Genomic DNA, 116,150 nt, shown 5'->3' with positions numbered 1-116,150 from the left:
AACCTAGAATTTAACAAAGCCTTAATGGGATGCCGGCTACAAACCTCGTTTCACTGAACTATTCAGTTTCCTCAGAAGGAAATAGAGAAATCATAAACCTTAAATGACCATTCTACACACTGATTCATGGACCGTCCGCAGGCCGGATTGAGAAGGCGATTGGGCCGCATTCAGCCTCCAGGCCTTAGTTTGCCTACCCCTGTTCTAGACTCCTAGGTGGAAAGAGACACGTTGCTATCTTGATGATCAGAGCAGTGAGGAGCATAAAAGGGCAGTTTGGGCCAATTCATACACACCCTTGCAAAAAAGTGAACTACATCATTAGAGTCGGAGGATCTCAAACCTCTTGACAGCAACGCTGGATGTGGCCATGACTCTGCTGCAGAAGGAACAGCGTTAAGAACCTCCCTGCTTTTCCTCCAAGCTTCTGGGATCATGACCAGTTCTCCACAAGCCCTGCGAAGCTTGCGGCTGCCATGATGTGCTTTGCTTTTCAAAACAATTACAGGCCGAGGAAAGCAAATGAGATCAGAGCGGTGTTGTCAGAAGGCATCGAGGCAGAGGACATCTCCAAGGGGACTGAGCTTGACAGAGACTTTTTCTTCCCTCCCTTATCATCGGCTGCTGAGACATTAGCGCTCTCCCTGTTCCCATTGCCCTGGCTGAGGGTGAATCAAGTGTTGTCAGTGTCAGACCTCTTTGTTGAAAAAGGGAATTAAAAGGGAGGGAAGAGGGCAAGATTGGAGGGGTTGCAGGAGAATAGGGGAACACTGGTTTGGAAAACCATTTTTGACTCCAAGATCTACCAAGCTAAGTTCTCTTTATTTGTGGAAATATCTTCTTCCCATCTACTGAATGTCACAAGTGTCAACCAGCTGTGCATGTCTTTTTTCTTTTTTGGCAATGTTCTCCCCTATCCCACGATAGGTCCCATAATACCCACAGTTAGACCAGATTCAATATGGAACATGTGGGAAAACTCTACCTGGGAAGTGGGGTTAATATCATACAATGGGTGCATTGTCAATTATACTGATGTCCAATTCAGTGAACTCAAGTTTTCATGGCACTCACTAGACTGGGAGGGGGGAAACCTCCAGACTGCAGGCCCATCTTGTCCCCCAAGTTTGGCCCACAAGGCCATTTCCCCCAAGCCATGACCCTTTGTCAATCAGCTGACACCATTGTGATGTCAGCTGATGGGTGGGGCTGAATTCTAGGTCACTTGTCAAATCTGGCCCACAAGGCGAATCCTGCTAAGGGCTAGATGATCCTTGGGATCCTTCCCAATACTACAGTTCCATGCCTTCCAACATTTCTCCAGTAAAAATAGGGACACCCTATTCCATAATGGGACTTGAGAAGAAGATCAAACCTATCCATTCTGAAGGAAATCAGCCCTGAGTGCTCACTGGAAGGACAGATCCTGAAGCTGAGGCTCTAATACTTTGGCCACCTCATGAGAAGAGAAGACTCTCTGGAAAAGACCCTGATGCTGGGAAAGATTGAGGGCATAAGGAGAAGGGGACAACAGAGGAAGAGATGGCTGGACAGTGTTCTCAAAGCTACCAGCATGAGTTTGACCAAACTACAGGAGGCAGTGGAAGACAGGAGTGCCTGGTGTGCTCTGGTCCATGGGGTCACGAAGAGTCGGACACGACTAAACAACTAAACAACAACAACAACATTTCATAATAATAATAATAATTCTAGTATTTATACCCTGCCCATTTGATTGAGTTGCCCCAGCCACTCTGGGTGGCTAGCAACATACCCTGTAGATAAAAACATAATAAAACATTAAACATTTTAAAACTTCCCTATATTCCCCTGTGTCCAACCAGTCCATGACAAGGGGGAACGATCTGGGTTCAACCTCCAGTATCCGCAAGCTGGGCTTGGAACGTTCCTTGACTGCAACCCTGGAGAGCAACTGCAGGTCAGTGTTGGCAATACTAACCTTGATGAACAATGTCCGGGATCAGTATTTATTTACTATTTCATAAAATTCATATGCCTCTTGATCGTAACAAACCTCAAAGCAGTGTAGTGCTTCCTGGTTTGATCCAGCACGACTCTGTGCTAAGAAACCCCCACATTGTGTAGTTATATTTTGTGGTGCAACTTTTGGCCAAAAAGCTGGGCCTAATAGAGAAATAAAGGACAGAAGGCTCCACTTTTCGCTTACAGTATGTTTTATTTCTCAGTGCATTAAATAAGAAAGTTTTGGTATCTATGGGTTCTTTAATAGTGTCTCCAATAGTACAAAACATTTCATACACAGTAATGAAACCCATAGCAAATTGGGAGGGTGGGAGAAGATACAATTAACAGCTGGCAGGTCTGAACAGTAATGATGCACGATCTGTAGGCAAAAGCTTTCTTTTCCCTTTAGGGGAACTATTTCCCTTTAGGGGTCAGCAAGTGGAAGCCTCCAGGCTGAACCAGGTTTCAAAACTGCCCTGCCCACATCAGGTTTCCACATCTCAGACCCAAAGCAAGGTCTGCAGGAAGATGCAACACGAACTTTTGAAAGCAGGCTGCTTTGCGATGGAGAGACCCAAGCTGGCTTCAGTGTCTGCCTGAAATCTAGCTGCCTAACCGGATATCGCTGCTCTATAGCCTGATAAACCAATAGAGCTCATGAAACAGGGCGAAAGCTCGATGAACCTTGGTAGCTGAACATCAGCGAGACCACACAACCAGTTGCGAAGGCAAGGAGTTTATAACAAGACGAGATATTTGCGAACATTTAAAACCACACAGAGATCCGGCCTAAACCGTCTTGCATAGCTCAAAACAGCTCAGAACGAGCTTTGCGGAAATTAATAGCACCTTTCCCGTTCGTTTGATTCCACAGCAAACGGCGGGTTTTGTGGACATCCCTGTAAACACTAAAGCAGAAGGGCAGGTGGCTGTCCGCTCCGTCAAAAAGGATATTGCAGAGAGGGAAACGTTTGCGAAAATGTTGAGCAAAATGACCAAGGGGCCGGAACAACTCCCCGATATGAGGAAAGCTCACTTTATTTATGACTTTTAGTTTAGGGGGAAAGGGGAGTACGAAGTGAGGTTATAGAGATGCTTTTTAAAAAATATACATGGTGTGGAGAGGTATTAGTGCAGTGAAGTGTTTAGTTCGTTGAACATGGGAGAGCCGGGTTCAAATTTCCACTCACCCATGTAGTTCACTGGCTGGGACCTAAGACCAGTCACTGCCTCTCAGCCCAAGCTATCTTACAGTGGGTGGGGATTATATGAGAGGGAGAACCATGTACACCATCTTGAGCTCCTGGAGAACCAGCTAGGATCTGAATGCAACAAATGTAAGTCTTAGGACAGGCATAAACATAAAGAATGGTATTGACAGCCACAAGAGATGAGATGGCCGCCATCTTGGACGGCTTTGAAAGAGGATTAAACCCTTAAAATGGCTTTTCTTATCTTCTTCTTGCACGCTGGGAGCAAGCCTATATACATACTTGCAGAGGCAAAGAAGAGTGTAGGAATCCCCAGTTATTACTTTTCTCCTACAAAGTGGCATGAGATGGGGGAGGATTTCTGATTTATAGCAGAGATCAGGCTTTTTAACCCCTGCCCTGGGAGTTATCTTACGGGTTGGAATGCAGCTTTGAGTTCTCAGCTCAAAGAAAGGACCCGAATGTTTAAAATAACCGCATTACTAACAGGGGTAGTCAGTCTTTTAACAGGGTGTGGGTAAACTCTGGCAGAACCAGTTCCTTATTGGCCTTGCATCCTGAGAGAATGCACTTAGGATCATAGAATTGTAGCCTTGGGAGGGTCCCAGAGGGTCCCAACTGCCTGCAATCACTTTTATTGGTTGTGGACTAGTAAATACTGTTGGTTGATAAGCCTAGCTGAAACCGATGAACCAGAATTCCCCTGGTAGGCTCTTTTCACTAGTGCATGCATTTGTAGGTGCACTTTCTCCCAATAGATGCATTTATTTATTTTTTGTAAACACTGGTGGATGAGAGAACTGCCCTGCAGAGTATGGATATGTGTGAATTTTGTAGGATGGTTGTGTTTCGCTTCTCATGCTGTGCAACATCGATAAATTCTCTTTGCAATTTCTCCCCCATCCTGAATGGAGAGAGAGAGAACTGTGCAAGAAGGAATAGAGCAATCTGTTTAGTGTGCATGAATTCTCTGGGACTGTACCCTTGCTCATATCTGGAACTCCAATCACCACCACTGCTCTCCTGGAAAAGCTGAAATGTCTCCTTCCTTTGTTTCTTCATATACTTACATGGCTGTGTTTCATTTTTTCCCCTTTCGAGTTTGCAGGAAGCCTGTTGGGCTGCCTTTCAAACAAACTTCCTGCTAGATCTGTGATTTGTTCTGAAGTCTGTCAGGTCTGTCCTGTACTAGTTCCCCGATCAAACGTTTTGGTACCTAATGAAAAACCCACCTAAAAATTAAATTGGTACAATAGCCACATCCAGCATGAATTCACAGAATCACAGCTAAATATTTGGAATATTCCAGAATGCAGGCGGATTCCACTGCAGACACAAAAGGGTACCTCGGCAAGCAGGGGTCGATGCAAAGACTTCCATGAAGGTGGAAAATTTGGGCAGCTCTTGCATCAAGAGACCCTCTAAGAAGTGTCTTTATCACACGTGGCCTTTGGGGTTTCTGGGCATGACGGTGGTCATCTGAGATGGACACTGACACAGGGGCAGAGATAGGGCAATGTAGTAACTGTGAAGTATACATTTTAAAGGTCAAAGAGAGTTCAAGGAATGCCTTCCTATTCCGACGGGTTGATTCATCCTCCTGTCCTGCAGGGACCTCTGTGCCTAAATCTCTGGAAGATCTTCAGCCCTCGCTGTTGGACCTATCAATAAAAAGCTCATTACAGTGGGACGCCTCCCAGATGTGGAAAAAAAATACACATGTTGCAATTTTGTCTGACCTCGGCCCCTGCACAATTTTATTTCCAAAGAGGAAACTTTCCTCCTTGAGATTGTTTCGTTCAGCCTGGACACCAAAATTCACCTCTGAGGGCCTTCTGGCAGTTCCCTCCCTGCGAGAAGTGAAGTGACAGGGAACCAGGCACAGGGCCTTCTTGGTGGTGGCGCCTGCCCTGTAGAACTATTTGACTTTTTGTATATGCTGGAAGCCGCCCAGAGTGGTTGGGGGCAACCCAGTCAGATGGGTGGATGTCATTTGAAGCAAAATGGTGATGGAAGCTGTACTGATCCAATCAGTGCAAAGAAAGCCTTCTATGCAAAGCAGACCCACAAAATCAAGTACCCTGGAGGAAAAGGGTTTGAATAAACGGAAACTTTAAACTAGCAGGGTCCACCCTGATCTAGCAGCAGATCTCCAGGGATCCAGGACAGAGTCCTTCCCAGCCCTCACTGGAGCTGCTGGAGTTTGAGCCTGGGATGTTCTGCATATAAAACAACGGGAGTTAAGGCATGACCAACTTGTCCCCTTGATTTCAATGCGGTCAAGGCATGGCCAGCCAAAGCTCAATGAGCACATGACGCAACTCAGCTCCCTTATAACCTGGCAATGGAAACGTCACAGTCTTTCCCAGTAGCGCCACTGAGGATTGAACCTGCGGCCTTCTGCAAGGCAAATCAGGCGCTCAGCCCCTGAGCTACAAGCCCTTCCCCAGCACAGCCTCTGCATGCAATTTGTCATTGTGGTTAGACACAATGGATCAGGGCCCTTACTGGTGTCCTATTTCCTTCGGCTCCTTTTCCCTTTGCTCTCACTGCCGTCCAAAAGCGAGGAAAGAATCTGGTTGGAGTGATGCCGCTTGGTTTTCACGTTTGCGCGGAGAGGGGCGCCCAGGATCACGTCTTGTCCCGAGCCTGGTTCAACGGAAGACAAAGAATCTGAAAACAAAGGAAAGCCAGGGACAGGGAGAGGCAGTCAGGCCTGGGGGCCAGATGTGGCCCTCAGGATCTCTCAATGCGGCCCTGGGGATTCTCCCCGGGGCCACCCCCCCCTCACTGGCCCCAATCTATCCCTTCCACAGGCGCTAATGCCTGGCTGGAATGCATCTCTGAACTATGGCAATGCCTCAATGGAGAGAGATGTGATGTGGCAGGAACTGGGAGAAAGAAACCTCTTTTGCACAGTTGCAGAAGCTTACTGTACTGAAGGTAAGCATCATAGCCTTTGCATATCATCCACTTTTACTTCTAGCCCTGCCCACCCTCTGCATGCAGTTTTCCCCACCCCCCAGCATGGGAAATATTATTATCATTATTTATCATTACTATTTATCAATTACATTTCTATACTACCCTTCACCCAATGATTGGAAATGTGTTTGTATTTATTTATTTATTTATTTATTTATTTATTTATTTATTTATATCCCTTCTTTTTTCCTGGCCTGGGACTCAAGACAGCTTATGCAAATTAAAACAAGGCAGAAAGCTAAAAACATATCAAATATCATGCTTAAAAACGTGATTAAGCTGTATCAGGATTAAAACAATAGAAAAACAAATCTATGAAAATACAGATAACAAAAACAGCACAGCACTATTGAAAGCCCTTTCCTTAAAAAAACAGTCTACTACCAAAGCATGTCGGAATAAAACAGTCTTCACTTGTCGGTGGAAGAATAAGGAGGGAGCCTGTCTGGCGTCTCTAGGGAGGGAGTTGCAGAGTCTGGGAGCGGCCACCGAGAAGTCTTGCTTACCGTGATCTGTAAGCTACTCAGGGAGCCTTTTTTGATGGAAGAGCTGCATAAATATTATTCAGTCAAAGGCGCCTCCTCTCTCCCCATAAGGCAAAGCTGAGCAGAACATTTCCCCATCACTCACCATGGATTCCAATCATATGCTCTAAAATTAACACCCTCTCTGCTAAAATCTTCAGGGCCTCCCGAAGCTGTTGGACACCTTCGCCCTACAAAGGAGAAGAGGTCTGGGTTGCTGGAGGCAAGGCATTGGTTCATGCATTCAAGGGACACCCGTTCCTTAGGGAAATTGCAACCACCCTGCTTAGGCTTCTTCCTTCCTTACTAAAACAGCCAACTTATATCTGGACTGTACCACTGCAGACGGGGGGGGGGGCGTCACGTGGTAGAATATATATAGATGGTTGATAATCTATATATCCATGCACACTAGGGAGAAGGGAAGGCTGCCTTCGGTATAGGTCTCTAGAATATGTCCTTAGGACTCACTCATTCCCGTCTGCACAACTCTCAGTTAACAATGGTTAATTAACAACTAGCAGCCTGAAACCTGGCATTGCATGGAAATTGCAGTTTTGAAAGGTTCCGACTGTCACCTTGACTCAAAATGGCACTCAAATGCGTCCAAGCATAGGTGAAAACCTGTTCACCCATGGTTCAAAATTTGGTCATGATATCTTAGGTCAGTGTTTCCCAACCTTTTTTGGGCAAAGGCACACTTGTTTCATGAAAAAAATCTCGAGGCACACCACCATTAGAAAATGTTTAAAAAATTAACTCTGTGCCTATATTGACTATATATAAAGTAACTCTCTTTAATAGGAATCAAATAAACACAAAGAAAGTATTTTATAATTACTTTATTATGAAATAGTAAGTACCGTATTTTTCGTCCCATAGGACGCTCCGTCCCATAGGACGCACCTACTTTTTTGAGGGGGGAAATAAAGGAAAAAATTTTTTCCTTTATTTCCCCCCAAAAAAACCAGGTCGGGGAACAGTGGGATGGCGGTGCTGCGCCTCCCCGCTGTCCCCCGAGCTTGTGGGGCTGGCCCATGTCTGCCTGGCGCGAGGGGCGCTCTGCTTCAGGGCGCCCCGCGCGTCCGGCGGCAGGCTACAGTCCGCAGCATGGGGAACCCTCTGTTTCAGGGCGCCCCATGCGCCCCCCAGGTGCGCAAGGCTTGCCAACACGAGCGCGGAGCACGGGGCGTCCTCCGAAGGGCGCCCCGTGCTCCGCGCTGCCAGCTGACGCCCGCAAGCCTTGCGCTCCCGGGGAGAGATCCCCCGGGTGCGCAAGGCTGGCCGACACCAGCGCGGAGCACGGGGCGTCCTCCGAAGGGCGCCCCGTGCTCCGCGCTGCCAGCTGACGCCCGCAAGCCTTGCGCTCCCGGGGAGAGATCCCCCGGGTGCGCAAGGCTGGCCGACACCAGCGCGGAGCACGGGGCGTCCTCCGAAGGGCGCCCCGTGCTCCGCGCTGCCAGCTGACGCCCGCAAGCCTTGCGCTCCCGGGGAGAGATCCCCCGGGTGCGCAAGGCTTGCGGACACCTGCGTGGAGCACGGGGCGTCCTCTGGAGGGCGCCCCGTGCTCCGCGCTGCAGGCTGCTGCCCGCAAGCCTTGCGCTCCCGGGGGGAGATCCCCCGGGTGCGCAAGGCTTGCGGACACCTGCGTGGAGCACGGGGCGTCCTCCGGAGGGCGCCCCGTGCTCCGCGCTGCAGGCTGCTGCCCGCAAGCCTTGCGCTCCCGGGGGGAGATCCCCCGGGTGCGCACGGCTTGCGGACACCTGCGTGGAGCACGGGGCGTCCTCCGGAGGGCGCCCCGTGCTCCGCGCTGCAGGCTGCTGCCCGCAAGCCTTGCGCTCCCGGGGGGAGATCCCCCGGGTGCGCAAGGCTGGCCGACACCAGCGCGGAGCACGGGGCGTCCTCTGGAGGGCGCCCCGTGCTCCGCGCTGCAGGCTGCTGCCCGCAAGCCTTGCGCTCCCAGGGGGAGATCCCCCGGGTGCGCAAGGCTGGCCGACACCAGCGCAGAGCACGGGGCGTCCTCTGGAGGGCGCCCCGTGCTCCGCGCTGCAGGCTGCTGCCCGCAAGCCTTGCGCTCCCGGGGGGAGATCCCCCGGGTGCGCAAGGCTTGCGGACACCAGCGCGGAGCACGGGGCGATGGGATGTGGGAGGGAGCTCGCTCCCCGCCCCGCGTGTGCTCGCCGCCGCCGCCCCGCCTCTCGCCGCCCGACTCGCCCGCCTCCCTCCCACGGCACACCAGCCGACGTCCCGCGGCACACTAGTGTGCCGCGGAATACCGGTTGGGAAACACTGTCTTAGGTAAAGGTAAAGGGACCCCTGACCATTAGGTCCAGTGGTGGCCGACTCTGGGGTTGAGGCCCTCATCTCGCTTTATTGGCTGAGGGAGCCGGTGTACAGCTTCCGGGTCATGTGGCCAGCATGTCTAAGCTGCTTCTGGCAAAACAGAGCAGCGCACGGAAATGCCATTTACCTTCCTGCCAGAGTGGTACCTATTTATCTACTTGCACTTTGACGTGCTTTCGAACTGCTAGGTGGGCAGGATCAGAGACTGAGCAACGGGAGCTCACCCCATCGCGGGGATTTGAACCGCCGACCTTCTGATCGGCAAGTCCTAGGCTCTGTGGTTTAACCCACAGCGCCACCCGCGTCCCCGTGATATCTTAAGAAGCATCCAAATGCATAGAGAACAAGCAACTTTCCAAAATCTACAGCAGATTATTGGGTGGTTGTTGTTTTTTAATATTGCCATTTTCAGAGAGTTAGTGTTGCCTGGCCATTCCAGATTCTTATGTTTTCGGCCATTAAAACGTATCTCTTCTGGGATCTATTTTAGCTGCAAGGCACCTCGCAGGGACTTTGCAGACACAATACATGAAGGACCACAAGGCAAATCCTACGATATTAAGGAGCCTTCGTCAACGTGGTGCCCTCTGGAGGTTGGCTCCCATTGGCGACAGCCAGCAACAGCACAGTTGCACGGCCTGATGGAAGTTGTAGTCCACAATCTCTGGAGAGCATCAGGCTGGCGAAGGCAGATCTTAAATACCTACTAGCAAGGGAAGGGGGGAGAGTGTAGCAACAATAAAGAACTGGTTGTGCTCTTACATCTGCACCTTTGTCTCCTTCATCACCTTTTTTACCAGGTTCCCCCTAAAAAAACAAAGAACACCAGGAAAGTATGAGGAACAGAAGCAGAAGAAGAATCCCAATCGCTAACTAGGGGTGTTTCAAACAATCTGTTTACTGAACATTGAGCCTGATTTGTTTGCAAGGGGAACTGATGGTGTTGGCTGTTTGGCTGAGTTTTTACTTTGATTTGTTGGTGGGGAGGCTAGCAAGTTATCCCGCGCTCCCAAACCAGATTTCATTGCAACTGGATCCCACTGGGAAATAGTGATAGTTTACATGCGTTGCCACAAGGGAACCCCTTGACTTTCATAGAACTTCCTTTGGAGCAAATGGTTGTGGGTTGCAGATTTTGCACAGGGATAGCTGATACTAACTTGTTCCCCCAGGAGGCAGTGATGACCAGCAACTTGGATGGACTGGACAAATTCTGAGGTGGAGGGTGGGGGATAAGGCTATCTGTGGCTACTAGCCAGGATGGCTATGCTCTGCCTCCATGGTTAGAAGATATTAGAAATATGCTGGAGATATAGTGAAGTAGAGAGTACGTTTTATCATATGTGGTAGACTTGTAAAGGGTAAAAGAGTATTAGGAAATGATATATAATGAATTGAAAAAAATGTTTAAAAGTACCTTTCCAAAAAAAACCCACAGAGTCCTTTTCATTGGGGATAATTCAGAGGGAAATTCCCAGGTGTCAAAAAAGACTATTTTTGTATGCTACTACAGCGTCCCGTGTTTCGCTAGCTCAGAAATGGAATACGAGTGAAATCCCAACCAAAGAAGAATGGCAACTTCAACTAATGGAACAAGCGCAGCTTGCAGATTTAACATATAGCATAAGAGAAGAAGAAGAATATACGTTTAAAGAAGACTGGAAAATGTTTACTGGTTATATGGGTGAAAATTGTGTGCATTTAAAAATGCTGGTAGCATAAATTGAACAGTGTAAATAAGTTTTGATGGTGTAACAATGGATTACTGAATGGCTTAATTTGTTTAAAATATCTGCGATCAAAGAAGGACTAGATGGGCCACTGGTCTGATCCAGCAGGGATCTTCTTAGGTTCTTATCATCCCTGATCATTGGTCATGCTGGCTGGGGCTGATGGGAACGAAAACTGGGGGGCCCAAAGTTCTCCACCCCTGATTTCCTTGCAGTTGCCAAGCAAGGCCACCCAAATACATGAATGAAGGAGGCACCAGGTGATTTGCCATGCATGGACTTGAAGGTGAACTCACCCTTTCTCCTCGATCTCCTTTGGAGCCTTTTGATCCAGGCTGTCCAGGAGAACCAGGCATGCCCTGCAGGGAAGAAAGAGAAGAGGGTAGCTGGCGAGTGTAGGAATGCTTTGCTTCTGTACAATATCTTGTGCGGTGGAACAAGACCTTGATCTGGGAGCAGGTAGAACCTCAGAAAAAGCAGCCCTCTCTTGAAAGGCATCTTCTGTTTATTAGGCAGACTTGCCCCACATCTGATATCACGTGGGAAATCAACGAGGGGCAGGTGGGCGTGGTTCAGCCTGGTGGGCCAAAGGAGGGGAGAGAACCATGGGCTGGAGGTTGCCAACCCCGGAGATAAGACCTTGGGCCTTTGGGAATGGGGGAAGGTGTGAGTAGGGTTGAGGCAGGAGAAATAAGGGGGTTAGAAGATTGCCACCGTTTTCATCTGTGAGAGAGCTGGTTTGCCTACCTGCAGCCCAGGTGCGCCAATAGGTCCCAGGGCCCCTTTGGGACCTGAAGATCCAGGTGGCCCTAGTTGGGGGGAGAAAATAGATCATCTGAGAATATTAGGAGCTAGTCTGGATTATCAGCACAAGAAAGTATAGGATATGGCCTTACTTGAACAACTGGCATTTGGATTAAGAGTCCTTAGAGGCCAAAGCAAAAAAGATAAATTCTATTTTGGTATGGCATGGCACTCCTTTTGTTCTTAAAAGACATTGGGTTATAGCCAATGCTAGTCGTACCCAGAGCAGACCCACTGAAATCGATGGGTACAACTATTCTAGGTCTATTAATCTCAGTGAATGAAATCTACTCTGAATGGAACATACAGTGGTATCTCGAGTTACAAACACCTCGGGTTACAAACACTTCAGGTTACAGACTCCGCTAACCCAGAAGTAATAATAATAATAATAATATTTTTTTATTTATACCCCACCCTTCCTGGTTCAAAAAACCGGGCTCAGGGTGGCTAACAACAAATTTAAAACACTTAATTGATGCAACAAAAAACAGCATAGCACTATAAAATGTGAATAACAATAAATTCAGAATTCCAAAATCAATTTAGGGGGGAAATTCATCCAATAAACATTAGATGATCACCAGGGCTAGCTGGCTAAATTAGTCCTATCTGGGCCAGTGAGGAGACCAGGGGAGAATTAGCTGTGGGATCCCACAGCGAGTAATCTTCATAAAAAGGGGAGGTGGAGGAAAGGAAGGGGAATAAAAGATCAGTAGTACCTTGGGTTAAGAATTTTACCTCAGGATGAGAACAGAAATCACGCAGCGACAGCTGGAGGCCCCATTAGCTAAAGTGGTACCTCAGGTTAAGAAAGGTTTCAGGTTAAGAACAGACCTCTGGAACGAATTAAGTTCTTAACCTGAGGTACCACTGTAGTTGGATAGAACCCAAAGCGCTCTAAGTAGAGGAGAATAGCCAATGGCCTATCTAGCCCAGCATCCTGTTCTCACAGTGACCAGCCATCATGACTAGTAGCCATTGAAGAAAGCCGGCTTCCTGGATACTTCCTGGATAATACTTTACACATGGACAGCAACACCCGGCTAACCCTCTCGCATTCATCTCTGGAAATCTGCACAACCCACCAATTTTATTTTATTTTTGCTTTGGCCTTTGACCTTTCCCAGCTCCAGAATCGGAGGTTTGCAACTCTGGGTGAGAGATTCTCTCCGTGTGTCTTTTTTTTCTAACAAGAAAGCGTTTTATTTTTTTTAAGAGCATCTTCCTGGCATGGAGCTGAAGTGCTTGGCAGAATGAGAACACTCATTTGAACATATCTACTTGTTATGCGGCATTGTTAAGGAGATGTCTCCTAATGGCTTTATCCCACTTAGGGAGTGTGTGGGTGGGGGGATTATAATTTCTTCCAGACGCCGACTATTAATTACACTTGCAGTTCGTCGGGGAGAGGGTGGGGGGGACGGATGAGGACTCCTTCCAAACTCAGCTTTTAATTGTTTCGGATGAGACCCCCACAAGCATCAGGCACCCACCAGGGCAATTGAATCAGCCTCCATAATTAATGCAGCCCTCATATATCAAAGTCAGGGATGAAATGAAATGAAGTCTAAATGGATGAATGTGGTAATAAGAACGGGGGGGGGGCTGGGGGCCCTCTTTCGCTCTTGACGGGAGGTCATTTCTGAGTGCCTCTCATGCAAAACCACTTAAGACTTTTTCCTTCTTCTTTAAATCAACATTTTTTTAAAAAAAAGGAAGTGCACACTCAAGTCTAATAGCTGGGATTCTTTGTAGAATTGTAGAGTTGGAAGGAATCCCATGGAGTAATCTAGTCCAAGTTCTTACAATGCAGGAATCTCGGCTAAAGAATCCATGGCAGTGCCTGGTTTCGTGGTTCCGGCTGCTGTCCCTGTAGTTTCCCACTCCCTGAGCCCACCTCTTCAACCAGATCTATTTACCTGGAAGTCCAACGGGCCCAGGTGCGCCACGAGGCCCAGGCAAACCAGCCAGGATGGTGTCAATCACGGTGGATGCCAGCTGTGGCTCCCCATCTGCGTTAGAGAAAATCAAGGAGAGGAAACTGCTGTAATTGAGGAGCGCAGGAATTTGGTGAATGTTTCCCATCGTTTGGTGACATCGTAGTGATTTGGAGCTCGTCCCCGCTTCCACTAGCCCCATGGAGGGGTTCCAGCAATTTTCGCCATGTCTTGTTCCTTTCCTAGGAAAAACCTGGCCTTTAGCGATAAATCGGAACAAACAGCATTCTGCAGGAAAACCCTCGAATTGCCATTTGCTCCAACTGAGCGCTAAATAGAGGCTTCCCCCCTGGGGAAAGCAGCGGAACAAGAGCAGAACTAACCCTTTGTTAGCTGCCTTGAGCAAGTCAGTGAAAAATTATTACACTGGTACCTTGTTTCTCAAATGCCTTGGTACTCAAACAACTTGAAACTCAAACACAGCAAACCTGGAAGTAAGTGTTCCGGTTTAGGAACTTTTTTCAGAAGCCGAACGTGCTCCGTTTTGAGTGTTACACCTCCAATTTGAGTGCCATACTTCCGTTTTGAGTGTTACACTGAGGTCTGTCTGTTTTTGCTATTTATTTTGCATTTTTGTGGCTCTTTTTGTTTTGTTTTTGTGACTGTGTGGAACCCAGTTCAGCTACTGATTGATTGATTGTGTGACTGCAGTACATTGTTTATTGCTTTCATTTTATGAATCAATGGTCCCGTTAGATAGTAAAATCAATGTTAAATTGCTGTTTTAGGGGTTGTTTTTAAAAGTCTGGAACGGATTAATTCATTCTGCATTACTTTCTGTGGGAAAGTATGCCTTGGTTTTGGAATACTTTGGTTTTGGAATGGACTTGTGGAATGGATTAAGTTTGAGAACCAAGGTACCACTGTACAGAAGGCTAATAATAATACTAGCTGGAAAGTAATATACAAAATCAGGTCTGTTAAAACAGAGATAGATTAAAAACAGTACAGCACTATTTAAAAGTGGGACCTAACCTAACTGCTTCAGTAATCGGCATGTATGGATGCTTCCCCACCCTTTTTCTGGAAGGTCCATCAATTGGATCCATGTGAGGCTAAGAGATCATAGTTACAGCTTGCTCCAGAATGGAGCCTGCTTTCTTTACCACGGATGGCTGAAAAAGTGACAGGCAATTGCTGACAGCAGGAAGCTCTGGTGCACTGAAAGCATGCTGGATTGTCACAATCAGGCACACCCACACCCAAAAATACCCCAAATAGGTCTGTTCTTCCCATAATTGTTTTGGGAGTGTGTGTCGTCCGTAAGCAGGGCTCTACTTCCCTCTGCTGTTGGCAGTTTGGAATCCCATGTCATCGGTTTTTGGGTGTGCTGCATTATGCAAAGGAATCTTTTATGCATTAGGTCTCCACAGCTTGAAGAACCGGCGTTTCCAGCCAGCCTAAAGGGAAGGAAACTTGCACAAAAGCCAATAAACAAAACTAGCCAAGCTCCGATGTTTGCAAGTGCAAGGCCAGCTTTGATACAAGGCAGTATAGATCCCTGCAGGATCTGAACCAAGGACCATCTAGTCCAGTGTTTCCCGAATTCGGGTCTCCTGCTGTTTTGGACAACAACTCCCATTATCTAGCCAGGCCAGTGGTCAGGGATGATGGGAACTGTAGTCCAAAAACATCTGGAGACCCACGTTTGGGAAACCTTGATCTAGTCCAACATCCTGTTTTCCAAAGTGGCCAAACGGATACCGTATTTTTCGCTCTATAGGACGCACCCGACCATAGGACGCACCTTGATTTAGAGGGGGAGAACAAGAAAAAAAATTCTCCCCCTCTCTGCTCAGCGCCCCTTCAGTGAAGCGGCAGGAGAAACGGAGCCCCTTCCATTTCTCCTCCCGCTTCGCTGAAGGGGCGCTGCACAGCTCTCCCTCTCTGCTGAAGCCAGGTGAGTCTTGCTCTCCCGGCTTCAGCAAAAGGAAGCCGAAGCCTTCGGAGCGCAGCGTGAGTTCCTGCTGCGCTCCAAAGGCTGCAGGTGGCTATCCCTGAAGCCTGGAGAGCGAGAGAGGTCGGTGCGCACCGACCGCTCTCGCTGTCCAGGCTTCAGCGAAAGCAAAGCGTAGCCTCCGGAGCGCGGTGGGAGCGCTCCCTCTGCGCTTCGGAGGCTTCGTGTTGCTATCCCTGAAGCCAAGGAGCCTGCATTCACCCCATAGGACGCATACACATTTCCCCTTAATTTTTGGAGGGGGGAAAGTGTGTCCTATAGAGTGAAAAATACGGTACTTATTGTGAAGCGCATGAGCAGGATGTGAGGACAACAGCATTTCTCCACATTGCTGGTGTTCCAGCAAGTAAAATTCAAAGATATCTCATCTCAAAGATATCTCATCCATGGCTGGAGGCAGCAACACTTCTGAATACCACAGGAAGGGAGAGGACTCTTGTGTTCAAATCCTGCTTGAGTGTTTGCCATGGGGTCATCTGGTTGGCCACAGTGAGAACAGGACGCTGGACCGGTCATTGGCCATTGGCCTGATCCAGCAGGCTCTTAAGTTCTGATGAGAGCAAGCTATGTAGAGGCTGCTTGGTGCGTCACACTTGCTTTATATATTTATTCTAAAAATGCACATTCCCGAATTCTCAAAAGAAACCCAAGGCAGCTTGCAAGCCCAAACATCACACACTGCTGAACTATATTGCTATCCCCGTGCCAAGTCCCAATCATATTGTCACCAAACACCAAGCTAAGAATTAGTGCCTGAGCGTGCTTTCCCCGTCTCCACAACTCCCAGGGTTGTGCCTCTTAGATTTGTGAGCCTGAGAACAGGAGACCTCGCAGGGTCTTCTCACCGATCGTTGTAAACCACTCTGAGAACCTTTCTGGGATGATCAGTTCCAGCCAGCATGACCAGTGGCCAAGCACGTTGTCCTAAAACATCTGGATGCAGCCAGATTGACCGCTGCCCAAGGATGGAGAAATATGTCAGACTCTTCCCTTCACGTTTGGTTTAAGAAGGCCTTAAAGGTAAAGGTACCCTTGACCATTAGGTCCAGTCGTGGACGACTCTGGAGTTGCGCGCTCATCTCGCTTTATTGGCCGAGGGAGCCGGCGTACAGCTTCTGGGTCATGTGGCCAGCATGACTAAGCCGCTTCTGGCAAACCAGAGCAGCGCACGGAACCAGAGCAGCAGCGTTTACCTTCCCACCGGAGCGATACCTATTTATCTACTTGCACTTTGACGTGCTTTTGAACTGCTAAGTTGGCAGGAGCAGGGACCGAGCAACAGGAGCTCACCCCGTTGCTGGGATTCGAACCGCTGACCTTCTGATCGGCAAGCCCTAGGCTCTGTGGTTTAGACCACAGTGCCACCTGCGTCCCTAAGAAGGCCTTACATATCATAATTTCAGAAAAGTTTGCTAATGTATTTCCTAGCAATACAAAAAATTGGCATGAGCAGATTTTTATTCTGAAAGTGTGTCCCAGAGAAAAAGGTTTGAGGGCCACTGAGTGAAGTAGATGATTGGCTCCTCTTCGAAATGGAAGGAGACCTACTTTCTTTCTCAGCGTTGGGCTGCAGTGAGTACAGAACTCCTTGCTGGAAGGTTAATGGGAAGCCAGGAGATGCTGGGGGTCCTGGGGGTCCCGGAGGGCCAGGAATGCCGGTTTCGCCTGGATATCCCCTGGGTCCTGGAGGTCCAAGCAGCCCTGCGAACCAGAACAAAGAGAAGTCAGGGATTACCCAGGCATTTGGAGAATGCTAGCACTGCATGCACTTGAGATAGCAAGGTCCTGTTCCGGGTGCCAAGGTGTCACCCTGGAACACGAGGAGCACTGATTGAGAGCTTCTCCCCCAGCACCAAAGCCTGGCTGGACATGCACTGCTGTTCCATCGCCAAGTCACAGCCGCGCCACAGCTGGAACATCAAGCACCATGTGTTTACATGCAAGTTCCAGATGTTCCAGGAGGCAGTCATGGTAGATCAAGGAGCAAGATATCCTCCGTGTGTCAGCTTTGAGCCTCGGACAGGAGTCTGAGTTGAGCTGGGGACCAGGAACGGTGACTACGAAGCCAGAAGTCAAGACCAGCCAGCAAGGAGAGAGCCACACCATAAATTTAAAGCACATCCAACACACATTGAAAGCACATGGTTTCTACCAAAGAATCCGGGGAAGCTGTCATTTGTTAAGGGTTCTTGGGAATGGTTGTTGTTGTGGTTATTGTTGTTGATTTCTACCCCACCCATTTGACTGGCTTGCCCCAGCCACTCTTGGGCGGCTTCCAACAAAATATACAAAGACACAACAGAGCATTGCACATTAAAAAAAACTTCCCGATACAGGGTTGCCTTCAGATGTCTTCTAAAAGTTGAATGGTTCTTTATCTCCTTGACATCTGATGGGAGGGTGTACCACAGTGTGGGCACCACTACCAAAATGGCCCTCTTCTTGGTTCCCCGCAACTTCCCTTCTTGCTGTGAGGAAACTGCCAGACGGTCATCAGAGCAGGACCTCAGTGTCTGGGCTGAACGGTGGGGGTGGAGACACACCTTCAGGTATCCAGGGCCAAGGCTGGTTAGGGCTTTAAAAGTCAGCACCTGTCAGGGGCTGGGCAGAGGAGGAGGAAAGTTGGAGACCACCTCCCGATCCTGACCCTTCCAGGGAGGAGGAAGAGGAAGACCGTATAGACTTATAACAGTGGTTTGAGGGAGGTCAAAGCTCAGGGGCAGATGAGGGGGAAAGTTGGGAAATAATGGGAGAGGGGGAGCAGGCAGAGCCAGACCAGCAGCTGGCTGACATGTTGTCATTTGAAAGCATCCCAGGCCCACCATCTCCCAGAACCTGGCGAGCCTTAAAAGTAGGAGAGCAAAGAGCTTGGAGACAGAAGGCGTCACATGTAGAGGAGGTGATGATGATGACGAATGAGGAAGCAGGAGAGAAGGGGATGGAGATTCACTCAGGACAATGTCATTATCCAAGAGGCTGGGTTCTATAGCCTCTCTCTGTAAAGTTTGAAATAAAAAAGGACTGCAAGAAACTTTTCCTTGTCTTTATACTTTCCTGGGCAACCAACTGGGGGGGGGGGGCGCTGACAGCATCCTGACAGCACCGACACTTTGAATTGTGCTCGGAAATGTACTGGGAGCCAATGTAGATCTTTCAGGACTGGTATGATATGGTCCCAACAGCCACTCCCAGACACCAGTGTGACAGTTGTGTTCTGGATTAGTTGTAGTTTCTGAGTCACCTTCAAGGGTAGCCCCACAATAGAGCACATTGCAGCAGTCCAAGTGGGAGATAACCAGGGCTTGTACCACTCTGGGGAGACAGTGCAGAGGCAGGTAGGGTCTCAGCTGGTGTACCAGATGCAGCTGGTAGACAGCCACCTATAGGTCTGTGAGGGGGAAACTACATCCCTGCCTGGAGATGCTGGGGTTTGAACCCGGGATATTCTGCTTGCAAGGAAGACACTCTACTACAGAGCTGTGGCCCTTCCTCCCGAGACTCACCTGGTGGTCCAGACGGGCCCCTCTCACCAGTCTCTCCCTTTTCACCTTTCGGGCCTTGCGGTCCTGGTTTCCCAGCTGGCCCCGGTAATCCTGAAAACATTGAGGGCACAAACAGTTTGGCAGAAAAGACAAGAAGCTGCACCCCTTTGCAAAACAAATATGTAACATGGAAGAGAGCACCTTGAGCAACAGCAGAGTGCAATTGGGCTTGGGTGGAGAGATGAGCCAGTAGGATTCAAAATGAAAACACACACAAACATACAATGGCAGACTCTGCAAGAAAATGCCTTCTCGGTGAATTATTATTATTATTATTATTATTATTATTATTATTATTATTCATACCCCACCCTCCCCAGCCAAGGCCAGGCTCAGGGCGGCTAACAACCAATAATAAAAACAAGTTGAATGAATACAGCTTAAAAACAAGATTAAAATACAACATTAAAACATTAAAATGCAGCCTCATCACAGGAGGAGAAAGGAAAAAAAGAAAGAGGGGGGAGGAAATCAAATTGGCTCCAAGCCAAAGGCCAGGCGGAACGACTCTGTCTTACAGGCCCTGCAGAAAGAAATCAGATCCTGCAGGGCCCTGGTCTCATGAGGCAGAGTGTTCCACCAGGCCGGGGCCAGTGGCTCTGGACCCTGGCTCTGGTTGAAGCTAATCTAACTTCCTTAGGGCCTGGGACCTCTAGGGTGTTGCTATTTATGGACCTTAAGGTCCTCCATGGGGCACAGGTCTGAAAATGTCATCAAACACCATCAAAAATGGGAAGAGGCTCTCTCCTGTCTCTGGGGAAGGAGGGTGAGCTCCAGTGCTAGCCATACCAGGGACTCAGCTATACAGCTGCAAATAGAATATTTTAAGTGCGTTTTAAGTGCATTATACAAATGTAACACTAGATGGCACTGATGAGCTAATGGCAAATTCCATATACAGTGGTACGTGTTTGCACACATTTTGGATTACAAACACGGCAAACCCGGAATTGGGTGTCCCGGTTTGCAACCTTTATTTGGACTACAACCCATATTTTTTTTGGGGGGGGGGATTAAGAATTTTTTTTGGGAGGCCCCATTGGCGAAAGTGCGCCTTGGGTTACAACCTGTTTTGGTTTACAAACGGACCTCCGGAATAGATTATGGTTGTAAACCAAGGTACCACTGTACTATATATTTTACAACTTAAAAAAAAAAAAAAAACCACACACATTTTCACAGTGTTTTTTTCTATCTGTTTAGATTCAGCCAAGGGCTGTTTGTTGCCTCTGTAACTTACTGGTCCGCTACTACAGTAAACAATATATTGGACTCAATGGCCCTCTGTTGATTAATCAGAGCTTTCCCTGTGGTCTAACTTGGGCGACAACCCCATGAGAAAAATGTTAACCAATTAAATTAATTTATTGGACTAAGAGCAGCTATTGCAAACCAGCCGGGTATAAATGCTGCAAGTGAATAAATGAAATAAAGCCCTGTAATTCAGAAGTGGGATGGAACGGACTTGGGCTGCAAGTAAAAAAATAAAATTACAGATAATCGCATGCAAAAGCGACACAAGTCAGGCTGCAATCTGACCGGCTCCTCCTTCGCACAGTGTGATGGGCTGGGAAAGGATTCTCTGCAGTTGGCTCACCAATGGGTCCTGTTGCTTTCCTCAAGATGGTCCCTGGATTGGCCAGGGGAATGGCATCTGGCACCAAGTCGTCGTACCACGTGGGGACTGTCGTCTTTGCCATCGGCAGGTCGTTTTCCGACGGCGGAGCCTGCTCTGCAGCCTCGAGCAGAAGGATCTGGATTCAAGTCATAACAATCAACCGGAGCCCCAAACAGCTTGAGCGACCAGTTTAACCGTGAGGTCATCTTACCTTGCAAATGCCCACTCCAACCAATTTGACCTGCAGAACTGGGACTGTTACAGAGGCCACATGATACTCGTTCAGCCAAACCCCTCAGCTTCTTACAGCAGCCCTATCACTATTCAAAGCCCTATAGTTGTTTAAAACCACCATTTAAAAGCCTGCCTTCTCTTTTTGCTCCTGACTTCAAAAGCACCAACTTCTGAAAAAGATTGCAGGGACCTGACGCAACTTCCTGACATCATCATCATCATCATATACTTATACCCCACCCATCTGGCCTGGCCTCCCCAGCCACTCTGGGTGGCTCCCCACAGAATATAAAAAATACGATGAAACATCAAACATTAAAAACTTCCCTAAACAGGGCTGCCTTCAGATGTCTCCTAAAAGTCAAATAGTGTTCCTTGACATCTGATGGGAGGGCATTCCACAGGGCGGGTGCCACCACCGAGAAGGCCCTCTGCCTGGTTCCCTGTAACCTCACAGTGGGGGAACCGCCAGAAGGCCCTCAGCGCTGGACCTCAGTGTCCGGGCAGAACGATGTGGGTGGAGACGCTCCTTCACGACATCATGAGGAGCCAGGCGTGGACCCTAACACAGTGGCAGCATGGCCCCACAGGCCAGCGGCATCCACTCCCCCTGCCTCGCAAGTGAAAGATGGGGGAAGTAATCGTTGGCCAGTGGTGGCGGCAGCAGCAGCAGGAGCCGCCAGCCACCGAAGCCAAGCCACACTCAGCTCCGTGTTTGCCCTCTTCCACCCTCTGAATAATGGGAATGGTGGCCTCCTCATAAAAAGGCCCCAAAGTGCCTTGGCCTTAGGAGTTGTTGCCTATGCCTGTCTTCATGCAAATCAAGGACTGTGATGAGCCAATCCTCCAATAAGGGCTGCGTGATGACGGCCTTACATTTGTATGTATATAGGAAGAAAAGAATTCCTTTTTTCCATTTTGGAACCCATTGAAAAACCGGGACTGCATTATAGGAAACTACAGCCATGCAGAAATGATGCGGGTCATTCTATCAATCCCATGCGGAATCAATCGTATCTATGATGTGTGTCATGTTATTTTGTGACGTTCCAATCATCCTGGCCTGCTTCTTGCACTGGACTGGGGGACACCAGCTCAGGTCAAATACTGGAAGGTTTGAGACGGAGTGCCTGGAAGCTGGGATTTATAGCAGACATTTAATCCGCATTCTGGAGGGTTTTTGTTAAAATATGTGGGCGGGTTTCACAGGCTAGGGAATGTGGTCATGCGAGAAATCTAGTCATTAAATGGGGATTCAAAAAGTGTGTGTGGATCAGGGCTGTCCTCATAGCCAAATGAACGACACTCGCCATCTGCATGCAAAGCCACGGAGAAGGATGCATCAGGTGCAGAGTGGCTAAGGGAGAATCTTGTCCAAAAACAGAGGAGATGCATCACCAAAAGGAAGAGGTGAAAGAGGACCCAGGTTTGCACATGCTAATTTGTAGGTAGATCACTGCAGATGGTGACAGCAGCCACGAAATTAAAAGACGCCTGCTTCTTGGGAGAAAAGCAATGACAAACCTAGACAGCATCTTAAAAAGCAGAGACATCACCTTGCCAACAAAGGTCCGTATAGTTAAAGCTATGGTTTTCCCAGTAGTGATGTATGGAAGTGAGAGCTGGATCATAAAGAAGGCTGATCGCCGAAGAATTGATGCTTTTGAATTATGGTGCTGGAGGAGACTCTTGAGAGTCCCATGGACTGCAAGTAGATCAAACCTATCCATTCTGAAGGAAATCAGCCCTAAATGCTCACTGGAAGGACAGATTGTGAAGCTGAGGCTCCAATACTTTGGCCACCTCATGAGAAGACTCGACTCCCTGGAAAAGACCCTGATGTTGGGAAAGATGGAGGGCACAAGGAGAAGGGGAGGGCAGAGGACGAGATGGTTGGACAGTGTTCTCGAAGCTACCAGCATGAGTTTGACCAAACTGTGGGAGGCAGTGGAAGACAGGAGAGCCTGGCGTGCTCTGGTCCATGGGGTCACGAAGAGTCGGACACAACTAAACGACTAAACAACAACAAATTTGTAGGTACAGGTGCAAATTTGGAAAAAAATACTAGAACTGCCTATCTCACTAAACACAGAATCTTCAAATATCTTAGGTCACTCTGCCCAACAAGGTGATTCTGGGGATCCTACCAGCAGGACCTGAGTCCAGTAGCCTTTGCCTCCTCATGTTCCACAGAAACTGGGCCTCTGGGTGGACACTGTACAGCAGGAATGGGGAGAGCCTGCAGCCCTCCAGATGATGATGGACTCGCCCAACACCCATCAGCCTCACCTGACATAGTCACCAGGGAGGGAGGATGGAAGTTGTAGTCCAATAACATCTGGAAAGCTACCAGGTTTGGGGGAAGCTGGTCTAAAAAATAGGAAGCCCACCCTACAAGATTGAACAGAATCTTGCTGGCTGTATGGAGCTAGCTTTGAATGTTTAGCCTGCAAAAGAGGAGACTAAGAGGAGGTATGATAGCCAGCTTCAGATATCTACAGACCCATCACATGGAAGAGAGAGCAAGCTTGTTTTCTCCTGCTCCCGAGGGGAGGACCTGAACCAATGGTTTCAAGTGAGAAGAAAGGAGATTCCGACTAAACATTAGGAAGAACTTTCTGACATCAAGAGCTGTTTGATAATGGAATGGAGTCCCTTGGAAGGTGGTGGACTCTCCTTCACTGGAGATTTCTAAACAGGGGTTGGATGGCCATTCTTGGGCTGTGACTCCATCATTGCAGGGGGTTGGACTAGATGACCCCTGGGGTCCCTTCCAATTCTAAGATTCTATGATTCTAGGGCATAAGAGCCCTTAGCCTATCCAACTCTTCCTTGAGAAGCTTATTGTTTTAAACTGTTTCAAATATAGTGTAATATTGTATTTTAATATTACTGTAATGTGTTTTAATTGTTGTATCCCACAGTGGGACCTTGGGGTGAAGGGCAGGTAATAGATAGTAGTGATAGTAGTAGTAGTAGTAGTAGTAGTAGTAGTAGATGACGCAGGTGGCGCTGTGGGTTAAACCACAGAGCCTAGGGCTTTGCTGATCAGAAGGTCGGCAGTTCGAATCCCCGCGGCGGGGTGAGCTTCCGTTGCTCGGTCCCTGCTCCTGCCAGTTAGAAAGCACTCAGTACAAGTAGATAAATAGGTACTGCTCCGGTGGGAAGGTAAATGGCGTTCCCGTGTGCTGCTCTTGTTCGCCAGAAGCAGCTTAGTCATACTGGCCACATGACCCGGAAGCTGTCTGCGGACAAACGTCGGCTCCGTCAGCCTATAGAGCGAGATGAGCACCGCAACTCCAGAGTCGTCCACGACTGGACCTAATAGTCAGGCGTCCCTTTACCTTTTAGTAGTAGTAGTAATAGAAATAATAATAATACTTTACCTTGGCTTCAAGGGTGTTCAGCCTCTCAGTCATATCTGTGAGCCTCGTGCAATTCATACATTCTAAAAAGGGGGACAGGGCAAACACAGTTAAAAAGAAATTAACAATATTTTGAAATATTTGCCATTCTTTTTATTTTCATATGGTATGTATTAACATTTATTGTTTGCTTCTGCCCCACTGTTCAGGCAAAAAAGACTTTCTGAGTGGAGGATTCTAACAAGTTATTTGTATTTGGCACAACTAAATGTCAAGAAAAACCCTCTTTCCTAGGATGAATATGAAAATAAATAAGCAGTTAGCTTCAAGATGCCATTGCCTTCCCCTCAGGGGGAATTGTAAGGGGGAGGGGAGAAACATGGGGCTGCCATGTTTTTTCTCTATACAGTTCCCCCTGACAGCAACAGAATGTCTTCAAGGCTACATTTGCACCATAAATTTAAAGCACTATGACACAACTTTAAACAGTCATGACTTCCCCCAAAGAATTCTGGGAGCTGTAGTTTGTTACGGATGCTGAGAGTTGTTAGGAGGTTGGTTGTCAAATCACAATGAGAGTTGCAAAGAACCACCAGCGTATCTGGGGACTGTCAGCCATAATTTTTCAGCAGCTATTGGTTAAGAAGAAAGTCATTTTGTGGGGGGAAACATCTCCATTCCCAATTCCCATCATTCAGTGAACTATTTTATTAGATCAACTATAGATAAATGAAATCTCCTCTAGGGACAAATATTTATACAAAGAAGCAAAAATACACAAAAAGATCCTTCACGGTGCGTATTGATCTCCAAACCAAGGAACGTCGTTTTCTTTCATTACAGATTAGTCGCAAGATTCTCAGCAGTTTTAGCAAATAACGCTTTTCAAACACATTGCAGCAATCAGGCAAGAAAGCTAATTTTTCTGACCTTCTGTAAAGTTGGATCATTTATTAATAAGTCGGTGCACAGATCTCTCTCTCAGATTGATTGATCTATCGATAAATCAATCAATCAATCAATCAATCAATCAATCAATCAATTAATACCCAAGAGTGTAGCTTGGAAATGTGGAGCAGAATTCTCTTAGTGACATTTGTTGCTAGTGGCCATTCTTGTAAATTGCAGGACCGACTGAGAGCAGCCTGCCGCCCTCCAGGTTCAATAATGGGCATCCAAAATGATTATGGGACTCTCTTATGAGGAAATCTTGCCATGTTGTGGACTTTTTCAATTATAAAAAGGCCAGTAAGAGGCGACATGAGAGAAGTCTATAAAATGATGCATGGCATGGAGAAAGTAGGTAGAAAGAGAAAGTTTGTCTCCCTCTTTCAAAACACTAGAATTCATGGACACATCCAATGAAACTGAATGTTGGGAGATTCAGGACATAATTAAAACTATTGAACTCACTCCTCAAGAGGCAGTGATGGTCACTAACTTGGATGGCTTTAAAAGAGGATTGGACAAACCAGAGTCCTTCCTGCTGGGGATAATTCAGACAGAAATTCCCAGGGGTCAAAAAGGTTATTTATGAAAGCCACTGCTGTGGTCTGTGTTTTGTTAGCCCAAAAATGAAAAATGAGCGAGGTCCCAACCAAAGAAGAATGGCAGCTTAAGTTGACAAAATATGTGAAGCTTGCAGACTTAACATATAGAACAAGAGAACAAGAAGAACATACGTTTAGAGAAGATTAGAAAACGTTTATTGAAAATATGGGAAATAACTGTGTACAGCTGAAAACGCTGGCAGCATTAAGATAAATTTGACAGTGTAAATAAGTTTTGACAGATGTAATAACGGAATACTGAATGGTATGGCTTTTGTAAAACACGCAGGGATTTATGATATGTAAAATGAACCATGGAAAGAGAAGAAGGGAAGTCATCGATATCTTAAGGATGTAAAAATGAGTACTTTAAATTGTAAAACAGAACATTTAATAAAAAATTATATGAAGAAAAAAAGAGAGAGGATTGGGCAAATTCGTGGAGAATTCGTGGTTGCACCTGTAGAAGAAAAGGCATCTATTTGTAAAAAAAAGTTGAGCAAATTTAACATTTTCAGGAGGGGAGGGGGGCAAAATTGGGCCAAACCTGCTAGTGAAGCTGGTGGCACTTGCTAGCAAACATTTCCTCCCAGAAGTCCCCTAGGAATGTAATAGGAATGTACTTCTGTATCTTCTTGGGATTCCCCCAGGTATGCAACAACTTCTCATCTTTCTCGTGACAGCCCCACTTTTGTTTCCAAGCTGACACCAATTTTGTTATTCAAGGGGTTTCTAGTTGGGCTTCTCAAACACCGGTAGCCATGTGAGCAGGGATGCTAGAGGGGTTTTATTTCTGTGAATCCCAATGCCAACTTCTCTGATCTGCAGCTCCTGGGCTCACGCATGGATCATAGAATCATAGAATGGCAGAGTCGGAAGGGACCCCAAGGGTCATCTAGTTCAACCCAATGAAATGCAGGAATATTTTGCGCAACATGGGGCTCAAATTCACGTCCCTGAGATTAAGCGTCTCATGCTCTTATCGACTGATAATCCTTCTGTTTTCACACTTCTCCAAATTTAGCAGTGCAGTTCTCTATCTAAGAATCATACTGGATATAAGAGTGTGTTTTTAGGACATTTTTGATATGCAATTAAATTTGCGTTCAAATATGAATTTTCATGCAAAGTTGTTTTAAAAAAATCATTTGCAGACAAAGGCAGAAACAGGATGGAACGGAATTATGCATGAACACAAATAAATACCGACTGCACAAAGTTTCATCCATCCCACAGTAAGGGCCGCTGCTTGTGGACTCACACATTTTATGAAATTAGCCGCTTGGACCAAGGCAATAGCAACGATGCTATATATCAAGCCACTAGATGGCAGCATTGGCAAAGCTACGGCCACAGTGTAGGCCATCCTTCTCCACCCTGTGCTGGTTTGAGGCTGATGGGAATTGTAGTGCAAAGGAGCGGGGGTGGGGGTAGGACAACAGGTTGGAGGAGAATATACCAGAGAAGAAAAAGAGGACGGGGTTAAGGTGAGCCTCCTATGGCAGGTTCTTCAGCAGCAATGTTTTAAACGGCAGCAACAAATCGTTCTCTCTCATTAATGCCCAAACTCATGGTCATTCAATGAAAAGGAATGGAGGAAGGTTCAGCAAACCTAGAACAAAGAATTCCTTCAGGGCAGGGCATGGTTAATCTACGGAACTCCCTCCCACAGGATTGTCACTGTTGCCAGAGCATGCTGGTCAGTAACCACACTGTTCAAAGTTGAACTCTTTACAGTCATACCTCGGGTTACATACCGCTTCAGGTTGCGTTTTTTTGGGTTACACACCTGCCGAAACCCAAAAGTACTAGAATGGGTTATTTCTGGGTTTCGGCGGTCGCGCATGTACAGAAACGCTAAATCGCGCTTTGCACATGCGCAGAAGCGCCGGATCGCAATCCGTGCGTGCGCAGACGCGCTGCTGCGGGTTGCGAACATGCATCCCTTACAGATCACGTTCGCAACCCAGGCGTCCACTGTATTAGCAAAAACACGAACCCCACAAATTTGGTTGAGTGTCAGGCCTAATGAGCAGAGCAGCTTATTTCCAGTGGTCTTACTTCACGAAAATCAGTTGCCAAGACTGAAAGTCCCTCGTTTCCAGGGCTTTTCACTAGCAATCAGTCATGTGACGCTGGACCAGAAGAACCCTCCCAGACCCCCGGACTACTTGAAAATTGTTTGGTGTCTTGGCAGACCACTTAATGATTTCTCTGAACGCTGCAGCCATCGTAACACACTGTGCTAGGGGCTGTATGATATCAAGCTGTGTTTTTACACCAAGTTTCTTTTTATTGTAGTGTTTTATCAAGGTGTGTTTCATGCCCATCAGGACTTTAGTGGGAGGAAAACGTGAATGAACTGTAAGCTGTGGCAAACCTCCACGCAGCACCTTCTATGACTGCAAACTGAAGAAATATGGGCCAATGGAGGGTTTCTAAGGCATTGGTTTCACTCTGGAAAGTCAGGTAATTCCATATGCCCCCTCAAAAAACCAAAAAAAACAACAACCCCACACGTTTAAAAACAGTTCTTCCAAAATTCTCTTCATTGCAAATTTCAGAAAGATTCTGAGAGACTCCCTGCAAGTAGAAAACCAGATCTTCAGGGAGAGAACTTCTAATCCAGTCATTTGACTGGTTTTCTACTTGCAGGGATTTAAAAAAAGGAGGCATTCCAATGTGCCTTTGATTCTTATATCTTATATCTGTGTTGCCCAGATTTCAGGACAGAGAACTTACCAGAGAGTTCCCCTTTTGTGCTTTCTTTAACAGCCTTTGCAAAAACCCCAACAGCAGCTCTCAAGGAGTTCATCTAGCAACCAGAGGATCTATCACTAACGGTTTCTTTCTGCCTACCCATTCCTTTGTGACGGCTATCATTGGTGCCATTTCCACATGGGACCCCAGAGGCCTGATTTTGCAGGAGGCCCAGCCACACAAGCTTGCCATTTCAAGATAAATACAGTGGTACCTTGGTTCTCAAACTTAATCTGTTCCAGAAATCAGTTCCAAAACCAAAGTGTTCCAAAACCAAGGTGCGCTTTCCCATAGAAAGTAATGCAAAATGGATTAATCTGTTCCAGACTTTTAAAAACAACCCCTAACAATTTAACATGAATTTTACTTTCTAACGAGACCATCGATCCATAAAACCAAAGCAATAATCAATGTACTGTACTATAAAATAAATAAGACAGTATTGTAGATGATAAAAATCAAAATTTAAATTTTTTTTGCAGTCACACAATCAATCTATCAGTAGCTGAACTGGGTTCTACACAGTCACAAAAACAAATGAACCGAAAAAGCCTCAGAAACAAAAACGCAAAATAAATAGCAAAAATAAAAGCCACAAACCTAATCCGTTCCGGAAGTCCGCTTGACTTCCGAAATGTTTGAAAATCAAGGCACAGCTTCCGAATGGTGCAGGCACCCCAGAAACAATAGCTGACTGCCGCATCAGACATTCAGCTTCTGAAAAGCATTCAAAAACCGGAACACTTATTCCTGGGTTTTCGGTGTTTGAGAACCAAGGCATTTGAGTACCAAGGCGTTTAAGATCCAAGGTACCACTGTATCTTCTTTGTAGAGGCAGGTCCATCCCAAGGAGCCCAGGCCTTGAACCTCCACTTTCCTTCAGCACTGCATCCCATCTGCTGCTGTGAGACTCCTCTGGAGTAAATGGCATGTGTGCACACCACAGGGGGGCTTCAGTTCCTTCCAAACCTGCTTTATCCCCTTTCCCTGCTTTTTTTTCAAGAGTGGCAAAAGGCAGGCATCCAAATTTCCCTCTCCCCAGATGTGCCTTGCTGCCATCACAAAAGCCCCTCTTGTTGTGCACTTTTAGGTAGCTCATCTGCCGAGCAGATGTGCGGCTCCCAGAGCTCCCAAGGCTTTCCCTTACAACAAATCTGCAGATGTTAATCGAGGTACAAAGCTGCTTCCTAAGCAACCTTTTACCTCCTCTGGAAGTCCCCGGAGGTTCCTGATTAGCCTTCGCAGGAGACCTGAAATCTATTTTCAAATCTGAGCTCAGATTCTTCTCTTTTTTCTTTCTTTTTTTAGTGTGTGCACACCGAAGCAATTTCCAACTGCATGCATTTACCAACTTGGGAAAAGCAAGTGTTTCACAGTCCAGAGGGAAGAGGAACAGAATGCTACGGCTTTGGTAATATGGGTTGGCGGTGTTATGAGAATTTAAGGCAGGGGTCAGCAAACTTTTTCAGCAGGGGGCCGGTCCACTGTCCCTCAGACCTTAATGGGGGGCCGGACTATATTTTGAAAAAAAAAAAATATGAACGAATTCCTATGCCCCACAAATAACCCAGAGATTCATTTTAAATAAAAGCACACATTCTACTCATGTAAAAACACGCTGATTCCAGGACCATCCACGGGCCGGATTTAGAAGGCGTGGGCCGGATCTGGCCCCTGGGCCTTAGTTTGCCTACTCATGATTAAAGGTCTCAAATATAAAAAGCAGAGACATCACCTTGCCAACAAAGGTCCGTATAGTTAAAGCTATGGTTTTTCCCAGTAGTGATGTATGTGAGAGCTGGACCATAAAGAAGGCTGATTGCCAAAGAATTGATGCTTTTGAATTATGGTGCTGGAGGAGACTCTTGAGAGTCCCATGGACTGCAAGAAGATCAAACCTATCCATTCTGTGGGAAGTCAGGGACCCTCAGTCTCCACAGCTGCCTCATAGAGGGCAGACCTACCGAGATTAAGAGTTGCTGTGCTCAATAGGCCTGCAACTCCTGAGCAGGCCTGGTTTCTTCTAATAAACAGTTAACTTGACTTACTCCTTGGGATTTATTGCTGGCCCACTCCTGACAACGTGCCAACGTTCTACCTATCTAGGTAGGCTTGAAACAGAAATACAGTCATACCTCATGTTACGTTTGCTTCATGTTATGTTATTTCAGATTACTTCCGGGTTTTGCCGCTTGCGCATGTGCAGAAGCGCAAAATGATGTCACGCCCATGCGCAGAAGCGCCGAATCACAGACGCGCCGGTGTGGGCTGCACTCTTTTCATGTTGCGAACGGGCCTCCGGAACGGATCCCGTTTGCAACCAGAGGTATCACTGTATTTTCAGCGGGCAGCAAAAAGAGTGCAGTGTTGTCAATAGGCAGAGAGTTTCAAAGTGTGCGTTCTGACAGATTAAATGGGTATTGTGGGTATTATGTGGCGCCTGTTAACTGTGCCAGTTCTACAAATGAAAGCGACCGAGTGCGCCTCTCTAGGGTAAGGTGATCATAGAATCATAGAACCATAGAGTTGGAAGGGACCCCAGGGTCATCTAGTCCAACCCCCTGCAATGCAGGAATCTCAGCTGAAGCATCCATGACAGATGGCCACCCAACCTCTGCTTAAAAACCTCCAAGGAAGGAGAGTCCAAAACCTCCGGAGGGAGACTTCTCCGTTGTCAAACAGCTCTCACTGTCAGAATATTTTTACCAAATGTTTAGTCAGAATCTCCTTTCTTGTAACTTGAAGCCAGAGCAGGAGAAAACAGGCATGTTCCCTCTTCCATGTGACAGACCTTGAGATATTTGAGGAAGGCTCTCATATCTCCTCTCAGTCTCCTCTTTTCCAGGCTAAACATAGTCAGCTCCTTCAAGCGCTCCTCCTAAGGCTTAGTTTCCCGATTCTTGATCATCTTGGTTGCCCTCCTCTGCAGTTTTCTTGCAGGAAAACTGGTCCCAAGTTGTTAAACTGGTCCCAAGTTACAGTGGTACCTTGGGTTACATACGCTTCAGGTTACAGACTCCGCTAACCCAGAAATAGTACCTCGGGTTAAGAACTTTGCTTCAGGATGAGAACAGAAACGTGCTCCAGCGGCGCGGCGGCAGCAGGAGGCCCCATTAGCTAAAGTGGTGCTTCAGGTTAAGAACAGTTTCAGGTCAAGAATGGACCTCCGGAACGAGTACTTAACCCGAGGTACCACTGTATTTTAATTGTGATGACTTGTTCTGGAATATACTCCTCTGCCATTGGCTCCCCTCCCTTTTTTGTACATTGACATTTTTACTTTTCTCATGTGGCCCCTGTAAGCCTGCCCAGGAGGGAACATGGCCCCCGAGCTGAAAAAGAGCAGCAAAGAGTTCTTACTCTCCCCATTGGGGACTGTGCTGTAATGTAAGCAATGTGTATTCCGCAAGGAGGACATTTCTGCAAAGATTCCTGTAAAAAAACCAAAAAACCCTCTCCGTCCAGCTTCCTATGGCTCAGAGAAAACTACGCTTGGCAAGGAATCTAGAAAGCTGGTTGGAAAGAAGGACTTATGTTTTATACGTTTCATAAATATTTCCTTTTTTAAAAAAAGAAAAAGAAAGAGCCTTGGATTATGAGAGAATCCTGTAGGGCGAGTGCCAAAGTAGAAATATGTTTTTACATGGAAACAGAGGTTCCACCTGCTTGGGACGAGGACTTTTTAAATCCTTGATTTATATGACTTTCTGGGCCAAATACAATATATTTAGAGGCAGACAATTAATGCAGGTTGATCTAATTTAACCTGAAGGATTCATGCAGAGCTGCTTCCAGGGAGTATATCTCGGGGGCGGGGAAGGATAGCAATATTTATCTGTTTATTTTTCTATCTGTCCATGTTGCTCAGGGGTAACATATTGGGCGTTATCCCCATTTTAACCTCGCAAATGACCCCACTATTCCCTCCAAGGAATTCAAGGTGGGGTACATGGCTCTGTTCCCATATCCGCTCACAGCTGCCCTGTTAGGCAAGCAGTTTATTTATTTATTTTGTGACTGCATTTCTAGCCATCTTCCTCCTGGCTAAGGAGCTCAAGGTGGGGTGCACAATTCTCCCTCTCCTCGTTTAATCCACACAACAACCCCCAGAACTTCCAAAGGTCCCTGTTTTCTGGATTTACAGGAGCTATCCTGGTTTCTGATTTGATCCCAGAATGTTCCACTTTTCTTTAGTAAAGGTAAAGGGGAGCCCTGACCATTAGGTCCAGTCGTGGCCGACTCTGGGGTTGCGGCGCTCATCTCGCTTTATTGGCCGAGGGAGCTGGCATACAGCTTCCGGGTCATGTGGCCAGCATGACTAAGCCGCTTCTGGCGAACCAGAGCAGCGCACGGAAACGCCATTTACCTTCCCGCCAGAGCGGTATCTATTTATCTACTTGCACTCTGACATGCTTTCGAACTGCTAGGTTGGCAGGAGCAGGGACTGAGCAACGGGAGCTCACCCCGTTGCGGGGATTCAAACTGCCGACCTTCTGATCGGCAAGTCCTAGGCTCTGTGGTTTAACCCACAGCACCACCTGCCACTCTTTCCCTTAGGACACCCCTATTTTAATCAGATAAATGTTGGAGGGTATCTTCCCCAAGCCAAGCTTTAGAGTACATCTGAAGGCAGCCCCGTATAGGAAAGGTTTTTTTAAAAAAATGTTAAATGGTTTATTATGTTTTTATATATGTTGGAAGTTGCCAAGATTGGCCATGGCAATCCAGTCAGATTGGTGAGGTGGTATTATTATTATTATTATTATTATTATTATTATTATTATTATTATTAAAAAGGACGTCCCTATTTTAAATGGATAAATGTTAGAGGGTATGCAACCCTGTGAGGTGGGTTAGGGTTGAGTTTGTAACTGGCTCAGTCCATAGCTGTCAACGTTCCCCTTTTTTAAAAGGAAATTCCCTTATTCCGAATAGGATTCCTTGCAGGAAAAGGGAAAAGTGGACAGCTATGGCCCACTCTCACCCAGTAAGTTTCGTGGCAGAACAAAGTCTTAGCCCAATGCTCCATCCGCTAAAACTCTTCACCACAGTGGTTAATAGAGTTTCCCACTCATTATAAGGACTGAATTGATGACACCACAGTCTGTGCCTTCTTGCTTGTTTCTTGCATTTACACCCCACCCCAAGGAGCTCAAGGTGGCGGACATAGTTCTCCCCCTCTTCATATAACCCCCAGAAGAGCCACCTTGTGAGTTTGGGCTGAGAGGCAGTGATGGGCCTCCAAGATCACCCAGTGAGCCTCATGGCTGAGTGCGAGATTTGAACCCTGGTCTCCCAGGTCCTAGTCCAAAACAGTAACCACTGCACCACACTGGCAGCCAGAGCACCTTCAGAGTATAGATCCTTCCATTCTGGACAATGATTTGTCGAGAGATTACCCAAACATCTTGTTCCAATTTCACAACAGCTTTGTTTACTAAATCTATGGGACAATCAGCTGAAAGGTTTCAGCTCTCGGCAACTCTTGACGGGGACGGCGGTGGTTGCCAGAACCTCAAAATTGCCCCAAAATGGAAAACCTTACAGAACTTGAAACTTTCACTTTTGTATTCTTTTTAAAATGTGGAGTTTAGCATTGGCTGGGGGGGAGGGACAACAACTTGTACATTATGTGTTGCCAAAAGCTTGGAGTACCCCGAAACATTATACGCTTTTTGGGTAGGGTTTTGTTTTATATACAACAAATGCAGACCCACAGGACTCCCTCTCTACAGCACAACATGACATTTGGCATTCCTCGTGGTCTTAAGCTCTCTACCAACCTAATATTAAGTTTTTTTCTGGATATACTGCACTGCTTTTTTGTACCTCCCTTATTTTTATTGCATCAATTTGTTTGATTCGCTGCAATGAAATATATATATATATTAAAAAACCCAAACCTTTCCCCAGCATAGATGCAGGTTCCCAAGCCCAATTCCACATTTGCAACCCCTTGCTCGAGTCTGGAGGCATTTGCAAAAAAACAACAACTCCAAAACAAGTGCAAACAAATGAAATGAAAATTGAGTTCTATGTACAGTAGCCATATAGGCTGCATCTTCAGGTCAATGAGAGGTTGGCTCCATTGGGTTCCTGCTGGGGCCCCTGGTTTGGCCAAACCTTGCTGCCTGCTGGCCTTTCTGCAGCCTCTCCTATTCCTCCTTGTTGCGGCTGCCTGTTCAACCTGCCCTCTCTGCTAGAAGCCTCTAGCAATTGGCTCCTATGTTTGGAACAAACCTGAACTTTTTTGCACCCCATGGATTATCCCGTCTATTGCTGGAAACAGAATACTAGACTAGAGATTCAGTTTGATCTGGCCAGGCAGTTCTTATTGGGCTCCTCTTGCTACTAAGCACACAGACGCATAGCTGTCAACTTTTCCCTTTTTTAAAGGGAAATTCCCCTATTCCGAATAGGATTCCTCGCAAGAAAAGGGAAAAGTTGGCAGCTACGCACAGAGGTGAGATGCAACGCTAGCACAAGTGGGTTTTTTAATTTAAAAAACAAAACAAAACCAGAATATCGCCTTCCTCCTCTTTAGTCATTGGGAGTTGCCTTATAATCTTCACTCAGACAACTTATCTCTCTTTTTGCTTCTGTGCTGCTGCCAGTTCGGATCCTGCTGTCAGCCTGCATCACTCCTAGCAGGCTAACAAGCCTGCAAGAGGCAGCTAGATAAGCCTCAGCCAAATCCTTGAGAAAGGATGCACGAAGATAGGAATCAAATGCCAGCCGCTAAAATGCAGAGGGATGCTGCCTAATCTAATCTCCCATTGCCAAATGCCTCTTCTTATCTTCTTAAATTATTATTATTATCTTCTTAAGTAACGTGGCTAAATCTAAGAATCTCTGCAAAATAAAACGATGTCCGCTCGCTTCTTTATCCGAAAGACTGATGGGCTCGTTCCACAAACTTCTGTGCCCATGATGCTTTCCTAGCTAATGCAGATCCACAGCATCAGATGTCTATCTGCTTCTGATAAAATATTAGCTGCTCGCTATCACCCTCCAATCTTACAGGAAGCCATGTTCAAGAAGACGTATTGTCTGCTTTCGGGGGTTGTTGTTGTTTTATTGAAACCATATGAGCACAGAGTCTCAGGTCCTGGCCTGCAGCCAAAACACATCAGCAGAAAATTATGAGAGTGTAAAATGGTGAACTGGATTAAAGAAATAAAGGAGGAGGGTGTTAGCTTTAAATAGGAGGCAGAAATCTGCCTTACGCCACCAGATCATTGGTGCTTCTAGCTCAGTGTTGTCTACACCAGGCATAAGCAAACTCGGCCCTCCAGATGTTTTTGGCCTACAACTCCCATGATCCCTAGCTAACAGGACCAGTGGTCAGGGATGATGGGAGTTGTAGACCCAAAACATCTGGAGGGCCGAGTTTGCCTATGCCGGGTGTACACAATGACTGGCATTGGCTCTCCAAGGTTTCAGGCATTCTCAGCACCACCTAGGGATGCCAGGAATTGAACTCAGGGCTTTCTACATGCAAGCCAAATGTTCCAGCATGGCCCTTCCCCAGCAGAATTTTAATCGACGGGTGGATTAAAATAAAATCTGGGATAGCTGGGATAGTCCATTCAGTAGAGCATGAGATTCTTAATCTCAGGGTTGTGGTTCAAGCCCCACTTTGGGCAAAAGATTCCTGCAATGCAGGGGGATGGTCCTCAGGGTCACTTCCAACTCTACAGTTTTATGATTCTATGAAAATATTTCTACCTTACCACCCAACCAAAGACTGGCCCAAAGATGTTTCATGGAAACTCATGGATTGTCTCACAATTGAGCATCCTAGAGTTGGGCTTGTCCCCAGCAAACAAGCTCTTTCCGTGCCAGGTAACCCCATGCAGATGTGGCACGAAACAGCTTTTAAGTTCTTTTGCACAATTTGAATTGGCCTCTCTTCAACAGAGGGACGTGGGTGGCGCTGTGGGTTAAACCACAGAGCCTAGGACTTGGCGATCAGAAGGTCGGTAGTTCGAATCCCCGCAAAGGGGTGAGCTCCCATTGCTCGGTCCCTGCTCCTGCCAACCTAGCAGTTCGAAAGCACGTCAAAGTGCAAGTAGATAAATAGGTACTGCTCCAGCGGGAAGGTAAACGGCGTTTCCATGTGCTGCTCTGGTTTGCCAGAAGCGGCTTAGTCGTGCTGGCCACATGACCCGGAAGCTGTACGCTGGCTCCCTCGGCCAATAAAGCGAGATGAGCACCGCAACCCCAGAGTCAGCCATGACTGGACTTAATGGTCAGGGGTCCCTTTACCTTTACCCTTCTTCAACAGCTTGCAGCCAAAACCGCACAAGTTAAATGTGTGTAAGCTGTGATCGCCCTGTGCTTTTTATTATTGTTGTTGTTAAAAGTGCATGTTTAAGATTGTAGGTTAAATTCTGTCATTATTAAGCACAAAGGAAGACGCCTTTTCTAAGTAGGCCAGTGGTCCATTGAGCTCACCAATGCCTACATTCAATGGCACTGGCTTTCCAGGGCTTCAGATAAAGAATTTCACCCAGCCCTATGTGGAAACATCAGGGATTTAATCTAGGACCGTCTACATCAGGCTTCCTCAACCTCGGCCCCCCAAATGTTTTGAGACTACAATTCCCATTATCCCTGACCACTGGTCCTGCTAGCTAGGGATCATGGGAGTTGTAGGCCAAAAACATCTGGAGGGCCGAGGTTGAGGAAGCCTGGTCTACATACAAATCAGCTTCTCTGCCCACTGAGCCACATTGTACAACAGGCAGTGAGCTGAATGCAGAATACAGTACAATAGTACTTCGGGTTAAGTACTTAATTCGTTCCGGAAACCTGAAACCGTTCTTAACCTGAAGCACCACTTTAGCTAATGGGGCCTCCTGTTACCACTGCACCGCCGGAGCACGATTTCTGTTCTCGTCCTGAAGCAAAGTTCTTAAACTGAAGTACTAATTCTGGGATAGCGGAGTCTGTAACCTGAAGCGTATGTAACCTGAAGCGCATGTAACCTGAAGCGTATGTAACCCCAGGTACCACTGTACTGTATCTGCAAAAGTAGAGCCCTTAGGTTTCACATTGTCCCCAGGGAAAAGTAGCCAAGATTGCTTTCTAAAAATAAAACGAAAGACTGTCTAGGGCTTCCACAGCACAACCCGCCATTTGCTTTAAACTTTTACGGATGCCTGAGTCCCCCACTTCCCTTCCCAGGGCCTATAATCTTTTTTACGGGCAAGCTGGAGTTACTGAAGTGCTTTGCACTTAACTATGTCATCCCGGGAGGAGCTGGTGGCTCTCGGCTCAAAGTACACACAGCCACATTCTCTCAGGAGGTGCCTGCCCTTTGCAACAAGAAAGGAAAAGGAAAGGATGGAAGTGCACTCAGGAGGATCGCACCGCAAACTTGGGAGCGGAGGGGCTGCCTTGACGTTGAGTGACTAAGATAAATTACAACCTTTGTGTTATTGCTCAGCCTTCAAACAGGAAACTCCAAAGTCGGTGAACCCTAGGAAAGAACAACACACGCAAGATGTGCTCTGTAATTTGCTCTGGATGCTACCCGCTCCCAAATCCCACTCCCCTCTCCCATTGTTTTTGGAAGGACAACTGCATTTCCGCCCACGTTCAACCCTTCTCTCCAACGCAGAGCCCGGCACTCTAATCACAGAATCACAATGTAGGATGGGACCCCCAATGGTCATCTAGTCCAACCCCCTGCGATGATGGACTCACAGCCAAAGAATCCCTGGCATACCTAGGTTATATGTGCTTCTCAAATCTAGCTTGGTGAAAAATTCTGGAGGTGATTCTTTGTGAGCCCTGGCATCAAAGGGAGGGGGCAGCGGTTGGGCACAGTGAGGAGGTTGAGATCACAGACGGCGAGTTAATTCGGCCGAGATTTCAATGTTTAGAAGACATCTGAAGGCAGCCCTGTTTAGGGAAGTTTGTAATGTTTTAACGTATTTTTAATCTTTTGTTGGAAGCTGCCCAGAGTGGCTGGGGAAACCCAGCCAGACGGGTGGGGGTATAAATTATTATTATTATTATTATTATTATTATTATTATTATTATTATTATTATTATCCAAAGCCTCCTATTAGTTATGTGGATGATCCCAGCTAACTAGGGACGACAAGTGAGTGCTAGATAGCCAATAAATGAAGGTAAATTTTGGCAACAGAGAAAGAGAAAGAGAGAGAAAGAGGAAGGAAGGAAGGAAGGAAGGAAGGAAGGAAGGAAGGAAGGAAGGGAGAGAGAGAAATGCAAATAGACTGGCAAATGCTTCTGGAAAGCAAACAATCGTTGAAAACCTTGGGGCGGATTTTAGACACGGCTGAAAATGTTCCCAGTGAGCAGCAGGTGATTTTGTCTCAGTTGTGATCAGAACAGTGTATCAAATGATAACTGAAGATTAATAGCATGAAACAAGAACCACCAGCCCAAGTGGAGTAACATATGTGAAGTTAATCTCCTTTCTCCCTCCCACTGCCCCTCTCCCACCCGCAATGGTGGTATCTGAAAGGGAGTGCCATCTTTCTCCTCTGCCAAAATTCCCCAGAATTCCCACTGGCTAACTCTGGGAGGATGGAAATCCCTTAAGCGGAGCTAAAACGGTTACACATTTTCCTTCGACTGAACTTCCACATCTCAGCTGTGGCAGCAGAGCCATCCCCGGGAACAGTTTTCAACAGGATACTGTTTTAACTCAACTTTGCAGGTTGCCCAGAAATGGTTTTCCCTGCTGGTGTCTTTGCTTGTCAAGGGCAAAATAAACTTACTGCATTTGTTGTTTTGCTAGAACATAAAGAGGTGCATCTTCAGGATTCGCTGACAGCTGAAGATGCAAGACACACCTTTGCAAGGAGGGAGTTCCACAACTTAGGAGCTTTTAAGGATGGTGGGACAACCAAGAGCCACCCCCCAGGCATATCTTAGCACCCAAGAAGGCCTGTAGGAAAGGAGGCAGTCTTTCAGGTATTTGGGCCCAAATTGCTTAAGACTTTAAACATTAACGTGAGCAACTTGGAACAGGTCTGGAAACAAACTGGCAGCCTGTGGGTGCAAGATCTCTGCTCTATATGTCTATAATCCTTGTTTCTTCATGTGTCAGTCGCTGGGAGGGCAAACAGCCTGTCATGACCCCAGAGTCTAACAGCAACCAAGATTCAGCATGAGAGACAGCAGAATCCCCAGCTATAAATCCAGATCAAGTTCAGGCGCTGAATATACAATGAATTGAAGAAAATGTTCCATTTAACATTTGTTTAAAAACCTGAAGCATTTTTATTAGGGATTGTAGGGAAAGATCTGCCAAAAAAGCTGAAAAACATCTTCATGTATGCGACAACGGCCGCGAGAGTTTTAATAGCACAAGGATGGAAGACTAAAGAATCGTGGCAAGAAAAATTGATGGACTATGCAGAACTGGCAAAACTGACATACAAGCTACGGGACAAGGATAACTGTGACTTTAAAGATGAATGGGAACCTTTTACAAAGTATTTGAAGACACAACAAAGCGAACTGGACACCTTGGCTGGTTTTGAATAAACATTCACAAACTTTTTATTGATAATAATCAGCTAAATAGTTTGAGGATCTATACAACTGTGTAACCTGCAGAAAACAGCATTTTTAGAGAAATCAAAAACTGGAACTGAGGGAAGTTGGGGGTGGGTGGGTTTTATGGGGGGAGGGAAGGGGAGGGAGGAAAAATGGGGGGGAAATAAGGATGATATGTTTCTGGGTAATATGTTTTGTTTTAATTTTGAATAAAAAAGTTATTTAAAAAAAGAATAACAGGAGACACACACACACACAAAGTTCAGGGGCTGAACTTGGGAGGTCCCTGAGCTCAAGGCTGACAGGAGCCCATAGAGCAATCTCCTATACCGCCAGGCCTGTAGGGGCACAGCTGGGATCACCTTTATCTGTTTGGTTGTTGACACTCTCAAATAACTTTGATAGGTCAGTGAGACAGAGCTCACCTTCGCTGAAGCCATGCTGACTCAGTGTCAGCAAGGCTTGTTCTTCCCTAACACACACCTTCCTGTAAGCATGGGGAACCCAATGCCTCCCAAGGCACCCGGTGGTACAGGGAGCATACCAGGACAGAAGAGGAGTGCCTGTCTTCAGGCCACAGGGTTGGGCTTTTAGGACTCTAAAGTTATCCACAAGAGGGCAGAGCCTGGGAAAGGCAATCTGCAAGCAGAGACTTTTCAAAGGCTCAGTTGGCTCTCTGCCTTCATTAGAGCAAGTTGCTCACTTGGAGCTATCCATGGTCCTGACCACTACTAGCACCCTGGATCCCCATGGGAGACAGAATCAGATCTGAACACAACGCAGCCAGTGGCTAATCCTGCTCAGAGTAGGCCCACCAAAATCAATGAAGCTAAGTTAGTCATGTCCATCACTTCCAATAGGTCTACTCTGAGCAGGACTAGAGTTGAATGTTACCCTTTGCTTTGAAACAGTCGCCGAAATGGTGCCCCAACAAACGTCTCAGGCATCTTTTTGTGTGCACACAATGTTGAGGTTTTATAACAATCAAGCACTATATGAATGTTGTGAAATAAAAAAATAAAATAAAATAAATTCTTGCTCCTACCTACCACGACACCTGTCAGAAGGAAGTCACTTCACCCTGCCATAGCAGGCTCAATATTCTTTAAGTGTTTAAATCTACTGGGCATGGCTCATTTAAAAACTGTTTGCTTTTCCGGCCAAATATAGAGGAGTTAAAAATAGGTGGGGAGCACAATCTGCTATATATTATTTGAACACCACTTCAGATATCATAGCCAAATTTTACATTATGGTTTTCATCTGTGATTCGATAGATGCCATCTTGATTCAGACTGATATTTTTCAAAACTGCACTGGCTTCAACTGAATTTCTCATGGTACTTCCCGAGATCAAGGAGCAGTCCCACCCCCCACCCCAAGTTTGGAAACATTTGAATACCATTTTGGATCAAGATTGTGGATTGAACCTTTCACAACTGCACTGGTTTTAAACACTACTTTCAAAACTGATTTTGTTTTGTTTTGTTTTGTTTCTTAGAATACCCAAACAAAGCCAGGCAGCAATGAAAAACTGAACAGCTGTTTAAAATCCAGGGCATCGTTATGCACCTTCAAGTCGATGTTTGGCATCCCCAATGAATGGGTCAGCCAGTTAATGCATCGTGCTCCTCATTCCCCACTTCTGACACCATGTAACGTTTCTGGGTCCAATAACAGGTACCAAGAATGAGGAATAGTTTATTCAGAGCTTTATTCAGAGGAGGCTCTAAGGCCCTCTGCTAAAACTCAAAACTAAAAGCCTAAGAAACTGCCCAGGTCATGTGACTCAAGGCATAACACTAAAGGAATATCAGTAAATGACAGACTCGGTCTTTATAGATGGTGCCCTCTGGGTTGGTTTTTATTTTAATGAAACATTTTCCATTTCAAAATCTGGGAAAACGCACACACACACACACACACACACACACTCCAATTGTTTTCCCACCCACCGGACCTCAAACACACAAAATCATACTCTAGCCAGCAACTGCAAGGAATAATATTTGCCTGGTGTATCGGATTTCCAGCTGACAAACATATAGCCATGGAAGAGGAAGTAAAGATTTAATTCCCTTTTTATGCTCCCCACCGTAGAACATTATTTTAAGCAGATGTTTATGACTTGGGCCATGAACTAGACCTTATGAACCATCTGGGTGTATCTGTTTTGTCTCAGTGAATGCCCCCTCTCCCCCTCCCGGACTCATGTTGTATCCCAACACATTTGAAGTATATGGTAAGTATAACAATGGAACAATAACCATTCGACCTCTCATCATCCACTGTAAGATGTCCCGTGTTTTAGGGATAGACAGATCAGGTCAGAGGCAGTGTGGTTTAGTGGTTAGAGTGTCAAACTACGACCTGGGAAACCAAGGTTCAAATCCCCAGTCAGCCACAAAACTCATTGGGTGACCTTAGGGGGCCTGTCACTGCCTCTCAGCCTAACCTACCTCAATGGGTTGTTGTGGGGATTAGGGAGAGAACCACTAACGTCACCTTGAGCTCCTTTGTAGGAAAAGGTGGTCTATAAATAGAAGGAATGAATGAATGAATATTTCCGATCTGTGTCTTTCCAAAGTGCCATTCTGCCTCATTTCCCCATAAATCTGGGATGATGCATTTTTATCACAAAGCACCCTCCCAAAACTCTAACCACTAAACCCCGCTGCCTCTCTCAAACCCCTATTTCCCCATCCCTCTCCTCCACTTCTATGAATCCTCTCTGCTGTACTTCCACTTCTTCCAATCCCGTTTCCCAATTCCATCCCCTAACTAAAAATAGGTAAAGGTAAAGGGACTCCTGGCCATTAGGTCCAGTCATGGCCAACTCTGGGGTTGCGGCGCTCATCTCGCTTTATTGGCCGAGGGAGCTGGCGTACAGCTTCCGGGTCATGTGGCCAGCATGACTAAGCCGCTTCTGGAGAACCAGAGCAGCGCACGGAAACGCCATTTACCTTCCCACCGGAGTGGTACCTATTTATCTACTTTGACGTGCTTTCGAACTGCTAGGTTGGCAGGAGCAGGGACTGAGCAATGGGAGCTCACCCCGTCATGGGGATTCGAACTGCTGACCTTCTGATCGGCAAGTCCTAGGCTCTGTAGTTTAACCCACAGCGCCACCCGCGTCCCTAAAATACGCCCCTATTATACCTGTGGATTCCTGTAGAATGCATTCAGTGCATTCTAAGAGTAGATGTACAATGGCCTCAAGCACACTTGAAAAATACATTTTCTTGTCCTTGAGTACAGATAAATTTCTTCACCTCTGGGAAGAGGAAGTGGGAGGCAGAGGTGGCCCTTTGCAGGATGCAGGCAAACAGAATTCTGCTTGCAGGCTGTAAGCAAGGCTGTGCATGCTCCCATCCTGATATTTTGCATCCCTGATAGCATGTTCAAGGCATAACCGTTCTACATATTTCAAGGAATCCAGCTAGACATCCATCTCTCATGACAGCAGATACAGTGGTACCTCGGGTTACATACGCTTCAGGTTACATACGTTTCAGGTTACAGACTCTGCTAACCCAGAAATGGTCTTCAGGTTAAGAACTTTGCTTCAGGATGAGAACAGAAACCATGCTCCGGAAGTGCATCAGGAGCTGGAGGCCCCATTAGCTAAAGTGGTGCTTCAGGTTAAGAACGGTTTCAGGTTAAGTACGGACCTCTGGAACGAATTAAGTACTTAACCCGAGGTACCACTGTACATGTTTCTCAAAGTCATGAGAAATGCGGCAAAACCCAAGAATCCATGGGTGTCAGCTGAGATGTTTTTGGACTTATGTCATGGTTGGCGGGTGAGCTGGGTGATGACCAAATGTTGAGGGCAGCAAAGCCGGGAGGGGCCGTTATGGCTAAGGTTACCTGCGGTTACTGTGGAAATCTCAACCAAGTTTCCATTGTGGATGCAGACAACCTTGTAGGACTGCGGCTAGAGATAGGAAAGCCTGTCCATTTCAGTCTCTCTCAGAGAGGAGCAACCAAAATGATTGAGGGGAATGGCACAACTTCCCTCTGAGGAAATGTTGCAGCATTTGTGGAGTTTATCAGCTTAGAGAAATGGCGCGTGAGAGACAATGTAATAGAAATTGATAAAATTACCATATTTTTCGCTCCAAAAGATGCACCAGACCATAAGGCGCACTTAGTTTTGGGAGGAGGAAAACAAGAAAAAATTATTCTGAATCCCAGAAGCCAGAACAGCAAGAGGGATCTGGCTTCTGGGATACCGTGTGGCTGTTCTGGCTTCTGGGATAACCGTGCCAAGCCTCTTCAGGACAGCGAAATGAAGGCTCCCCCTGCCCGAAGAGGCTGTGCAGGGCTAAGGCAGAAGCCAGGATGGCGTGTCGCTGAAGGAGCGCTGCGCAGAGAGGGAGAAGGTGAAACACCCCTTCAGTGAAGCTGGAGAAGGAGGTGTTATGTACTGAAGTTCTCACCCTGGGCCAGCAGGGGGATACAGTAAATAGTTATGCAAATGAAGGATTGAAAGTGACGTTCAGTGATTGGATAGTTTGTATGCAAATGAAGGATTGAAAGTGATGTTCAGTGATTGGATAGTTTTAGAAAATGGCAACAGTTACATTGTTCTGGAGCTCTATATAAGCAGGCTGACTGAGCTCCTCAGTTCAGTTCTGTTCCAGCTTACAAATAAAGAGCTGCTTTGGAAGAATCACTGTGTCGTCTGATATGTTAGCCCAAAACTTAACAGGAACAGTTCTCTCTCTCAGGAGAGGCGCTGCACGGAGAGGGAGAAGGCGCAGCACCCCTTCAGCGAAGCTGGAGAAGGAACAGAAGGAGACCCTTCCCTTCCTCCTCCCGCTTCGCTGAAGGGGCACTGTGCAGCTCTACCTCTCTGTGCAGCACCATTCACTCCATAAGACACACTCACATTTCCCCTTACTTTTTAGGAGGAAAAAAGTGTGTCTAATGGAACGAAAAATACGGTATGCTTGGCATGGAGAGAGAAAGGGTTTTCTCCCTCTCTCGGGATGCTAGAACTTGTGGCCATCCGACAAAGCTGAATGTTGGAAGATTCAGGATAAAGGAGTTTCTTCACACAGGGCATAGTTAAACTGTGGAACTCACTGCCACAGGAGGCTGTGATGGGAACCAATATGATGCTAGTAGAACTTGTGTCCCTCCAATGAAGCTGAATGTTGGAAAGTTCGGGATAAAGGAGCTTCTTCACACAGTGCATAGTTAAAACATGGAGGGGAGAGGGCTCCTTGCGCTTGAATCCTGCTGTTGGTTTCCCTCAGGCATCTGCTTGGCCACTGTGAGAACAGGATGCTGGGCAAGATAGGCCATTGGCCTGATCCAACAGGCTTTTCCTGTGTTATTATGCTCTTAAAAGATGTAGGGTTGTACCACCAGGTTCTGAAGCATAGTCTTCTAAGGCTCCCTTCCAGGTTTAGAGATGGGAGTTCATGCTCTTGGCTAATCGGGCATCTCTTGGCCCACCCAGGACTTTAATGAACTTGTTCCTTTGCTATCTGCCCGGGGCTGAAAAAAAGCAAAGGAGTCGATCGACCCCCAGCAGGCCATAAAAAATATGTAGTGAATTGATTTTGGCATGGTGGTTCCCATGGTGCGCTGGCTTGGAGCAGAACCTCCCCTACATGCAACACACCAAATCTCGACACACACGGAATGCCAACAAACATTTCCAAGTCTGACCGCCGAACAAGGAAACATAACATGGAAATTACAGAAGAGCAAATTCTAAACAGACCTCTGGGAGCTCGCTCCAGTTTCCATCCCAAAAGCAATACATGTGAGAAGCACTTAGTAGCATATTATCCCAACGCAAAGAGCTTGATTCAGCAAATTGTTGTAATGATGGCAATGGTTTCTGGGGGTCATCGGAGAGGGAATCAGATGCTATTTTGAAACCAATGGCTTCTTTTCTTTAAAAAAAAAAATAGAGTTAAAAAATAAATGGCTCCCTTTTTTTGGTCAGGTGCCTCTTCTCCTCATTTGATTATTCAGTGCAATTGCATCTTAGAATCATAGAGTTGGAAGCATAGCTGTCAACTTTTCCATTTTTTAAGGGAAATTCCCTTATTCCAAATAGGATTCCTCGCAAGAAAAGGGGAAAGTTGACAACTATGGTTGGAAGGGACCTCAAGGGCCATCTAGTCAAACCCCCTGCAATGAAGGGATATTTGCACTTCTTCACGTGCAAGTTTCCAATGTGTGTACACATTAGGAGGAAGCGTATAGAAGAATGCATTTGTTCACGAAAATAATGTACATCATTGCACAACATTGAGGAAGCTTGTTTGCAAAAATGTGTCTATCTGGCAACACTGCATGCAAAAAGAAGAGAAATGGAGACTAAAATGCTGGTGAATTTTCTCCATGGACCTTAAAAAAACAAAACAAAACTGCAAACTGATACGGAAATGTGGTGCACCGAGCTCGAGACTGGAAAAACGAGAAACCCAAATTGACAGATTTGTCTATCCCCAGGTGCAGATGTATCCTTGCACACAGCTGGGATGGCCATTCGAAAGTGACGTCCCTTCCCGAAGCAACTGGGATTGGAAAGTTATGGCTTCTTCCTTCTGAACCAGACAGAGGTCAAAGATTCCTCTCAAACACGCTGAGTCAACGTCAAGCGTGAACCCGGGGTTGATATACTGTCCAGACATCTGGGGTGATCTGCCGTCCGCATTCTCTTGTCTTGAAAGCATTAAGGAAAGGGGGAAACAGCAAGACCATAACCCTCCTCCCTGGTCCAACTAGCACAAAGTCTGCATTCATTTCAGACACCTGGATCCAGGGCTCCGCATTCTGGATATATGTCAAGAGCGCTCCAGAGGGGGGTGTGGGGTGGGAAGCAAGGGGGTGGGAGGAAACCAGCAGGAAGAGGCAGCTGGATATTCTCTAAGTGCTTTCAGTCTTTTGCTCCAGGATTTTGTGAAGCAGGGCCTGCCCAAGATATTTTGCCACCTGAGGCAAAAGAGAAGACCCTTATTCCATGCTCTGAAGCTGACCGGACTAGTCACAATGCACATTTTTTGTTTCGTTTGCAAAAAGCTACATATGCTCCTCTGGGTGTGATTCTTCTTCCTCGAACGCAATTAGGCTGACATTTGCTTGGACTGTTTCATAGGAGACAGGGAACCAACTCCTATGAAGTTGGGGCCGAGGAGTCTTCAGACCCCCCCAATAAAATATTTGAAGGACCCCCGCAAAGATAATGGGTATTGCCATTCAAATGGTGTGCATGCACCATGCCATGTGATCAATTATGGAGTTTGGGGCTTACCTGGCTAACTTTGGGGGAGTCTGGCCCCCCTTTATTGGGGGGCCAGAAGGGACCTCAGGCCCCAGGAGTTGCCTCCTATGCAGGGGACACAGCCATGGCTTGTTCTTTGCAACATAACACACAGTTCTCTCTGGTTCATCTTGACTTCTCTGCATAGAACACCATGCCAAACGGCAGAGAAACCACTTTTCATTTACCCAAAGCAGAGAGAATCAGATCCAGATGAGAGCATGAACACAGGCCAGCCAGGCTTCCATAAGTCCCACACTCCTTCCAGCATATCCCAATAAAAGAGCTTTGATTTAGGGAGGAGGTAAGGCCCTCCAAACTGCCGGATCCAGCATTTGTCTCCTTTCTTTAAAATATTGTTTGCTGAGGTGCGTCACAGCAGAGAGCTGAAAAGCCAGCCCCGTTAAATCAAGACTGCTAAACAATTCAGAGACCGTGAGATGTAAACCTCAAAGTGGACAGAAGAAACAGACGCTGGTGGAAAAGAGTTATTTGAAGCGTAGTGAGGAATGGTCGTGGTTCTAGGTCTAGTTGGTTGACATTCATTAACCCATGGGAGGAATTCCCCAGCAATGGCGCAAAAATAAGGTACATGAAGATTTATGGGAAGGAGCTACTGCTCAGTGGCAGAGTTCATGCTTAGAATCACAGAATTGTAGAGTTGGAAGGGACCCTGAGGGACAACGAGTCCAACCACCTCCAATGCAGGCATCTCAACCATGACAGATGGCCATCCAACCTCTGCTTAAAAACCTCCAGGGAAGGAGAGTCCACCACCTCCCAAGGTAGTCCGTTCTACTGTCAGGACTGCAATACCTCAAGGACAGCCTCTCCTGCTATGAACTGACCCGGACCCTGCAATCATCATGTGAGGCCCTTCTTCATGTGACTCCTCCATGAGAACGGGCCTTTTCTGTGGTGGCTCCCCGCTTGTGGAATGCACTCCCCAGGGAGACTCACCTGGCACCTTCACTGCACATCTTTAGGCACCAGGCAAAAACAGTCCTCTTCTCCCAGGCTTTTGGCTAATTAACTCACCTATGGGCCTGTGGCCAGGGGGTTGTTTTTGTTTGTTATTATGGTGTGTATTTTTGTGGTTTTACATTGTAAACCTTCCTGTGATCTTTGGATGAAGGGCGCTCTTGAAATTTTAAAAATAATTGTAATAAATAATAAAACACGCAGGCAAGATTTGAGGACAGGAGCCCTCTCCTCTGCTGTGGTTTCCGGCGACTGTGGAAGCAGAGCAAAACCTCTGGCAAATTGGGGAGCGGGTGGAACGGCCACATCAGATAGTTTGAAAAACACTGAGTGCAGCCAATAATGAGACAGGTGGACTAATGGTCTAACTCAGGCCATTTTCCTATGTCCCTGGGTTGAATTGCATTGCTCTGAGGGTGCTGGAAAAAGTTATACATTTGTGTTATTAAGAGCATGTCTGTTCTCTGGCTAGTGGCCAGAATGCCTTCTTCCACCTCTTTAAACAAAACAACAACAATGAAAGCTCTGAACCATTAGCGAAAGAGTAACCTCACACAAACACACAACCTCGCCCCACACATCATTTTCTAATGTGGTTTTCAGCTTTTAGGTTTCCTTGTTATGCATAGCAGGATTTGGAATTTAGGGGTGGGGGGGGTTAAAAATATCCCATGCCAAGAACATGTGCTTACAATATGTTTGCAACGTTTCAACAGCAAAAATAAAAATACAAACAGGCCGAAAAAGGACATGAGATCCATGGGTGCCCTCAGCCAGCGTGCTTGACCCACCTCAAGCATGAAGCATGGAGGAAGCATTACGTCAAATGGTACCTGGGCCAAAAGTTCCATGTGCAACCACTTTGGTGAATGATGCCCATAAAAGAGCAAGAAATGTCACATGAAAATGTCTTGTCACCTTTCTCCTTTACTGCTCTCAAGAACCACCACCCCCCACTCCATGACACAGCTACTGCATAAAATTCTCAGCTTTCTTTCTTTTTATAGTCAGTTGATCAACCGTACCTGTTTTATAGTTTTATAGTCAGTTGATCAGTCCTACCTGTTTAAGTTGTCCAATTACATCTGCGTATGTTGGCAATTCAGCAATGCTACTTAACCCGGGGGGCAGGGGAGAATTCTTAACACATGCAGATGTCACTGCAGGTAAAACAGTGGTACCTTGGTTCTCGAACGTAATCCGTTCCGGAAGGCCGTTTGACTTCCGAAAATGTTCAAAAACCAAAGCACGGCTTCCGATTGGCTGCAGGAACTTCCGGCACTCAATCGGAAGCCACGGAAGCCGCGTTGGACATCGAGTTCCAAAGAACGTTCGAAAACCAGAACACTTACTTCCAGGTTTTCGGCATTCGGGAGCCAAAACGTATGAGTACCAAGGCGTTTGAGAACCAAGCTACGACAGTACTTCCAATGATGTGACCCTTTGTGGGAGTGAAGAGGGAACATCTCTTCTAAGACAGGAATATAACTTCTAAGAAGGTGCAGATCATTTATGGTCTTGTAATTCTTTTTTTTCTAAAGTATTTTTTATCGATTTTCAGATAAGTTAGCAAAGGATTTAAAAAGCAGAAAAGAAAGGGAAACCTCAGAAATTGAGAAAAATTATCAAAGATAATAGATAGAATGGACATCTGAAACACATCAAACTTTTCACAGTTTGTGTAAAAGCTTATAGGTAGAGAAGTTAGCATTGATATCAGGGGAGATAGTAGGTGCCCCCCTCCAAAAAAAAAGGTGAGAAAATGTTTCTGGAAGGGCAGGTCTTTGAGAAATTTTGGCTCAGTTATACATCTTCCTATACACATAAAAACGCAAGTCTGTCATCACGCAGTCCACATTTGAACGTTTGTAGTGCTACATCTTGAAGCTGAGACTCCAGTACTTTGGCCACCTCATGAGAAGAGAAGACTCCCTGGAAAAGACCCTGATGTTGGGAATGATGGAGGGCACAAGGAGAAGGGGACGACAGAGGACGAGATGGTTGGACAGTGTTCTCAAAGCTACCAGCATGAGTTTGACCAGGCTGTGGAAGGCGGTGGAGGACAGGAGTGCCTGGCGTGCTCTGGTCCATGGGGTCACGAAGAGTCGGACATGACTAAACGACTAAACAACAACAACAACAAGTGCTACATCACAATCCTGGATTTTAATGATGTCAGAAAGCAGCTCTTAACAACAGCAAAGATTTGAATGAAGCAGGGATGAGCTGTACAGATATTTGGGGGGGGGGCTCTACAGAGCTGGGAGGGGATGAGGGGTTGGGTGAGTTGTAAAGGGTTAGCAAGATAGGGGAAGGGGTGGGAGAGGGTGGGAGAAGGTTTGGTTGGCCAGCTGTGCAAGCAGGGGTGGCAGCCCCTTGTATATATAATCAGATTTATTGAAAATAATTCCTCATTAAAAACCTAACCAACGAATGAACTGAACACTGCAGCCCCAGTTCTGTGGGTGGATCTGAGTAGCTCAGCAACACATGTCAAAGCTCTGGACCTGTTCACCTCGAGAAGAACAGGTCCACTGTTTACCCACCCAAAGCTATGGAGTGTCAGGAGCATGGAACAAAACGCCCTTTCCTCACACCTCTCCCACATCAGCAGAGCCATGGAACAGATACAACTTTGCTGATGTTTTTATTATTCTGGTTTGGCGATAAATTCATGAGCTGCCAGAGAGGATCAGAAGGGGAAACACCCCATGAATCAGCCAGGGTGTAGCTGAAGGGGAAGTGGGCTCCCTTCCTTGGCCACCGAGTTGACACAGGATCAGCATCTCGTTTCCAATGATCTCTGGCCAAGCTGACACTTCAGATTGCACAAGAGAGCCTTTGTCCTTCCAGGTGCGGGAAGAGGGGGTGCGGGAAACAGTTTCCAAGCAAAGGACAGGAAGGCCGGTCGTTTGCAGGTGAGTTAGGATGGAGCCACATAGAATCGCCACGGTCACACCTGGAAGGTGATCTGCCCACTCTAGGTTCTGCAGTACAGGATGTGACCGATCATGTAGTGTTTCAGAGTGGCGGCCCGTTGGAGGCCCGTTAATATTTCTGCAGCAGGGTCTCAAAGGGCTTCCTGTCTCCAGAGTCCTGGAGTTGCCCCATGAGCATGAAAAAGGAGCGGTTTACAAAAAAGATAAAAGAGTAAAATTAGCACTAAGAGAAATAATCTAAGCCTTTCAAAAAGTTGAATTAACAAAAGACTAAAAACAGATTAAAACTTGCGTCAGCTTTCTAAACATCTGGGTTTTAAACAAGTGCCGGAAAGACTGCAGTGAAGGCACCCGCCTACTATCCATCGGCAGGGAGTTCCAAAGGATGTGTGCTGCCACACCGAAAAGTCACTTTCTTGCAATCACGGAATGGATATTAGGTGGCATCTGTAAGAGTGCAAATTATAAAATTGTTGTGTAATCAAGGAAGGTGGTATAATCTTATGGGATGCAGGATGGCTGTGATTATCATGAAGTCTTATGGACTTTAGCATGACAGCATTCTTGACAAATGGCACACTCAGTCCTTCCTTAAACACCTCCAGCAAGGGTGAGGCAGCAGGCAGTCCAACTCACAAACAGATCAGAAATTTCTCCTAACTTTGGCTGGGAAAGAGGGAGAAAAAGATGGCAACCCTGTCTGAGCCTGGTTGTGTTGTTGCTGTTGTTTAGTCGTGTCCGACTCTTCGTGACCCCATGGACCAGAGCATGCCAGGCCCTCCTGTCTTCCACTGCCTCCCGCAGTTTGGTCAGGCTCATGTTTGTAGCTTCGAGAACACTGTCCAACCATCTCGTCCTCTGTCATCCCCTTCTCCTTGTGCCCTCCATCTTTCCCAACATCAGGGGCTTTTCCAGAGAGTCTTCTCTTCTCATGAGGTGGCCAAAGTATTGGAGCCTCAGCTTCAGGATCTGTCCTTCCAGTGAGCACTCAGGGCTGATTTCCTTCAGAATGGAGAGGTTTGATCTTCTTGCAGTCCATGGGACTCTCAAGAGCCTGGTTGTAGGATGAGTAAATTCCCTGTTTGTATCCAAGTGAAGTATGTCCCTGCCCACCATTTTATTTGCCATTTGATAGAGGGCAAATTGCCCTGTCCTGCAAACTGAGGATCATCCTGACATATTTCCACAGCTGCTGCTGCGTTTCTGATATCACAGGGAGCCAAGAGAGTTGCTTTGGAAGCAAGGAAGGGGGTCGCAATTGCCTGTGTCCTGAGTCACGCAGCAGTTGCTATGGCACTGCAAGTATTTTTCTGTTTTCCTATGACTATTTAATCTACCGTTAGTAACGATGATTAAACCACACATTGAATTACTCCCAGGGAGGGCTTAAATTACCAAAGAGGCTTTCTGGAGAACTTAACGAAGCTTTACACTATAAAAAGGCTAGAGAAAGAAAGAGAGAGAGCGCAGAATTTGCATTTTAAGGAACAGGCCTGTTGCCCATTCTGAATGCAATTCTAGGCTTCAAATACCTGAAGGGCTGCAAAAATGGAAGAGGGAGCAAGCTTGCTTTCTGCTGCTCCAGCGGGGAGGACTCAAACCAATGGATTCAAACTATTAAAAAAGGAGATTCTGGCTAAACATCGGGAAGAACTTTCTGACAGGAAGAGCTGTTCAACAGCAGAACGGACTCCCTCAGAAGGTGGTGGACTCTCCTTCCATGGAGGTTTCCAAGCAAAGGTTGAATGGTGTAAGGAGGTCCAGGGCTGCTCAGACCACAACCGCCCCCCTTTGCCTTGCGGATGTGGTCTAAAGGAAAGCAGAGGAATACGTTTGGCACCAGCTTGGTTGAAGAAGTTCCCGGAAGGAGGCATACAAGGCACCTTCCAACCATCTTAGGGACTCTACTCCGGATTTGTACAGTGGTACCTCGGGGTAAAAGAGGCTCAGGTTACAGATGCTTCAGGTTACAGACTCCGCTAACCCAAAAATAGTACCTCAGGTTAAGAACTTTGCTTCAGGATGAGAACAGAAATCACGCGGCAGCAGCAGGAGGCCCCATTAGCTAAAGTGGTACCTCAGGTTAGGAACAGTTTTAGGTTAAGAATGGACCTCTGGAACAAATTAAGTTCTTAACCCGAGGTAACACTGTATAGGGTTTACTCCTTAGCCTTTTCTTCTCTTGAAGATATCCTGCAAGGCAGCGGAGCTTTAGGATTGGAGTTTTCCTTCTCCTGTATTGTATTGTATTGTATTGTATTGTATTGTATTGTATTGTATTGTATTGTATTGTATTGTATTGTATTGTATTGTATTGTATTGTACTGGATTGGATTGGATTGGATTATTTATAAATTAAATCTATTAACTGTTAACTACTTCCTTAGCCTGTTTTTCTGCTGCTGTGTAATATGACAAAGACTATAATACTTGGAACCATCAAGACTATTAGTTTCTGCAGGTGGGGAGCAGTTGCCTATTTGCTGTTGTCTTTTAAATTTTCAAGGGCGGAATTAAGTTACTGTAAAGAAAGCGTGGAAGGGAAGAGGGTGGCGCTGTGGGTTAAACCACAGAGCCTGGAACTTGCCGATCAGAAGGTCGGCGGTTCGAATCCCCACAACGGGGTGAGCTCCCGTTGCTCGGTCCTTGTTCCTGCCAACCTAGCAGTTCGAAAGCACATCAAAGTGCAAGTAGATAAATAGGTACCGCTCTGGTACCTATTACTGAACAAGCGCATTCCTCTATGTGAATAGGTTTCTTTTTTTGGTACAGAAAATAAAAATAAATATAAATAGTTTAAAATTTAAAAAAGGCATGCAGTTCCATAGTTTGGGTGCTGCTGCACTAAAAGGTGGTTGTTGTAGCTGCACAAAAGCAGAATGGGCTTTATTGCTGTAACAGAAGCACAGAGGTCCTATAGAAAGACATTGTTGTGCTCAATATCTAACAAGCCATCCATTTTAATCAAAAAGGAAGGATAGCAATTGCCAGCTACCTTTCACTTTCTGCCCCCGCCAACCTATTTTTACCACCGCGCAGTCAAATGAAAATAAAAGGTATTATTCGAATTTCACTCTCCGCTGCGTTTTGGCACCAGCACCAGCTGCCAATAGGTTACATACCAAAAAGCTAAACATTAATGTTTAAGCCAATTAACTCAACCCCATCACAAGGTGCCTGGGCATATAGACAGTCATAGGGTCCATGAGCACAGCTAATGATGTCTGATGGAAGAGCAAAGCCAGTGGGGAAGTTATAGCTTGCTGGATAGAGAATGTGCCCCACGTGCAAAAAATAATAAAAAAATAAATAAATAAGGTCCCAGGCTCAATCCTCAGCAACTCCAATTGGATTGCAGCCTGAGAGACCTTGGAGAGCAGCCACTGGTCAGAGGCAAAGGCGTGAGACCATCACCTTGCTTTTCCCAATACTATGGCCAGCCCTGTGGCTGCAGACTGTCTTGCCATGGTGGTGCATGCTCTGGTTATCTCCCGCTTGGATTACTGCAATACGCTCTACCTTTGAAGGTGACTTGGAAACTACAACTAATCCAGAACGCAGCAGCTAGACTGGTGACTTGGAGTGGTGGCTGAGACCATATAACACCGGTCCTGAAAGACCTACATTGGCTCCCAGTACGTTTTCCACCACAATTCAAAGTGCTGGTGCTAACTTTTAAAGCCCTAAAATGGCCTCGGCCCAGTATACCTGAAGAAGCGTCTCCACCCCTATCATTCTGCCTGGACACTGAGGTCCAGCTCCGAGGGCCTTCTGGTGGTTCCCTCACTGCAACAACTAATGTTACAGGGAACCAGGGCCTTCCTGTTAGTGGCACCCACCCTGTGGAATGCCCTCCAATCAGTTGCCAAGGAAATAAACCACTATCTGACTTTTAGAAGACATCTGAAGGCAGCCCTGTTTAGGGAAATTTTTAATGTTTGATGGGTGGGGTCCAAATTATATTATTATTATTATTATTATTATTATTATGATGATGATGAAAGCACCACATTGGGGAAGTCTGGCAGTCTGGCAGGGGACTGGAGGAACTGCCCATTGACAACTCTGGGGAGGAATACGCTGTGTTGGGGCACTGGGGGAGGAGGGTGTTACAGGAGAGGAGCCAAATCTTGAGGTGGGTACACTGCGCCAGATCCTCCTCGTGTCACCCAGAGGTGCTGCATCCACTTTCCCACATCTTTTTTTGTGCCAGCTTCACCTCAAATCTTGGTACTCCCTGCCGCAGCCCGCCCCAGCCCATCCTCTCAAATTCACATCAAAAGAATCCTGGGCAGGTGGCCTTCTAAAAACCTCCAACACAAGAGTCTTCTGAGGCAGCCTGTTCCATCATCAAGCGGCTGCTAACTGCCTGAAAGTTCTCCATAAGGTTCAGTCAAAATCTCCTTTATTGTCATTTGAATCAGCTCAGGTGGTTACAGCATGGTGCTGATAAGGCCAAGGCTTGATCCCTGTATGGGTGCATGGCTCCTGCATGGTAGATGATCCATGGGGTCCCTTCTGACTCTATGATTCTATCAATCCATTGGTTCAGGTTCTGCAATCTGGAGCAGCTGAGAAGCTTCCTTGCTCCATCTTTCATGCAGCAGACCTTCAGATATTTGAAGCTGGTTCTCATTCCACCTCTCATTCTTCTCTTCTCTAGGTTGAACATACCCAGCTCCCTCAACTGTTCCTTAGAAAGCTTGGTTTCCAGGCCCCTGATCATTTTGGCTGTCCCTGAACATATTTTTATTTTATTGTCAGAAACGACCATCAAGCACCACCTGCCCAAGAAGTCAAGGTAAATAGAAACCACAATCAATTCCTCACGAAACAATAAACAAGAAATTAAACCACCCTGTGATCTAATTACGCTACTCAGCCTCCCATTTTATACACAGGCTCCCCTCCACAAAAGGAAACATTTCCATTTCTACAGAAGAACTGGTGCCAGAGCCTTTAACCGAGGTTGTGCGTACACTGTTTATCTTTTGACATGACACCTTCAATTCAATTAAGCTCAGAGATTAACTCACTTCTAAACTATTAAGCCAAGTAACAAACTGGTGCCAGGGCAATGCGTCACACCAGTCTCCTAGTTCTGAGTCTTTAAATCCTTTTAATTGCCGAGCAAAGTTTTGCACACTCAATGGCAGATGATGGGAAACAAATTTGGCATGTGTGGCAAAGGTCTTCTGTCTGAGGTTCAAACTATACATTACACAGAACGGTTGTGATTCATTCTTCTGTTTGCTTTCTAGCTACATTACACACACACACACACACACACACACACACACACACACCAGACACAGGCAGGCAGCATCTGAGTAAATGAGCAGACAGAGGCCAGCAGGGCTGGGTGAAGGGGCAGCTTTGCCATTCTAACCAACAATCCGCCCCCCACCTGCCTTGCACATAGGAAGTTTGGATTGCATCCTAAAATTATTTCTGAGGGGCCATCAAAGCCCACTGCCAGCCAGTGTAAGCAGTACTGAACTGGGTGGGCCAACTGTATGACATTTTGTAAGGCGGTTTCCTATGTTCCTATGTCTTCTTATCTTAACATGAGGTTGCTAGGGTTTCCCCTCACCTTTTTAATTTTTAAAAAATGCTACATCTTAAGGGGGGGAAAGATGGCTGCTCCTGATCTGAACGGGGGGGGGGGTGTTTACATTGCACCCCCAATCCCCATAAAATGATGGAGAAAGCATGAGCACTGTGTGTGTGTATGTGCGAGCGTGCGTTTAGGTAAGTGGTTTGTCTGTCCATCTGTTCTCTATGCATTTGGATGACTCTTCGGATATCATCGCCTAATTTGGCATGACAGTGCCTGAGATGGAAGAAAAGGGTTTCTTCTATGTTTTCAGACCATCAGACGCCATTTGGAATCAAGATGGCGGACCAAAGCGTTCAGAACTGTACTGATTTTAATACTGCACTTGTTTCTTAGATTTCCCAAGCAACGCCAGACACCCTTCTCTCTCTCTCGTATACAGACACATATGTCTTCATAGTTAACTTAGCAACGAAAAGTCTCTGTGGCTTCTTTAGTTGGCAAATTCTCCAAAACGCTGGCCAGATGAACACGCACTGATTGAGCAGAAGCCTTTTATGTCAGGGATATAGCGCCGTTATCTGCCTCAACTCAAAAAAACAACCCAACAACTCAAAAACCCTGTATATCCTTCTTTCAGACAGGGCCTGTTCGCCAGAGACATCTGAACACAAGGAAAAAATAAATATAACATTATGTCAAACCTAATAATTCACTAGTCTGGGTTTATCCAGCCTAACTGAGTCAGCAGTTTATTTGATTAGGGCTATTCCCAGATGTCTAACATCATAGTAACCGTTAGCAACCAGTTCACGAACTCCATTGAGAGATCAAATGTAAAAAGTTTTTCGGGTTGTCGGCTGAAGTTGCGACTTTAAAGAGGAGGAACAGAGGGAGTGGGTGGGGTTGAGGCTTTAAACTCTTATTAACAAATAAAAAGCCGCAAAATGGGGTGGAGGGGGTTGCTTAACATCCAACCCTGTTTTCCCATCAGTTTTTTTTCTTCCTGCCTGCCCCTCAGTTCTCCCCAATGGCTTGAACCCACACCCAGCAGGTGGAGAAGGAAGAGTAACAGCGTGAGGTAAATTAAGTTGCATTATGCAGCTCCCTTCAAGATGAAAAGGCAGGGGAAGCAAAAGGAATAAAGGTTGTACAAATCGGGAGGAAGAGGCGAGATGGCTATAAATCTGTCAGATGTTTCTAGAACAGAATCAATAAACTGTTGGGCCCCTTTACATGATACATTAATATTTTTTCTTTAAAATGGGGAGAGGGAGGTAGACAGTGTAGTACCTTCCAGATGTTGTCGAACTATTTATTTATTTATTAATTAAATTCACATCCTACCTTGTTTCTCCAAGGAGTTCAAGATGGGCATACATCATGGGTAAGCAAACTAAGACCCGGGGGCCGGATCCAGCCCAATTGCCTTCAAATCTGGCCTGTGGATTGTCCAGGAATCAGCGTGTTTTTACATGAGTAGAATGTGTGCTTTTATTTAAAATGCATCTCTGGGTTATTTGTGGAGCATAGGAATTCGTTCATTTCCCCCCCCCCTTCAAAATATAGTCCAGCCCCCCACAAGTTCTGAGGGACAGTGGACCAGCCCCCTGCCGAAAAAGTTTGCTGACCCCTGGCATACATGGTTGTCCCTCTCCTCACTGACTTCCCACCACAACCCTGTGAGGTAGGTTAAACTGAGAAGCAGCAACTGGCCCGGTGGGGATGCGAACCCCGGTCTCCCAAGTTCTAGTCCAACACTCTAACCACTACACCACACTGGCTGTCTCCCTCCATGCATGGCAGCCATCATGGGCAATGGTCAGGACCGATGACAGAATGGCAAGCAGGCAGGCAGGCAAGCAAGCGAGCAAGCAGCGTGGGTGGCAGGCAGCCCAGGCAAGATGTTTAATGATGGAGAGGAGGTGCTATAGAAAGCAGTTTGTCAAAGCGCTCTCCAAAGCTCCTCCCAACCTCCTTTAAAAGGGGAACAAGCTTGGAGACAACTGTGAAAGGATAGGCAAGGGCATGGGGCAGCTGTAAAGGGTGGGGAGGGTCTGGTCAGATGTAAAGAGAGCAGCAGTTAGCTAGGTGTGAAGGACAGGAAGCCACCAAAGAAGTTGTCAGGTAGGCAGGTTTGGTACATGGAGTGAATGTGGGGTGTAATCCACTGGGAGCAGTCAAATACAACATTCCTTGTTTTCCTAGAGTGGACATGCAAGGGAATGTTTGATTCCAGCCAGTCGAAACTTCCTGTTCCTCCTGGTCTGGAACATCCTTCCTTGCATGTGACTAGTAGGTGGGCATGACCTTTCCAGACCTGGTGAAAGGACAAGGCATGCTGCCACTCTTCTCTTCTCCATCTTCTTTTCGTCCTGCAAACTTCCTGGAATGAACTGCTGGTTGCCAGCCAAGCGGTCCCTGAGGTCATCTCCCTTATAGGGTAAACCTGTTAGTATAAGTTTGTAACTTTAAGCCTAAAAGCCTGCCTTCAGGGATCACACTGCACTCTGCTTGAGTAAACTTTCTTTTTATTACTTGTGACTAAGACTGTGGTGTCTTTATTCTTTTAGGGGGGATTCAAGGGGTCTTACCAGGAAAATATTAGAACACATTTCAATCTGGACAAGCCAGGTTGAATTGCATATTGTATTAAGAAACTCACACGGGTTGGCAACTAATTTTCTGCTGTGTAAAGGGGAATGCACTCAGCTAAGTAATAGAACTTGCCAGTGCAAGTTAGGAAGGATATGAATAAACAATATATCCTCTCCTGCCACCCTGAACATTCCCACAGTGAACAGGGGTGGCAGCCCCTAGTACAGTGGTACCTTGGGTTACATACGCTTCAGGTTACAGACTCCGCTAACCCAGAAAGAGTACTTCAGTTTAAGAACTTTGCTTCAGGATGAGAACAGAAATCGTGCTCCGGCGGTGCAGTGGTAGCAGGAGGCCCCATTAGCTGGGGTGGTGCTTCAGGTTAAGAACAGTTTCAGGTTAAGAACAGACCTCCGGAACGAATTAAGTACTTAACCTGAGGTACCACTGTACTGCTGTTTGTAAGACGTGACATGAAGGTTGGCAACATTGACCCTTCCCATGTGGGAATCCCTTACAGACGACTGCAGTGCCTGGAGACAGTCAATCTGTGCATTCACAGCAGTGACCGGAGGAGAAATGACTGCTAGAAGAAGCACAACAGGACACCTTCCTCTGCTCAGCTGCAGCAAAACATGTCTCTCCCAATTCGGTCTCTACAGTCACTGCAGGCGCTGCAACCATCCAACAGTTTGACCTCAACCCCAAAGGCACACTCCTCCATTGTCTCCCAAGGCAGACAGATGCCAATAGCATCCCTAGATGGCATACCTGTTCCTTCAGAGGAGTCCAACACAGTCCAGATACAGTGGTGCCTCGCAAGATGAAAAGAATCCATTCCGCGATTCTCTTCGTATAGCGTTTTTTTTGTCTTGCGAAGCAAGCCCATTGACAGCTTAGTGGATTAGCGCTATTAGCGGTCTAGCGGCTTTTAGCGATCAGTTGAGAAGCGGCATATCAGCAGAACAGCTGATAAGCAGCTTAGCGGCTTAGGAAAAGGGCGGAAAAAGCGGAAAAAAACCCGTGGGAACTCGCAAGACATCTTCGTCTTGCGAAGCAATCCCATAGAGAAATTCATTTAGTGAAGCGCCTCCAAAACGGAAAACCCTTTCGTCTAGCGGGTTTTCCGTCTTGCGAGGCGTTCGTCTTGCGGGGCATCACTGTATGTTATAATTGCTGTCATTACAAGTGTTCAGGCGGATGTCCTTAATGGGCTAGACCCAGAGAAACTAGCAGGTATTTCCAGATTTATTTGACATCTCTTGAAATCGGGATACACCACTGAACTAGGTGTGGGCTGTCTAAGCTATTGGTGATATGTGTTGTTGACTCAGGGAACATCGTCTGACTCTCAGTTATGAAACGAAGTGTTGAAGCAACAGTGCTGGTTAAATGACAGGTACAAATTCATAATTCTCCTCTTATGCATCTAACTTTGGGGTGCCTTATGTCCTCTGCCGCAACTGGGGATGGGCAGAATTGGATTTGGTTTGCATTTGAAGGGAACTCTAAAAACCTGCGGTTTCCAAAAACATAGGAAAACAGAATCACAGCCATCCTTTAAAGGTTATAGTCTGAATTCTGTGGTACATTTCTCCAACCGAACAATGTTTGCAGAAATGCATATATTAGGGGAAAGCTTGCATATAAATTAATACATTAGAGAAAATAACATACACAACTGTGTTATGTTAGGAGATACTGCTTGAGGAAAGTATGTACATTCCTCAAAACTGCATACAAAAATGTGTTTATTGGGATAAATTCAATGCTGGAGAATTTCCATGAGGATTTTTTTAATGCAAAATTGTTGCAGAAATGTGGAGACCTGAATTTAAGACCCTCCATCTGACCCTCCATCTGACTTCATTTCCCCAACTTTGGCAACCTCCCCCAACATAATGCCCAGTCTATTTGGGCATTATGGACTACAATGCCCATCAGCCACTGCTTGCATAGCCGTGGATGATGGGAGTTGTAGTCCAGAACATATGGGGGGTACAATGTTGTAGAAGGCTGTCCTAGAAGCAGAATCAATATTGGGGGGGTGAGGAGTGAAGTTGGAGGGAGTTGAATATACAGAATTCTTGTCCGTAACAGCAATGCAGTTGTTTTAGATTAACGTATAAATAGACATTAGTGTAATACATCTGTTGTTAATCCACGTCTTGGTGGAAGAAGGATGCCAACACTTCATTTATTAGACCCGTCGATCCTATAACATCCTTCCCTGTGTTCCTTTTGTCTTTTTCTCAGAGAGTATAATAGGTTCCAGGATGTCTTTTATTTCACTATATAGACCGTGTTTCCTCCTGTCGAACAAGAGCAAGACATAATGGATTCCAGGATGTAATTTATGCGGGCTTTTTGGAATCGGACACTATCCCATTAATTCTGAAACTTTCTGACAGTGAGCTGATTCTCTTGTGCTACCCTTACTTGTTAGCTGTTAAGCACCAGGGAGGTTGTGAGGGGAAAATTAGGAGAGGGGGAAGCAATCAAGTCTAAGATTGTAGTCCAAGGCATTTTGCCTGCCTGTCACCCATTTCAGTCTTCCTGGGAAAGGATGGTTAAGAAAACCACTTCCCCTCTTAAGCAGCAAAATCTTAAGAAGAACTCTAATATGGCCCCATCTGCACTATAGATTTAAAGCACACCACATTAAGCAATCGTGGCTTCTCCTAATCCTGGGAACTATGATTTGTAAAGGGTGCTGAGAGTTGTTGGGAGACCCCTATTTCCCTCACTGAGCCATGATGGCTATGCTCTGCCGCCACTGTCAGGGGCAGTACATCTCTGAATGCCAGTTTCTAGGAACCGTAAGTGTCAATCAGACAAAGAAAGTTAGAAAGCAAAATGTGGAGGCAAAATTCTAAAGCTTAATAGGCAGCTATGATGGGAAACAGGATGCTAGGGTGATGGACCTTTGCTCAGACTTAGGAACCATCTGCATTATACATTTAAAGCAGTGTCATGCCCCTTTAACCAGTCATGGCGTCCCTCAAAGAATCCTGGAACATGTAGGTGCTGAGAATTGGTAGGAAATCCATTCCCCTCACAAAGCTATAATTCTCAAAGTTTCCTGGGAAGAGAAATTGGTCGTTAAACCACTCTGGGAATTTTAGAATTTTAGTTTTTAGAAAGTAGACCTCATAGAGAGTGTATATAGATACAGTGGTGCCTCGCAAGATGAAAATAATTCGTTCCGCGAGTCTCTTCGTCTTGCGGTTTTTTCGTCTTGCGAAGCACCCCTCTTAGCGGCTTAGCGGATTAGCGCTATTAGCGGCTTAGCGGCTAAGCGGCTATTAGCGGCTTAGAAAAAGGGGGGGAGGGAAAAAACTCGCAAGACTCGCAAGACATTTTCGTCTTGCGAAGCAAGCCCATAGGGAAATTCGTCTTGCGAAGCACCTCGAAAAACGGAAAACGTCTAGCGGGTTTTTCGTCTTGCGAGGCATTCGTCTTGCGGGGCACCACTGTATATAAAACTCAAATTAAATCGCAGTGTGAGTGAGTCTACACATCTTTAGTACACATAAATGCAAATGTGTGTGCATGAACACAAGGTACACAGCTTGCCAATTTTGTGTGTGTTTACTGTATATATTGCAGCTGGTGAGACATATTTTGCACTGAAATGAAATGTTAGAGTGGGCAAGTCAACATATATTTAGTGTGAAAATGCAGGTACTTGAACCCTAAGGCGCCACAACCGCTGATCTATCTATCTATCTATCATCTATCTATCTATTATCTATCTACCAACACTTCAGCTGTTGGTATTTCAGTTGATAACCTATTTCAGGGCAGCCATGCTTTTCTAAAATACTGTCATTTACATGTCGAAAGAGGTTGCCACAGAGATAAATGGGTGGGCTGGAGGATGGAGACCAACAGGCCAAGAAGGGGTGAGTATTGCTGGATGCTAGAAGCTGGAGACACAGAGACATGGCTTGCTCTGTGCTGAAACCAAGAGCTGTGGTTTGCGGCTTCCCTGGAAACCCAACGGGGAAGCAAGATCTGTTGGGGTGTTAAAGCTGTGAGCACCTCTATCTTATACTGATGTTGTATATATGGGTAAACAAAACCATGTATCATAACGACACCATAGTCTCCATTTTTTTTTATTCCAAGGAAACCAAACGCTGCGAAAGCGCAGGAGATTGAGTGCCCTTCTGGCGTCTAAACTGATAGGCCACAGGGCAAAACTTGTAGCTTTCCTGCGCTGGTGCCTCAACTCTTTTCAATTCAGTTGCCTCATTCTATGCCTTCTCCCAACAACTTTTGGGGATGGGACATACACAGCAAATTGGCAGAATCCCCTGTGCAGAGCATTCCAAGGCAAATAGTCCATCTGTACTCCCCAAGTGCCCTTCAGACTCTCTGACAGAGTTAACGAATCAGGCTTTAGAACAGGGGTCAACAAACTTTTTCCACAGGGGGCCGGTCCATTGTCCCTCAGATCTTGTGGGGGGCTGGACTATATTTTTTGGGGTGGAATCCCCCAACTCTCCTCTCCCTTCTCCACAGCACAGGACGAGCCCCAGTGGCTGCTTACCTGTGCCTTGAGAGCGGCTGGGGCTGGTGGCAGCGGCGGGATGATGAGCGTCATGAAAGGGCTGGCTCCAGAGAGGGGCTGCTTAAAATGGTGCTCAGCCAACTGTGGCTCAACAAAGCTCAGCCCCCTTCCTCCTCTAGGCAGGGCAGGGAGAAGCCAGGAGGAGGGAGGGAGGGAGGAGGCGCTGACGCGGTGTGTGTCAGGGAGGGAGAGGGGGGAAATGGCACAGCCCAAACCATCAGAATCCCCACGCCAATCCACGCAGCAATTTTCGGACTGTCTGCGGGCTGGATCCAGAAGGCAATTGGGCTGGATCTGGCCCCTGGGCCTTAGTTTGCCAACCCATGCTTTAAAAACAACCAGCGCTTATTTTGCATCTGGAAACAGAAGCATTAGTCCCTAAAGCACAAAAGCTCTAAAAATAAAAATAAAAACACAGAGGGAAAAGGTATTAAATTCCTTCTTGGGGGCCACTGGTCCATCCTGCAATGCAATCTCCTTCCCACACTCCTTTCCTCAGAGTTCTCCTAGAAGGATACCAGCAGATAGCTAAAAATGTGATGTAGGAAACTGGAGGATGAACTGTGGTGATAGAACTGACTAGGTCCCTTTTGCAGCAAGTGCATTTAAGATGGTAATAATAATAATAATTGTAATAGTAATAATACCCAAATAAGAGTGCCAATAAAAGCTGGGGAGGCTGGAAGGGTGATGTTGTTGCTTGGGGATCTAAATTGTTTAGGGCAGTATTTCTCAAGGTGGGTGGTACCATCCCTGGGGTGGGGGGGGGGCAGCAGGAAGACACTGGATCTGAAAATGAAGATCAGACTTTGGAAAGCTGGTATCACTGGATCGGGTTCACAGATTTTGTTGAAATAATTAAACTAAAGAGCTGTAACTGGATTTCGAATATATGTGCAATTGTTATCATTTTGGATTTTATTGTGTTGTTATCTTCCTTAGTGGATTATGCAGTGGGTGTTGTTTTTTATAGGGTAGGGGGGCACTGGCGGTGAGTTTATGAAACCAAAGGGGCAGTGCCTCGCCCCAAAGGGAAGTGCTGGTAGAGGACTGTCTTCTGAAGTAAAGCAACAGGGAACCAGGCAGAGGGCCTTCTCGGTGGTGGCACCCGCCCTGTGGAACACCCTCCCATCAGATGTCAAAGAGATAAACAACTATCTGACATTTAGAAGACATCTGAAGGCAGCCCTGTTTAGGGAAGTTTTTAATGTGTGACATTTTAATGTATTTTTAATCTTTGTTGGAAGCTGCCCAGAGTGGCTGGGGAGACCCAGCCAGATGGGCAGGGTACAAATAATTAATAATAATAATAATAATGATAATGATGATGATGATAATAATAATAATAATAATAATAATAATAATAATAATAATAATAATAATTTGACCACTTCCTTCCGGCTTATAGAAGATTCAGCCCACCTTCATATACACAGGTGTCTCATGCCCCCACCCCACCCCAAAACTCTGTACTAACAGGAAATGAGACAGGGTTATTTCGGCAGGGAGGAGGAAAAAAACAGAGGAAGAACTCTCCAATTTCACAAAGTCAACTCTCATTGTCAAACCAAGAGGCAGCTGAGAATTCTCCCAGTCCAAAGGCACGGTACGGCGTTCGAGAGACGACACACAAGAGAAACACAAAAATATCTCGTTAACTTTTTTTTTTACAATTCTAACCACTGAACAAGCTACTCCCCCCCCTTCTCTCTCAATAATTTATACCTGAATGGCTCGTCTAGACATGACATCATTTTAAGGTATGCCTGGTGTTCTGTGGTCCATTTACAATAACCAGGATGTATAATTGCCTTCGTTCAGGTCAGCAAAAGGGGCGATTAGTGGGCTGGGAAGCGGAGGGGGGCAGTGGCAGTGGTGGAGGAGCAGAGGGGGAATATCACAAAGGCCTTTCTCTCCGCAGCTGTTCTGGAGAGCGGTTTTTATAGCCTGTTGTTTTCTGCCAAGGAAACGGAGCCCTAACAATGCTCTTGAATCCACACTGAACCGCTATCCCTTGCAGGGAAGCAAAAGGGAGAGTGCGGGAGAACGACACATACCGCAGATAATCTCCGATTCGCAAATGGTTTCGGTGTGAACAGTTCCTATTAAAGCCATGAAGGGAAACCAGCTGTGGATGGTGGCCTGGATCTACTCACATGGGTGAAGGCTGAAAGGCAAGACCCTTGATTCCTTCGCAAAACAGTTTGTGGAGCTTGATTCCTTTGCAAAACAGTTTGTGGAGCTGCACCCTTGGATCCTGAAGATCCTTTGAATAAGGTACCACCCCTTGAAAAATAACCAGATTTATTCAGGATGTCTCTGCAAAACAGTTTGTGGAGCTTGATTCCTTTGCAAAACAGTTTGTGGAGCTGCTGTGGGACTTGAGCAAAAGGCTCCCTCTATTAAATGGACAACCCTCTTATAAAGGACAACTGCTATAAAAGTTCAATCACATCTTGTGCGTGGGATCGGTTCCAAGGATTCCACATACAGTCATACCTTGGTTTTTGAACAGCCTAGTTCTCGAACATTTTGGCTCCTGAACAATTGAAACCCGGAAGTGACTGTTCCAGTTTTCGAATGTTCTTTTGGAAGCCAAACGCCCAGCAGGGCTTCCGCAGCTTCTGATTGGCTGCAGGAGCTTCCTGCAGCCAATCAGAAGCTGCGCTTTGGTTTCTGAACGTTTTGGAAGTCGAACGGACTTCTGGAACAGATTCTGTTCAACTCCCAAGGTACGACTGTATACACAAAAATGCATTTGCTCAGTGCTATTTTTCTAGAAAAAGAGGTGCCAGAATTCACCTTCAACGCCTCCCTTGTTCTCTTTTAATTGCAATGATGCCCACCTGAGAGGTGCCGGAACTGAGTTCCAGCGAGTTCTGGCTGGGGGGAAAAACCTTGGATATACTCAAACCCTTGGAGTCACCCCCCCCCCCCACAAACATCTCAAGGCTTCTGGAGGTGGCATGCAGAGATTTTCTTGCCCCACCTCCCCAGCCTCAGCAAGGGAAAGAGCTTAAAGACTCTTTTTCTGCTGTGCTTTCCCAGCATGAAAAAAAAATCTTTTGAACTTTTTGCCTTACTTGCATTTAACTTGCAGGATTTCAACCAGTGGCCTCCAAACTCATATGGTTGAAATCGTGCAAGCGAAATGCATGTACGATGCATCCGTACTGTATCTAATTTGTGCCCACTGTTACCTTTGAAGGATTTCAAACTTTTAAAAATTTAGTCATACCAGCTGATAGCCTTCCAGGTTTAGTTCCTAACCTCAGAGGGTTTGCAGAAGTTAAATCTCAGGCGCAAACTACGTGCTACAGGAAACATGTGTACATGCGTGAGATGTGCATGCATGATTATGCAGGCCATTTTTATTTTGAAGGAAAAACAGCTGGCCAGGCTCTATATCAGCCTTCCAATCAAGAGCAGGGTCCAGCATTGGGTTTCCTGCCAAAAAATCACCCCCCGCTGCCCCCAAAGGCGCAGTAGAAAGCATATTTAGGGGTCAAATAGCAGTTGGGAGGTGGGCAGGAAATCAGGGGCCCACACAGCTGCATTTCATTCAAAATAAGAGTAGTTAGGTGGCTTTAAAAGTGGGGGGGGGAGTTAATATAATGTACTTCTTGCTCCTTAACGTATGATGGGAAGATCTGTAGCTCTCCTCCAGATGCTGACGGACTCCAAATCCCATCGGCTCCAGCCAGCATGGCCAATGGTTTCCTGTCCCTGTAAGCTAATCCCGAGAAACCTGCAGTTAAGATAGAGTTTAATCTTCCCTTTCAGCCCTTCCTCAGCAGGCCAACCAGATGATTTTAAGATCATGTAGCTGCTGGATGATGCAGGTAAGTATATCAGCCATAGGGTAGCGTCATCTGTGTTTGCTGCAGAAAAGGTAGGATAAGCCTTTCTGAACTGTGCAAGTGCTAAAAGTTAGGGTAGCTTGAATGTTTTAAATCCTGTTGCTTTGAATTCACTTAAGGGACGTGGGTGGCGCAAAGGACGTGGGTGGGTTAAACCACAGAGCCTAGGACTTGCCAATCAGAAGGTTGGCAGTTCGAATCCCCGTGACGGGGTGAGCTCCCGTTGCTCGGTCCCTGCTCCTGCCAACCTAGCAGTTCGAAAGCACATCAAAGTGCAAGTAGATAAATAGGTAAATTCTGGCGGGAAGGTAAATGGTGTTTCTGTGCGCTGCTCTGGTTTTCCAGAAGCGGCTTAGTCATGCTGGCCACATGACCCAGAAGCTGTACGCCAGCTCCCTCGGCCAATAAAGTGAGATGAGCGCCGCAACCCCAGAGTCGGCCATGACTGGACCTTTTTATTCCCAACTTATTGGTTTGATGATCCTTTAGCTCCCCCGTTTGTTTGTTTGTTTGTTTGTTTGTTTGTTTGTTTACACATTAGTGTTTTGCACTTATATCGTAATGCCCTTCAGCCATCATCATCATCATCACCATCATCATCATTTATTTATAGCCCACCCATCTGGCTGGGTTTCCCCGGCCACTCTGGGAAGCTCCCAACAACAAATTAAAAACACACTAAAACATCAAACATTAAAAACTTCCCTAAACGGGGCTGCCTTCAGGTATCTTCTAAATGTCAGATAGTTGTTAGATGGTAGATCTTGAACAAGGCCTGTATAATTTGTGACACTGTCTGCCTTTTTAAACATATACCACCTAAGGTGTCTTACTCCTCCATCCCCATTCTTCCAGTGGCACATTTTGATATTTGAAGACCTGAAAAGCCACCTCCTTCCTTCCCTACAGACTCTTTTGGGTGCTGAAATTGGCAGAATTGGCCCTCAGAGGCTGGGGGGGCACAGACAGGGCCTTCCCTGTGGTTGCCCCTAAGTTGTGCAGCTCCCTCCCCACAGAGGTATGCCTGGCACCTTCATTGCACAGCTTCCGGAAAATGCTGAAGACTCACCCCTTTACCTCAGTTTCTGGCACATGCAGTGCAAATCTATAGGAACCATCTTATTTTGATAATTTTAAATTGTTTTAAGCTGCTTTTAACATTGTGCTTTAATGTTGTAACACACCCTGGGACCTTAGGGTAGAGGATGGGAAACAAACAAACAAACAAACATTTCCCACTGCCATTAACTTACAAGAACAAATCCTTCCTACTGCGACTAACTTACAAATCCATACCACATGTTTAAAACAGATGGCTCTCCCCACCCCAATAATCCTGTGCACTGTAGTTTTCTAAGGGTGCTGGGAATTGTAGTTTTGTGTGGAATAAACTACATTGTCCAGTATTCTTTTGTGGGGAGGGTAGCATTCTGCTTTAAATGTATGATGTGCATATAACAAAAGTAAATTTAGCCTGGAGTAGGAACACCTGGGTAAACCTATGAGATGCTGCCGTTTCTTAAGATTTCACCCCCATAAAACGCTGCTTCTTTTTTTGAGCTTGAGAAATACAGCGTATTTCTCTTCTTCCTACAGTCCCTGCCCCACCCCCACACCAATCTCTTGGTAGTCCCAAGCAGAGAGCAATTGTGTGCTTTTGGCTAAAAACACAGCATTTGAGAAACCAGATCTTGCTCCAATATAAAGGGAAAACTCCTGGATCATTTTTGGAAGTTGTACAGACAAAGGAAGCCCATCTCTTGGGGAGCTGGATTACCAAATGCATTCAGGGCCTCTTGCAGAAATAAATCTGGTGTTGTTCAGCTCAGTCTTCCCAAGCGGACTGCTCTTTGTGGGTTTGAGGAGGGGGGGGGAATGCCAGGGGGTAGCCTGGAAATGTAAATGGTTTTATTTAAGAGCAAAACGCAGAGAATGGTCCATTTGATAGACGATGCCTTTAAGAACCAGTAAAAGGAAACATTAAAAGAAATTATAGTAAAGCAAAAGGAGATTTTTGAAGTGGCTTTTTCAGATGTATTGCTTTCTTTAAGATACAGGCATTTTCTTTGCCTCGAAATCAAACGGGTTCTTCAGGTTTTTTGAAACATCGCAAAACCTGCAAGGCCTGTTTGACCAGCAATGATCCAAGTCCATTTCAAACTAATGAAACAAACCAACACCAACAGCCTAACTCAGTATAAAGCAGCTACCTCTGTTCCTATGTTCCTCACTATGATGTGATGGATTGAGCTTCTGTTCAAATCCGCCATTCTTTTTCTAAATTTGCATTAACACATTAAAATATGAAAATCATATGCAAATCTGTGTCTTCGACACAAAGGGTTGATAGTTGTTTTCATTGTTTATTATCAATTTTATTTTTTGTTGTTTATAATGAGGTAAACTGCCCTGGGACTTTTGGTGAAAAGCAGGTCATATATACGCTAAACAAGATAAATAAAGATAAGCGGCTACCCTAACTTGAGCACCGCTCCCCCTACACCTGAGAAAACTCCCTCCCCTCCCAATTGTAGACAGAAATACTGAATTTCTGAAGGCATTCTGAGAGCCCTTCTGCCTAAATGGTGGGATTTAAATGCCTTACAGAAACAAACAAAGGGGGAACAAGGAAAAAAAATGAGGTAAACCTCCTTGGAATTCCTGCCAAATGCACATTCTCAGCTTGTCATTACTGACGTTCAACAAATGAAAAAGAAAGGAAATGAATGAATGTGAGAATCGGCATTGTCAGCAAGGGGTTACTTGATCCCAGACCAGAAGCAGCTCCCTTTCCCATATAGCTTGCACCCTTTGACTTGTATCTCTGTGGTGTTGTTTTTTAAATAAGGCTTTCTAAAAAGAAACGAGAGCTGAAAAATTCAGAGAGAAGGCCTAGTTCGTTTCAGGAGCCAGGAGTCTCATCTCGCCTCCTTTGGTGGGGAACCAAACAAACTACAATTCCCAGAATGCTTTGGGAGAAGCCACGGCAGTTGAAGCTGTTTTGTGTAACCAAGGAAGCAGACAAATCCTTCACAGCAGAGAGCCGGGGAGAGACGAAAATGAACCAGACACAAAGTATGCTGATAGACGGCCTCACTCAGACCAAGCATGTTGCCAACGCCGCTCTCATCAGAATAACGGACGGCAACATCCTGGCAACGACTCCGGGCTTCAACATCCAAAGCCAAGCCCTGGTCTTCCTCCAAGCCTTTTTTAAGGAGCTGCTCCAAGTCAGAAGGGACGGGCTTTACTTCAAAGACCGGTACTACAAATGTGTCAGAGCAGACGACCACTCCATCTACCTCAAAGGGAAAGACAACGGGGTGATTTTAGCCAAAACTGGGACCTTCATCGTGGTCGGCACTTACGCCCAAGGCATGTACCCCAGCGTGTGTGTGGAAGCCGTGGAGAAGCTGGCAGACTACTTCAGAGCAAAGGGAAACTGAAAAGGCTGTGGAGATGGAGCCATTTTACTCGGAGACCCAGCGCAGCCCAGCCCAGCCCAGCAAGAGAACGGATCGCTATCGGCAAGAGAGGGCAGCTGATGCAAGGACCACAAATCCTTTTCACAAGCATCCTACTTGTGGGGTTGGAGGGGAGAAAAATTAAATGCACGAGAAGTAAAATCTTGATGCTTGATTGATATATGTGTATAGTTTCAGGTTCTCCCTGGCCTGAAGCCTTGATTGGCTGCAATTCCTGGCTGGGGAAGTTGTGGCCCTCTCTGCCTGGCCCTCAAGAGTTTCCACACTCCAGGCCATGCCTTCACCCCAGGACACAACCACCAGCAGCCCTGCTCCCGACCCTCTCTCAAGTGTTGGGATAGTGGTTCTTGCTTTCCTGGGTGGAGGGGTGTAGACAGTGTTAGAAATTCCCCAGGTGCCAGGTACATTTTGTGACTGGCGCGAGTCTAGTTGTGACCACATGGAGCTCTCTGAATGTCAGGCTGGTGACTGACAACTGACGGCCTCCAGCTTTCTTAAGCCGGTAAGCAAAAGAGCTTATTTACTGCATTTATATCCCACCTTTTCCTCCAAGGAGTACATGGTTCACTCCTTGGTTAAATCCTACAATGACCCTGTGAGGGAAGTTAGGAGGCTGTGAGTGATTCCAAGGTCACCCAGTGAGCTTCCTGACTGAGTGGGGATTTGAACCCTGAACTCCCAGGTCCTAGTCCGGCACTCTAACCACTACACCACACTTCCTAGAGTCCTTCTGCTATGGGGCAGCTCTATAAATTAAGCAGGTAAATAAATATGGGGAAAGCAAAATGTTACTTGGAGAAGGATCTGAACTATTTCCCTTGAAGCCTGAATGTGATTTATTCTGGGTTGTTTAATTTGATGTTTTAATGTGTTATAAACTGCTTTGAGATTTCCCCCCCTTTAAAATATAAAGAGGTATAGAAATGAAAATCATCATCTTCAATTTCATGGGGGGGGGGGGAATGGCACCTAGACATTCCATTGTGGCAACCGTAACCCAGGTTTAAGGTACCATTTGATGATTAGCTTATATATCCGAGTTTCTGACACTGGTGTGGGCACAGAAATTTGGGGTAGACTGGAAGGTGTACTACAGAACAAAGGTAAGAGTCATCATATCCATTGCTCCACCAATCTTTATCTCTGGGCCCACACACTTTTGACTCTGAGCATGCCCACCACTGGCATGTGAACCCCAAAAGATTCCCCATGAGGGAATGTAGCCCTCGGGGCTAAATATTTACCCCTCTGTTCTAGAACATTCTGTGTAAGAGATTGGCAAGGTATATATAACTTGATTCAGTTCTCCTTTAAAAGCAAACTGATCTAATTTATACTTACTGTTTTTTATTATTTCTACAATTTATATACCGCTTATATTTTTTTTAAAGAAAACAAAACTCTAAGCGGATTACAAAACAGATCAAAACATCAAAATAAAAAGTAATAATGATGGGCTTGGTCTTCTGGCAACAATGACTGGGACAAATCTGTAGTTTTTTAAGGGTTCTATCTTATGTCATAAATAGGTCATCTAGTGATCCTCTCTCTGGAAAAGAAACATTTCACCACTTCTCCTTCCTTGTACCCATATGGCTTATTTCTCCAAAATGTACACCTGTGCATGCGTATGGTGTTAAAAAAAAGAGATCGATGAAATTCAGAACTTATCAGAAGTTAGGGGAAACACAACTCAGAACTTATCAGAAGTTAGGGGAAACACAGATTCAATCAGCTGGGAGGCGCAATGTTCTGAATCGGTCCAGGAACCCACCTGTCACCCCTGGCCCTAACAGTTCCCCTACAAAAAAAATTCATTGCATGCTACTGCCTGCAACCCTAGAAAGCTGCTGCCAGCCAGCGTTAACAATACTGAGATGGAAATCTCAGTGGTCTGCCTTGGTCTAAGGATGATTCCTATGCGCCTAAATCAGAATGCATTACACAACCATAAAGACACGAGACGCTTTTTTTTAACAATGTGAGTCGTAGGAACAGAGTTTCTACACTGCGACAGAATCACAGCATGCAAACTGCCCCTCCCGTTATCAGCCAGGCGGAGGGGGTAATTTTATTTCCCGGATTTGCAGCGTTCCGTTTGAAGAAAAGAAAACTTGGGTCTAAAGACGGGAGAAGAGAGAGATGACGTCTGATATTAGCAAAAGTAAAACAAGGTTGTCATTTTCTGGCTGCCCTCAAATTGGCGCCAAGTTTCCCGGGTTGGTGGGGGACACACATTTGCCTCCCAGGAGAGGGTCCCTGGGCTTTGAACTTTGAAGTGTATGAGAGGAGGGGAAAGAGGCTAGTTGGAGGTGCCAGCATCATCTTGGATTGAAATCAATCAGACTGATGCATGATTGCAATAACTAGCCCACATCACCTCTGCGCTGCCCCTTTCCATATGGTCTTTATATCAGGATTCCGCAGGCTGGGTGGCTCATTTCCTGCTGCAGCTAAAAAAATCCCCCTCGCTCCAAAAAGAAAGAAAACAAAGCAAAGCGAGACTGATCGTCCAGCAGAACTGTTTGACTAAAGTCCCTCCAAAGCTGAAGCAACAGCTCCGATTAAGTTCTTTGTTATCTTATCAACTTAGCTAGATGCAGAGAGAAGCCCAAACAAGGCAGGAATTAACTTAAGACTCACTCCAAATGTCAGGGAATCTGACATGCTCCATCACTTGGGGTTTACCTGAGACTTCTTTGGGCCTAGGGAGACATAGGAATAAAACCAGAAAGCACTGGAGGCCTCAGAACAGAAGCATACCCTCCAACATTTCTCCTCTCCAATGAAAACAGGGACAACCGATTCTATTAGTATTAGTATTATTAGTATTAGTACAGTGGACACTCAGGTTGTGAACGTGATCCATGCAGGATGCACGTTCGCAACCCGAAGTGCTTGCAACCCGCAGCGGCACGTCTACGCATGCGGGGGTTGCGATTCAGTGCTTCTGCGCATGCGCCTTCTGCACATGTGCGACCGCCAAAACCTGGAACTAACCTGTTCCAGTACTTCCGGGTTTCGGCGGCTCTGTAACCCAAAAAAACACAACCTGAAGCATCTGTAATCCGAGGTATGACTGTATTAGTATTAGTATCACCCTGCCCATCTGACTGGGTTGCCCCAGTCATTCTGGGCTACTTCCAACATATATAAAAACATAACAAAACATTACACATTAAAAAAACTTCCCTGTACAGGCCTGCCTTCAGATGTCTTCTAAAGGTTGTGGAGTTACTTACATCCTTGGCTCAGGGGTCGCATAACTACATACGCTCCAACATTTCTCTGATGGAAATGGGGACGTTCGAAGGACGTTCCAGGATCAAATCAGAAACCAGTACAGCTTCTGTAATTCTGGGACTGTCCCCAGAAAATAGGAACACTTGGAAGTTTGCAGTAGCCAGACCCAAATTTAATCACTGCTTGGGGCCTGCACAAGACATTCTGCTGCCCGGAATGAAGATAGTGTCCCCACCAGAGAACGGCTGCACTGGCAACTGAATCTTGCAGCAACTCTGGTGATGGCATAGAGCCCTCTGCTGCACCTGAGAGTTGCAGCCCAGCTTAGGGAGTTCAGGGCCAACCCTTGATGTTGGACCATATCAGGTGAGCAAGTGTTCAAAGTTCAAGGACACATTCCAGCCAAGGAAGGTGTGAAGCAGGGCCTGGTGAGGGTGGCCTGGGAAAGGGCCTTCTCTGTGGCAGCCCCTCAGTTGTGAAACTCCCATGCCACCTTCATTATACAGCTTCTGGCAAATTCTGAAGAGACGCCTCTTCGCCCTACCCTTTCAACGCTTGAGGTATTTTTAGGACTCGCCCTATTTCTCTAATTGAAAGACGTTTTACACTGTTTTTAATATTTAGTTGCATGGTTGTGCTTTAATGTCATAACCTGCCCTGGGACCCAATAATAAATCATAAATAATTCCACTCAGAACATATCAGAAGCATTACATCTCATGCAGGGAAGCCTGCGGTTCGGATGCGAGGATCCCAGACGGTGCTTCCCGGGGAGCACAAACGGTCTCCAAATTCCCCATGTAAACACAGCCGTGGTGCATATCAAATGACAGACAGCCCGTGAAGAAGGCAAGCCGTTTTCTTCCAAAAGATAAAATCTAAAAGCGAAGATTTAAAGCCCGCAATATTGCACAGCGGAGTTTAGCTAGCTGCCAGCAAGACTTCCTCGCAGGCTGGAGACCTTCCTCGTCGGCTGCCTGGTTAAGAGTTAAAATTCCTCAGATAATTCTAATTTAAACAATCTGTAGCCATCAGCACTAAGGAGGTGCCCGCCAGCTGGTGATGGTTAAGTGGTTCCTTTTTTTTTCTCTTCCAGAAACCTGAACCTATTAGCAAAGGGTCAAGACGTTCTGTTATACTCCGTAGCAAGTTTCAACAATGGTTGAAACCCTCTCGTAGAATGCAAGAGTCTTCCAGGGATGGGGAGAGAGAGAAGATTTCATTTCAAGAGAAGGTTGGGAAAGGAACTCCCACAGATCTGTATTTCCATATTTGAACAGTGCAACTGGAAGATCCTGCAAACTCAGGGTATGGGGAGGACGGGAAGGAAGCTCTACACACTTTCATTCACAGATGCTTACCTTCCTCGCAGTTCCTTCCCGTGAAGCCAGGACAGCATCGCCATTCCAGGGCAGTCAGTGTTCTGTAAGAGATCTTGTACATGGGTCTGATGAGAGTCCTGTAACTAACACAAGCAAGAGGTCACGCAGATGGCTCTGCCCCAAACCTGCCAACCTTGCAAATATCAAAAGCTGCACATTTGCAAGTAAGCTCAGGTATGCTTTAATGCAAGGCTGACACAGCACAAAACACAAAACACTCACCCACACTTCCCACTGGTCCTAGGCCTAGGAAGCATGGGTCCATGCAGTTTCCTACTTGTCCTGCTCCTTTTCCAGGGAAAATCCACTCTTTAGTGCTAAATAAGAGCAGAAGCTTCCCAGGCTTTGGGGAGGAGGGTCAGGCTTCAATACTCTTAATTTAACCTGAACATTTAGTGGACAGTCTAATCCACTGACTGCACACCACTGCTGTTTATTCTGACAGACTGTGTGCTAAAAAACAGTTTTCCCCAAGGGGAAAGTGAAAGTTTGGGAGAAGAGGAAGTGTGGATGAACTCTAACAAGGGTACAGACTCCCAGGTAAGCGAGTACAGGTGCAGCCTCACGGCAGTTTCATGGGAACATAAGACCCTCCTACTGTACAAGGCCATGCTTTCTCCCTCTTCCATGTGACAGCCCTCTAGATATTTGAAGATGGCTATCCTATCGCCTCTCAGTCTTCTCTCCTCCAAGCTAAACCTGCCTAATTCCCTCAACTGTCAACACACACAAATGGACTCAAAAGCGCCCCAGATGTACCTGTCAACTTTCTGCCGGCACAATCGAGAAAGGAGACTTGCAAGTTGGATCCCAGTCTACAAGGCAATTGTGTACTCAAATGGCTTCTTTGCAAAACTGATATGCATTGCAGGGCAAATGCTTTAAACACACAGGAGGAAGACATTTCCTGTGTACTCCATTTGGGTCCCAGGATGCTATAAGCCATATCTCTACCCCTCCCCAATCCCCCCCCCCAAAAATATTGTCCTGACCAGTTTCCGGTCTTGAAAGTGTACTTGTTTCTGAAGAATTAGTCTTTGGTGCCAAATGTGGAATCTGATGTTCTGCATTTGGAATCGTTGCATGCTTGAAATCCTCTTAAAACAAACAACTCTCCCCGCCCCCAAAAAGTGAAGTTCAAACACTCCAGCCGTGACTATTTACCAGTGACAGTTTCGATTTCTTGGTCCCTGGTGATTCCTTGCCCTTACCTTTGCCTTGTTAAAATGCCTTGTTAAAATCAGTATGAGTTGCTAGATGCTAACCTATAGCTATCTGGTTAGCCTCTATGAGAACTGGAAAATGGATTTTAGCTGTGATTCCTGCATTGCAAAGGGTTGTACTAGATGACCCTTTGGGTCTCTTCCAATTCTATGATTCTGCTTTTTAACATGTTGGGAGGGCAGACAGAAAAGAACACTGCCCCCCCTCACAGAAAAAGAAGAAATCATAATCTGATCCAAGCTTGCACGTACCATCCCCAACAACCACCTTGGCACACCTTGGTAAAAGCTGGAGGCTGATCCTGACACTAGCTTGCCTAATACCCTCTTAAAGCCATCTAAACCCGTCATCCCCGCATTGTGTGGCCAGTGAAATTTGCAGAGTTAATTATCTGTTGCCTGAAAAAGCACTTCCTTCTGTCAGTCCAGTAAACCGATTGCCAAACAGTTCCACTGGGTGAAACAGAGTTTATCCTTTATCCTTCCCTTTAAGTCGTCTTCTGTTTCATGACAAAAAAGCCCCAAGTGTTTCATCCTCCCTTTATCAGAAAGATGGAACAGTTCCTTAATATATTTTTTTAAAAAAATCATAGACTCATGAGAGTTTGAAGTGGCCTCAAAAGTCATGTAGCCTAAGCCCGCCCACTTCCGATACAGCCTATTCAAGATCGTGCACCGTCCTTAAAAGCTCTTCCAAATCCCCAACTGAAATGCCCTTCCTTGCAATTTGGACTCTGGAGCAAAAGAAAGAAAATTTGCTCCATCGTCTATTTGACAGCCCCTCAGGATATTTAAAGGTGGCCATTGTGTGGCCTCTTGATCATTTCCCCTGCTTGGCCCATTGTGTTTGCCCTGTCTGCACCCTCTCCTTTTTAACTCTGTGTCCTTCTTTCCTTGCCTGCTGCCTCCAGATGTTTTGGATGCCTACTCCCACCATTCCTGAATCTCAATCTTTAGCTGCAATCCCTGCATTGCAGGGCATTAAGACTAGATGACCCCTGAGGTCCTTTCCAGCTCTACAGTTCTGTGATTCTATGATGCGGCATGTACACTCAACATGCCATGTCGGGCCTGCTTTCTTATCCACTTCTACAGCGCACAGGTAAACTGCGGCATTCATTCCCACAGGATGGGGCGAGGACCCACCCACCATCTTGAATGGCTTTAAAAGATCAGACAAATCTGTGCCTGTCAGTGGGTACCGTCAGGGCTGGAGTCAGACACTGGTCAGAATGAAAGACGTGGGGCTCCGTTGTCAGTGCAGTTAACTCTGTATTCTGCCGGGTTTCATAAATGGAGAGAGCGCTGCTGCTTGTGGGCTTCCAGTGTGAGAATGGCCTTTGGTCTGAACTAAAGGTAAAGGTGCCCCTGACAGTGAGGTCCAGTCGTGGACGACTCTGGGGTTGCGGCACTCATCTCGCTTTACTGGCCGAGGGAGCCAGCGTTTGTCCACAAACAGCTTCTGGGTCATGTGGCCAGCATGACTAAGCTGCTTCTGGCGAACCAGAGCAGCGCACGGAAACACCGTTTACCTACCTGCCAGAGTGGTACCTATTTATCTACTTGCACTTCATACTTTCAAATTGCTAGGTTCGCAGGAGCACGGACCGAGCAATGGGAGCTCACCCTGTCGCGGGGATTCGAACCGCTGGCCTTCTGATTAGCAAGCCCTAGGCTGTGTGGTTTAGACCTGAACTAGCAGGCCTGAACTAGCAGGTATTTTTATACACTCTTAACTTCTTCACTCCCTTCAGAACCACTTTTTTTTATTATTACTACTATAATTAATTTATTAATTGCCTTCCAAACCACCATCTCAAGGCAATTTGGGTATAAGATGATCAAAAATAGGGGGGGGGGCAAACCAATACATTGAAAACTAAAACTAAAACTTTAACAAATGGACACTTGTAGTAAAGATGCCTTTATCCAGTTGGGAAAGACCGTCAAAACAACAAAGTCTCCAACTGTTTCCAGAAAGTGCAGCTAGGGAGCGACTATCATATCTCGACAGGGATGCGATTCCACAGGACAGGGGCAGCCACCCTGAAGGCCCTGCTCTGAGCTCCTGCAGAGAGGGCTTCTGAGATATTTGCAGGAGAAACTCTCCCACAGACTGCAGTGATCTGGTGGGCGTACAAGGCAGTCTCTCAACTACTTGGGTCCTTCTCTTTGACGGTGAGCAGCCTGCCCCTACAACCCTGAGCAGAAAATCCAGCATTCCAACCAAGCCAGGAGAAGTTATTCAGACAGCGGTTACCTCACTAAGTTGGCACAAGGTCCCGGCCACCGGCAGCTTTGATAAACCCTCTGGATCACAGTCTCCGAGCCATTCTGCACCTGGCAGGAAACAGTCCGGGTGACCGTGTGTTGACACCAGTGCCTGCAGAGAGGAACAGAAGGCAAACTCGATGTCATTAAGGCCAAATCACTGACTGCTGCAAATCAAGAAGGTGGAATAACTAGCACAGAACAGAGGGGGACTAGATATTATTAAAAATTCCAGTACTGGCTGGCCCACTAGGGCTGCTTCTGGGACAGAGCCCTCTCAAGGAGTCCAGCGCAGAGACCATAGCTAAGCCACAGCCATCCCTGCACTGCCAGAACGCATGGCTCCTGAAATAGTCTGGACCCCTTTAAGAGCAGAGGCTCCGCCCATTAGGGAGGAGCTAGATGCTCAAAGGAAGCTGGAGGTCCAATTTAAGGCTCTGCCTAAGTTTTCTGGTTGTTAGAAGGACATTCAAGCCTGCCTTGTCTCACTGCAAGTGTAGGTTCCCCTTGGGGCTGTCCAAGGTGCTACCTTACCATGCTTTTCACTGCAAGAAGTAAAGTTATGGGGAAGCAAGCAGAGGGCATTCTCTCTCTCTCTTTCTCTCTCTGCAATGCTTTTTATTAGTTTCATAATACTACTAATAATAATAATTTATTATTTATACCCCGCCCATCTGGCTGGGTCCCCCCAGCCACTCTGGGCAGCTTCCAACAAAACACTAAAATACAATAACCTATTAAACATTAAAAGCTTCCCTAAACAGGGCTGCCTTTAGATGTCTTCTAAAAGTTTGGCAGTTATTTTTCTCTTTGACATCTGGTGAGAGGGCATTCCACAGGGCGGGTGCTACTACCAAGAAGGCCCTCTGCCTGGTTCCCTGTAACTTGGCTTCTCGCAGTGAGGGAACCGCCAGAAGGCCCTTGGCGCTGGACCTCAGTGTCTGGGCAGAACGATGGGGGTGGAGACGCTCCTTCAGGTATACTGGACTGAGGCCATTTAGGGCTTTAAAGGTCAGCACCAACTCTTTGAATTGTGCTTGGAAACGTACTGGGAGCCAGTGCAGGTCTTTCAAGACCGGTGTTATATGGTCTTGGGGGCCGCTCCCAGTCACCAGTCTAGCTGCCGCATTAGATATTACAAGTATTCCATTCATCTTCAAAACAACACAAGGTACACAAAATACAAAAAAAAAAAAAGAGATCATGAAGAAACACCCACAGTTAATGGTTCAACACCATATGTATCCAGGATTTTACATCATGATTAGATAGTCTTCTGCTTTTTAAAGGTGACTTCCATCTACCTCACTGCGAGTCTTTTTTCCCCTTTTTCCAGGCAGAGGGCCTTCTCAGTAGTGGCACCCACCCTGTGGAATGCCCTCCCATCAAAGAGATAAATTACACAAGCTTCTGTAGACACCTGAAGGCAGCCCTGTATCAGGAAGTTTTTAATGTATGGTGTTTTACTGTGTTCTGTTGGAAGCCACCCAGAGTGGCTGGGGCAACCCAGTCAGATGGGTCGGGTACAAATAATAAAATTATTATTGTTGTTGCTGTTGTTGTTATTAAAGGTGTCACATGTTCTCATCCTGAAGGCCCCCTCAGCAATCTGGCTGCCACATTCTGCACCAGCTGGAGCTTCTGAACCAGGTCAAAGGGCAGCCCCACAAAGACTGCATTTGGGAAACAAGCTTGTTTCAGTTCTCCCTGGAGATAGGATGAGCATCCAAATAAATATAATGTTGGCCAGCCCCTGTTTCAGATGCTAGAGAATGCACAGAGCTACTGGGAGGAAACCACAGAACCGACGTCTAGCACTACCTCTACTGAGAGGGTAGCTATCATTTTTGTGCCAATGAACCTGGAGGAAAGGAAACAAGGTGGAACATCATCTAAGCACAATTAAACTCCATGAAAAGATTTACCGCTGGAGGGGACGGCACTCAAGCATTGTTTACATTGCCCAATGCACTTCAAAGCCTGCATCCCAGGATGAAGGATTTCCTAGCAATAAAGCAAGCCACCTAATTAAAAAGCTCTTCTCAGTCTGTCAGATGCACCCTCTAATCTTTATGGGAGTAACATGGCTTTGACCAGACAGAGCTGTAATTTTAAGACTAAGAGAGAGGCTTTTTTTTTTTTTTAACAACAACAACAACTTTCAAGTGAATAATGGAGTCTGCTGAATTTTCACAAAACACATGGAAGAAGCATCCTTTATGTTGGATTTTTGTGTGCCCCAGATGTTCCTGTGTGATTCTGAGAGTCCTATCTAAGCACACACGCAAACCTGGACGCTTCCGGTCAGACCTGGAGTTCAGGCAACTCTAATCAATGTCCAGGATTCCAAGGAGCCATGGATATGGAAGTTCCCATGACTCTCAGGGTCTGTGCATGATACCATGGTTCCCTACCTACCTATGGCCTGATTTTTGCATCCTGGTAAGTAAGAGGGAAAGAGCGGGATTTCACAGTGGAGTCTCAACATGCAGCCCATCCAATTTTGGACCTGTATTGTTTTTCAATATCTGGAGTGTGCTTGGCATACCTTCTTGGGGTTCTTTAAACCAGACAGCCTTACAGATAGAAAACCCCTACACAGAGAGAACTTGTCCTTTGCATAGTAGGACACAACTCACAGTCGTACTATCAGGAGCAGTGTAGACTTAACGCATTATAAGCAAGTATTCTTCATGCACTCATGATTCTGGCATACCCGACAAAACAACAACAGGGAGACTGCCACTGGGTAGAGAAAATGAGACTGTTTAATTCAGCTAAGAGCTACTCAAATCTTTGTTGTGTCACCTCACCTCAAAAAGGATATTGAAGAGTTCAAAAAGGTTGAGAAAAGAGCAGCTCAAATGATAAAGGGAATGAAGTGACAGTCCTATGAGGAAAGATTGCAGGTGTCGACGACTTCTTAGTTTAGAGAAAAGACAAGAAGAAAGAGATGACATGATAAAAGTTTATAAAATGATGTATGGCATGGAGAAAGTGGATAGAGAAAATGTTTCTCCTTCTCTCATAACACTAGGACTGTGCTGGGCCCAGGGGTAACCCATGAAACATGGTCCAGGTCCAGTCCAGAATCCGAAGGTTCCACTGGGAGTCAGTCCGACAGGGCCAAGGCAGGACACGAGGCAGGAAACCAGGCAAGGATAGGTACAGGATCTCAGGCAGGATCTAGCATACAGCAATGTTCTTCCCTGGGGTGGGGTCCTACAGCCTTTTATCTTTGTCGGGGTAGTGTCCAGTCCTGATCCCCCAGTGACTCACCTCCCTGTTTCGCCCGAAGGCAAGCACTCCTTCTGCGAGTACTCAGGTCTCTCCTTCTCTCAGACCTTAGTCTCTGCAGCTCAGGAGACATCGGTGGGTTACTGGACCCAGGGGCCTCCCCTGACCCAACCGGTAGTGGAGCAGGTGTAAGAGGTGGCCCAGCTGAAGGCAACAAGGTAATCCCTACATCTGGAGCCAGGGCAGGCTCAGGACCCTAACTCGGCCCAACTGGCGTTTGTTGCAGGGGAACCTGTGCAGACAGGGACTCTTCAGGATCAGGCCCCAGACTTGGTTCAGATGATGCCTGAGGCAGACCACGTCTCCTCTGGTTCCGAGTCCGAGCCCAAGTCCCAGGTCATCACAAGGACTTGTGGACATCCAAAGAAGTTAGAATGATTCGGGACAAGTTAAGAAAAAGGGACTTCTTCATGCAGCACATAGTTAAACTATGGAACTCCCTCCCACAGGAGACAGGGATGGTCACCACCTTGAATGGTTTTTAAAGCCAGATTAGACAGATTCATGGAGGATAAGGCTACTGGCGGCTCTTAGCCCTGACGGCTATGCTCTAACCTCCACAGTTGGAGACAATAATGCTTCTGAATACCAGCAGCTGAAAACCACGGGAGGCCAGAGAGTGCTCTTTAGCTTGAATCCTGCTTGCATGTTTCCCACAGGCATCTGTGAGAACAGAATGGCGGACGATATGGACCACTGGCCTGACCTAGAAGGCTCTTCCTATGTTCTTATACAGTGGTACCTCAGGTTACATACGCTTCAGGTTAAATACGCTTCAGGTTACATACGCTTCAGGTTACAGACTCTGCTAACCCAGAAATAGTGCTTCAGGTTAAGAACTTTGCTTCAGGATGAGAACAGAAATCATGCTCCGGAGGTGCGGCGGCAGCAGGAGGCCCCATTAACTAAAGTGGTGCTTCAGGTTAAGAACAGTTTCAGGTTAAGAACGGACCTCCGGAACGAATTAAGTACTTAACCTGAGGTACCACTGTAATGGACTTTGGGTCAAGATGATGCAGCTATACATCTGAATAATCCCGCTTACAGCCCATCCAAAAGATACCTAGTTGTAGGGGAAGGGAGAAGGGTTTGAGTTCTCAGTGGCAGCTAGCTTTCTATATGCAAGGAATCTTTTTTTTTCTGGAGTGGGAGGAATGGTGCAGTTCACAACCACATGAGCTACACAGTCTGAAGTGGTACAGGCAAGATACTGGTTGACGTCTGTGAGTTGGGGGGGCGGGAATTCTCCTTTCCTTTAAACCAATATCTTAAAACAGGCCCACTGATGTGCAAAAGCGTTCCAAAGCCCTAAGACGAAACGGTAATGAAAAGACCTCCATCTTAGGTTTTAGAGATTATAGATGCCCCCCACCCCCGTCAACTATATTACATACAGATGTACTGGTGCAAGAAAGTTAGGAACGCAGCTGGCCCCAGCCCAGGATAGCAACAGATACGCTGAGCAAAATGTAACAGCTCAGATTTCAACTCCCCAAGTGCACAAGCCTGCTGTGTCTTTCAAAACTATGTCCATCAGCAACTGATTTAACAAAAGCTTTACAAAAAAATGCCTTACAGGGTTCACTCTCTGCTCAGTGTTTATATTTATGGACCGGGCTACTTCAGTATAAGTGGGAGGGCTGCCAGGGTTTTTTGGGGGGGGTCTCAGTACCATGCCCCCCTGGGGGTTCTCTGCTTCACCTGGGCCACTGCAGGAGCAGGGGAAGGAATTCAGTCCAGTTCACATTTAAAGGCAAATCTGCCTCATTTACTTTTCCAGAAACAATTCACGAACCAAAGCGTGGCCAAAATTCACCCCTTTTCCAAATTTTACAGTGCAGTTCTCCGATCAAGCAATGTGCACTGAAATGCTTACACTAGGGTAAAGCGTTATTACAATTAAATGCATTGTTATTGCTGTTTTTATTGTTAAATCATGTGGTAAATCACTGGTAGAGAGCATTTGTGTGATAAGCAGACATATGAGCCACTTCCTGCAAAAGGAAAAGTCCCAAAGCAATTCAAAACAAGAGTGATATACTGTTCTAGGGATGGTGGGAGGTCGTCTGGATGATATCTTGTGTCCCTTCCAAACCTGTGACCCTGTAACAGAGGATAGGATCTACAAGAGGAAGCTGGTGAATCGGTCATAGAATCATAGAGTTGGAAGAGACCACAAGGGCCATTGAGTCCAACCCCCTGCCAAGCAGGAAACACCATCAGAGCACTCCTGACATATGGTGGTCAAGCCTCTGCTTAAAAATCTCCAAAGAAGGAGACTCCACCACACTCCTTGGCAGCAAATTCCACTGCCGAACAGCTCTTACTGTCAGGAAGTTCTTCCTAATGTTTAGGTGGAATCTTCTTTCTTGTAGTTTGGATCCATTGCTCCGTGTCCGTTAAAGGTATGGAGTGATGGGGATGGGGGGACAGTATACCACAAGCAGGGGGCCACCACCGAAAAGGCCTGTTCTCATATTGCCACCCTCCAGACCTCCCGTGGAGGGGGCACACAGAGATTCTGGGCCTCAGTTGCAGAGCGTGTTGGGTCCAGAATTGGGTCTGTAAACGGTACAATGAGAATAGGTCTGTTCCATCAAGCAGATGGAGTGATGGGGATGCAGGACCACCCCATCCAAGCAAGGTAAAGATCCTTGGAATAAATGGAAAGATAAATAATATCAGGATCTGTTGCTCAAAGAAACACAGTTCTGTGCCTCTGCATGGCTGGAATGGATCTCAGAGCTGTCGGCTGCCTTTAAAGCTTTTGTTATCAGCTCAAACAACTGCACCGAATTATCTCCCTGTTTTCATAAGGAGGAAAGGTCTCTGTGCGATATTTAATGGAGATCAGCTCTGAGGGCACAGAAAATAGTGGGAGTGTTTTGATAAGGAGAGGGTCTCCCCCCCCCCCCCACAACCACACCCAAGCTTCTCCATAGTGTTTCATTCCAGAGAGATCTCATTTCCCTTCAAGAGGGGAGAGGAATTTCAATAAAAACTCAAAGGTCATTGCTTCTGAGAGGGGAAAGGGGGCTGGCTGAATTCAACAAAGACGTTTTGAACTTTTGCTTTAAAAATGCAGGGTGGGGGGGAATGGGAATATGGAGCTAGTGGTGGGATCACAGATTGTGCAGCTCAACAGGCTTGCACTACACCCAGCTTAATATCCTTGGTCCTTTAAATGCAAGAAAGTTAAGTACAGCAGTCTTTTCGCCCTTTCTTAAATTGTGGCAGTAGTTGGGTGTGCAGATAGATAGGAGGATACAGATTGGTGTAAAAGATGACAGCTCTTGCAGTGATATTGCACTTGAACTATCTTGCTGGACGAAAAATCTGTGCAAACCACACACACACACCCAGCAGTGGTTCTCTTTTTTTTTTTTAAGTAAATTTTTATTGTTTTCCTTACATATTCTTTTCCAACAAATTGTAATAACACCATACATTCCCTTTGACTCTGCCGAGTCACGACCCCCCTCCCTCCCCACAACTGGTATATTTCCCCAGCAGTGGTTCTCAGTGAGTGGTACCGCCTTCTGGGAATGGTGGGATTACCTAGGTGGCGCTGGAGGTATAAGTGACTATCAGACTTTGAAAAACTGGCAGTGCTTTTTTTGTCTAGGGGTACTCCCATTTTCCTACTCATACTGAAATACTGCCAGAAGAAGAAGAGGAGGAGGAGGAGGAGGAGGAGGAGGAGGAGGAGGAGGAGGAGTTTGGATTTGATATCCCGCTTTATAACTACCCAAAGGAGTCTCAAAGTGGCTAACATTGTCCTTTCCCTTCCTCCCCCACAACAAACACTCTGTGAGGTGAGTGAGGCTGAGAGACTTCAGAGAAGTGTGACTGGCCCAAGGTCACCCAGCAGCTGCATGTGGAGGAGCGGAGACGCGAACCCGGTTCACCAGGTTACGAATCCACCGCTCTTAACCACTACACCACACTGGCCAAACTGAGATTCACAACATGTTTAGGGGTATGCATGCCCCTGCGTCTCCCCAGAAAAAAAAGCATTGAAAACTGGTATCACCGGATCACATTCATTGATTTTGTTGAATTAATTCAAACAAATTGAATCGGACTTTATATAAGTGTGCAATTAATTGTTCCTGTTCTGAATTTTATTACTATCTTCCTTAAAATGGGTGGTGCAAATCGCTTCCTGGATAATGCTTTTCATAGGATAGGGTAGATATTGCTAGAGAATGCACAGACATTGGAGATGAGTTTATGGAACCAAAGGAGCAGTGGCCCAGAAAAGTTTGGGGACCACTGCTTTAAATAAACAAACAAACCATCTAAGCCAGTGGCTATTGCTATCCTGCTGAAACAACCAAGAGAGCCCTTTATTCTTTTAAAATCCCTGGTCACAAGGCATGACCACACTCCCCTTCACACTCACCACAAGGTAACAAAGAGGAATAAGGCCGAATGGAAAAGCATGCCACACACTAGCACAACACACTGGAATGCACCCACAAACACACATACAGACAGGCATCATAGGAAGAAGAACCCTTGCCAAAAAGCAGCGGTTCTTGCCAAAGTGAGGAGGGAGGGATGGCAGGCCCCACAATTGTTTCTCGCAATATCCGAGACACACCAGGGAATGCAGCACTTGTGCTAAAAGCAAGTGTTTTATTTCAGACATCGAGTGCTAGTGAAGGTGTGCGTGAGTGTATGGGAGAAGTTACAGCCTCTCAAAAAGGCCCTAGGTAATAATAATAAAGTAAAGATCTTAAAGCTGGGAAAAGGGGCAGAAAGAGGCAATCAAAAATATCAGGTGGGCAGGGGCAGTGGATACCTGTTTTAGTTTAGGAAGAAAAATCTGCCAAATTTGTTTAGTCCAAAAAAAATAATAATCAGGCATTGTGGGGAAGAGGAATATTTTCGCCTTCCCTTTCCAAACACTAAGCCAGGCATAGCCAGGGTAGATGCCCCCAGATATCGCTGAATTGGAGGCAGCAAAGCTTCTGAATACCAGTTGCTGGAAACCTCAGGAGCTTAAATGATGCTTATGGGTTTCCTCCAGGCATTTGGTTGGCTAATGTGAGAACAGGATGCTGGACTAGGTGAGCCATTGGCCTGATCCAGCAGACTCATCTTAGGGACATGGATTCCAACTCCCATCATGCTTGAATGCTGGTCGTGTTGGCAGAGGCTGGCTGGAGCTGGGAGACCAACAACATCTGGGAGGGGGGGTACAATATTGCCTATCTGTCTCCAAGAACTTGGGATCACACACTTAAATCCATTAGAAGTAGATTTAAGAGAGGCAAGGGGAAAGCTCTGGGAGTTCTTTTTACTACACAGACTAGATGTGGTGTAGTGGTTAGAGTGTCCGACTCAGAGTGGGGAGACCCAGTTTGAAATCCTTGCTCAGCCATTAAACACACCCTGTGACGTTGCAGCCAATCACAATTTATCAGATGGAAATACCTCACAGGGTTATTGCAAGCCCCGTATTCCCAGGCAGTCTCCCATCCAAGTACTAACCAAGCGTGACTCTGCTTAGCTTCCGAGATCTGACAAGAGCAGGAGCATTCAGAACAGTATGGCCGTAGACACCTGTGACGAGCATGAAATAGGGCCGGAGAGGAAAGCCATTCAGAAACAATTCTGCCTCCGGTCCAACACCAGAGAAAGACTGTCACCATTGTGGCTAATAGTAGCCATTGGGAAACCTTGCCCTCCATAAATTTGCCCAATCCTCTTTCAAAGCCATCCAAACTGATGGCCATTGCCACTTCCTGTGGGAGGGAGTTCCATAGTTTAGTTATACGCTGCGTGAAGAAGTAATTTCATTTCTCTGTCCTGAATCTTCCAACATTCAGCTTCATGAGACGTCCACTTGTTCTTAGTATTATGAGAAAGAAAGAGAAACTTTTATCTGCCCACTTCCTCCGTGCCATGCAAAATTGGATAAGCTTCTATCATATCACTTCTTACCGTACTCACTAAGCTAAAAAGCCCCCAAATCTACAACTTTTCCTCCAGGGGGAGTGGCTCCGTCCCCTTGACAATTTTGGTTGCCCTTTTCTGAAACTTTTTCCAATTCTTCAATACCCTTTTTGAGGTGAGTTCATTGTTAGGAAGGTGGGGCGGAAATCAAACAAGCAGATAATACTGGCTTTCAAAGAGGATTTGACATGTTCGTGGGAGAGGACAGATCTATCAAGCCAGCACCAGTAGTGAAATGAAACCTCCATAGTCTGAGGCACTGTACCTCTGAATACCGTTTGCTGCATAGCAACAGCAGGGGAGCACCAAAATCATTCCCCAGGTTTCTTGTGGAGGGAAACCTCTTTCCCATTCCCTGCAGTCCTGACAAAAATCAGGGTCTCCTAGCAGCTGTTTATAGTTGTAAAGGAAAAAAGAGGAGATACAGCACTTTCTGAAGGAGACTGTGATTTTACCAGGAATGGATTGCAAAACATAAGAGATGTTTGGATCAAATACGATGAGACTTTTTGTTAAAGTGCTATTTTATATTCCTGGTTCTATATTGGGTGAAGACCCTGCCATCTGGCTCTGATGCCTGCTTAGCTGGGAGTAAGCACCACCAAACTCTAAGCAAAGACTTCTAAGCAGGAATGTATAGGATTCCACAGTGATTTTTGTTTTTCAGGACATTTTATACAGAACCAGGAAACAGCATTCCTTCACAGTGCCCAGGAGTTCCCAACTCCTAAAGCTGGACGGATTCAGAAGCCAAGTTCGTTTGTATGCTGCCCTTCCGATAATTTGCTTTTTGGCTCAGCCTGAGCAACTGATCCATTTAACTTGGCTCATGGTCCAGTTGAAAGTGTGTCTCCATGCAGCTCTTTTTTGTAAAAAATAATAATAAATGAATCCCAGGGTGTCGCGGGGAAGGTGCTGTATTTCTTCAAACAGTTGCTCCCCTCGCTTTTTCTTCTTGGCCTGGCTTACTCAAATGCTGTCCAGCCCACATTTCTGCACTATGTAATAAATGCATTTTTTAAAGAAAAAGAAATAAAGGTTTGCTCGGAGCTTACGGGCAATCAAGAGCAGCTTATCTCTGTAAATGTGAAGTAAGAGGCACTGGCTTGTGTAAAAGCAAGTTCCCATCCTGTATTTCTTCATGCTGCTGAGTTATGAGGTGATTTGGTTCACAAGTTCATGGCATCTCTGAGGTTAAGCGCTTGGGTTAAAACCGCATCTGCCTATTCTGCTCTGCTTCTCCCATCTACTGAGTCCTGCTCAGGACAAACTTCTTAAAACAAAAACTCCCAGTTAACAGAATAAAAGGCCTACACCAGGGGTGCCATTGGGGGGGAGGAGCTAAAGACCCCCCAACAAAATTCAAGGAGAGGGCCAGGCCTCCTCCATATTCTGCGGCCTGCGGCAGGCCGCCCCGCAGGTGTGCCAGGCCTTGCCGGACCTACCCGTAGCTGTGGCAGGCCCTGCCAGACCTCCTCCTAATGCATGACATCAAATGTGTGTGCCGTGCACATGACATCACACGCGCATGCTGCCCCCCCCCAAAAAAGTTGGGCAGAGTGTGGTCCACACCTTATGGCCCACATCTTATGCTCTCCTTATGCCTCAGCTACACATAGGTCTCTGAAATATGGAGATGGCAATACTAGTCTATCTTGAACAGCGTTTGTAAAAGTGAAAACAAAGCTGTACTTGAAAAGAGTTCTGGGTGCTCAAAAGCATTATCTAAAGGCTATGTTTTCACCCTCTTTAGGACACAGCTGTATTACTAATGGGGCATTTAATATTGAATGCATTGTTTGTTTGTTTGTTTGTTTGTTTGTTTGTTTGTTTGTTTGCTTGGTGCATTTATATCTCAGATTTCCTCCAAGAAGCTTAAAGCAATCTACAGTACATGGTTCTCCCCTTCCCCTTCCCATTTTGTCATCACAACAACCTTGTGAGGTGTTGTATGTTGGGATGAGAGACAGCGGGGGGGGGGGTCCAAGGTCACTGAGTGAGCTGCATAATTTAAGAGGAACTAGAACCCTAGTTTCTCAGGTCTTAGTCCAACACCTCAACCATTACACCACACTGGATCTCTTTATATATTTTTTAAAATTTACTTTTAATACGTAATTTACTTTTAATACAGAATGTTGTGCGCCTGGAGGCAGTTAGGGTTGCCAAACCAGCAGGGCTGAGCTGAAATATCCAGCATCGCCTGGCCCCCTCCAGGTGGCAGGGGGAGGGCTTGACTCTCCAGGTGAGCAAGAATGCCTTTAATTAATTCACATTTTAATGAAGAAGACTATACGTGCAGCTTGCAAGCTTCAGCCCGGCAGAAGCTGGCTGCAGACTTTTGCATAGGCTCCTTAGAAGGTCTGCTTTCCTCTGCTCCCTCCTCCCAATTAACCCCCATCTCCAAGGCTCAGTGGTGGGAGGGGGAAGAATCACAGGGGCCACCCCTGTGGCATCAACAGGGCTCATCCCTAAATCTCAGGTTTGGGCCCTGAAATCTGAGGGTCTGGTATGTTCCTGACCTGGCAACCCCAGAGGCAGAAACACTTCTTGCTGGAAACCATGGGAAAGTAGAGGACTCTCCCACTTGTGGGTTGGCCACTTGGAGAATAGGACACTGGGCTAAAATGGGCCTGATCCAGCAGGGCTCATCTTCCATACCCTCCAACATTTCTCTGATGAAAATAGGGGCATCCTAAGGGAAAGCAGGACATTCCAGGATCAATTCAGAAACTGGGGCGGCCTCCATAAATCCGGGACTGTCCCCTGAAAATAGGGATATTTGGAGAGTTTGCATTTTATAGTGTTTTCCTATTACGTTAATGACTTGAGAGGGATGCAGGAAAATCAGCAGATTGGCAGAACCCCGACATGACAAATTCCCAGGATAAAGCCGCCCAGGAGGCCGAGCCACTGCTTCCCATCAGGTCCGTGCAGCCACCGCGCCCGTTTAGACAGAGCCGCCCCCCAAAAGCGGCAGCTCCTAATGTTTCCCTCGCTGCCCCCCCCGACCTCCCTCTCCATCTCCTGACATGCTCAGCTTGACCCACTAACTCAAGCCAACTGTGGAAAGGTCAAATGCAAAGACTGACTCCCAGAAGGGAGAAACCACATCAAGGAACTGGGAAGGAAAGGAGGGAAGGCGGGGGGGGGGGGGAGAAAAGGAAAGAAACAGCAGGTCTCTCCCCCAGGCCCACCACCCCGCAAGCCTTCAAGTCTGGCAGGCGCAGATGGGGGGAGAAGGAAACGAGGCGAGCTTTACGTTTATTTATTCTGGAGCCAGACCTGAACAGGAGCCAAGCCGTCCCGTGCCAGCATATAATAAGAGCTCTGAATTGGGTAGGTGGGTCTCTCACACACAGACACACGCTAACTTTTTGTCAAAAAGTATAATGTTTCTAGACCTTTTGGTTATGAGATTTCTGGCAGGGACCATTCCCCCCCCCCCCCCCCCCGGGATAGTCAAGTGGTTTTCTTCCTTTTTTTATTTTTAGGGGAGTTCTTAGGAAAAACCCCTATTCTCCTCATAGGGTTCCAATTCCCAGAATTCCCTGTGAAGAGGGATTGACTGCTTAAACCGCTCCAGGAATGATAGCTTTGGGAGGGGAATAGGGGGTCTCTGCGCAACTCTCAGCACCGTCGACAAACGACAGCTCCCAGAATTCTTTGGGGGAAGCCATGACTGTTTAAAGTGGGTGGAAGAGTGATGTAAATGTGTGGTTCTGATGTGGACAATGGCACAAAATCCTTGGCATGCGCTCGCCAGCTTCTCCCTTCCCTCCGGTGATACAGGCCACATTTGCATTTAAAGATTTAAAGGTGGAAGATTCGTACGTTTGTACAATCAGTCTGTACTTTCGATTCTCGTCTTTTCCTCCCAACGTGGCTCAGCCTTAGGACTGATTTCTACGGGGCTTCCTCAGCTCCAGGTCATTGACAACTTTAGGCTGGTTCATTTAGGCTGGGGAACTTAGATCTCTTCGGAAGCAAGGTATGGGGTCCAGATTCACAGCTGTTCTCCGAAATGTTGGTAATGCTTGTTCTGGAAATTAGAGGTGCTCCCTCTACTGGAAGAAATGATATTCCAGGCTTGTGACTTCCACTACAGCGAGGTCCACATTTTCCACCTTGGAGAAACTCTTTCCAGCTCACATTCAGGCAGGTGACAACACCCAGCACCCCCGAATGCACCTCACAAAGGCCCATCAGTATTGAAAACTGCCCACCATCCAGCAGATGGCTATAAGCCACCATTTTAAAATTCCCATAATGCCTTGGGACAATGGCACACTGAGAAACATAGAAAGAAATACTTGAGTGAGTGACTGAGTAATCAATCATATATAATTGTGGAGTTGGAAGGGACCCAAATGTGTGAGTAGTATATAAATCTGTATAAATATAATACTTATAAATATATAAATTACAGTCTTCGTCAATGTGTTGCCCTTCAGCTGTTTTGGACTACAACTCCCATCAGTCCCAAAATACCTGGAGGGCACCAGGTTGGCAAAGGCTGCCCTAACAGATTGAAAGTCACTGATCTAAAGGAAAGAGCCTGTATGCAGAACTGTTATTGGTGGGTCTGGCTGATTGATTCCCTGTGTTTTAAAACAGAAGCTGCCCCCATGCTTGGCACTAATAGGCCAGGAACAATGACATTACTAACCTCCTCTGTCCCTCCTAGCTGAGAGTTTTAAAGTTGGTTTTTTTACATTTTTATTCTCCTTTAAAAAGGAGGTGGTGACACAAATGTATTTCATATTAATTTATATATACAGTGGTACCTCGGGTTAAGTACTTAATTCGCTCCGGGGGTCTGTTCTTAACCTGAAACTGTTCTTAACCTGAAGCACCACTTTAGCTAATGGGGCCTCCTGCTGCCACCATGTTGCCAAAGCACTATTTCTGTTCTTACCCTGAAGCAAAGTTCTTCAGGGTGAAGCACTATTTCTGGGTTAGCGGAGTCTGTAACCTGAAGCGTATGTAACCTGAAGCGTCTGTAACCTGAGGTACCACTGTGTATATTTATTAAATTAATGACCCTGTGCGTTAGGGCATGTTATTTTAGTGAGTGAAATTTCATTTTTGCAAATTTCTTTGGTGAGGGGTCTTAATAATTTGTTTTTTGGGTGTGAGGATTTCAAATATGCTATTATTTTTTGTGAATGGACAACAGTTAGCTTGGGACAACATTTAGCTTGGTAAGACTACATTTCATGAAGATGCACATAGACTGCTTTTGGAAAACCAAAGATTTTACCTTCTGAAAATGTCAGGTAATGCTAAATAATAATAATAAACAATAAAAATAATTAATAATTAATTAATAATATATTAATTAATATATAACTGTAAGTACTTGGCAATCACTTTTAATGATTTCTATGTAATTTTACAGACGTTTTACTTACCAAGGAAAACTATAACCAAAATATCTTTTGAATTCCTAAGTCATGTTACAACTTCTTAGCACCCCTCATTTTTGGAAGCTGCAAGCTCAAAAACTCAACATACCCTACTGTGTGTATGAACTTTTATTGGTCTGTTGCCTTAATCATAAAATCATAGAATCATAGATTTGGAATGGACCCCAATGGTCATCTAGTCCAACCCCCTGCAATGCAGGAATCACAGCTAAACAATTCCTGACAGATGACCATTCAACAAACTCTGCTTAAAGACCTACAATGAAGGAGAACCCACCACCTTCCAAGGGAGTCTGTTCTGCCATTGAGAGCCAGTGTGGTGTAGTGGTTAAGAGCGGTGGACTCCTAATCTGGGGAACCGGGTTCGCTTCCCCGCTCCTCCACCTGCAGCTGCTGGGTGACCTTGGCCCACTCACACTTCTCTGAAGTCTCTCAGCCCCACTCACCTCACAGAGTGTTTGTTGTGGGGGAGGAAGGGAAAGGACAATGTTAGCCACTTTGAGACTCCTTCGGGTAGTGATAAAGCAGGATATCAAATCCAGACTCTTCTTCTTCTCTTCTTCTTAGCATCAGAAATTCTTCATAATGTTTAGTCAGAATATCCTTGTAACCTGAATTCAGTGGTTCAGGCATATTTGTTAAAATACAACAACAACTCAACAACTTTTGGGTTTCCCTTTAAAAAGCTGATAATGTAATTATTAGTTTTTCTGCCTGCTGCCACTACCCCGAACAACCAATTACAGTATATCCAAATAAAATACATATCCCTCATCTTCAACCTCAGAAACCACCATGCCAAATTTGGGGGTGGTCTATTCAGAGGTGTCCAAGCCAGCACAATTTGGTGCCCCATCTTGATTCAAAATGGCCTCCAGTGGTTTCCAAATGTAGAGCAAGAATCACGTGATCTTGGGGACCATCGTGCCAAATTGGGCAACCATACCTTCAGAGGTGTCCAAATCAGTGCTGTTTGAAATGGTTCAGTAAGCCATTTTGATTCAGAATGGCCCCCATTGGTAACCTAACATAGATGAAAACCAGTTCCTCCAACTTGGGAAATGCCACACCAAAATAGGCACCACAAAGTGTTCAAATGCATAGCAAACAAACACGTGGATAACTATTATTATATTTATTTATTTATTTATTTATTTATTTATACCCCACCCATCTGGCTGGGTTTCCCCAGCTACTCTGGGCAGCTCCCAACAGAATATTAAAAACACGATAAAACATCAAACATTAAAAACCTCCTTAAACAGGACTGCCTTCAGATGTCTTCTAAAAGTCAGATAGTTGTTTATTTCCTTGACATCTGATGGGAGGGCATTCCACAGGGCGGGCGCCACTACCGAGAAGGCCCTCTGCCTGGTTCCCTGTAACCTCACTTCTTGCAGTGAGGGAACCACCAGAAGGCCCTCGGAGCTGGACCTCAGTGTCCGGGCAGAACGATGGGGGTGGAGACGCTCCTTCAGGTATACTGGACCGAGACAATGCACAGACAAAGCATATGTCTGCAACCAGCAAGATTCCATCCTGCTCAGTTTGACTGTGCACATGTGTTACCCTGCTGGGAACAGGCACACACAGCCAAAGTACAGTGCAGGGTTGTTTGAAAGTCCTCTTGGCACCTGACCAGGAATAATCTGGGGCTGTCTCGACCCCACTTGGTCAGAGCCTGGATCCACTTGACCCATTTTGTTTTGGGAATCAGGCTTGGGCTGAATCCAGTGCACAACCCTATTCATTTGCTGCCATATCTGCTTAAAATCAAAATGGCGTTTGACGGTATCCTAGCCCACAACCTGCTCCTCTGTCTCAGGAACTGTCACGCCAAACTGAGTGGCAGTATCTTCAGAGGTGTCCCAAACCGCACAGGTTGGAACAGTTTCGTCCACCATATTGATCTAACACGGCACCCGATGATTTCCAAACATAGGACAAAACCCACTCCTCTATCTATTTTCAGAAACCTCCTGAGCAGCACAATTTGGAATGGTATGGTCCACCATCTTGATTCAAAATGGTGCCCAATGAAATCCAAAGTTAAGACTGGCTCCCCCATCTCAAGCACTGTTGGGCCAAGTTTGGGGGTGATATTTCAAGAGGCCTTGGACTGCATAGAGAGCAGATGAGCAGGCAGACCAGTTTCCAAAATGAGGATAGGGGTGGAGGAGAAACTTGACCCATATCAAGATTTCAAGGAGAATCTATTTAATCTGCCATTTCCAAAAGGTTATGCGAACCAAAACCCAGCCATCCTCCAAAATTCATGCTTCTCCAGTCAAACATGTATATACCATGAAACAGTGTGCACAAAAATACTGTACAGTGGTACCTCGGGTTAAGTACTTAATTTGTTCTGGAGGTCCATTCTTAACCTGAAACTGTTCTTAACCTGAAGCACCACTTTAGCTAATGGGGCCTCCTGCTGCCTTCGCGCCTCCGGAGCACGATTTCTGTCCTCATCCTGAAGCAAGGTTCTTAACCCGAGGTAATATTTCTGGGTTAGCGGAGTCTGTAACCTGAAGTGTATGTAACCTGAAGCATATGTAACCCGAGGTACCACTGTACATGCATTTGTGTAAATAACATTTTAAAATCCATTGGATTCCTGCATTGCAGGGGGGTTGGACTAGATGTCCCTTGAGGTCCCTTCCAACTCTACAGTGCTATGATTCTGTGATTATATAAGGGGAAATTGTTCTGTGAAAATAGGCAAAATTGTATCTAAAAATGTGTGTGTTGGGAGAAATTAATACTAACAAACTGATGAATTCTTTATGAGGACTTCAAAAATAATAATCACAGACTGATGCAGAAATGGAAAGGACTTGAATTTAGGACTGGAAAACAGAGAAACTGAGATAATCAAAAATAGACATAGCCACCCATGCCTAATAAATAATGACCAGACCCTTAAAACATGGCTTCATTCACACTTTTTACAGCACAAAAATAACTCCACCTCTACTGCTCTCAGCCAATCGAAGGTCACCTGCTCCTATAAAAACCCCACCCATTCTCCTTTGTCACTCCCTGTGCCTGGAACTCCCCACTATTTCCTCCAGGAATTGAAATGAATGAGTGGAGGGGGTCAAATGATCATGTAGGTAAGACCTGGACGCCTTTGCTCTTGACAAAGATGGACACTGGTGGTGGTTCAATACAGAGACTCACAAAGCAACAACAGCATCCCCATCCCGGATTGAGCAGTTTAGGAGCAAAGCCTTCTTTATGATCTATTTGAATTGAGCGTAAGATTCACAACACAACCCCCTTCAGGTTTATTGAGAGACAGCGTGGTGTAGTGGTTAGAGTGCCAGACAGACTAGGAACACTGGGAGAGGAGAATTCGTATCCTGCTTTCTCTCAGAGCCAGAAAGCTCACTGGGTGATCTTGGGCCTATCAGTGCCTCTCAGTCCAGTCTACCTCAAAGGGTTGTTGCAAGAATTAAAATGGAGAGAACCGCTGGATAATTAACAACAACAATGCAGCTCAGTTTATCTACTGCAGGCTTGTCCAACTGACTATATACATGGGGTTTTTTCTGCAAAAGTTTTTATTCTCATGGTTTTGCTAGTTTTCAAAACAACCTCCCCCCCCCCCCGCAAGGCTGTCTCTTCATCACCAAAAGAAAAGTCACCATGAATATGTGTGTGTGTGTGTGTGTGTGTGTGTGTGTCTGCTCAGAAGTAAGTCGCACTTCAATGGAGTTCTGGAGCTTACTCCTCGGTAAACTAGAATAGCAGCCTCCCATCCCCAGCGGTGCTCCTGAACTTCGCCTTTCCTCGCTCCTACAGACCACCCTGGGATTTGCTGGGAAGGGAAGCTTGAGTCACTCACCGGCGATTGGCAAAGCCATTGCCCGACGGCCCTCCGGAACTCGGCTCCGGGTAGTTGTGCTGCAAGGCCGACGCTGGGAACTGGTAGAGGAATCCCGTCCCGAGGGTACATCCCCAAAAGGAGAAGCAGAAGCAGCACCAAAAGAACGCCAGCGGCATTTTGGGAAGGGCCGCTCGGCTTGGAGAAGCGCTTTGGACGGCTGCAACCTGGGCGCGCAAAAGCGGCGAGGGGGTCTCCCAAAACCGAGCCACTCAGAGGCGCATCGTCCCCAGGCTGCGGAGGGCCCCGCGCAGGAACGGGGCTGAGAGAGAAAGAGACCAGAGACAGCAGAGGGATTTGCCGTCGGGGGCTCTTGGTTATTTGGGGGAGCAGCCGGAGAAGAGACGGAGGCTTCCCAGTGGCCAAAGCGCGAGCTCCGTGCGCCCTGGGCGCACAAGCAGCCTGCGGGTGCGTTTTCAAACCAGAGCGAGGTTGCTTCGCAGCGGCTCTCTCCGAAAGGGGCGGGAGGTGGGGACGTGAGTGGGGGGGCTTCGGATTAACCCTTCAAGGGCGTCGTCGTCGTCGCGGCTGCTCCAGCAGCAGCTGTCTTGGAACAAGCCAGGAGTGGCGAGGCGGCACAGCAGCTCCGGGAAACTTTGGAATGAACCTTGCCTGAAGGCGCAAGTCAAGTCTCTTGCTCCTTTAGGGGGAGGATGGCCTTTCCCCCTCTCGCCTGTATGTAAATACTGTTCTTCTGCCACTCAGTAACCTCAGAGTAGCTGACAGTCAATCATTAATAATATGTCCCCCAAGTGCAAAACAGATCCATTAATATAGTGCCTTGAAAATTGCACTTATTTTGAGATGTCCACAAGGAGCAGAACCTCTAAGTGCTTTTTATATGATTTGGCATTTGTTGATTACATATACAGTGGAAGCATCATTTTCATCACATGCCTGGCAAATCTGGAAGTACACCTGATTATCAAATAACACACACATTCCTTGTTGATGTGTAGAAAACTTTTATTCTCGCTTTTCCCCTTTCACAACTTGGACTTTGTTACTTAACCCATATGGAACTGTACTTTGCTTGTGTCTTTTGGGGTTTTGTTTTTCATATTTTAATTTTCATCTGTTGCTACAATTGTTCTCTCTGTTTTATGTGCCTTATAAAACGGAATACAAATTTTTTACAAAAAGCAATAAAGTTACGTTGCAGGGGGTTGGACTAGATGGCCTTCAGGGTCCCTTCCAACTTTAGAATTCTATGATTCTATGACTAACTTCCATAATAAAACAGCAACCAAAATTTAGAAGAAAAGAATCGAAGCAGGGGATCATTAAGCAATACATCTAAAAGCAAGGAGCCTTGTGGCACCTTAAAGCAGAGCTTTCCAAACTTTTCCTGTTGGTAACACACTTTTTAGACCGGCATTGTTTCTCAATGCAGTAATTCAGTTTTACTAGCAAACTATAAGTTAAACTAACCCCTTTCCAGCCCTGGGTGGAGCGCAGGCAGCATTCACGTGACACACACACTGCAGCCGACACACTGACAGGTCGCGACACACAGTTTGGAAAGCTCTGCCTTCAAGACTAACAAATTCCTGATGGCCTTCCTTCAAGGGCCGGCCCACCCATGAAGCAGGGTGAAGCAGACACCTCAGGTGGTGGAAGCCCCCGAGATGGCCCTCCCACCCACACCACTAGCAGAGAAGCGACATTGGCACCCACTTTCTGCAAGATCTCACGAGATTTCATGGAGTGCATGAGAACTTGTGAGATTTCAGTGACATCTCATTGAGATCTCACAAGAAGTTGGCATCAATGCCAGTGCTGCTTCTCCACCAATGGTGGAGGTGGCACAGCAGGCAGTGCCTGTGGAGGCAGGCGGCACATCAGGGATGCTGGTGGAGGGTGGAAGTGCTGGTGATGGAGGTGGTAGGGAGGGTGACATGGCAGGGCGTGGCAGCACTTCCCATTTCATCTCACATGGCAGAACAGGAATTGCCACCACTGGTGACGGCAAAAGCTTTCATGGACTCCAGTCCATGTTTTCACAGGCATGTCGTGAAATTTTTGTTTGGCAGGTACAGAAGGGAGTAAAATATAAGGTCAGTGGTCCCATTGACCGTTGTGGGGTTGAGTCCACAAAAACTTATAAATGTGATTGTCTTAAAAGGTGCTTGCCACTTTTGGTGACAGAATTCTGGACAGCACAGAGAAGACTGGAGCAAGTAACTGGTGAACTCCTGGATTCTCACGCTTTTGAGATAACCTCACTAAAGCTTTCTCCTAGTAACGTACCAGAACTTATAGATGTAACAGACACATAGACCTCTGTTTCTAATTAATAAGGAGATTCATTATACCTCTGATATAAGCTCTGACATGAATTTGGTGATAATTGTTTTCTCATTTCACTAAATCTCGGTGCTGACAGAAATCAAAGCTCTGCTTCATGTATTCCACTGACATCCTCTGAAGGAGAATATAAATTGCAACACACCCATTTATCAGGGGTGTTAATGGAATATAAAAGAGATAAAGGGGCAGGAAGAGTAGTATAGGTGAAAGGAAAATGTAAGCATAGTCATCTAGACATCAGTTGAACTCAGATGATACAGTTCTTCCTGGAACAGTATTGTTTCAGAATACTGGGGAGGTCATCAACTCAAATGTTCATCTTGCCAGATCTTAAGAAAATTATTGTAGGTCCCATTCCCAAGTGAAGTCATTTCCAGGCCAACAGAAAGTAGCTGTTTTTATGACCGACCAGTAGAAAGAAGCCAGCATTGCTCTGGAATTCTAAGAATTCCAAAAGTTGGAATATTTAGGTCTGTCATCTTGATTCAAAATGCCTTCATAAGATATCTAAACATACATTGAAACCCACTCTTTGATCTTGGAAACCATCACACCAAATTGGGTGACGAGGTCTTCAGAGGTAACCAAATCAGTTTAGAATTGTTTGGTCTGCCATCTTGATTCAAAATGGTGTCCAATGGCATCCAGACAAAAAATGGATTCTCTGTCTTGGGAACCTTCATACCAAATTTGGTGATGATATCTCTAGAGCAGAGATGTCCAACATGTCAATTACTGGTCGATCGTGGGGCGTCACTCAACAACTTTGGGTCTTCTTCCCCCCAAAAAGCTCAACAACTTTGGTCAATACAGTGGGTATATCACTGCCAGTTTTTTGTTTTTTTTTTAGCGGGAGTAGCTTGCAGTCTCTTGGAAGTTGGACATCCCTGCTCTAGAGGCATCTGAATGCATAGAGAACAGGTGAGTGAAAAACTTTCCATGATATACAGTAGATTGACATAGATATGTATTGCTCATGTCATAACGAATCTTCTAGAATAAAGGGACATTTCACTAAAGAGCAATCACCAGAGGCAAGCAATTTAAAAAAGAACAAACGAAATATGCTATTCAGTGTCCCCAAAGAGTTATATTTTGGAAGTTTGTGGGGAATGTAGATTTCAACCACGCTTTTCAGCTCACAAAAATGCATTGCAGTTCTGATCTGATTTATTCGTTAGCGATATATGTCAAACTCCAAGCCAGAGGACTTGTCTGCATTATGAATATGTACCTTGATGGGGAGTCTGTGGCCCACCAGATGTTTGTTGGGAGTCCAAGAACCATCAGCCAGCATGACCAAAAGATGAAGGGAGACGGAGTCCAACAACATCCGAAAGGTCACTGGTTCTCCAGCTGTGAATTTATTCTTCAAACATGGATCTGTTTATCACTGAGACGCCACCTTCCATTCATAATAGGAACATATCGGTAGACTTGCCAGGGGAAATTTAAACCTTACAGAAATACATTTTTTTAAAAAAATAATTCAGAAAGATATTCCTAAGTGAGGGACAAAACGAATCTACTACATGGCCACAACAACCCTGCAAAGTAGCTTAGGCTGCCCCCCCCCCCAGTTCACCCAGTGAGCTTCAGGGCCAAGTCCTAGTCCAATACAGTGGTACTTTGGTTTACAACCATAATCTGTTCCGCAGGTCCGGTTGTAAACCAAAACAGGTTGTAACCCAAGGCGTGCTTTCACCAGTGGGGACTCTCCCCCCCCCCCCAATTGGTTGTAATCCAAAAAAAGGGACACACTCTTCCGAGTTTGACGTGGTTGTAATCCAAAACGGTTGTAATCCAAAACAGTTGCAAACCAAGGTACAGTGGTACCTCTAGATGCGAATGGGATCCGTTCCGGAGCCCCGTTCACATCTAGAAGCAAACGTCTGTGCTTGCGCGGGTCATGTTTTGGCGCTTCTGTGCATGCGCGTGACGTCAGTTTGAGCGTCTGCGCATGCACAAGTAATGCGCTCCGTTACTTCCAGGTTGCTGCAGAGTGCAACTCGAACGCGCTCATCTCGAAGCACATTCAACCCGAGGTATGACTGTACCACCGTACTTTAACCATTAGGCCACACAGGTTGCTATTCATCCCCTGGGAGGAGTGTACTGATCCCTGTGGCACGTCTAACTCCTCCACCTCCAAAGAAAGAAGAGAAAAGATAAAGGTTTGGGGAAAGTGATTTGGACCAGGAAAATGGCAAGGCACAGCCTCCCCAACCTGTTTCCCTCCAGATGATTTGGAGCATGGTCTTCACGAGGCCCGGCCATGGGAGTTGTAGTGCGAAACATCTGGAAGGCAATAGGCCAGTGGTTCCCAAAGTGGGTGGTACTGTCCCTTGGGGGGGGGCGGAATTACCCAAGGAGACGCTAAGAGGCAGGGGGGCAGCAGGGAGGCGTTGGAGGTATAAATGACTATCAGACTTTGGAAAGCTGTTATCACCGGATCAACAGCCTCAGCTGGCAGAGCACTAGACTCTTAATCTCAAGGCTGTAGGTTCAAGCCCCATGTCGGGCAAAGATTCCTGCATTGCAGGGTTTGGACTAGATGACCCTCGTGGTCCCTTCTAATTCTACAATTCCAAGTTCATCAGTTGTGTTGAATTAAACCAAATGTGCAATTAATTGCTACTATTTTGAGTTTCATTGTGTTTTTCTCTTCCTTAGTGGGCCATGCAAATCACTATTCCAAATAATGCTTTTTATAGGCCAAGGCAGGCGGCACTGGCGGTAAGTTTATGGAACCAAGGGAGTGGTGGCCTCCCCAAAAAATTGGGAACCGCTGCACTAGGGAACTAGTTTTTGAAAAGCTGTTGCTGCTCTGTTTTGAGATCCAGGCAGAGCTCTCCAGCACTGCACCTCTTTTGGCCTGAAGACATACACAGGTCAATGGAGCATCTTCCAGGGTGTTTGGGGAGAGAAGAGAAAAGCACAAGGTTTTCTGCTGGAAGGAGCAAAAGAAAGAAGGCATTCCTTTCTGGAGATGTGTCGTGTAATGGCCTACATTAGCAGTAATAAATAGGCTGACTCGTTTCCCCCCCAGGGTGCCTATCAGAACTGCCTATTCTGAACACTTTCTCAAAACTATGCTGATAAATTGGAACCAGCTCAATTTGGAAAGAGAGGCAGCCAAGACAAATATCTATTCATTCAATTTATCAGGGAGATTTTTTATTTCTTACTCTCCCCCCCTTTTTTTTTCAGAAGAGCAACCCAGGGGAAAAAAATGGACCAGTTCTTATAAACCAGACATGCTATTAGTGAGCAATATTTTAAAAACTATATATTTTTATAGCACTCAACGTATTGATAAAATGTTTGCTGAGAAACGAGGGCTACAGATATAAATTTGTGATCCGGTGCAGCTTGGTGGTTAGAGTGTAGGACTAGCACCTGGGAGACCAGAGTTCAAATCCTCACCTGACCATGAGGCTCACAGGATGTGACTCAGGGGCCAGTCACTGCCTCACGGCCTAACCTACCTCACAAGGTTGTTGTGGGGATTAAATGAGGAGGGGGTGAACCATGCACACCACCTTGAGCTCCTTGGAGGAAAAAAAAAAGTGGTATAAATGCAGTAAATAATAGTATTAGGAAGACGGAGAGCTGGTTCATAGCATCTTTTGACACTGGGCCCCAGGAGATGTGCTCAGGGAGATCTTGAGGTGATGAATGAAGTCAAGGAAGCATCCAGAGGAGAAGCTGTAATAATGAATGACTTCAGCTACCCTTAGACTGGCTACATATGTGTTCCAGTCATGACACAGAGGTAGAAATTCTGGATACCCTAAAGGACCATGCCCTATGCTGTGGTAACTTCCTGGTTGGATTACTGCCATGTGCTCTACTTGGGGCTGCCCTTGAAGACAACTCGGAAACTTCAGCTGGTCCAAAATGCAGCAGCCAGTTACTGGCTCGTGGTTTTTTTTCCGATCTCGTATGAACCCTGTTTTAAAACAGCTGTGCCAGTTGCCAGTTTGTTTCTGGGCCTTAAACACATTCGTCTTTAAAGCACTAAGCTACAGTATGTGCACCGCCAAGGCCAGAAAGATCAGCAGATAGTGTTCCACTTGGTAGAATCATGGAATTGTAAAGTTGGAAGGGACCACAAGAGACGTTTGGTGCAACCCTCTGCAATGCGGGAACCTTTTGCCCGAACCCACCATGCTGAGTTTAAGAGTCTGGTGAGCCACCTCGGTTCTACTTCCAACCTCACTCAGAAGCTTGGGGTGGTGGCGGATTGGGAGAGGGCATTCTCTGTGGCAGCCCCTAGGTTGTGGAACTCCCGCCCTAGAGAGGTGTGTATGGCACCTTCACTATACAGCTTCCAGGTGGTGATGATGATAATGATGATGATGATAATGCACCTCTTTACCCTGGCATTTGGCACCTGCGCTGTGTTTCCAGGAGTCACTTTATTCCTGTGATTGTGATCTGTTTGAAACTGTTTTAATTCTTAAACTGTAGTAGCTCACCTTTGGACCTGCTGGGGAAGGGTGGGTAAATAATCACAATCACAATAGTAACAACAACAACAGCTCTCTACTGGATGATTTGCAGCTAGGAGGTGATGGGCCCAGTGGCCATGATCTTGAAATATCAAAAAAACCAAGATCATGGCCACTGGGCCCATCACCTCCTGGCAAGTAGAAGGGGAAGAAATTGAGGCAGTGAGAGATTTTACTTTCTTGGGCTCCATGATCACTGCAGATGGTGACAGCAGTCACGAAATCAAAAGACGCCTGCTTCCTGGGAGAAAGGCAATGACAAACCTAGACAGCATCTTAAAAAGCAGAGACATCACCTTGCCAACAAAGGTCCGTATAGTTAAAGCTATGGTTTTCCCAGTAGTGATGTATGGAAGTGAGAGCTGGACGATAAAGAAGGCTGATCGCCGAAGAATTGATGCTTTTGAATTATGGTGCTGGAGGAGACTCTTGAGAGTCCCGTGGACTGCAAAAAGATCAAACCTCTCCATTCTTAAGAAAATCAGCCCTGAGTGCTCACTGGAAGGACAGATTGTGAAGCTGAGGCTCCAGTACTTTGGCCACCTCATGAGAAGAGAAGACTCCCTGGAAAAGACCCTGATGTTGGGAAAGATGGAGGGCACAAGGAGAAGGGGACGACAGAGGACGAGATGGTTGGATAGTGTTCTCGAAGCTACCAGCATGATTTTGACCAAAATGCGGGAGGCAGTGGAAGACAGGAGTGCCTGGCGTGCTCTGGTCCATGGGGTCACAAAGAGTCAGACACGACTAAATGACTAAACAACAACAATAGCTCTCTGCTGGATGATTTGCAGCTATCGTCTGGCAGCAAAAGGGAAGAGCACATACATCACAACACAGAAGGTCACACATTCGTTCCTCAGCATCTCCAGGTAAGAGTTTGATTCCTGTCTGAAACTGGAGAACTGCTGTCAATCAACAACACTAAGGATGAGACACCTGTGGCTTTCAGGACCCATCCTATTCTTGTGAATGTTATTCCGTTTCCACCGCTTTTAACACTGAATTTATTTCACAACCAAGATGGGCATTGAATCCTATAGCTGGTCTCTTAAACCAATTGACTTTCACGGCTTCTCTTCTGCTCAGCCTTACAGCCCGAGCATCTCCCAAAGGCTGCCAACTCCCTCCCCCCTTGCCCATCTGCCATCACTTCATTCCCAGGCATCCAGCTTGGCTGGATTCTCAGGACCCCCCTCCAGTAACTTATTCCACATGGAGGCCAAGAGTTTTGCCAGATCAGCCTCTGCCTCCCCCCCGCCACCTCACACACAGCCTCCCCTCTTTGCATTTCTCTCTCATGCTCTTGTTTTTCACAGACTTTTGTCCGAATCAATTTGATTAATCCTCTTCACCATTTTAAAAGGCATCTCGGCTGAGCCACAGGGAGATCTTTCTGCAAACCTAAACGAGAGGCCGGATCCCCTTTGCTTCATAACTTAACAGTTGAAATACAGTCTGGTATTATCTCCTGGCCTGAGCTTTATCTCCCCACCCAGATCCCATCTCCTCGCAGACAATTTTTTGCTCTATAGATACCACTCTTGAGTTGTCTGGATGTGATCATATGCGAACAAAACTGCCACCTCCTTGATTTATCGCCTGTTTCTTCAGAAATACTGTCTGGCATCATGTTCTACATTTTCCTTGCTACGTACATCATTCAAACATTTTGCTATATTTAAGGGATTTTTTAAAAAGTGAATTGGGTTTAGCAATCATGGCTGCAATTGCAGTACAGAGCGATGGAATCAGGCTTCTTTCAACACAAAACCCAGTGGGATCCTGGTGCTTATTTTGAGAGCCGAGTTTCCCTAGCCACGGGGAAAGGTCACCATGGAGCGAACAATTCCTGTGATCCTCCTGGGGCTGCTTGGTTCTTATAATCACACCATGCATGAGGTGAAACAGAAATCATAGAAACTTTTTTTCTTATAGTATTATTACATTTGTACTTCAGCTTTCTTCCACAGAGCTCAATGTTAAGTGCATAGTTCTCTTCCTCCTCATTTTATCCTCACAACAACCCTGAGAGGTAGTGTTACGTTGTGGGTGAACATATCGGATGACACAGCAATTCTTCAAACAGCTCTTGTTTATTCGCAGCCAGAACAGAACTGAACTGAAGGGTTCAGTCAGCCTCCTTATATAGAGCTCCAGTACAATGTAACTGTAACAACTTTCTGTAACTATTCAATCACTGAACGTCACTTTCGATCCCTTATTTGCATATGTGGACCTGAGTGAAAACTATCTACAGTATTCCCCTGCTGGCCCAGGGTGAGAACTTCAGTACATAACAGGTAGGTTAGACTGAGCGAGGCCCTATGTGAGCTTTGTGGCCGAGGGGGAATTTGAACCCTGGTTTACCATGCCCTAGTCCAACCCTCTAAATTCTACACCACAAATAAAATCCTTCCAGGAATATTAACAGTACCTGCATGTTAAGTGATACAGTTTTTTTCTAACAGGGGGACAGATCGATCTTCCATACCCTGCAAGTGTCCTGGGAAAAAATGGGGCATTCCGTTTTCTTCTGCAAGAGCACGACAACCATTTGGGGGTGCCTTGATCTTGCATGATTTCGCACTGAGCTCTCACTCAGAAGAAAGCACTTTCACTCAGGAAAATAGCACTTTTTGGGGGACCACAACCTCAGGTGGCGCCCCAGAACATGGGCCTGAAAAAAAAAAGTATTTCAGGCTCTGTGATCTCACACAGGTCACATGACCTGCCGGTTTGGGCACTCAAGGTGTGGGAGGGTATGGTCTTTACGTGTTCACATGTGAAGAAAATGGGGGGCAGCAGGTCCATCAGCTCAGGCTGGGTGGGTGGGGGTATCCTCTTGCAAGAGAGATCTTGTGCCTGAATTTCCATTTCCCTCTGCCTTCCTTTTCCCTTTTCCTTTTGCGTCGTGGATTTTCAATTGTAAGCCTGTAAGGGATTTCCGTTACCTTTGTGAGCCGTGGTGGTACAGCATGCTGCATTGATGCTTTTGCCTTCGCAGAACATACATTGTAGAAGGTGGCTGCACTTGCGGTGTAGCCCCTGGGTGTGTGTGACATTTGCACGCTCTTAAACACAGGAAGCTGTCTCACATCACGCCATACATTTGTCCATCCAGCCCCGTATTGTCTGTTCCGACTGACAATATCCAGCGCCTGGGGCAGAGACAGCAGTTGTCTTTCTGCTCTCCTGGAACTTGGGTCTTTTAACTGGAGATGCTATTGGGGACTTCTGCAAGCAAATCAAGTGCTTTACTATGAAGCTTCAGTCCTCCCCTTCTGTATAGACCAGAGGATGATAAAAAACCCGACTCACCAATATTTTCCTTCTTTCCCCCCGCTTCTTTCTGCTTTGCATCCTTCAGTGCCTATAATCCTGGCAATCGGTCAAGAGCATAAAATTCTGACTTGGCTTATAGAGTCTAGGCTGATTTAGCTGTAGTCCCTTCATTTGCTGCTGAATGCTGTCCCCGTTGTTCTTCGCCTGTGGTCTAAGGGAGCCCTAACAGAGGTCTGGGGCTGGAAGCAAGCAATGGTTTTCATGAGGATATTTCTCTGCCCTTTCTGGTCAGACCACTTTTGCAGGGGTGTGTGTGTGTGTGTGTTGCAAAACAACGCAAAAAGTCGTGGAAGCTGTTTGTCACAGGTGAAAGAGCTCTCTAGTTACTTCCCCAGTCAGGCTGTCAACCTTTCCCAACCTCTCTCCTTCCCTATCAAATGTTTCCCATTCAGCCGTGATTGGCTAAGGGCCCCCAAGAGGTTGATGGGTGCTGTCTTCTTTCAACTGAGTGTATGTAAGCCACTCTGGGGAGGCTTTTTGGCAGAAGACTGGAGTGCAAATGCTATAAAGAAAGAAAGAAAAAATAAAAATATTCCATGGGTGCCAAATTGCTTTTTTTTAAAGTCTAACAGCTGCCTAGAAAGCACTTGGGGGTGGGTGCAGCTGGACAAGGAAGGGTTAACCAGGGCTACCTATGACAACCTTAATGAAGATAGATGCTGGTGAGGATGACTTTTTCCTTTTGCAGCAACTGAAAGATGAGCTGCAATAGGAGGTCCTCCTGTCCCACCATCTCTGTCATCCCCTGTCCCCCCCCGACCTCCCCCACTCCCCAAAATCGCAAATGCGAGAGTGTCAAGGGAGCCTGGTAGATGAACGAGCTGCCCCAGAAGCAAATGACTGAGACCGCCATGGAGCTGAACTTTACAAAACTGTTATTTCTCAGGACGTATCAAGTTCCCACAGGGGAGCCGTATCAGGATGTCGAATGCACCGCCCGTCACCAGGCAGCCGACTCACTCCTTTTAAAAGAAAAAGAGAGAAAGTAGATGTACTGGGAGAGTTTAGATGCAACAGTCTGGGACGTGTGCAGGCCACCCAGACTAGGCTGATCGGGCAACAGATTCTGCATCCTGCCAGAGAATGCAGTGGTGGTGTATAAGCGAGGGGAAAGTGCAGTTTCAAATTTCAGCTTCCATTTTAGCAGAAAACAGAACAGGGCAGGGGGCTGGACAAGTGGCCAATCCCCAGAGGACACAGAGAAAAACTGCCAGTCATATCAGGTTAAAGGCAAACGGAGGAAAAGGAAATGAATTTAAGTCTGTTCCGCCACTAGGTGCTACTGTTGGTCCATGGAATTTGATACTGACAGTTGCTGCATCAAACACACACCTTTCTAATATTACTTTGCAATGTACAGTGTTATACTTTGAATGAATTTAGTCTCTGGTAAACTCTAAAGGGAATATGTTACATGAAAATCAGTGGTAATGTATGAAAGGAAAAAAGCTAGTAGACACGCAAGGAAAAACTGCAAGGCCTAAGAGAGCAGACTGAAAAAACCCCTAAGTGTTTTTCACTCAGTATATAATTAATGACAGCGAACAGGAAAAGAAAATCTTCCACACATTTTGCAGTCTTGAGGAAATAGCATGTTAACTGTGCTCTAAGTAGATTTTTTTACATTAGCATAGCTCACAGAGCATGTAGCGCATTAAAAAATTTAACGAAAACAGCTATAGCAGCAGCAAGAGGACTACTTCTATTAGTGTACTGCTACCCAGGTGGCGCTGTGGGTTAAACCACAGAGCCTAGGACTTGCTGATTCCTGCCAACCTAGCAGTTCCAAAGAACGTCAAAGTGCAAGTAGATAAATAGGTACCGCTCCGGCGGGAAGGTAAACGGCATTTCCGTGTGCTGCTCTGGTTCACCAGAAGCGGCTTAGTGATGCTGGTCACATGACACAGAAGCTGTATGCCGGCTCCCTCGGCCAATAAAGCGAGATGAGCGCCGTAACCCCAGTCGGTCACGACTGGACCTAATGGTCAGGGGTCCCTTTACCTTTACCCAGTACTACTAAATGTGTTCCACATAGTTGGTCTTATAAAAGTTTCTTATTAATGCAGGAAATTGAGCCTCCTGGAATAACAAAAGCATTGCTCAAAACCAGTTAAGGTGGTGAGGAAGAGCAGGGGCTCATTGCATCTTACTAGCATTAGCTTCCAGATTTTTCTCTCCTTTGTTTTGTAGCTTGATCAGCATGTGCTTCATATCTCCTTTTTGTAAACCACTTTGGGGAGTTTTTATACAATCAACTGGTGTATAAATTTTATGAAATAAATGTGTGGTTGATGAAATGCCGATTAATGTGTTGCTCTTTCGTAATTGGGGGGGGGGGGACCTTTCAGATTAAGTTTCAACCAAAACAAAACATCCTTTAACATGTTCCATCTTTCTAAAATGTTTGGATAGCCTCTCATCAATTTGAAATGGACTGTTGCTTGTACATAGCCTTGTAAGTACGATGTTATTCTTCTGAATACTTGGAAAATAAAGATTTATGGAGTACAGTAACTTCTCTTTATGTAAGAGTTTGGGGTTGTTTTTTTTAATGATAAGTAGTTCAACTTGGTGAACAAGGGATTTAACAGCATAATTCTGTACTTGTTTACTCAGAACTAAGTTATCTTTCTCTTTTACTATAACCTTTAAAAAAAAAAGCCGACTGTTGTAATGTTCTTTTGGGAAATGCTATGTGAGGTCTACCTGAAAAACAGTACATCAATATCTCAAATAAAATAATTAATAAATATCCCCAACATACTACCATACTACTGAGTAACTTCCAGATTGGGTGTGTGTGTGTGTGTGTGTGTGTAGCTAAAGATAGGTCTGGGTCTACTGCATAGCTGTCAACTTTTCCCTTTTCTTGCGAGGAATCCTATTCGGAATAAGGGAATTTCCCTATAAAAAAGGGAAACGTTGACAGCTATGGTTTACTGGCAGATCTGTGGGTGATTTGCAGATTGATGAGGATTCTGCTCCCAATCATTTAACAATTGCAACAACAAATGATATGCACACACTAAATTCTACTGCAGAAATGAAGAAAGCTTGGGGGGTTTTGGGCTGGGAGTGTCACTCAGTTCTGCTACTAGAAACAAAGTCCTGGTCTCAGAATTTTCTTAATTCTATGTTTTGTACAGGACACACGCCTGTTGTACTCCAGAAGACGCATTACCACCAGGGAGGATGGCGATCCTATATACATTTACCTGGGAGTAAGCCCCACTGAACCCAATGGGGCATACCTGTCAGTAAACAAATGCAAGTCCTCCCTAATTAAGGTCGGAATTCTATGCACATTGACCTAGAAATAAATCCCATTTGAACACAGTGGTCGTTCACACGTGCAAGACTGGGCTTTAAGGAGGCGACCCTTTGTAAACATGGAAATACCCGGCTGCTTTGAAACGAGCTGTCTCCCCTTTTCTCCGCCAGGGCTCAGCCTTCTCTCCGCCCTTAGCAACCGCGCCTGGCAACGTCGCGTCGCTGGGTTGGGCGGAGTCAGCCGGCATCATTCGACCCGCCCTTTCGGCCGTTTGCTCGGCTTGGTTTTCTACGCGAGACCGAGGCTATGCGGCCTAGTCCGACGGGGCGATGCTGAAGGTGAAGATACTCTTCGTTGGCCCCAGCGAGGTGAGTGAGCGAAAGAGCGCCCGGGGTCCCTTTTGGAGGAAAGGAAAGCTCCCCACGGTCTTACAGTCGCCTCCCCAGCCCTTAAAAGCGCTGTGAACCATAGGGGCAAAGCTTCTTCTTGACTTTTTCAGATTAGGGTAAATCCAGTATTTCGTTTCCAGCAGAATGCCTTTGGGAAGCATATATACCCTGACGTGATGGAGGGAGCTATTCCTGGCTGTTTGCTTTGAGCACCTGGTTTTCTGGTACACTGCCTCTGAACATGGAGGTTCTGTTAAACGCCGGGCTAATAACTGTTAATAGAACTGCACACACCACGTTGTTTTTAGGGGTTTAGAGACAAAACCGTGGCATATCGGTGTCCATCTCATCTCATTAACATCTATTTATTACTACAATGTGCTCTCTGTGGCACTTCCTCTGTGTTTGTTTTGGAAGCTGCAGTTAGTTCAGGATGCTGCAGCAGTGTTGCTGGTAGGAGTGAGACCATGTCCGCATATAACACCTGTGCAGCTTGTCAATTTGCTACTGTCATATCGCAAGGTGTTACTATTACTATATAAAGCCCTAAACAGCTTGGGACTGGTTTACCTGCAATATCGCCTTTCCTCATATATGCCCGCTTCAGTCTGTGGAACTAGCAATGTTACAGGTGCTGCCTAATACTCCTTCTGCATTTATAATAAATTTATGTTTTAGCGTGGCAGTTCTTGCACTTTGGAACTCCCCGCTTATTGACATCAGGCGGGTGCCTTCACTGTACCCTTTTCAGCACCTGGTAAAAGCATTCTTGTTTAGACTAGCTTACCCAAATTTGTAGAATGTTTGCGTGTGTTTTGATCTGTTTTAGGTTATCACCGATTTTAGTTATTATTTGAATGTTTTACCGAGTTGTTTTGAATTGTTTTACTGCAAAGTTAATTGTATTATTATTTCTGTAAACTGCTTTGAGGTTCTGTTTTACAATCGAGTGCTATATAAATTTTATGAAATAACAAATAAAAAAATGATCTTAACATTTGGGGAGGATCATAGCTTAGGGGTCAGAAAACATACTTTGCATGCAAAAGCTCCCTGGTTCAGTTTCTGTCACCTCCAGGTAGGATTGAAAGAGACCCCTTTCAGAGACTGGAGAGCTACTGCCAGTCAGTGCTGACAATACTGAGCTAGATGGACCAATGGTCTGACTTGATAGCAGGAAGCTTCCTATGTTCTATTCCTAATCTTGCTTCTGTATTCACTTATGATAGGCTGGAAAGTCTGTCTTGGCAAACTTCTTGTCAGAGAGCACTGAAGGCATTGGTAGTTACCTCCCAACACATGCAGTAAGGTGAGTTTCAAGCAGGTAGAGTGGAACTGCTAGCAAAACATGGATTTCCCCCCCTCCATACAACAGGGTGCAGAACCTGGTACCCTCTGAAAGTTGCTGGACTACAGCCCCCATCATCCCTGACTGCTGGCTGTGCTAGCTGAGGCTGATGGGAGTTGGAGTCCAGCATCTGGAGGTTCACAAGAAGTTCTCCATCCTTGCAAAACAGCATGGTTGCAAAATCTACAAGATTTCCTTGACATCAACTTCTTGGTTTTCTCTTCATATCTAACCAACCAGGCCTTCTTCAAGTGATGAAGTATTGGTATTTGTTACACAGTTCAGTATGTGTGGATTACTAGTAAAGTCTTAAAATGGTACATGAAATGGGGGAAGGGGGAATGCCTCATAACAGTGGGCAGCTGCTCCAGTGCCAAGTAAGCCAAATGCAGAGGCTGGATGGAATTTGGGGCTGTGAGATTTTTTACTTTAATAATTTTTTTAAAACATGCCTTTCAAGGCACAGTGCTTACAAAGGTGGCTTACAAAGCTAAAAGCACATTCCTAACTAAATATGTCCCCTCACAGGTATGTTCTGTTGAATTTAATGGGACTTATTCCCAGGTGAGTGGGGATGGGTTTCATCTTTAGACACACGAAAATACAATTACGAAACACGCACACAGCATGGGTAACTAAGAACTGACATTGGAAAAAGGGACCAGCAAATATGGATGGGAGCTCTGTCCTTCAGGTAGGCCCAAAGAATGCCAGCCTTATTGATTTGTATAAAATATGTATTTTTAAATTCTAGGATCCTAGAATACGAGATGCCAAATTTCGGTGGAAACGGCAAAGGAGCAGGGTGTCGGTTTGAACTGTGGGATTGTGGAGGAGATCAAAAGTAAGTGGATCACTTACGTATCCTGCCAACTTTCTCAGAGTAAGTTGGTGTAATTCAAACGCTACACCAAGCCTTAGTTAAGGAAGGGGAGGGGAGGCTATTCACAAGAAGTTGGGGCAAAGCCCTACCATTATTTTTGATCATTTAAGAAGCAGAGGGTACTCTGGGCATGCTGGAAACATGCACTTGTGTAAGGGGCATTCTAGTTTGTGGTTGGTGAACCCCTTTCTAAAAAATGAAATGCCAGACAAGGCACGGATTTGGTGGCCTGCTTGCACAATGGAACTTCTCTTCTCTGTGCATTCCTTGTATTGCCCCTAAATATATTCTGCAGGGCTGGAAGAAGAGGCGTAGGGACATGCAGCGGGAGCAGGGGAAAGGGAATTTCCATTGTGCAGGTGTAAATCATTCTGCTTACAATAATTACTTAGCTGGATACAGCCCAGTATGTGCAAAGCAGCTGCAAAATCTCAACTGAGATTCTTTTAAAGCAAAAAAATGATAAAGGTAGGTAAGAACCTACAAAGAGCCCTACTAGATTGGGCTAATGGCCCATCTAGTCCTGCATGTTGTTCTCGCATTGGCCACTCAGGTGCCTGTAGGAAACCTGCAAGCAGGACTTGAGCACAAGAGCACTCTCCTCTCCTCTCCCTTTGTTTCCAGCAACTGGTATTCAGAAGCTTTGCTGCCTCTGACTATGGAGGCAGATCAGAGCCATCATGGCTAGTAGGAATTGATAAGTCTCATCCTCCAAGAATTAGTCCAATTCTCTTTTCAAGCCATCCAAGTTGGTGGCCGTCATTGCCTCCTGGGAGAGAAAGTTCCACAGTTTGCTACATGAAGAAGTACTTTCCTTTTTTTCTGTCCTGAAAAAATCTTCCGGCTTTTGGCTTCATTGGATGTCCATGAGTTCTAGGGTAACGAGAGGAGAAAAAATTCTCTCTATTCACTTTCTCCATGCCATGTATAATTTTATAAACTTCTATCGTATCATCTCTTTCTCACCCTTTCTCTAAACTAAAACATCCCAAGCACTGCAAGCTTTCCTGATAAGGGAGTCGTTCCACCCCCTTGATCATTTTGGTGGCCCTTCGCTGGACCTTTTCCAACTCTACAATATCCTTTTGGAGGTGAGGTGACCAGAACTGTACACAGGTGATGCCAGCCGTGCCGTTTCTCTGTTGCGCTTCCAGATTCGAGACTTGCTGGCCAGCACTGATGAAAGATTCCCATGGGGTCGTCATTGTTTTCAACCAAGACTCGCCCACCCATTTGAAGGAGATTGAAATGTGGCACTCCTGTTTTGTGCAACAGCAGCAGCTGTTGGAGAGCCAGTGCCTGCTCATTTCGCATCACAAGCCAGGCAGTGCAATGGACCCGGAGAATCTCACCTTGCGTAAGACCCTGATGCCTTGCTTTCCTGTCTCTTAGCTATGTTTGTTGTTTTGTCAGAATTGCCAATAGTTTTAATGGTTTGCTTCTTAAACTTCAAAGCTCCACCGCTGAACAGGCTGCAGGTGGTCCACTCTAGCCTCGAAGAAGATCCTGAAGATTTCCGGATGGAATTTGTGAAGTACCTCAAGGGCATCACCAAGTTGGTGAATGAGAACAGAGACAGAGAGGAGATGCTGCTGATCACTTAAAAGCAGGAGGAACGCTGCTGCAAAGATAAAAGAAATACCCATTTAAACACACACACACACACACACACACACACACATTCCTGGTCTTTTGCTTTCTACCTAATGCATTTATTTATTTTTTTAAAAAGAGTTTGGATTCCTCAGGTTTACACTTAAAGGAGCAGTTTTACAGCAGTGGAAGTGGCATGCATGTAGTGTAGTGGTTTGAGTGTCGGATTAGATCCTGGGAGACCAGGGTTCCAAGCCCCACTCAGCATGACCTTGGGACAATCACTCTCAGCCTAACCTGCCTCATAAGGTTGTTGTGAGGATTCAGTGAGGAGTGGGAGAACTGTGTATGCCACCTTGAGCGCC

The 116,150-nt window shown here is 46.1% G+C and overlaps 3 protein-coding genes and 1 long non-coding RNA gene across 6 annotated transcripts; 2 read left to right on the top strand and 2 right to left on the bottom strand.

The window, feature by feature from the left end:
* Positions 1-327: 327 nt before the first annotated feature.
* Positions 328-1,135, bottom strand: LOC309331461. The gene is made up of 2 exons (XR_014151863.1): positions 981-1,135; positions 328-697 (listed from the first exon to the last, which is right to left on the bottom strand). It is a non-coding gene; the product is annotated as an uncharacterized lncRNA (long non-coding RNA).
* A 1,049-nt stretch (positions 1,136-2,184) lies between these two features.
* On the bottom strand, positions 2,185-98,637 carry COL26A1 (collagen type XXVI alpha 1 chain). Of its 3 annotated transcripts, none has more exons than XM_081843597.1 (14): positions 98,094-98,637; positions 79,543-79,665; positions 76,039-76,142; positions 24,321-24,382; positions 20,680-20,836; positions 19,044-19,133; positions 17,089-17,241; positions 13,506-13,598; positions 11,527-11,588; positions 11,076-11,138; positions 9,812-9,856; positions 6,813-6,897; positions 5,706-5,846; positions 2,185-4,858 (listed from the first exon to the last, which is right to left on the bottom strand). In XM_081843597.1, exons 1-13 carry the CDS (start codon positions 98,249-98,251, stop codon positions 5,713-5,715), a joined length of 1,329 nt encoding a protein of 442 aa, XP_081699723.1. In that variant the 5' UTR covers positions 98,252-98,637; the 3' UTR covers positions 2,185-4,858; positions 5,706-5,712. The 3 variants fall into 3 exon arrangements, with proteins under 3 accessions (XP_081699723.1, XP_081699721.1, XP_081699722.1); XM_081843595.1 differs by having other exon boundaries at positions 5,706-5,870; positions 98,094-98,635; XM_081843596.1 differs by having other exon boundaries at positions 5,706-5,870; positions 76,039-76,136; positions 98,094-98,634.
* PFN4 (profilin family member 4) lies at positions 70,901-71,575 on the top strand. The gene has a single exon (XM_081843673.1). It carries the CDS (start codon positions 70,916-70,918, stop codon positions 71,393-71,395), a length of 480 nt encoding a protein of 159 aa, XP_081699799.1. The 5' UTR covers positions 70,901-70,915; the 3' UTR covers positions 71,396-71,575.
* Positions 98,638-111,779: 13,142 nt separating the features above from the next.
* On the top strand, positions 111,780-115,847 carry IFT22 (intraflagellar transport 22). The gene is made up of 5 exons (XM_081843241.1): positions 111,780-111,940; positions 113,191-113,270; positions 114,064-114,153; positions 115,347-115,549; positions 115,648-115,847. The coding sequence occupies exons 1-5, from the start codon at positions 111,902-111,904 to the stop codon at positions 115,794-115,796; spliced, it is 561 nt and encodes a 186-aa protein (XP_081699367.1). The 5' UTR covers positions 111,780-111,901; the 3' UTR covers positions 115,797-115,847.
* The last annotated feature ends 303 nt before the right edge of the window (positions 115,848-116,150 follow it).

This window comes from Podarcis erhardii, assembly GCF_964252035.2.
Source record: "Podarcis erhardii genome assembly, chromosome: 16".
NCBI lineage: Eukaryota > Metazoa > Chordata > Lepidosauria > Squamata > Lacertidae > Podarcis > Podarcis erhardii.
The sequence above is the reverse complement of the archived record's forward strand: the minus strand, read 5'-3'. Positions and strand labels throughout refer to the sequence as shown.

Coding starts and splice junctions, on each gene's coding strand:
- PFN4 (XM_081843673.1), top strand. CDS start 70,916: ATGCTTTGGGAGAAGCCACGGCAGTTGAAGCTGTTTTGTGTAACCAAG.
- COL26A1 (XM_081843595.1), bottom strand. CDS start 98,251: ATGCCGCTGGCGTTCTTTTGGTGCTGCTTCTGCTTCTCCTTTTGGGGA. Junction 24,383..76,038: donor GGGAAGGAACTGCGAGGAAG/GTAAGCATCTGT, acceptor CCCCCTTTTTAG/AATGTATGAATTGCACGAGG. Junction 19,134..20,679: donor GAAAGCAACAGGACCCATTG/GTGAGCCAACTG, acceptor CAATGTTTTCAG/GATTACCGGGGCCAGCTGGG.
- IFT22 (XM_081843241.1), top strand. CDS start 111,902: ATGCTGAAGGTGAAGATACTCTTCGTTGGCCCCAGCGAG. Junction 111,941..113,190: donor TCTTCGTTGGCCCCAGCGAG/GTGAGTGAGCGA, acceptor CACTTATGATAG/GCTGGAAAGTCTGTCTTGGC. Junction 115,550..115,647: donor CCCGGAGAATCTCACCTTGC/GTAAGACCCTGA, acceptor TAAACTTCAAAG/CTCCACCGCTGAACAGGCTG.